This window comes from Prorops nasuta, unplaced genomic scaffold (assembly GCF_024137725.1).
Source record: "Prorops nasuta isolate Cenicafe-Biocafe unplaced genomic scaffold, Cenicafe_Pnas_1.2 PNAS00020, whole genome shotgun sequence".
Lineage (NCBI taxonomy): Eukaryota > Metazoa > Arthropoda > Insecta > Hymenoptera > Bethylidae > Prorops > Prorops nasuta.
The window spans coordinates 1,436,803-1,558,698 of NW_027116817.1; the positions used below are offsets into that span (position 1 = coordinate 1,436,803).

At 30.8% G+C, this 121,896-nt stretch overlaps 5 protein-coding genes, 1 long non-coding RNA gene and 2 pseudogenes across 10 annotated transcripts; 4 read left to right on the forward strand and 4 right to left on the reverse strand.

Moving 5' to 3' along the window:
* The first annotated feature begins 5,513 nt into the window (after nt 1-5,513).
* On the forward strand, nt 5,514-120,992 carry Chd64 (calponin 3). 2 transcript variants are annotated; one of them, XM_066739266.1, is made up of 5 exons: nt 28,063-28,093; nt 28,353-28,555; nt 53,780-53,916; nt 116,810-117,014; nt 117,098-120,992. In XM_066739266.1, exons 2-5 carry the CDS (start codon nt 28,514-28,516, stop codon nt 117,266-117,268), a joined length of 555 nt encoding a protein of 184 aa, XP_066595363.1. In that variant the 5' UTR covers nt 28,063-28,093; nt 28,353-28,513; the 3' UTR covers nt 117,269-120,992. The 2 variants fall into 2 exon arrangements, with proteins under 2 accessions (XP_066595362.1, XP_066595363.1); XM_066739265.1 differs by lacking the exons at nt 28,063-28,093; nt 28,353-28,555 and adding an exon at nt 5,514-5,696.
* On the forward strand, nt 30,852-32,704 carry LOC136780720 (uncharacterized). Its single transcript, XR_010823822.1, has 3 exons — nt 30,852-32,052; nt 32,320-32,480; nt 32,589-32,704. It is a non-coding gene; the product is annotated as an uncharacterized lncRNA (long non-coding RNA).
* On the reverse strand, nt 32,773-37,587 carry LOC136780719 (uncharacterized). 4 transcript variants are annotated; one of them, XM_066739273.1, is made up of 7 exons: nt 37,501-37,587; nt 36,962-37,143; nt 36,664-36,890; nt 36,296-36,480; nt 36,057-36,218; nt 35,839-35,987; nt 32,773-35,769 (listed from the first exon to the last, which is right to left on the reverse strand). In XM_066739273.1, the coding sequence occupies exon 7, from the start codon at nt 35,397-35,399 to the stop codon at nt 32,787-32,789; it is 2,613 nt and encodes an 870-aa protein (XP_066595370.1). In that variant the 5' UTR covers nt 35,400-35,769; nt 35,839-35,987; nt 36,057-36,218; nt 36,296-36,480; nt 36,664-36,890; nt 36,962-37,143; nt 37,501-37,587; the 3' UTR covers nt 32,773-32,786. The 4 variants fall into 4 exon arrangements, with proteins under 4 accessions (XP_066595370.1, XP_066595371.1, XP_066595372.1 ...); XM_066739275.1 differs by having other exon boundaries at nt 35,006-35,769; nt 37,501-37,581; XM_066739274.1 differs by lacking the exon at nt 37,501-37,587 and having other exon boundaries at nt 36,962-37,231.
* On the reverse strand, nt 42,100-42,784 carry LOC136780838 (uncharacterized; annotated as a pseudogene).
* LOC136780773 (uncharacterized) lies at nt 72,858-74,863 on the reverse strand. The gene is made up of 2 exons (XM_066739328.1): nt 74,030-74,863; nt 72,858-73,874 (listed from the first exon to the last, which is right to left on the reverse strand). Exons 1-2 carry the CDS (start codon nt 74,099-74,101, stop codon nt 73,377-73,379), a joined length of 570 nt encoding a protein of 189 aa, XP_066595425.1. The 5' UTR covers nt 74,102-74,863; the 3' UTR covers nt 72,858-73,376.
* Nucleotides 74,797-77,350, forward strand: LOC136780722 (uncharacterized; annotated as a pseudogene).
* LOC136780723 (uncharacterized) lies at nt 90,795-96,064 on the forward strand. The gene is given in 5 exon segments (XM_066739277.1): nt 90,795-91,084; nt 91,775-92,045; nt 92,048-93,820; nt 93,983-94,085; nt 95,566-96,064. Coding segments are annotated over 5 exon segments (2,841 nt in total). The 5' UTR covers nt 90,795-90,889.
* Nucleotides 96,404-98,504, reverse strand: LOC136780766 (uncharacterized). The gene is given in 4 exon segments (XM_066739323.1): nt 96,404-97,833; nt 97,909-98,011; nt 98,014-98,254; nt 98,357-98,504. Coding segments are annotated over 3 exon segments (1,401 nt in total). The 5' UTR covers nt 98,158-98,254; nt 98,357-98,504; the 3' UTR covers nt 96,404-96,679.
* Nucleotides 120,993-121,896: the final 904 nt, after the last annotated feature.

Consider the following 121,896-nt stretch of genomic DNA (forward strand, 5'->3'; position numbering starts at 1 on the left):
AAGTTCACAACTATAGTTTCGTCGTTGAGTATAGTTTGTTGGAAGCGATGTGAAAATGACGTCACTTTCCTTAGCGGCCAACTTCAGCCCGAGACATACAGAGTCAGCCTGGGACATACATAACTCGGGAAGAATGAAGGGAGAAGAATTTCAACTTCGGCATATATATAGCTAACAGAGTGTATGAGATCTCTGGATTGCGTGAACCGATTTTAATGTTTATGGGCTTAAATGAAAGGTTTTTCAAAACCATTTTAAATAAAGCTTTACTTAAATCATGACAATTGATCATTCATAGAAATAAATCGATTTGAAAATTGGGACGGCTAAACTTGCTGTATAAGTTACACGGTAGTGCTCGGCGGTATAGACATGTCATTATCTACTTTTATATGTACTTGCCGTCGTGACACTACTGTGTCTCTTGATTAATGCATAACCAATGCCGAGTTTTTCCAAGCTTAACGATTATCGAAAGTGTCGAAGGAAGTTTCGAATTCGACAAGAAATTACAAAAATATTCAATGAATGTGGTTTTAAGAAACTGAGTGACATTAGTGCACTATAAATTACTAAAATTTGTGTATTATGCCATACATATAGATAATATAATTTCAATCCGTTATACCTACATGTTTCTGAATGCATATTGACGATTGAAATATTAAAAAACGTTACCATTTTATTAGTATATATTTTGTTTTAATTTTTATCTTAAATAATAATTATAACCGAAGAGAAATATTTTGCACTTGGTATACCTAATAATGTGTTCCTTAAAAGAATATGTTTTAAATTATAATTATTATCGTTTATAAATCATTTTGATTGTTATCTTTATTTTCAGACTATATAAACTGCAACAGAAATTAAGTATTTAATTGTTGACTGGGTGGCTAACAAAAATTTGCCTTTTAACTTTTTTGACGATGACGAAACTCAAAAATTTTTTAACATCATAGCACCCGATCTCAAATTTCCAGGGAGAACATTTTTATGAAAATGGGCTACCGATAGATTTCAAGTTTTCCATGAAAAAGTCATCAACAAAATAATCAAAGGTGTCTTTTACTATAGATGGCTTGACCGCCATTAACAGTAAATGTTATTAAGGGATAACGGCTCATTTTATTGATAATAATTGGAAACTGCAGGCGATTACGCTTGACTTTATTTCAGCTCATGGGAAACACACGGGTTATGATATAGCCAAAATATTTTTTAAATGCTTACAGGAAAATAAATCAGTATATAAAATCCAGGGGATAACTATAGACAATGCTTCTGTTAATAATGCATTTATAAATAGTCATCAAACATTTATACCGGCCTTAAATAACGAAGATTGTCATTCCAGATGTTTCACACATATCATAAATTTAGCTGTATAGAGCTTACTGGAAAAATTGAATTTACAGTCTGACTCAATTGATGATATGGACGATAGTGACAATGAAGAGGCAAACTACGAAATTGATAACAATACGCATGCAATTTATAAAATAAGAACTATTTTCTCAAAAATTAAACAATCCGAGGAGTTACTAATTAAATTTAAACATGCCTGCGAGGCTATCGAAGATTGCAAATTCCGTTTACCGGTATTAGATTGTCCAACACGTTGGAATTCAATAAATGACATGTTGAAGTAGCATTACAAAATGAAGCAGGTCTAAATATATTTTGCAAAAATTTCGATATCCATGAATATTCGTTAAGTGAAGAAGAATGGTCGGTTTTGGAAGAAGTTTATAAATTTCTTTTTAATTTAAAAATATTGATTAAAAAGATGGAAGCTGAAAATGAAATAATACTACCAACAGTATTAGTTTCTAACAATATTTTGATAGACGAAATAGAAAAAAAGTCGTTTCAATTGGAAAAAACCAAAAAGAACATTTTGAGATGACAAATTAATCATTGCATTTTAAGCAGCAAGAGACAAAATTCTGAAATACTATTATAAAATGCACTGGATATACGCAGTAATTTTAATTTTAGATCCAAGACACAAGCAAGAGACTTTTAATTTAACAATTTGGAGAAAACAATTATATAAAGAATCAATGAACAAATTTGAAGAATTATTTAAAAATTATTTTGATACTAATAAAAATCAACAAGTAAATAAAGGTATAGAAGAATCAAGCACAACAACAAAAAATCCAGATTTTCTAATTAATTTTGACATTATTTACAATGAAAGTAGCTCGCAAAATAATTGGAGACATGAACTGGATAAAAATTACAATATGCCTAGAAGTGAAAAAGGGATAGATATTTTAAAATGGTGGAAGAACCACAGCAGTGAACTACCTATAAATGCAATGGCTAAGGGCTTTTTTAGTATCCAAGCTACTTCGGTTCCAGCGGAAAGATTGTTTTCTCGTGCTGTATTAATCATAAGAAAACATAGAAACCGGTTAAATAATGACTCCGCTAGATGCCTGATATGCCTAAATAATTGGGTAACAAACAAATTATTGCTAAAATTAAGGGGCGAGCCTCGTGTAATAAGTTTTCAAAATCGATGTTTTTTTCATATATGGATAGTACATAGCCTATAGATATTACCTTTAAAATATTGCATTAAAATTCGTATTGAGTACATAATTATAGAGTTTTTTGTTAGTTGTGCGTCATGCAATAATATTGCTTGCAAAGCGTACTGTTCCGCTAGAAACAATAACTTTCATTATTTCTGTGTACCGTCAAACCTTGTTTTCATACATTGTCTGAGACTATATTTCATATAAGTTTGGTAAAATTATGTGTTATAGTAAACAGTTATCGATCCTGTTATCCTCCATCAGCTGAGTCTCTTTCTTACAGAAAACTTTAAACGCGTATTTCTCAAAACCACTTTTTCCGAATTGGCGTGACGCATAACCCGAAAAGTTCTCAATCGATTTAAAATTTTTTTTTTCCTTTAAAGCTAATAAAATTCCTCTATAGATGAACCTCAATTTGAAAATATTTTACGAATAAGTATTTAGTAATTTGTTTTAAAGATGAACAAAATTATTGTCAAAATTAGACTTTATTTTTCACAGTTGATACTTATGTTTAAATTATCATATTTTTTTCAATGAAACGAGGTTCATCCAGAAGGGAATTTTATTAGGATTGTAGTAGAAAAACAAAAACATGAATTTTTGGCTTTTTAGGGAAGTTACACGTCACGCCGTTTGAGGATGCTCTTGCGGACGCTTTAATATTAAGCTTAAATAACTTTTTTTGCAAATCAACTAAAGTAAAAAAAATATGATAATACTTTTGAGAATTCATACAATTAACTGCAAAATAGCCATTCGATTATATATTCCCTTAACCCTGAAAAAAAATCCCAAAATCTGCTAACTTTTCGTGGTGTTACATAAGGCTCTCCCCCCTTAAGGAGCATCTGAAAATCGGAATATACATATAATTGTTCAAATATTTCATATATTTTATAAAAAAATTAATCATTCGTTTAATAAATATTGTTTAACTTTTTTATTACCTGTATTTATTCCATATTTATATTAAATTATTAGCGAGACTCAGATTGGAGACAAGAAATTAATCCTTAAATCGAGACTGAGACAAAACTTAGCGTTTTCGATTCGAGACAAGACAAGATTTTACAAATTTTTCGTCTCATTAATTTCGTAAGCATCACTAGCCTCTAACCAACATATATCAAAGGAATAATTATAAGCTATCTTAAAAAGATGCTGGAGAATTAAATGTATGAGCTTCGATACAAATCTGAGGCAAAATATAAATGGTCAAAAACTTTATAAATAATTAAATATTAGATAAGGGAAAAAATGAACGTTTATGTTATCAATAGAACCAGTATCAAAGAAATATAAAATTAAAGAAGATAAAAGGAAAAGTTTATAGCTACAAAACATTGAGAACTTCTGGTATTATACATGAAGATGAAATGAGTTCCTTAAATAATTTAAATTTTAAAGATTTGCTTGAATTACGTTCTATATATTTAATGAATTTGTTGATTTATATTTATTAAAAGGCCTTTTAAAATCTTTTAAACCGTCATACTAGTTAAATAAAATTTATTTTCAATAAGTCTACAATGTATTTAATTGATTACGGTGCCTCAATTATTTAAATAGTATTTCTAACATTTATACACAAAGTAGGTAATTTTTATTTGTTACACATTGACACAACACCATCTACAGATATTAAATTAATTCGAAAAAAAATTAATCAAGATTTCACTTTAACAACTTAAAGTCTAAAGAGATTACATATTTCCTCTACACTATACGAACCGGAAAGATGCAGTTTTATGACGTCATCTGAGTTTTGGAAAGAAAATATCCATATTCATACAACATTATAGATTGGAATAAGCTGTTGAGAAACTGAATGTCACCTCCGTCATTTGTTTTACTATTTTCTTTCTAACACTTGACACCCTACCAGTATGAGATGAAATAATGGAAAAACATGAGACATAGTAGGAATATCTATGTATGAGATATTAGATATTATACGACATATTGTAAAGACTAATGTAATATTCTGCTAACTTTTTTGAGATGCTGAATGCTATGTAGGTATTGCTAGCGCGATAGAAACATCTACCCTTTTCCTATTCAATTAGCATTGTACAAACCACATTAGTTTATTTGTTAAAATTGAAACCACCGGTTCTAACACACACACACACTGTATAGTAAAATTTCATTAATTTAATTCATATTTAGGAATCGTTTGGCATTGAAAAATATACTGAAATAAATGTCGATTTCAGTCATATTTTGAATTTTAATATTTATACAATAGCAGCTGACAATTCGAGGTTAAAGAACAAATTAAATACTTATAACAGTGTGTGCACAAAACTTTCTTTTTTTCTGCAAAAAGCGGCTTAGCGTTGACGGCTTCAAACTATTGTAACTACAACATTTTGTAGTATTTTAAAAAGGTACTAAACTATTTTAAGTTTCATTAACGAATGGAGCCACAAATTTGAGTGTTACAATTGACACGTTTTACAACTGATTCCGGATTCTCCTACCTTTCTTAAAAAAATTAAATCAAAACTTAAGTATTTTTTGTGAATAAGTTTATTAATTTGATAGGAGCATATCTAGATTTTTTTTGTAATGCCTAATTTTGTATATATTTAAGAGTTTTTAAACTTTTATTCTATATTATATAGGAAGAATTAATAAAAACTGGTATCCAGATAAATTTTAATGGCATTATAACTTTTATAATCCTTATACCTTTTGAATGTCTTAAATTTGTTTAATTATATCTATGTGGTCACTATTTAGTTTAATCAATTTATTTATCTGCTCTGTGGTTGTGCGTCAATTATAAGTAAGACAAGTGAGATAGAGAGAGACAAAGAGACAAAGAGAGAGAGAGAGAGAAGAATAATGGGGAAGTTGTGTGGGGCAGGCGAGCCATTCCCGTCTCAGCGCTGCTGATACCCTGGTCTTCTCGCGCGTTGTCGCGTTCCCCTTTCGCTGTGACTGTACGCTTAATGTTTAGTCGAAGCGCGCCTGCTGAGCACTTCACATCGTCTTTTTCCTTGGCTTACCAAATCCATTGAAATAAAGCTGTAATCGCTTGTGCTTCAATTCACTGATTTTACACTTTCAAAATAATTCAACATGGCCTGCAACAGAGCTACCAAATCCGGATTCGCAGCTGAAGCTCAGAGAAAGGTGAGTGAATTTTCAGCAGTTGGACATCATCCTTGTGTAACATTGACCTAGTCACACGAGGAGTCCCGTTTCAACCATCCCCACCTGCTGGAATATTCAACCAACCCTTTTAACACGAAAGTTTCGCGCAGGCGCGTGGTTCCAGAATATCCTAGATGAATCTTATTTTGATCCGCTTCCTAATTATTCTTCTACCCTTCTTCCTCTTCCTTCAAACTTACTTAAATCACATTATCTCGGAGTTTTATTTTCTTAGTATATACTTTCGTGTATGAACCTATAGTTTTTAACTTCACTATCGACTGTAGGACATTAAGAAGCCATTCGTATTCATTCATTCTTATAATTTACCTTTGATTTTTTGTTTTAATGTTAAACATTCCAAAAGCATATTGCTCAGGAATGGTCCCGGACTTTTCGAAATTTATAGATTTTATCACAACCAAAATATTCCAAACCTACTATTATCGATTGTACTACCTGCTTTGTAGTTTTGTATTTTTATTGAGGCGACTTTATATATATATATATATTGAAAACATTTCTCATCTAAGAAACCGACTGCATGTTTCATCATTTTCTTTTAAGCTAGATTCAGTGACATTTGTATCTAATACTAAAGCAATACCAGGCTTAACCAAGGAGAATAATGATAAAGTTTTGCAAAAATAAGAAAAAGTAATGTAGGATATGCCTTTTAGAATCTATTTTATATATTCATTGAATATTATCTAATCTTACAGTATTAATCTGATTTTGTTCGAAGAGAAACGATTTCTTTTCAAGCACCTGAGAATTGGCCTTGAATTCTCGATGTTACAAGCGTATGCTTATCATTTCATTTTCGTTGGCCAATGAACAACAGCTGCTACTCCTTTCTTTCTTTCGAAGGGGGAATTAAAGTGAGACCCAGTTGCAAAAGGAGGGAGCGTCCCTCGAGAAACTCGCTGACCATGGTAAATTTCTACATTCCACTTTACCCACTGCGTCAAAAATACCTTCCAAAGTTCATCCTTCTAGATCTACTGGACCGACGACACTACTTACATATTCGTATGCTATCATAACAATGGCTTTTTAAGGTGTATGTATTTTGATAGACAGTTTGATTATTTCCTATAATTTTACAGTACAGTATTATACCCATATCTGTCAACAACAAAGATTTATAGATGGATTAACTGTGAATATTATATTCTCAAAAATTACAATATTGGCTTATTCCACAGTTTTTTAATTAATTATTCTTGTCTTTTGTTCACCGATTTTAGTTTGTCGCTATATTAAAAAAAAATAGAAATGTTTGATTAACATTATCAAACAGCATAGTATATCAGAAAAGAGATGTGTACACACTTCTAATTTTTAAAGGTTTGGGCCACACCAGATGTAATAAAAGTAGATATGATTAACCTAATTTTGTTTAACAAAGTGATAAAATAAATCGATTACTCAATATAAAATTATTATTATATAACTAATAAAGTATAATAAAATAGTTCTTCCATTGCGAAAAATGTTAAAATTGCATAAAAATAGGATTTTTTCGTTGACGCCTTTTTTGCAATATGTAATGAACGGAACAGTTGATTATGGAATTGTACAGTTAGGATGAGGAAACCGTTTCTTTGATTAATTTTAAGAATAGCTATATAAAAGAGCATATCAATTTTATCAAATATTGATTTTTATAAAAATTATGCTTTTCCGAATGATGCTTAACATGTCATGAAAAATTGCTAGAATATTATTTACAAAAAAAGACAACGTAGAGTAACGATAAATCCTATGTAGTTCTTTAAAGAAAGCAATTATGAATTTAAAGGTAAAATGTGAAATGAATCGGTCAAAGGACCATTCAGGATAAGAATGACGAATCGCACTAAACAATTATTTTTAATTTTTTCATTACATTCATATATAGGGAGACGAATAAAAAATGTTCTGATGATTTGTTTTTCAATTATGCGGTATTGTCCGCATCGTGTTAATAAAATCTATTTTTCGAATTTAGTTACTTTCTTATTACCTATAAGACAAGAAATTCATAGCATTAAGGAACTAAAACTTTTTTAGAGTAATTTTTTCCAATTTTCACCTATCCCGTGTGGTAGCCGTTAAAAATATTATATTTTCTTTAAAGTTGAAATATTTCGAAATTTAGGGCAATATCACCTCTGAAATAATTAAATTACGTTAAGTATGACTCAAGAAGGGTCCTAAATATTTTTGAAATTTTTAATATTGTTGGAAACCACTTAAAAAAAATAAAATTCAGAAGTTTTCATTTTTTCTAAACTGCTAACAAACAGCATATAGTATAGTCATTTGATAGTTTTACCTGGAATGTTTTCCGGGAGTTTTGAAAATGAGTAATTTTATAGATTGCGATATGCTCTTTCCGAATTTCAACTTTGCCACGTCGTACCTTTACCTTTCGCATCGCTCTATTGGAAAAATGGCACTTAAAACCAGTTTCTTTACAATATTTCCTTTTCCACTCACTTTACGATGAAAACATTTATATGCAAAATTAAACTATATACAATTTCCTACAATTTATGTATTAATAAAATTTTTACTTCACAATCAATAGTTTTGGCATACGAGCGCTGCAAAATATACTTCAATATGCATTTTGGCTATAAAACTCATTTTCACTACACTTTGAAAAAGAGTAAGCGGCGTGTTCATTTTTTATCGTAGTATCCGTTGTAGGCCTATTCCACATGTATTACAAAATTTCAAATAAATCTTAGTCGCTCAAAAAATTTAAACTTATTCTCCTTTTTTTTTTATTACTTGACTTACGAAAAGTCTACAGTCCTTTATCCTTTATTTCAATTGTTTCATTTTCTGGTATTTGATTATTAAAAATAAAACAATTTACTATATTAGAGCCATGGCTTTATAAACGCGAACGACATTATAAAACGATATAGACGTACTATACTTCTAATGAGTTCTACCGTCAGATGTTTCGTAGTTTGCATTCCTCGTACGCCCAAACTATTGATTGTAAACAATAAATTGTAAATACATAAATTGTAGGAAATTTTCTCTATTTTTCGTTATGGTATATAATTATTTTTATCTGAAAATGAGTCGGAAAGGAGATATTGTCATAAAACTGCTATTAGGCGACATTTTTCCAATAAAGTGGTACGGCAGCAAAGATGAAATTCAGAACGACTGCATCGAAATCTATAAAATTACCTATTTCCAAAGCACCTGGAAAATTTTCCAGGCAACCTCTTTTTTCGACATCTAAATGACTGGACTAATATTTAATGTAAAAATATTTTATAGCTTCTACGATTCATAATAAAAATGTAGGTCAAAATATAAATAAATTCAAAAGAATTAAATATTATGAACAATACTTTTATTATAAATCGTACAAGCTATAAATATATTTTTATATCAGATTTACTGTTTATTACAAGTTTAGAAATAATGAAAAAAAAGAAAAACATTGAATTTTACTTTTTTTAAGTGGCTTCCACCAATTTTAAAAATTTTTTAAAAATGGGACTCTTCTAAAGTCTAACTTTATGTAACGTAATTATTTCAGAGGTGACATCGTCCTAAATTTTAATATATTTCAGCTTTACAGGAAAAATAATAATTTCATTGGCTACCCTGGGATAGAAGAAAATTGAAAAAACTTACCTTAAAAAAAATGTTAGTTGCTTAAGGCTGTGAATATTTTGCAAAATTTTTTGTCTCATAGATAACAAGAAATTAATTAAATTCGAAAAATAGATTTTATTACCACGCTGCGGGCAATATGGCAGATTCATAAAAACAAACTATCAAAAAATTTATTATTTGTTCCAATATATATCAAAGTAATCAAAAAATTAAAAATAATTGTTTAGCCTGATTCAACATTCTTATCTGGAAAGACCCTTTTCTTGGCGCTGTGTTTCGACGGATTAGAAAATATTTTTTGACAAGATGGCGTATATTGATATCAAATTGTGTACTGCGCTGTACCAAGACGGCTTGGCAGAATTAAAAACTTGAGTGTGTAGAGATTTTAGACGCTAAAAAATCTTGAAAGCAAAAAGAAATATTTTTGCAAAACTCTAGAGTAGCTTTACCCTTAGCATTATTAAAGTATTATGAATGTTGCCTTTTTATTATTATATGGCTAACTCTCATCTTGTATTAATAAAAAAAACGAAAGAGAGTTTTTAAACACAAGAAATGGAATTCACGCCTTTATAGGTGGTAGATAATTTTTTATCAATGAAATCAAGTTGGTAAATTAAGAGTCTAGGATATTTTTATGGTGCTTTAATATGATATGTTTGTCAGTATTAACAACAACACAATACATTAGCAATAACTCACTATAGCTTTGTGCTATAAAACAGTATATTTCTATATAGACTGGACAAAAACATTATCATATACGTGGATATGGATGATGTTTTATCGTTAAAAATGCTGCTCAAAGGTATTCACTATCCAACAAGTCAGATTACAATTTTCATAACTCAGCCAAACCACAAACTCTAAACACTTATAATCGTCTCACGCTGCTATAACTACAGTAATTTGCTAACAATGCAATCTTATTTGCTACCACTGCTGACATATAATACTAAAACGTATTATATATATATATATATATATATTCGTTATAATATTGGTTTTATTTTGAATAGACAGGCAAAACTACAATTGAGGCGAATAATTGTAGAAGTGGTTTACTCCATTTTTGCCTAACCTATTGTTATTGCATCTTATTGTATGGAACAGTAATATGTACCATAAACAAATCAAATTAGTTCAAAATATGTATAGGTACAGTCGCTTCTTTAATAAGACAGAAATCAAACTATACTGTATATACTACAAGGAATATAAGTACAGCAGAGAATATTCTAATCTTTATAAAATTCGTTGTTTCAAATAACCACTGTTACAGATATACGCCTCGAATAAAAATAAAACAGAATATCAGAAATATGATCCTGGCTATATTCAATTACATTTGTTGAAATTCCTCTTATCGTGTTCGTATTTATAAATATTTTAGGTATTGTTATCAAGCTTTATTTATCTATTTTCCAGTAAAAAATTAATTTTTTATGCTGCATAAAGCTACTACTCAATTAAAAGTATTTTTTAAAGGAATTTGTAAATTAATACATTTTTTTAAAATATCAAAAATATAATCGATAAGAAATCAATTACAGATCGCATGCGTCTTCTATATGAATACAGTGCGATGAATATACACTATTATACTAAGAATCTAAAAATAAGCATGCTCTATCCCCGAGGAGGATATCTGTACTAGAAGCCGGAAACGTTATAAACTTGTTTCCGCTTGAAGGCTGTAAATGTCTCTGTATACGGTTTTACTAACACTTAGTAAATATTACTAGTCGTTCCACTATGCAGTTGCAGAAAATGTTCTTAATTATTTAGTCAATCGTAATATGACTCATTATAAGTTTTAATAAGGGCATAGAGAATTTCAAGCATATGCACTATTGTCAAAATTTTAGAAATACCTAAATGAAAATTGAATTGAATTCAATGATTTATAACTGTAATTCAAAAATTTGTACAAAAGTCTACTTGTATTCAGTAGAAATATTATTTCAAGACCATCAGAATAGCATGTATTAAACATAATTTAATATTCTTTTTCGCCTTTAATATGTGTGTGTGAGTAAAACTTATAGTGAAAACTTTAATTGTTTATACATTTTAAAATACAGTATATATAATTGGAGGAAAATATTTTATAACTATTTAAAATGATGAACTTTGAAGATTTTTTCAATAATTTCTTTCATTTAAAAGCTAAGAGAAATATTTATTTTCATTATTAACAAATGTTATGACATTTTTAATATACATTACTTTATATACATATATAAAGGGTATAACAACAATGATATTTTTAATTTTAACCACATATTCTTGGGGGTAAACTAAGTAGAAAAGTCCTATACTATGACCACCGTAAAATCATCATTACTGAGATAAATCAATTTTAAACCGATAAATCAGAGCTTTGATTCAACGGAAAAATTATTTTACTTTCACTTTCGTTGACAGTTTCCCTTCAAAAAACAAAACAAGTTTGTACTTCCCCACCGATCCGTATTGTCGTACACGCACATACACACACGCACGCAACTACGCCGATTAATAATATTACCTCCTAATGTCTTACATTCCTGATCCTGGTGCTAATGAAATCTGTTTTCTGCCTATTTTTAAAAGGATCCTCGATAGCACCAATTTAGTTGAAAAGTCTGGAGAATAATACGTCGTTATTCGTAGATTAATTTTCAAGTCGTTTTATCTTTTCAGTGACGCGATATATGAACAGCTCTAAAGAAGTCAAGAAATAAGTATTATATTTAAAAAGTTATTATAAGAAATCGTACTTTTTTCTGTTTTTGAAAATCTTACTGTTTTATTAAATAGAACAGTTTGCTATGTGCATCATTAGGAGATCAAAATGACTCGGAAATAGATTTTCAAGTAAGGCCTAAGTCTTCTCTAAAAATTTCAAACAAAATAGAGAGCTTCTTTAAGAAAAAGTAAGCCTTTTTTCATTTTATGAAGGAACAAGCCACAAATTTAAGAATAATTTTTTCTTTATACCGTAGATTGTCCATAGTTTTTGCATAGTGTCTGTCTAAATGAACTTGCCAGTAAAACTAGCCAATTGTTAGACCAAATTCTAGTTTATAGTGACTAGAAGTTGATATACTCACCAAATTGAAATATTTTATAATTCACCAAGCAAATAGTAATAAACTGAAAAAGAGAAAACTATAAGTATTTACTAGCTTATCTGAAATCTTCTCGTACCTAAGAGCGTGCAAAGATTCTGAATAATAATCTATAGCATTAACAAAAAGTTATTCTTAATTCTGCAGCTTGTCCTTTCATCAAATGGAAAAAGAGTAAATTATTTTAAAGCGATCCTTCAGGCTCTCGGCTTAGGCCGAAATTTCCAGAAAAGACTGGCTTTACATGGAAACCAATTTTCGAGTCATTTTGCTCTTTCAATGATGCAGTAAACTCCTCTATCTAATAAAACAGGAAAAAATACAATTTCTTATAACAGCAATTTTTTAATATAATACTTATTTTTTGACCACCTTAGAGCAGTTAATATTTGTCGCGTCACTGAAAAGATAAAACGACTTGAAAATTAATCTACGAATAACGACGTATTATTCTCCAGACTTTTCAACTAAATTGGTGCTATCGAGGATCCTTTTAAAAATAGGCAGAAAACAGATTTCATTAGCACCAGGATCAGGAATGTAAGACATTAGGAGGTAATATTATTAATTGGCGTAGTTGCGTGCGTGTATCTGCGTGTACGACAATACGGATCGGTGGGGAAGTACAAACTTCTTTTGTTTTTTGAAGGGAAACTGTCAACGAAAGTGAAAGTAAAATAATTTTTCCGTTGAATCAAAGCCCTGAATTATCGGTTTAAAATTGATTTATCTCAGCAATGATGCTTTTACGGGGGTCATAGTATATGATTTTTCTACTTAGTTTAACCTCAAGAATATGTGGTTAAAATTAAAAACATTATTACTGTTACACCCTGTATATATTCATAAATTAGCCTAATAGAATATGCAGCAAAAAATAAACGGTTTATTCAGGTATTAAGAGACATTCATATGATCCTTACACACAACGCACAATGCTGTTCTAAATCATACAATTATTGTTATTATGACTATTTTATATCTTGATGAAAGCTCTATAGATTTTCTGTGACTCATATTTGTCTACTGTACATTAGGATTAAAGTTATATTTAAAATGTACAGGTAGTACGATACTTTCGGCATACCATGAGTTTATGGATCTACTGATAAAAGTAACAGAGATATTTTGTCTTTTTTTTTTGGTATTTGAACAAATATATAAATGTGCAAAAAAAAAAGGATTGTTGAAAGAGGTGAAAGTCTTTTAAATAGGTTGATAGAATTTTCAGGAGTAATATAGTGGGACAGTTAATTTTACGGATGACTTTCTCCGTAACATGTGAGTCATGCGAACATAGGTTCTTTCTTATGTCATGTTAAGACTACTCGCAGTACTCGCTGCCTGTATGTCTATGATGTGATCAATTTAAATTTCAGTCGCATTGATTAACGTTACATTACATAATCATTAATGTGTCACATGCATATATTTTTAAAGACTATTGCCTTCTTCGTCAAATTTTCGATTAAACAAATTTATATCTTGTTTTAGATTCATAAATACTATTGTTTTTCAGAATTCAATTGTTTAAATAAAAATCAATTAATACATTATTTGATAGTATTATCTTCACTACATAGTTTAACTATTCAAATTTGATAGAATTTATCAGCTTAAAAATATGAAATAGTATCGTCTTATAAATTTTCGATATTTAGGAGTTTTATATTTTATTTAGAAGACCATTACTAATATGATTAAAGCAAGAAATGATAGACAATCAGGTTGCTATAAGCAAGTAGTGACCTCCTATGATCATTTCATTTTCAGATCTTATATCTTTTCACATCAACATAAACAAACTTCAAATTTCAATCAATATTCTACCAATTACTATTACATTATTATGATTAATGCATTATTGTATAATCGAATAAATCCTTATACTCTTTAAGAAACTCCCAGTTGTTTGAATCAGGGATCGAAAATATTGGCACTTTTCAGCTGCTTGCTATAGTCAGTAATAGAAATTTTCTATTATTTACTATAGCAAGCAGCTGAAAACTATAAACATTTCCCAGTCCTTGTTTAAATAATTTGTTGATATAATGTAATATAAAAGTTGATCAGAAAAATTCATTATGTAGTGCGAAATAATGTTTTAACGTATAATATATTTTTTTTTTAAACGATGACGTTATTGAATAATTTAACTTCATGAATTCTCTAATTTATATTTTAGGTATACATCTTATACCAGTGAAGTCAGTCTAGGTCTAGTCGAACCCTCCACTCTGACCTTCCAGCTCATATAACTGTATGGGCTTGGATTTGAAAGTGGGGGGACCATTTAGACCCAGACTGGCTTCACTGCCTTATACAGGAAGAGGCAAAACCTTGGAAAACCTTAAATATCTCAAAACCATAAATGGTATTTTTTTTTACATATCTAGGGTGTCCTATTTTAAATGACGATTTAAAATATTTGCTTATAATTATATTTTAACGAAAAATATTTGAGATAATAGATTTCGAGCTTCGAGATGAACATGAGATGGTAATAATGTAATTTGAATAGTATATAATGGCGAGATATACTTTTTTTAAATGGGACCCTCTATGTCTTTATACTTTTTAACAATTGACCTCAGGAAAATTCCAAATCCCCTTGTTACTTGTCGTTTCATTCACTCGTTTATGAGATATTTCAGTTTGAAGTTGCATATAGAAGTATATTAGACTGAAGTAGTATATATGGGAGTTATGCATAAACATGTGCATAGTCATTCATCTAAGTATGCTTTCAAAATGAAATATTATCTCGTAAACAACTGGACGAAATGAAAAAATAATCAGAGTGTCTTGGAATGCTACCAAGCTCAACTACAAAAATATGTAATAATATAAAAACGACAGGAGGTTTTATATTTAACGTGTTACAACAAGATAACAATCAAACTACTATCAGTATTAAAAAAATGTTTTAGATAAAAAATTGTTGAATTCTGGAAGGGCATTAAACGGTAACATAGGTTTGACCTTGAAACTTCATTTAAAAGCTATATTAGGGTTACCTTGATTTTTTAAAATAAAACATCTTACTTTTTATTACATATTCTTGTAGTTGATGGTCCACGAGTTTTCAAGTGTCCTATTTTTATTTTTCCATTTCATCCACTCATTTACCAGAAGTTTCGATTTGAATTTGCAAACAGTTGAGCGACTATTTACGTTTTAAGTAATGATCAGGCACACTACTTTAACTAAACTCGTAACTATATACGACTTCAAATCAAAATATCTCTTAAACGACTAAATGAAATAGAAACAATATAGGAAAAAGGTTTTTGAGCTACTCGAAATCAGCTACAATAATATACAAAAAAAAAGATCTGTTTTTTCAAAAAACTTAAAGTAACCTTCACCTAATCTTTGTGAAGCCATTAATGGTCAAAATTAATAAACCTATAAATGCATTTCTTAAAGTCATTAAACATATGCAACTGAACATTTTTTTCTTGGGATGCATATAATTTTTTAAATATTGTAGTCTCTATGATTTTGCCTTACCTATTGTTGGTTTTGATTTTTAGAAAATTGTTACTGATAAGTTTAACGGGTCTTCTTTTACAAATTGACATATTAGAGATTTTGTTTCATATTTTTAAATACTAATCGGTCTAAGTAACTGTCGTTAATGAATTCTTATTGTATTTTAAGAATTTCAAAAAGTTATTACTTACAAAAAATAAAGAATAAATATGATCTTTTAATGCAATTTATATTTTCGTTATCAGTTTTCTGGATATTCTGAAAAACAATGCTACAGTTGAAATAACTCCATTCCATATATATAAAAACTATGATTAATGAGTGCCAACCGGTAAAACTTTGAAAGAGGAGGGAATTTGAAAACTAAAAGCTCGATAAAAACGTTTTCCTATCGCCCTTACTGTAAGAGTTATTAATTAATGATAATATTTAAACGGTGCGCGTGCGGGCGAGCCTTTAATTGGCCTAGATTAGAGGACACAAATCATTAGGTTCAAAAGTAGCTAATAGGATACGAATCTCTGTCTCAAATCGTATGTGTATGATCTGTATGAACAAGTAAACACTGATCGCTGAGTGTCGTACGAGAAAATCAATTTAGATGTAAATACATTTCAGCATTTAATTAAAGGGGGAAATAGGTGTAAAATGTTTTTACCGTTTTTTTTTCATTGATATGATAGCAAGATATCCATAATACGATTGTAAAACTCTCAAAATGATTTTAGATTTATTATTGTATAATTCTCGAATTATACAAGTGAGAGTCTTAAACGAGCACTTATCTGAGGCGCAATCTTAGGGTGAAATACAAGTGAAAATTTTGTTTAGCATTTCTTTTATTAATATGATAGGAAAATATATCTAAAATACGATTGCACAACTCTCGAAATAATTTTAGATTTGTTTCTATATTGTCCTTGAGTTAGAAGTGAGAGCCTATAGCGCGCATATGTTTAACGCATAATTTTTAATCACGCATTTCATTTAAAATCTTATTTTCTTTACGCCTTATGCGATAACTTAAAATCTACTGAACCGATTTTGCTAAAACTTTGAAGAATTGTTCCTTAACACGTTAAGTGCCACGTCGGTCCCTAGGGACCGACGCTAGACTTTCCGTTCAGGCCACGTCGGTCCCTACGGACCGACGGCAGACTTTTCGTTCTTCTATCGCGGCGCGTGTGTCCGTCTTTGCATACTTGTGAGACTGAACATTTAAATTATGCGATATCGGTTTTAGTTTGGTCAATGCTTCAAGGAAAAGAATATAATACTTAAAAACATTAATGTAATTTATTGAAACAAGATAAGCAGCCCGGCAGAGCCCGCCTGACGGCTAACTGTGGCCTGAACGGAAAGGCACGCAAATTCGGCGTGGCGCTTAACGTATTAATTAATACGCCTTTGCACGAATCTTTTCAATATATGTTTTTTAGCACTATTAAAAAGTTATTAATTATAATTTATGAAACAAACGTGACTTTTTTTTTAAATTATATATTTTTGACAACTTTTTCTTTTTTTTTACGTTCAGTTAAAGCGAATTTCTATAAATTAATTAACTTGTTTCAGTAAATCTGTTTCAGATGTTTTTATCGACCTCCACACTGTACGGCGAGTTTTTTTAGTATCCAGTTGAAAATACCATTACTCCATTAATAATAAATATTACAAGAAAAAAAATATCTTTGTTTAGATTTTATGATCAACAACAATCATGCAAAACTACAAATTAATTTGTCAAATAATTTCTGAAAAACAAGTGTTTTACATTTATTTCCCCCCTTAAAAAAGGTTGAACATTTGCAAATTTTTCTAAACTCTTTTAAAATAATTATTAAACATTTGTATACATTTTTACCATGAAAATGAGTCGAAACACTTCATAAACATGATTATTTTAAGTTCATATAATTTTCAATTAGCGCATTCAATTATAGGGTTAGAGATTATAGGGTGACAACCCGAAAAATCTGAAAAGAGGAGACGATTTTAAGAAAAAAATTCAAATACAATTTTTAAATATGATTAATATTTACAGAGTTACATAACAATTTGTTTGGATGAAGGGCCAGTATAAATTTTTATTCAGCACGGAAAATATTAACAATACGAAGAAATTTCATTAAAATTTTTTATAGAAGTAATAATAAGGAAGAAATAAGTCTAATAACTTTTTACTATATTATTGACATTTTTCCAGTTATAGAACAAAATGTTTGGATCTAAATTGGCTTCTCAGATAAACTACATAAATTGTTATATAACTCGTTAAAAATGAACAATTTCAAAAAATGTATAGAATAGCTTTTTAAAGATTTTGTAATTGGCAACAAAAAACTCATACGAAATTTTTTCGTATCATTTACACTTATCGAATTACTTAACAATATGTTTGGACTACATATACTGTTGTGTTACTCAATAAATATTAATAATACGAAAAAATTTCGTATGAGTTTCTTGTTGCAAATTACAATATCTTTAAAAAGGTATTCTATACATTTTTTGAAATTGTTCATTTTTAACGAGTTATATAACAATTTATGTAGTTTATCTGAGAAGCCAATTTAGATCCAAACATTTTGTTCTATAACTGGAAAAATGTCAATAATATAGTAAAAAGTTATTAGACTTATTTCTTCCTTATTATTACTTCTATAAAAAATTTTAATGAAATTTCTTCGTATTGTTAATATTTTCCGTGCTGAATAAAAATTTATACTGGCCCTTCATCCAAACAAATTGTTATGTAACTCTGTAAATATTAATCATATTTAAAAGTTGTATTTGAATTTTTTTCTTAAAATCGTCTCCTCTTTTCAGATTTTTCGGGTTGTCATCCTATAATCTCTAACCCTGTATATATATATATATATATAGATAGTAATAAATATACCGTGCTTGAATTCAATATTATCGTAAAAATGTATATATAATTGTTTAATAATAATTTTAAAACGGTTTAAAATAATTTGCACAAGTTAAAATTTGTCTTAAACGAAAACTCAGATGAGTTTACATTTAGATACTTTTTTTCGTTGGGCACTAAACGCTCAGTGTGCTTGCCTATTCACACAGATCGTACGCATACAATTTGATACGGAGATTCGTATCCTATTGACCACTTTCGTACTCAATAATTTATCTTCTCTAATCCCGGTCAATCAAAGTCTCGCTTAATTAATTAATTTAATTATTTAATTACTCCTAATCTAAAGGCGAAGAGAAACAAATTTATTGTGATTGTAGTCTTCGAATCTCCTTTTCTTCCTAAACTATCGATTTGCATCCATTAATTCCAAACCCAATACTTCCCAAGTAACTACGGCAAATGGTTTAATACATTTAAAGTTATTCGGTTTATGAAAATTGTTTAAACTCTACCATAATAGTTGGTATTCTAATTATGTTAAGATTTGCTAATTTTAATTTGATTTAAAACTAATATTTTTACGAATACTTAGCGACCGATATTTTGCAGCAGAAAAGTAAATGTGTACTTAAATGATACCGATGATTTACTATTAGTAATAGAGACCTTCCTTTTATATTTAAAGTACAAATAAGGTAGTAAATTGCCAGATTACCTTTAACGTAACTTGCACTTAAAACCATGGATAAATTGTACAAGAATTACGTAATCCTTAGCTTTGCAAAGTAGGTCAACGATTTCCTCAATGGAAATTTAAACCTTTAAGAGTGATTAAAAATTTACTTTTCGGAAAGGAATTTTCAGTATGATACAATCATTATCGTAACTATAGTCTGCTATTTAAAGCTCATACCTAAGATAAGATATCGTAACTATCTAAGAAGCAATTCACACTTCCAAGGTTACACAAAGAACTACTTTATCTAATGTAAATATTATTTTTAAACGTGACAGAGTCGACTAATCTGAAATTATTTTAACGTTAAACTTCTATAGATAGTTTTGAAATTATAGGGCAAGGCGCAAATATCGGAAATAATGGCCCAAGATACCAAATATTAAAAATTTTCGGAAAAATCTATAAGATGGATTTATAAGGATATATTTTAAAATCCATAAAAATCAGAATATTATATTTGGTTTAACCATGTGAAGCTGTGTGCTAAAGTCGTTAAAGAAAATATCATAGCTACCTTGAATAGATTAAAATAAAACCATCTAATTTTTATAGCATATTCTTGTAATATATCTTTATAGCTTTCGAAAACACTGATGAATTTATTTTCCTACCTAGTCATTTATAAAATATTTCGATTTTTTAATTGCATATACCAATTGACTTGGTTAAAAAAATTTGTGTACCCATCAGGCTTAAGCATTAGGGTGGTCATAAACCCCTTAACCTACGATTTAAATTCGAAGATATTGGGCCGAAATCGTATACAAGCTCGCGCAGCATTCAGGACATTCGTACGACTTTGTGTAACACGCTGATCGGATCAATCGTAAACATGACGGACCAGGCTGTAATTGCGTATCAAATATTCCACTTAATATTCACTTTTGGCCCGATCACAGTATGCGGGCTATGCCTGTAATATTTACGTTTGGCCCAACCATCGTAAGCGGACTATGACCGTCATTGTAGGTTAAGGGGTTAAAAAATATATCTTTAACGACACCCCGCACACACTCACACATGTAATACTACAACTTGATGAGAAACTATACAAGTTTCAATCTTTTCGCGAAAATATCATAGGACCCCGTGCCTTAACGCCCTCAAAGTGTAGTTTTTGAGGAATTTTAAACAATTTCGAAGATAATTTATTAAATATGCATTTATCTGAAAAGATGTAGTGTCTTTTCTCTAGAGAAATAGACGTTGAATAAATAAGGTTATAAACATTTTTATAATGAGACTCATATTTGTGTAAAGATATTATTTGCGAAATTTTTCGTTGTTTACGGTAAAATACTTTTATCCTAATTTACGACACATCCTTCATTTCTAGATATAGCAATATTCTACTGTAGCGTATGTATTGAGAAGTTATTGCATATACCAGAAATGTGAAGAAAATTGTGACTATATATACAGGGTGAGGCACTTAAGCCGCCCCAGAATATGGATGCAGAAAGGCGCGTATCTCTTCACCTATAAAAGATATTCAATTTTTGCATAGAACCTTTCTGAAAGCAAACAACAAGAGGCTTCGAAAATGTCCTATGGAAAAATTGAATATCTGTTATAGTTAAAGAGATACACCTCTTTCGGCATTCGTATTCTGGGGCGGCTTAAGTGCCTCACCCTGTATATATTAGGGTGGCCATAAAAAAAGAAAAATTTTTCCGGTGCTTTTATTTTATTAAGAATTATAAAAAAATAGGAATCGAATTTTTTTAGATTTTTTTGAAGTCGTTAAATGGTGCCCATATCGTTTTTAAAGCTAAAAATCCGATGTTCTTCCACTTTTTCGAGGTTAGATATAAACCAAAATTCCAATAAGCTTTTAATTTGTCAAAAATTATGAAAAAAAGAGATCCTCGAACTTTTAGAATTTGTTGAAGCCGTTAAATTGTGCTAATATCGATTTTAAAATTAGAAATTTAGATTTATTGAAAACGATTTAACGAAATTATAAATTAATATTGTTCTTTGAAAAGTCCTTTAGTTAAATGACAAGAAAATGTAATAAAAAAAACATTAATCCAGCATAATATTAATTTATAATTTTGATAAATCATTTTCAATAAATCTAAATTTTTAATTTTAAAAACGATATCGGCACCATTTAACGGCTTCAAAAAAATCTAAAAAAATTTGATTCCTATTTTTTTATCATTCTTAACAAAATAAAAGCACCGGAAAAAATTGTCTCTTTTTATGGCCACCCTAATATATATATATATATATATATATATGTATAATTCCAATTTTCAATCGTGGTACTTTTAAAGGGGTCACTCCGTGTAATATATAACAAAAATTGATTTTTATTTTATTGCTTAAATGTATTCCTAAATATGTGTAAAATATACTGGTACATTAGTTTTCTAATATTTCAAGTCGTTGGCAAGTTAGAGCCGTTATTAGGTCTGTAACGAATTTTCATAGTCTTAATGGTTTTTAAACTTTTAAACACGTTTTTTCAAAACTACATTCTTCAAACTGGTCACCATGATATCTGGAAAACGGATCGATCGATTGCTTTAAAATTTGAATAGTAGCTTCCTCACATGTATAGTTTTCGTATGAACTAGAATAAATCAAAAATTCCAAGCCGTTTTTTTTACATACAAAATTTATATAAAAAAAATTTTAATTTGAATTTTAATATCAAATGCATGGCAATTTTTCAATTTTAAATATTTTTGATTGATTCTTGTTCATACGATAGCTTTAAGTATACCGATTAAAAAAATTCCGTTTTAGTTTTTCATTTTAAAGAAGCCAATCAGCCGAAATTGTAGCCACCGTCCTGGTCCGCTTTTTTCTCATGGGCACATGCGAAATGAAGTCACGCACACTCCAGTGAATATTTTGCCTTAACAAAAATTTTATATACTATAAAAATATCAACAACTATACAGTAAAAAGCTGGGGCTTGTATCTTTTCATAATTATAAGAAAAAAAAGGTGAAAAAACCGTCCGTCACACAGAGGGACCCCCTTAACCCCTTGGCCGGGAATAACGTGTGTGGCTCGTGACGATGTACAAGTGTACAAGTGCCATCTCGGGCAATAACGAGCTACACACGTTACAGATTGCGAGAATGTTGTGTGCGCTTATGCGCGTATATAAGAATATTGTTTATATTGCGGAATTTATATTCATTTTATTGCATATTATGAAAGTTCAAATAATTTTTTTAAATGATCTATTTCCACACTGTCCAAGCTAGATTAATTTCCAGGTTAAAGAGTTAAGGGGATGCATTATAAGCGGCAAAAAATGATTTCCAAATTATCATTTACAATTTTAAAAATTTCAATATTATCATAGGGACCAAATTAGCTCGTATTTATTTGCTTAATTGACGTAAAGGCTTGTTTTTTGAATTAAAAAAAATCGGATATTAAAAATAATATTTTTTTTTTTCTATAATTTGTAAAAAGGGAGCCTTTACGACGCTTCACCAAATATCAACGAGTAATTTAAGACTAAAAGGAAATAAATATTTTTATAAATTGTGTAGAAGGTTTTTTGGAAAAACTATAATAGCACAACAAAGACAAATTTAAAATTAATTAAGTAAATCAATATGAGACAATTTGGTCCCTATGAAATGTAACGTTATTCCCGTCAGTGTGAGGGGCCACTCACACTACGGGTTTTCCCATTACCTTCGCCCGTCCTTATCTATCAGCATCAAGGCGCCAGTTGGTCAGTTGGGTGACCAACAACCCTACGTTATCATTTGAGTCTGTCGATTCCATTCTCTATGCATCTTATACGACCCTGCGGCCATGCATTTGGACGGTAGCAGTAGCCAGGGTCGCTCAGTATGCTAGGTCGTGGAGAGAGGGGAGGGTTTCTTGCGGAAGTCCGAGCCCCGCAGTCCTATCTGCTGAGGGGCATACATTTATTCCTCGCTACCCACACACAGGTGGTGGTGAGGAGTGCGGGAAGATGCGGTATCATTGCCAAGCATAGAGTTTGCCAGGAGCGGACCACCACGGAGGCAATGTTCGCGGCCCGTCCAGCCATAGCGCAAGCCTATGGGATTACGGAGGGCACCGGGACACATTCCAACGGGCTAACTACACCCCTGCATAACTCACTATGCATTGGCCGGTACCCAGTCGTGACGTACGTGCAGGCTGGCCTAGAGCACACACCTCACGTACGCGAACGGACCCATGGCTGCTGAGTGCCGCGTCACGCGCTCACCAGCACGCACGGACACATCAGCACAGTCCCACGGTCGCGTTCCGACTGCCTGCTATGGCAGTCTGCGCACGACATTTGCGCAGCCTGCTTGAAGCGCGTAACCAGCGTTCAAGCCAGATTCGATGTTCTATCTCCCCTCCTCATGGGGATTATAGACACGGTCATTTTTTTTAGGACTCCCCGAGGCCGCTTCTCCTTATCTCAGGTTGCCTGGGTTGATTGGCATAGCCCTGTCTTACTTCTCAGGGCAACCTTGACATCGTTTACTGGAACGCCGGTCTTTTCATCCGGGTCTCTGCCTGTCAACGGGGTCTATTCTTGACGTTAGCTATAATCCACTCGTGAGCCTATCTCACGATTCGGTAACGTAGGGATTAATAATATCCACTGTTCGGTAGCTTTTATACTTTTTATTCGGTATCTCGTATACGTAACGGGGAACTTCGTTACAGAAAATATACAATTTTCTAAAATTATAGAAGATTAATTAGAAGTACATTTTTGCTGTGCTCACGATGCATCTCCTTAACCCTTTGATTCACAAATTTTTATGCAGGGTATTTTTACATAAAAATATCTGCTCCAGAATTTTCGAGGTCGCTGATTATGAACCTAAAAGCAAAATGCAAACATTTACAATGGCAGATCTAATATGACCGAACTAAAATTAGTGTCAAAAAAATCATATGAGAAAAGATCAAGCTTCGCTTGTAAAAAAAGGCGGCAAATGCATACGATCCGTAGCAAAAATAGTATACTACTAGAAGACATTATTTGTTTGGAGTGGTTTCGTCGCACGCGAAGGAGCTCCTTAGTTATTTTTTGGAAATAAATACACTCACTTAGAATAAAACCCCGAAGGCATAAAAAAACTTTTTGTTTTTTAAACATTGTTTTACATAATGCAAGGTACATTTTTAAAATTCGAATAATTCTTGTATTTTATTAATTTATATGTCGCACTCTTGCATCGAGCAAGCAATCACTTCTCCTTCGCCCAATCGTTCATTTATGTTTTAACCCTTTTCGGCCCAAATGACCACTTTTTGGCACGTTTTTCGAGCTTGAAAATATTGTTGAAAAAAAATGTTTGTAAATTAATGAACACATGTTTTCGATGTATTTTTTTGCGCTCTTTCCGATGATTTTATTCAAATTTGTGTAAAAATTCATTTAAAAAAGTTATAAACTAATTTTAACCAAAAAACGCAAAATTTTCTGCGTTGTACTTTCTAAAATGAATATTTACTTAGAGAAAACTGTCTAGGGATGGATTTTCACACACATATATCGTGGCAGGAATGTCTAACCTTTCAGAATGTATTTTTTTTTACTAAAATTCAAGATGGTAGCCCCAAAATGGCGACCGAAAAGCGAAATTTAATATTAAAGTTTCAAAAATTTTTAGGTTATAATATATCAACTTTAAGAAAAATTGTTACAGAATAAAATGTGTGTATAATTAACCTAAAAATGCGTCAGAATTTCTTCAGCATTTTCGGAGAAATTTTTAATTTATTTTTTATTCAAGTTATTAACAAAATCGCCGTTTGAGTCATGAACGCCTCGAATCTTCGTGAAAATTAGTATATACTGGTTTTTCAGGGTGCTGATTATAAATCCGTGGTCAAAAAATTAAAATGGCGAATTTAACGTAGCCGATTAGATGCTACGTTAAATTCGCCATTTTAATTTTTTGACCACGGATTTATAATCAGCACCCTGAAAAACCAGTATATACTAATTTTCACGAAGATTCGAGGCGTTCATGACTCAAACGGCGATTTTGTTAATAACTTGAATAAAAAATAAATTAAAAATTTCTCCGAAAATGCTGAAGAAATTCTGACGCATTTTTAGGTTAATTATACACACATTTTATTCTGTAACAATTTTTCTTAAAGTTGATATATTATAACCTAAAAATTTTTGAAACTTTAATATTAAATTTCGCTTTTCGGTCGCCATTTTGGGGCTACCATCTTGAATTTTAGCAAAAAAAAATACATTCTGAAAGGTTAGACATTCCTGCCACGATATATGTGTATGAAAATCCATCCCTAGACAGTTTTCTCTAAGTAAATATTCATTTTAGAAAGTACAACGCAGAAAATTTTGCGTTTTTTGGTAAAAATTAGTTTATAACTTTTTTAAATGAATTTTTACACAAATTTGAATAAAATCATCGGAAAGAGCGCAAAAAAATACATCGAAAACATGTGTTCATTAATTTACAAACATTTTTTTTCAACAATATTTTCAAGCTTGAAAAATGTGCCAAAAAGTGGTCATTTGAGCCGAAAAGGGTTAAGACAAACGGGTTGTCAAGCCTCCTTCCTTAAGTTAGGGCCGGGCCCTATGTTTTAGTAAGTAACCGGGCTATCTTACAATTTACTGTTATCAAAATTTCTCCTTCTTCAGGCTCGAGCCTTATCAATGTAGCAAACAATCGGGCTGTGATGTATTGAAGAGCTAAAAACTCTTAGGGGAAACCGGGCCCGCCTTTCGTCTTCAAGTTTTAACTACCTTTCTGCATTTACTATTTCGATCATTTTTAGGTTCTCGGGCACGCCTTGACGATACAACTGTTACCAAGAGGCTAATTAATATTCGCAATTTTTTATAATCAAGCCTTTCAACTTGAAAAAAAGAAATTTATAATCGATTCGTACATGTTACTAAGCGAATAAATCGATGCGTAAAATTAGCTAACTCTTCGATCATGACTTTACAGAAATTGAACAGTATTATTGAATCATTTCTTTACTAAAATATACAATTAATATAACAGTAACTTTCTATGAAAAAAATATATAAAATACGTACTACAGTTACACAAATTTCTACTTGAAACATGTAGTAAAATCAATATTATAAGCAAGTATTTTTAAACTTAGCATAAGGTAATTCAGGACATTGCTAATATCAAAGTAAGGTATGCATTTTTTTCCGATTATTCATCTCCAAGAGATGTTCACAAAATTGAAATCATTAAGGTAAACATTTGAAAACAGTCAATTTATTTATATAAAAACATATTATCCAACTGATAATTAAAATATACATTTTATATTAGGATAACAAATTGAAAATTTAAAGTCGGTGAGAAAAATATTCCTATAGCTTTTATTGTTAATAAAGAACCGTAAATAATGTATGAAAATAATTGAAACAAAAATTATTTTAAAGCAACCATTTTATTAGTTGATGCGTTTCAATGTTTTTCAAAAAAATTATTTTCTTTCTAATATTACAAGTTTGAAGCAATGGCCATTTTGCAAAATGAAAATAAAATTTTTTAATAAAAAATCAAAATATTCGTTTTGTAGAGGACATTCTACTGATGCTTTCTCATAAATTTATTTAAAATCGGTTATAAATTGTAGGAGATACAGCAGTTCAAAGTTGTTGAAAATCCGCGAAAATCACTGTCTTTCAGCGACTATGAATTACTGTATCTCCTACAATTTATAGCCGATTTTAATTAAACTTTTCAGAAAAGATCAGTAGAATTTCCTCTACAAAACTAATATTTTGATTTTTTATTAAAAAATTTTATTTTCATTTTGAAAAATGGCCATTTCTTTAAACTGGAAATACGAAAAAAATTAATATTTTTGAAGAACATTGAAACTCATCAACTATACTAAAACGGTCAACCCAAAAACACTTTTTTTACGACTTATATCGTGCATTATTTATAAATGTTTATTAACTCTTATGTGCACACCGAACTTTGTCGACGTTGTTGCACACCCGGGGTACCCGGGTATTCAACACGTTTTCAAATTATTTTTATTTTTTATCTGCAGAAAAATTAATTTAATGAGTTATTATTTATTAATAATGTATAAAAATAAAAATGTTAAAAATTGTCAAATGCTTTAATACGCTTTTGTGTCGTTAGCAAGAGAAACGAATTAGGTCTACGTGCACTATTCATGTTGCGAGCGGTCATTTTCTACGGTTTGGTTCTTTGGAACAAACGGGAGTTAAGGTAGGTAGAGGAGGAGTAAAGATAATAGAGTTGTAAAATATTGTGGAATATTCCAGGAATATCTGAGCTTCTTAGACTTTTCCACACTTCATCTGTATGGTAGTTTGCATCTTGCTTTTGAAAGAAACAGTTGTTTGTCAATTTACTGCGTAGTTTTGTGCTCTGTTTTCCTATTATAAAAAAGTTATCATAGAAGAATTGTCTAAATCTATTTTTTTTAAATTGGCTCCTATGCAAAGAAGGGATATTTACATAACATACTTGGCCATTTGAAAAGGTTGTTCAGTATGCGGAAAGCCTAGGTTTGTAACGACCATTCTGCAAATATTATAAAATGTTTAGAATGTCCATAATTAAAATTTGATTAAAATATTTCTTTGAAACTATTTTATTTACTTATTTATTTATCCTTATTGCATAATTTTATTAATTATTGGATTAAAGTATAATCTTAAGTATACATATAGTGGGTACCTGGGGTGCGCAGGCGGTATGTCAAATTTGACATTAAATATTTTAATTTAAAAAAATGTGTCAAAAATTAATCAAAGCATTTTCCAGCTTCTAAGAAGATAAATTATGAGGATCTGAAGTCTGAATTCGATGCTTCAATTTTTATTAAAGTTATAAGCATAAATAAGATTAAAACAGTACTCGGATACCTGGGTGTGCACATAAGGATCAACAAAAGAAGCTGTACAAATACTTTTCACACCGACTGTATGTTCAAAAACTACTTTCTAAGCCAAGCAGCTATTTGTCAGGTACACGTTTCATTAAATTACAATAATTGCCTAATTTGTAATTAACAACAAATAACGGATTTATTATAGCTTGATAGTTATATACTAGTCGTGTATAAAACACAAGTCTGGCAAACAGTCTTCGTTTAGAATCTAGTTTTCGGGTATAAATTTTCAATATTTTTCTACATAAAAATTTATGTTTCCGATTATCATTTAAATAATAGGTTTTTACAAATAATTAAATTTTTGGTTTTTGAATGTGTATTTGAATGATTTCAATTTTGTGAACATCTCTTTAAGGTGAATACTCGAAGGCAAATGTACCTATATCGGATTTTGACTTTAGCCTTTGAATGATCGTATTACCACCTTCTGCTGAGGTTAAAAATACTTACAATATTGATTTCAAAACATGTTTCAGTTAGGAATTTTTGTAACTCTAGTATATTTATGGTAGAATTTTTCCTAAAAATATTACTTTAATATTACTTGTATATTTTTTTCAGTAAAGGGATAAGTCAATAATACTGTCTTCTATTAAGATATTATTTTTGCTAGTTTTTCTATGTACTTGCCACTCGTTTTTACAAGCGAAGCTTGATTTTTTAGTCTTATTTACTGAATAGGATACTAAAAAAATTGAACATTCTTTTTGCTTTAAAAATACTTAAATATTATTAAAGAGAAGCTTTTTCATAGTATGCATAAGTTATTCCCTGACAAGCCACGGATGCAGCCAGCAGCCATAGCTGACTCAACCCTACTCGAGGAATTATAGAGTATACAATTTGCCACAACTATAAACAAGGAAATTAAAGAACTTGGTATTTATGAATACAGTGTTAGCCAGATAGAACGGCTCAGACTATGGACGTTAAATGCTGTTTAACTTCATAACTATAAGAGATAGCAATTTTTGCTATAAGATCTTTTTGCACCGTCTTTTGATTTGCGTTCAAAAAAGGCTTATAACAAAATTTGCTATCTTTTATAGTTACGAAGTTAAACAGCATTTTATGTCCATGGTCTAAGCCGTTTAATCTGGCTAACATCTTGTATATAAGTTTTTGCTTTATTAATATATCATAAACTGTCATTTCTAACTTAATGCTACTTATATATTTATGTATTTATTAATGACAGTAAATTAAATACACCCTTATTCTATTAGAATTGAAGAACCGGAGATTAAAAAATATAGTAAAAGATCATATGCAAATCTGTTGCAGAAAAAGAAAGAAAAGACCGAAATAAGTAAGAAAACGAACGAAGAAAAAATGGAGCGAGTAAAATGAATTTAAGATCGTCTGAAAGATTACTTAAATAAACGTTAAACAAAACATGATAAAAAAGCGCCCTAAGTTTTTAATTATATTTTTCATTTAAATTTATGTTTAAAGGTTTTTTTATTTCTACACAAATTCTAAATGAATTTTACATGATCGTATATTGAATTTTAAATCCTCACATAAAGTTAAGGTCTTTCGATGAAAATTTGAACTTTCAAAATGACTGGAGAGATTAATATTGATGCGATATATGCACCAAAAATGCTGTTTACTATAAATCAAAGTAAATTTTTAAGGAAGTAGTGCAGTGTGTAAGACAATCAAAGCATTAAAAGTTTGTACATCAATCAACAACTGAAAAGTAAGTGTACAGGGTATTCGAAAAGTAAATATTTAGTAGAGTAATAGTTTTATTGTAAATGTACCCACGTGAAAAACTTCGGTCTTAGAAAGATCTTGATAATGATTTGAAATATATTAATAAGATCTTATATTCGTATTTCATGAAGTCTTGGTTTGGGCCATTAACAAGACAAATTGTAAGCTCTTCCTAAGATCTTTCTAATACTGAAAAATGGCGTTTTGGTAAAATTTTTAATCGGTAGCCCGAGTAGACAGTGAGTATACAATATGCGATTCAATTGCCGATACTATAGATACTTTTAAAAAATGCAAAAAGTGGGTTAAATTAATTAATTAATTAATTTATTTATTTATTTATTTATTTATTTATTTTCATATATTACATATTATAATTAACGACTAATTGTTGTTATATATTTTTACAGCATGAAAATTTTTTCCGCAGTAGGACTCGAACCTGGAAGCGATGTCAATCTCACTCACAGTTCTCCAACGTTTGGTCTACTCGGCTACACTTCGATTTCTATCGAAGGCTATTTTCGCATATATAGACACAATTGACAAATATGTCGTATATTTTAAGTTAAATAAATAAAGCTATGTATAACAACTTCTAGGTTAGTCAAATGGACTAAACGTCGGACAGCTATGCGTGAGATTGACATCGGTCCCAGGCTCGAGTCCCACCGCGGAAAAAAAATTTCATGCTCCAAAATTGATTAATAACTATTAGTCGTTAATTGTAGTAGGTAATATATAAAAATAAAAATCAAAAACGCCATTTTTCAGTATTAGAAAGATCTTAGGAAGAGCTTACATTTTATCTTGTTAATGGCCCAAAGCAAAACTTCATGAAATACAAATATAAGATCTTATTAATATATTTCAAATCGTCTTCAAAATCTCTCTAAGACCGAATTTTTTTACGCGGATAACTATACACATAACACATTTACAGTAGATGCATATTCTAACGACAAATTGTTCTGACGAATTCGTAAGAATTAATCGTCAAAATAAGGTGTTTAAAGTAAGTGGGTGTTTTATTGATTAATTCGGCTCAGTACGCATATAGCTTTCGGCGAAAATGGATCCTGCCGATGTTTCTTATTATTTAGAAAATCATGTGTTAAAAATATAATTAATAAATAAAAGAAATAAAAATGTAAGTAAAATATTTGCATTAAGTTAAATAAAGAAATAATATCATATTCTTTTTAACGATTCATAGAGTGGACCAACAAAATTTCTTGATCAATTTCACAAATGAAAATAAATCCATTCAAGTACATCCTTGCAAAAATTGAAGGAAATCTAATAAAGGGTACATACGTGACATTTTCACCTACAACTTTTTCTTCAATGAGCATCGACTTTAGTATTCATATACATATGACTGAATAGCGCTAGAGACAAAATAAAGTTGGTAATACGGAATAGAAAAGTGACATATTTATAAAAAATTTAAAATAATATATTATTTTAAATGTAGTGTTTTGACAGCAAATAGTTATATGTACGATAGATATTGGACAATTAGATGAGTATTTTATTTAGATTTAATTAATTATAAAGTGAATAAGATTAAGTACTTTTTACCGCTATTTTTCAGGTTAAAGTAAAAAAAACATTTCAACAGATGTCATTGGATGGTCTAAAATCTAAATACTTGACAGACATTTTGGAAATTAGATGAGTTTTTTTTATTGGATTTAATGAATTAAAAAGCTAATAAAAGGTTGAATACTTTGTGTTGTCTTTCTTCAGATTAAAGTAACAAATACTTCCAAAAATATGCCAATGGTTATCACCTGAGAGTATTTACATTAACTGTTAAAAGAATTATTTTTATGGATCTAAGAGGTAACTTTTTATTTCCAAATTAATATCAATTTACTGTTTAATAAATTGCTGATGTTAAATTAGTTTTTTCAAAACAAATGTAATATAACAGTTATTACCTATCGCAGCTATGTAAATGGTTAACATACTACGTTACACTGAATAATCAATATTCTCATATTAGAATATTACAGTGAGCCGCATGCTTATACTTATAGCACTGTAGCCTTTACGCTGTAGTCATTTAGTGAATATCAAGTGCATATAATGATTGTAAATATTTTGCAGATAAAATTAATTCATGGGAAGAATCCTCATTTTTCTTGAAGGTTAAACTAATAAAGTCATAAGAGAAGATATAAAATATTTCAATAATGTTAAAACTCTATTTGGGAAAGGAAACAGAAAAATGTATGTTTAACTCACATAAAAACGCACCTGATCATCATGTAAGTTATTTTAATAAATCTACTTACAATAAAATATGAACATAAGGAAAAAATAACATTTATTTTAATTATTTCAATGCTTTAATGCTATATTTTTCTTGTTTTTAGATAAAAGGCTATTTCTTTGACTGTATTTGTCTCACACAATTGTCACACCGCATAATCTCAAAGTGAATGTCTTCAACTGGCCTAAGAAACAGCTAATATTTCATTATAACAAAGAATGCAGATGTGATTAACATCATTTTAATAATTTCAAATCAGAAAGTTAAAAACTATATATATATATATATATATATACAAACATTAATGCTCACACCTGTTCAACCAAACGCAATTATGCGAATAAACGCAATTTAAATATAATAGTAAAATAAAAACAAACCAAATATTGTGATTGTTAAAACCAATTTTTAATAATATAGTCATAGCCAGTTTTAAACGTACGGAGTGTGTTTTAACGAATCCTACAATATCATTTGCATCCATGCTTACCCATTCGAAAATGCTACTATAAATTTGATACGCCTGAAAATGGTAATCAAATAAAACATCTTTAAAAAGTTTGGTAATAAACAAAAACTTCTCATTAGGAAGAGCTAAAATAGTGTTTACAATATAAAATAAAGGTCCATCTTCAGAAGGTATCATAATTATTGTATTATTACAAATTTCTGTGCCATTCAAATTAATTTTTTTTACTGTCAAAACGCTTTTACCATTTGAAATCTTGGTAGAAAGCGTATGTTGAAAAAAGGAAAAATCAGGTAATTCAGTTAAAAATAGTGTTTGGGTATGATAGTTTTCAGGTAATTCAGTTTCATTTTTAAGAAAACGATAATTTATATGACATTGATTTTTTATTGCAATTGTTCGACAAACGTTAATTCGACAAACAGCAGCATGTGATGAAATTTTCGCTTCTCGATTTTTACTTTCGAAACGCATAGAGGATAAATTCCAGAGTGGACCTGAAGCTACAAACACTCGGGGATAATGCACTAGAAAGTGATGCTTTGGCCTTAAGCTATTAGGAAAAACAGAATTTAGAGTTCTTAAATAATCAGTAATTTTTGTTTTAAGAATATATTGGATATTATAGTGATGATGAGGCGAAACTAGTAATTGCACTAATTGTTGCAATTGAATAAGAAGCTGCCATACAGGATGCTCTTTAACGATGTAAGAACCAAAAATTAATGAAAAATGTCGTACCAATACACACATTTCTGATGCAGACATAATTAATCTTTTTTTTTTAAGGTGGCTATACAGAATTTCAGGGGGCTTATTCTTGTTACAACCATAATCAAAGCTTTTTATAAGAATATTTACATCTTCTAATTTAAAATACTTGTCTGTATACGTAAAATGATATAATATGCTACCCAAATCATATTGGCAGATACCTTCCAAAACATCGTGCATAACATCAACAGACAAATTTTGAGTTACATGAAAATCTTGAATTCTATGAAAAATGCATGTTTCGTTTATTCTGCCAGTTTCCTTACTACTTTTCAACAAATCACTTTCGTAATTACTTTTAGTTCTTATTTGACAATTACTTTCTTCAAAAACAGTTTGGATATCAATTTTGTTCATGCAGCAGAAACGACAAAAGTATGTAGAATTAATACTTTCTGTGAACCCTAAAATAGAGTGTAGCCCTAAGTTATCTCCTATTACTAATGCTAACTTAAAATAAAGTACAATTGTTTCATCAAAAATAGTAATTTCTATACCACTTTTCTCCAAAAACTGTAATTCATCTATTGCTTTAGAAAAAATTACATTGTTGCGAAAGACTATTCGATCTAGAGTATTAAATAGAATAAACAAAAAAATATTTTCAGTTTTTGAAATTAATTTAGGAGGTAAACATGGAATTGACAAATATACTGCTCCACATTTAGAAATTCCTTTATGACTACCTAATGGATTATTATTTTCATAGTCATCAAAATATAAAAACAAAGGTAACACCTGTTTTCCTTCAAATTGTGTTATAATCTTTTGCCACAAATCTCCTTGAATGAAGTTTAGAATTACTGTTTTATCATTTAAAATGGTATTTATATAATTGAAAGTATTTGTAAATATACCAGGAAGCTCAAAAAAAGTTTTAAGAACATGACGTATGGGTATAAATTGTGCGGTAACTTTAACTGGTGACATTACCTGATTTTTACTTTCGCGTCTAAATCCATTACGTTCGCCTAAACAATAATGCACGGGCTCTATGTAGGTATTATATTTTTTAAATTCTTTAAAACATAACCATTCACTATTAATTTTCTGAAATCTTTGACGACTTTTGTTAAAACATTTTTTCACATTTATTAATAACTCTTGTATATCGTTTGACGAAATGATTTCAGAGACATCTTTTTCTATTGAGTTTACAAGATTTTCAAACAAATTTTCGAGATCTCTTATAATGTCATTAATTCGCCCACGAGGAATATCAAGATAACTGTGTAGCTTAGCAGCAAACATTGTTTCCAATTCAATATTCTCTTTTTTAGTAACCAATTTTTGAGGAGAAGCCGATTCATTATCCTTTTCCACATTACTAGTTAAACTCGTTTCGTGGAAATTTAGTAAGACATCTGCATTTTGTAATAGTGTATTTTCTTTTTCAAACTCATCGTGATCCATTTTTCTACGTGGTACCTTCGCAGAACTTTGCTTCTCTAAATTAGAAGGTAGGCAATTTTCAGAAATAATTTGGTCGTTCATTCGTAATGCATTATGTTTCTTACGAAAATGCTTACGAAATGATTCATATGATGCAAAAGTTCTTCCACACGATGACGTATCACAGCTGTAAATGTTACTTTTATGAAAATAGTAAATTTGGCTTAAATAAGCTTTCATATTTTCAAAATTGATTTTACATTCTTTGCACTTAAACATTATCAACTAATCCTGTTTCGACCGTATTACGTAATTTGAGTAAATAGTTAGATTCGCCTAACAAAGTATTCATAGATCGATTACAGAAATCGTTATTCAAATTAATATTGTAACCAGCAATTTGTAAAAAAGTAAAAATTGATTTCGCACGTTCTGGATATTTGCAGTCTAATGCAAAATAAAGTGTAAAGCACAAGTTCACTGCATCTATTACAGATTCTGTTTTATAACAGTGTGTATTTACATACACATATGATGCTTCGATTGCAGGCAATGGTCCAACAACAACTATCACAGGTTGCATGGAAAGATGAGCAGCTTGGAGACGCTCTTTATGCTTCTTTGTTGCTACATCAATTTCACTTGCTGCCTAAAAATAATAAATTCGTCTTTATTATATATACACAAATGTCGTTAAAATAAAAAACGAAAGGCTTACATGTACATGAATAAGTATGCAGTCTCGTTGTTCCTGCAGGCTAACCTTTTTTAAAATTGATTCTTCTGACTTGTCTGCAGATCTTTTCCGTTTCTGTGCATTTGTAATTAAATACGGTAATAAATAAATTATAATAGCATCTTTATTATCTGAAATTTATAGTTTAATTAAAAAAAATAAAATTTGTGCTAGGAATAAATATCATATTTAATACTAACGTGATAATAAAGTAGGTAAAATAATTCGGTAAGAATTATCTTGCAAATTTTTAATGCCATTATATACAGATAATTCCTTTTCAAATACTTCCCTTATTGACTCTACCGTTTAAAAAATAGTTTTTGTTTGAAGGGATATAGTTTCTCAAAATCAAACCTTATCTATTCAAATTAAAATTTGATTCTTTTACAAATATCAATATATCAATAAAATAAATAATCTAATAGCGTGTGCTTACAAGTTTTGCCCCAAGATTCCTATTTAAACATGGAAACTTTTCATAATACTCATGAATAGGTAACCCTGATTTTAATAATTGTTTTCTGACATCATAGGTTTTACACCAAGCATTACAAATTTCATTATCAGGACCATTGTGATCTCTTAGCCAATTAATACTGTTAGTTTCACATGAACTAATGTCTGAAACAAGATTTTTACCATATAATATCGCTTCAATTTTTGGTCAAAATTAAACTTAAAATTAACTCATAGATTTCTATTATATGATTTTTATGAAGTTTCCATTCGATAGGTTAAAATGTTACTGCAGGAATACAAGTACATAATTTTACATTACATATAAATATTTACTGTTAAACTCACCATGTGTTTCCACTGTAGCAATTACATTTTGGGCCCTACTAAGTTTCAGCAATTGTTTCTCTCTTAATAATTTCTTTGTATACAGGTAATGGTCTTACAAGCTTCCTTGTGGATTAACTGACCTATTCCCAAGTCGTTTGTAAGGAATATAATAAGTATTTATATTCTCTCTTGGGAACAAACTTATAATCCCTCTGGATAATTGTTCAAATCTCTCTCTTTTTATTCTAAAAATGTATTTAATGAAAATTAAATTTAAGGATATTATAACAGATAGTAAATTGCTACTAAGTCTTACATGAAACTCTCTAGTTGACCATTTAATTCTTCAAGCACATTTCTGAATGCTATATCCCTTTCCTCTTGTATAATTAGACGTGATAAAAGGCTTCTATTTTTCTTATCTAAATGTTGTTTGGCTTCATACAGCTTCAATATACCTTGACCATAAGCAGTCTTGTTTAAAATTTTATATATCTCCTGTGAAAATATTCATGAAGAAATAGTTACTTCGTAGCCATTAATAATCTATGCAGCATAAAACAATGATTTAATCTCAATATGGATGAGACTTACATTCTCTTGTTTTGCTTGAGATGAAACAACAATAGTAAGTGATATTGTTAATAACCTGTCTAATTCCTTCAATATTTTAATATTATTTTGTTTTAGTATATTTAAAATTGAATATAAAGTAATTATAGGAATAATTAGAAATATTTATAGAAAAAGCTAAACTAATAACTTAGTTTTTAATATTTTTAAATCTGGATTTAACATTTACATTATTGCTTTCAAGAAAAGAATTAATCTGCAATTAGTCCGCTATGCACTTACCAAGTCTTCAGAACTGTCCATTTTTAATTTTATCCGTGCATTATATTTTTCTGAGACCAAAGATTTACTTATATTCCTATTTGTTTCTAAAGACAAATAGGATCTTCATCTGCGTTGCACTGCACTTATTATTGGTTCTCACAAATGAAATGCGCACGTAACAAATGACTATGTGCGCACGCAGAACACGTCGTGTGGAGCGCTGACGATCGCTCTATCGTTGGTTGAAGACAAAAAAATGTAAACACATCATGCATGTTTTGACCTCATACTTAAGTGATATGGGTATACATGAATTTTTGCTGTTTATTATTATACATTACAATTTTTCTAGGTAAAAATTATATATGTACTTCGTAAAATTTAATTAGTGAAAGATAATTTTTACGATTGGTCTTGGTAAATATATTTATTCTTTACAGTAATTTTTGAACTGAATAATTTTTACCATGAATATTTAGTAAGAAATAATACTCGGTAGTACAATTTTTACTAAATATATATGTAATATTCAAGAAAATGTTCAATTGTCCTACGTTTACCGTGAATTTAACGGTAATTTTTACTCGAAAATTCTTTCCGTGTACTATCGCCGAACTTTATGTTTCATATACTCCATTTATGCTAACTACATTATCTGCCTAGTGCCTAGTTCCAATGAGAGAATGTGGGTAGCCGTACAATCACGGCGCTCATTGGTCTGAACATAGCTGTTTTTCGGGACAAAATCCTTTTGGGTCATAATCCCCTTGTGTCAAAATCCACTTGGGTAAAAATCTCTTTGTGTCATAAACTATAGTACCGCACTCGGATAAACTTTATTATTAGTTCTTTCAGCAAAGGTTGATATTACGATTTTTAAATTTTTGTATCTGATAATGTATTCGCGCTCTCACTAGGTGGCATTTCGATCGTTTTTTGTCGATGCTTAACTAGCGTATATATCTACATATATTTTTTTTCTGTATGTGTGGGTGGTTAACATAATTTTGAAAAATAATTTACACCTTTTTCTACTTCTGTGTGAATCTTCGATCAATATAACTCAACGATATAATGCAGATAATATACTGAAAACTTCCAACAAAAACAAAATTGTAGATGACATTTTTAGAAATAAAATATTAAAAAACTACGCAATGAAATCTACAAATATATTAGAATAAAATAACATTCGAAAAGAACGTCAGCTCCTGAATCACGTATTAATATCAATAAAAAAAATTAGAAACTAAACAAGAAGTATACCCTCTAACTTAACCCATTTCGGCCGAAAACGTCACTCTTGGTACACTAGTCTTTCAGAACTTAAAACTGACGTTATAGGTGTTGGAAAAAATGGAGGGATACATGATTTAAAAGCTTGAAATCTGCCTTTTCCAATGGTAAAATTGAAATTGCTATAAAATATTGCTAATTAAGAGAAATCGTCGTTTAAACAAAACAAATATGATTTTTCCTATATTTCTTTTTAAATCAAGTTTTTAAAGAATTTTCCTTCAGCAATAGTCGGGGAGAAATAGTATTTGAATTTCCACTTCGTGCCATGGAGAATTTTATTTTTTTTTATGTATAGTTTCGAACGTCCTTAAAGAGCTCCAAAAGTCTCTAATACGAAGGAGGTCGGGAAAATTTTTATTATTTCAAAAAAATGTTGAAAAATGCGTTTCTTTCTGGTTTAATCTTAATTAACTCACTTATTATCAATCGTATCAAAAAATGTGTCAAATAAAACTTGTTCGTAATTAAATTTTCAATAAGATAGGTGGGGTTATAAATATCAATTTGTTTTGTTTATTTGTAACATCTATAATGAAGTACAGGAAGTGGAGAAAAGTTTAAGTAGTGAAAAACCATATAACAAATGCTTGATTTCTCTACTAAAAGTTCACTAGAAGGTGTCTTTTAGTTAGTAGAATTTTCTATAAAAGCCATTTTTGGATATCTAAAAATGGCGGCCTATTGCAAAATTATTTATGTCAAAAATTTAAGTAGCTGCAAATTTTTTCCTGGATGTCATAAATTAATGAAACCAACTGCAAAAAATTGGTACTAACATTATTAACAATTGTTATAAAGAGCATATTTTTCATTAATAACCAAAGCAGTTTTTAATTGAAAAAACCCGTTGCTATCGTCCGTATTTCAGCAACTATTGGATTTTAACAATTGCTATAAAATGCATTGTAATGTTTATAAAAAACCATGAATTTAAAAAAAATCATGGCGATTGGAGCAGTAGAAGCTGAGATCATCAAGTTTTACTTCATGATGCACTACGTCGAAAGTATTTGACCTTTCGACCTGAAATTTGGCACAATAGTAGTGCACATATCACCCTATAACCTAAATTTTTTCTGAATCTTTCGTTCAATTTTTCTTGTTTCCAACGGAGAAGAATCTGTTAGAAATTACGCGCTCGGTGGTAGCGATCTCCACGCTACGTGGCTCGGTGGTAGGTGTAGCGCCTGAAAAGTGGAGAGAGGCGCGCTGGAGATATTAAACAACTTAATTGAAAAATTTATTTCTACATAACCAAAGGTCGTAGACGGATGATTATTTTTTAATTGTATATCATTTTTTCCGTACTTTCCAGCAATATTTATAAAAATTTTATAAGAGTACGGCAAGTGTCAGAAAACTGTGCTTTTTAACTTATTTGTAATTTTCCAGGATTTCGAAATAAAGTACAGAAATGTTTCTAAATTGCATAGTTAAATATACATATGTATATTTAACTATGTAATTTAAAAACATTTCTGTACTTTATTTCGAAATCCTGGAAAATTACAAATAAGTTAAAAAGCACAGTTTTCTGACACTTGCCGTACTCTTATAAAATTTTTATAAATATTGCTGGAAAGTACGGAAAAAATGATATACAATTAAAAAATAATCATCCGTCTACGACCTTTGGTTATGTAGAAATAAATTTTTCAATTAAGTTGTTTAATATCTCCAGCGCGCCTCTCTCCACTGTTCAGGTGCTACCCCCACCACCGCGCCACGTAGCGAGGAGATCGCTACCACCGAGCGCGTAATTTCTAACAGATTCTTCTTCGTTGCAAACAAGAAAAATTAAACGAAAGATTCAGAAAAAAATTTAGGTGATAGGGTGATATGTGCACTACTACTGTGCCAAATTTCAGGTCGAAAAGTTGGTAGGGGGTCAAGTATCAGAAAAAATATAGTGACAAAATGGCGACTGTGGCCACTAATTTCTCTATTGTTTATACCGATCTATGAATGTCACATAAATATGGACGTTTTCTGTCCGAAAGATTTATGACGTTACATGCATTTCCGGTGAGTATAGTGCGGAAGAAAAATTATAAATTTACGAATAGATATACTAATGATTAAGTATATTGTTTGCGTTTATACATAATAGGATACGAGAGATATTTTATGGTATGATTCATCGAACATAATAAACTGTTCTATTGGTTAAGTAAACCCTTTTTAAAATATTAATTCAAATTATAGTTTCTGAATAAAACTTTTTATGAACAGTTAAATAAAAGCTAATGTTATTTTTATAATATGAAAGAAAAATATTAAACTTTGCATATTATTTACCTCCAATTCTATCTTCCAGTAAATATAGATATAAGTTAAATACAATTATTTGTTTTTAATAAAGAATCTCACGAATTATAAAACTTCTAATTATATATTCTTTATTAATAAAACAAACATTGAAATTAATATGAAATTGAAAGTGATTATCTTCTGAAATACTACTGCCATTGAGTTATTGAATTGAATGACAAATTTTTATTATTAAAAGGAATATATTACAGTCTTGATTCGTTTTAAACTATAAAATTTCAGTGTTAATTAATTATGAAGCCTGTAAGTAAATTTGGAAAGTTGTTTATTTGAAAAGGTGATAAGTTATAAAAATTAGAGTTAAACCAGTTGCTGCGTCCAAATTACCTTTTGTTTTCTTATGAAACCATAAAGATTTAACTTATGGTTAAGGGGGTATCCTGCTTTGGAAGGCCTAAAAAACCGTTTTTTAAGGAATTTTTTTAAGATAGAAAAAAATAACCAACTCCAGCGAACTTTCAGGAATATTTTAGTATATAATTGAACATTATAAAAAAAATTTTTTAAAGAAAAATATCAAAATGCAGTTGATTATTAGACACATTTGTTGGGCAATCCGTAATCCGAGTCTTCTATTGGCGGGAGTGATAGAGCTCTTAATTTTGATCTGAAACAGAAACCCAAAAAAATATTTCATTTTCATACATGTATTTTCTATTTGAACCAAGAAAAATCCGAAGAAATTGTGAAATTTGAAATTTTTTCCAAATTTGAAGCAAAAAGTACTTTTTACGAGAAAAAAAAATCTCTTCAATGTGCTGAAAAAGTCTTTTAGAAATTTAGTTCCAAAAACCTTTTCGGTTCATATAGAAGAGTAGATAAAACTGAAGCTAAAAAACTTCGGATCGTTACGATAGCTTATTTATTTTTTTTGCAAACACGCCCGCCAGTTTAGAAAAAGTGGAGAAACGAAAACTCGAGAAAAAGCGCTTTGAAGTTTATGAACTGGAAAAATGTTCATTTTCGACTACTTACGGCAATAATTTGCTAATCAGCTATTCCTGCGCCATGCAATAGATCTTCAGCTTCCTCATGGAACTCATTTTGTTGAAGTTGTTCAAGTCTACGGGCCGTATACGAGCTTCCTTACTGGAAAGAGACGAACGTCGTCTTTCTCGTTCAATCCGTTGTATGTCGACATTATCCGCAAACATTTTACATTGCTGGCCAATTTTCAAATTGAGTAATTGCATGGTATGCAGAACTGCTGAATATCCTTCATTGAACATTCCTGCAGCTATATACGCAGCAATTTCTACGATTTTTTGACCAGAATTGAAATGTTTCGGAGTTATGCGCCAGACAGTGAAGTTGAACGATTCGTTCGAATTTTTCGTGTGTCCACCTAAGCATCGCGTCATGAGATCGTCATTCGAAAGTTCTTCGTAGATTGGACGAATATGTCCCTCCACTTTTTCGTCAATCAATCGAGCAGAATGTTTGAAGGATGCAAGACGATGACGAGGGGAGGAGCGCGCGCGTTTCAGTCTAACCGAGCACTGGCACTTGCTCGATGCCCCGCTGCGTTTAGTGCTGTATCTTCGGAAATACTGCGAATCCGACTCTATAACTTCGGATATATGTTCTTATACATATAAGGAATAGATTTAAGCAATAAAAAAAATCGATTTTTTGAACGTTCTAAAGCAGGATACCCCCTTAAAGGAATCATAGAAATGGCAAAGAAATAAATTTATTTTAATGAACAAATTTTGGTTGATATTTCATTGAACTATAAAATGAATAAACTTCTTATTAAACATGTAACATAGATATTTATATAACAATTTGCATTACATATGATAAAAGCAATATAAATGAAAGTTTTTAATTTGCTACAATCTTAAATAGTAAAGTGGCATTTAAAGAAAAAACAAACACTGAAAAGAATACAATAGTGTATTATAATTATACTCATAGTTAATTTGTATATTTTGTAGTAGTTTTAATTTATGAAATAGATACTTGGATAACAGGACTTACACTATTCGGGTTAATTGAAGAAATTTTTTTCTCATGTAATTTGCTTAGATTGTGTAGCCTCACTTAAATTATTATAGACCAAGATTTGCAGGACTTACAAGTATTAATGTCTTCACATCTGTAATATGTAAAATAAAATTTTAATATTCATACAAAATTAATGGCTATATATTAAAAGCAACCTAGAATTTTTTTAACCATCATGAAATTAATTCACATGTATTTTACAAAACAAAGAAATAGTATTTACCTATTTTTTGCACGACTCTTCTAACTTTATTCATTAAATCACAGTTTTGGTATACTGAAAACGACAGGAATTTTTGTATTAAACTCTTTCTACTTTCAAAGTCAATATTTTCAATTTCATTCAATATTTCCTAAGCATTCATAAGCCATGAATCATATTCAATGTTACTCCTTCTTCTATTGCACTGGGAGACTTTTAAATTATTCCTCGCTTGCTTAAGTTCTGTAATAACTACTTTAATCAAGTCTTTTAATTTCACTGCGGACAAAAATATCTTATTATAATTGTTAAGATATAAAAGTTATATATTAGTACAATTGAAAATAATACGAAAGAGAAGAGAAAGATACAATGAAATTCTCACTTATAAATATATAGAAATTAGGTCTGTTGTTCATAAGTTCATTTAAGCCTTTGTGGTATCTCTCTTGACCATTATTTGTTTTGTATTTTTCCATATAAACAGTTAAGATTTCAGAGCTGATCTTGTTAAGCCAAAAATTCTGTATGTATTTGCAGAGCTTCTTAAATTGCAAATTATCTTCGAAATTATTTTTCTTTAATTCTTCCTTTATTATAGAGAAGGCCATTGGAATAGCCGATGAAGGCAACAAAGGTAAATTATAAATTTTTCGTAATATAATCATTAGGAGTTTGTGTGTGTTTTCATAAATTTAAAAATTCTTAATTTTAGTGCATATTGCCTTACCCCCTGAAAAAGATTATTTGTAGTATATGTATACTTGAATCATTGAATGTAAATAATTATACATACGTATACATAATGGAAGTAGCATCCCTTTAATTTACATTCGGGATACACTGCTTTAATTGCATTGTGTAACCCTATCTCGAAGTCGCACATTGTGCTTTTCATATTTAAATTAGTTAATATTAGGTTTTTAATAAACATTAATGCTTCTACATACATAATTTCAGTTTTTCCAGGCATTAATACCCACAAAAGAGGATAAAACTGTAATGTAAAGTAAATGAAAGTTATTAAATGATAATTGTAGAAATAATGTAATGAATATTAAAAATAGAAAACCTTATCTTTAACTCTACCCATTAATGTCAATAATTGATAAGCATCATTTATCTTTGGTTTTGAGTAATATGTGGCATCTATGCTATATTCTTGGACACCCAAATTTTGAAAATCAATTAATAATTGCTCCTGAAATAATAGCACTTGCGTAGATGTGCCAACATTTATTTCCTTTATAGATATTTTGGGAATATAATTTTTTATTGAAAATTTTAACGCTTCTTTCCACACATTTTGTTTGCAAATGGAAATAATTTCTTTCAACGTATGAGGCCTATGTACATTTGATTTATTTTTTTCTCTTCATTGTGCTTTTTATGTTTTGAAAGGTAAGCTGTTCTGCTGCTTCCTCGTGTCTGTGATAAGACGAAGAAACAAAAATTATTTGGCCTAGTGAAAAACGTATAAATGATTAGGTTTACTTGTTTACTACATAATCGTAACAGTTTTTTAGAGTCAATGGAATATTCTTGACTGTATTAAACAGCTTCTTTCTAAACTCAGCTTCTTTAATATATTTATTATCTTTTACATGGTTATGCAATTTAACATTCAAAAATTTGTTATTTAATACTTTTGCCGTCCCACTACACTGCTTTATTTTACATTTAAGATATCTATACCAAATTCATGATATTATTCATATAATATTGAAAAATTTAATCATTACTTATACGTTCATCATTCATACATTACTTCAATTCCTAATTTATTCCTTGTTTTGGAACTTCTATAATAGCAGAATCTATCTTCATAAACGGTTCTAGAACTTTTTAAAAAATCCATAAATTTTTTATTGTACAAATATGTTTTAACAAATTAATCTTTATCTAATTTGCCAGAGAGACATGAAAGGTTTAATAACAAAAAACTGTCGTACAATTAGAGTCTTCTTTTGAATTACTTACCGTCAAATGTTGCTAGTTTCATTATAAATCTTTGAAATTTCAATAAATTTGTAATCTTTTTGAATATCTCACTTTATTTATTTGGTAAAACTCAGGAACTTCTTCAAATTCATGAATACTATATTTATAATGGTTTTAGTAATACAACAATTCTACGAAAAGAAATATATATGGGCTTGAAGAAACTATATGCTAAAAGAATGAAACACGGAACTATATAATGAATATACTTCTTCAAATTTTCTAAAAACTATTTCATTAAATTAATGCATGTATCTTAAATGTAAAAAGAAATCATATGACAGCATAATTGAATTTAAATAAGACAAGTTTGTAAATAATATATAAATACATTAAATTTGTAACAATAAGAAAAAGAACATTTTAAAATGGAAAAATAATACACTGTCTTATATCGCAACAAATAATCAATAGCTCTTGAAAACTAGATTTTCAACCATATATTAAACATTAAGAAACAGTATTTGTATATTTTTGTTGTCCATACAATTAACTCTAATTAGTAAGCAACTATAATAATAATTTACCACATGACCTTTCTAAGTATCATCTGAAATTTATAACGTCCATTGGATCCTCCTCATAAATTTGAAAATAAGCAAATGCTAAACCTATGACTAGTCTATTTGAAAATTTCATTATTGAATTTTTAAACATCATGTTACTCTCAATGAGGAAGTGAAACTTTCTATCATACTTAAAGATCTTGGAATCCTTTTATCACCTCAGTCTAAATATTCGAACGTCGAGTTTATAACTTTTCCATGTCAACTCTTGGACTTGCAGCCAAAACCTTTTTATTCTTATAAATATTGTATATTCTATTTTCTGATTCTGAGCTGAAATAATCTTGTAGTAATCAGCTACTACTGTTGTTACTGCATAACGGGTTAATTTAGAGAGTAATGGCGTATTTTCTTTCTCTAAATCTTCAAAATGAGGCCTAATATCTTCTAGTCGCAGCCATAAACATATCTGTAATATTATAATAATTATTAGAAACTTCATTATGATGTAATTGTTAACATAATATGCTTCATTTTATTCTAATTCAGGGTTCAAGCATTGTATAACTTTATTCACTGATGTATACACTGATTGCGTTTCAAATTTTAAGCGCTAAGGTAGCGCTATATCATGATTGCTCAGTTGAATTATTTTGACCAATCATGATACGTATTTTACCTAGCGCTATACCATAGCGCTAAAGCTTTGAAACGCAGTCTGTGTCCTTGCTGCATGTGCATTGAGTAGCTATTTTACCATATAGAGATAATCTTGCTGAAGCAAAATTAAATCCATATTGAACACCTGTATCATACACATGTATGGAAACTTTATCATTATATTTCGCTGATTCCTTGTAAATTTTAAGTAAATAAAACAGTCGATTTTAATGATGTTCTATGCAGTTCAAAAATTCACTGTCGCATGCAAAAGTCAGACCCAGCCAATGGCATAAATAGGAAAACATTTAATAAATATGAGATAAAAACTATTGCTTAATGTTCTTAACAAATGGCAATAAAAAAATATGTTATTTGTAATAAATTTATAGTGTAAAATCTATTTCTACTGTATTTAAACTAATTTTCTTCATGAAATGTGTACAGTCATCCTAAATTTTAGCTGAATGAACTATTATTTGTTACTGCTTGTTGCTCTTAAATGATACAATGAAAGCTAATGACAGCAGACATTTAATACAAAATATTCAAGAGTAATCATTACATAAAAAATTAAATATAGCAATAAGATCAATTAGAGAATAAATATAGTTTCAGTTGGACTAGTCAGAATAGTAGTCTTCTTATTATGAAATTAAATGTGTTGGTGATATATCATAGTCTCAGGATTTTTAAATCATAAGATTCAAAGATTAAAGAAATAATTTCTATACATAGTGTTAAATGTGCTGTCACCTAATTTTCCACTTATCCAAATTTGACTTTAATAATATAACAATTAGATATTTACTTTTTTGCACTGCGTATGTTTCTGGTGTAGTCAGTACATTGAAATTAATGACATTTTCTATCTTATAAAAGTTTGAAAAATTTGACAGCTTCAATCAAGCAGCTGGATAAGTCAGGATACCATATGTCCCATCTATGATTCCAATAATTTCTTTTAAGTTCTACAAAATAAAAACAATATTTTCATAATATCAAAAGAGATATAAAAATGTGCCAAGAATTCTCAAAGAAATTAATCGATATGCTAATATAACTCTCTATTACCTGTACTTGACAGACAGAAACTGATATTGTTATATTTACCACCTGGAAGTTATACTCTTTCTTCCTGATATTCATTCTGATTGTCATGGAATTACATTAACTAAATTAGACTTTTTAGCTTTCGTTACTTTTCATACACTCCATACATTGCCTAAAATTTATAATAAAAATGAATAATTAAATCTCTCAGAATTGAATTTACCTGTTTTAATGAGCTCTAGATAACCCCTTTCTCCATTTCAGCTTTTTAACTTCAAGCCAGTATTACACACAATTATTTACAACACTCCTAGGGTCAGTTTTTCCACTTATTGATAAACTTATTGGTGAATTAGTCAGTTTGGTAAAGTTTTAAAATGAGAAGAGTATTCACCACAATTACCTACTTTTCTGATAACAATAAATATTAACGATATAAAAGTGCAAGATATAACATGGCCCTTTAAACACATTTTTGGCGCGAAATATATCTGTCAAATAAATTTATATTTTTCTTCCGCACTATACTCATCGGAAATGCATGTAACGTCATAAATCTTTCCGACAGAAAACGTCCATATTTATGTGACAATCATAGATCGGTATAAACCATAGAGAAATTAGATGCCACAGTCGCCATTTTGTCACTATATTTTTTCTGATACTTGACCCCCTACCCGAAAAGTCAAATACTTTCGACGTAGTGCACCATGAAGTACAACTTGATGATCTCAGCTTCTACTGCTCCAAAAGCCATGATTCTTTTTTTTCGTTCATGGTTTTTTATAAATATTACAATGGATTTTATTGCAATTGTTAAAATGCAATAGTTGCTGAAATACGGACGATAGCAACGGGGTTTTCAATTAAAAAATGCTTCGTTTATTAATAAAAAATATGCTCTTTATACCAATTGTTAATAATGTTAACACATTGCGATCGGGAAACGAGATTTCTCGTTTTTAAAAAAATTACGATGTCATCGAGAAACGAGATATCTCGCTTTTAAAAAAATTACGTACGTCGTTTGTGCACTTTGCTGGTAATTTTTAAACATTTATTTTAGTTATATTTTTTACCATAATGGATAAGTTTGACCAAAAATCGCCCGATGGCAATGTGTTAATACCAATTTTTTGCAATTGGTTTCATTTATTTATGATCGCTAGGAAAAAATTGTCAGCTACTTAAAGTTTTGACATAAATAATTTTGCAATAGGCCGCCATTTTTAGATATCAAAAAATGGCTTTTATAGCAAATTCTACTAATTAAAAGACACCTTCTAGTGAACTTTTAGTAGAGCAATCAAGCATTTGTTATATGGTTTTTCACTACTTAAACTTTTCTCCACTTCCCGTACTTCATTAATGATTTTACAAATAAACAAAACAAATTGATTTTTTATACCCCACCTACCTTATTGAAAATTTAATTACGAACAAGTTTTATTTGACACACTTTTTGATACGATTAATAATAAGCGAGATATTTAAGTTAAACCAGAAAGAAACTCATTTTTCACAATTTTTTTGAAATAATAATAACTTTCCCGACCTTCTTCGTATTAGAGACTTTAGAAGCTCTTTAAGGACGCTCTAAACTATACATAAAAAAAATAAAATTCTCTATGGCATGAAGTGGAGAAAGTGCTATATTTTTGTGCCCTGACACCTCGACTACAATTGATTTGGAACATTTTCAACCGGTAGAACAAATGTTTGAACTAATAAAATACATACTTTAAAAATTGATTTTAAGCTTTAGTGTTTTAAAAATGGCGTTCAAATCGCAAAATTTTGGCCAATACATTCATGAAATTTTTACTCGAATACTATGAACTTATCAGTAAAATAGCGAGAGAGGAAAAGTTCTTCAAATCTTGCAAAAAATATACCAGATTTTTTTCAAGGTTGTTAACATAATTTTTTTTCTGCTATTAGCAAAATTTTTGTAAAATCTAAAAATTGCTCAATATGATTCCAAAAAATTCTAATCAGTACTTTAGCTAATTCAGAACATATTTTATTCTTGTCAATTTTTCTTTAAGATGAAATATATCTATCATCTGTTTGCCGTTAAGAAAGTTCACATTGCCCAATTATCACCATCGTGGAGGTCGACGAATGTAGATAGTTCCCTTAGTTTTTTTTTTAGATTTTAATTCTTTTATTCTTTTACATTTATTTGCATTTTTTATCATTTTTTGCATGAAGAAAAGACTTTTCGTATTCTTCTACCTTTTCTATTTTCGAGTATAAGATCATTTAGTTTTTGCTACTTCGTAATGTAACTTTGAAAAACAGTGTAAGCAATAGTATTTGTCTCAATTGATGCAAAATCTGTTAGTCCTTTGACGACATTCCTCATGGATACATAATGATCTTGATCTTGATTCGTGCTTACGAGATTTCACGTCATCCAACTTTGAATTGGATAAATACTTTCTACTCACTTCCTTACAAAGATGTTTTGTTTTCATGTGAGTACTTTGATTTTTCTTGCAAATATTCCAAATTCTTATAGCTTTTGTGACTGATGCTTCAATAATTCGTACAAAAATTTTGAATTGCCATTTTTTTGAACTTATACTTGGTGTAGCCATGTTACATCCAAAATCATGTAACTCAACCCCTCCCTTGTATTTATTGTATAACGTGAAAACAAAAGGAAATCCTATTTCTGTTTTATCGCAAGCATTTTTTGAATATCTTTTCATTGGCTTCATAGGAGTAATACCAGCAGCTGTAGATAAAACAGAAACATCTTTTGAGTCAATTACATCGATAAAATTTATGTAACTATTCTTGTCATGGCTTACTTTGAACGATCCTCGCAGAGCTTTCCTTTCAAATATATGCTTTCCTTTTATTCTGTCTTTACGAACAGTTCCCATCGATCGTAAACCACATTTGTTCAAGTAAACCACTAAATCTGGACTGGTAAAATAATTATCAAAATAAAGATGATAGTTAGATAATTTTCTTTTTGAAAAGCCAAATAAAAGTGGATTGATCATTTCTAAGACTACTCTGGAGCCAAATGGATGCGAGAATATATTTTTTCCAATACTCTGATCGTTTTTACCACAACAAAATAAATAAATTGAAAATATATTCATTCGGTCCACACAAACCCCAGACCTTTATGCCATATCTGTCAATTTTACAGAGCAAATATCCTTTTAGACATTTGCGCCCGAAAAATCTAACCATCATTTCGTCCATAGAAAGACCGATAGAGAAAAAAAACAAATTTTTAAATATTTTTTTTCAATTCAAAAATGTTGCGAAGTTTCCAAACTTTGTAATCATTATTTTTATCGTGAGATTTTGAATATTTTATTTTAGAGTTTATTTCAATAAACCTATCGCGACTCATCGCTGAAGAAACAGCACAGTACATGACGAGAGAGTACTTTTCCCAATACTCTCTTTGATTATTTCGTATGTTGTATGACGATAGCAACAATATCCCTACAAAAGTTTTCGATTCTTAGATAGATGAATCGAATCCGTTTTTATTCACAAACTTTAATGGTATAACTTTTTATTTCTAAAGACGAAGAAAGCTCAAATAATTCTGCAGGTGACATTAACCCATTAACGTCCAAAATGTCAAAATTTCTTGCACGTTTTCAAGTGATTTTTTCCTATGTAATTGGCGTTGAAAAACTTCTTGAACCACATATTCTGATGTAAAATTGCATGCTCTTTCAGAATCCGTTGCCAGAATCATGATAAAACTCACAGGAAAAGAGATATGCTCGATTGAAACATAAAAAACACCTAAATTTTCGAAAAAAAAAATTTTTAGGATTTTTTTTCGAAGTGTTACGGTGAAGATATCACCTTGCGACCGTGATCAAAGGTGATCATGGGAGTTGAAGTTTAACAGGGAAATTGTTTTGTTGACCTTGAACCATCGCTTCTTTACAAAATGGCGGAAAAAACGAATTTTTTTTTTCAATCTTCATCAACTTTTTTCTCGAAATCTATGGTCTTTAGAAAAAAATTCATAAAAACAAAAATGCCTTAGAATCGCTCGAGGAACATTCTCAAATTTTTTCAGAATTTTTTGAGACAATTTTTGATTTTCCGGGAAACTTGTGAAATGGAATTTTCAAAAATTGTCTCAAAAAATTCTGAAAAAATTTGAGAATGTTCCTCGAGCGATTCTAAGGCATTTTTGTTTTTATGAATTTTTTTCTAAAGACCACAGATTTTGAGAAAAAAGTTGATGAAGATTGAAAAAAAAATTCGTTTTTTCCGCCATTTTGTAAAGAAGCGATGGTTCAAGGTCAACAAAAAAATTCCCTGTTAAACTTCAACTCCCATGATCACCTTTGATCACGGTCGCAAGGTGATATCTTCACCGTAACACTTCGAAAAAAAATCCTAAACATTTTTTTTTTCGAAAATTTAGGTGTTTTTTATGTTTCAATCGAGCATATCTCTTTTCCTGTGAGTTTTATCATGATTCTGGCAACGGATTCTGAAAGAGCATGCAATTTTACATCAGAATATGCGGTTCAAGAATTTTTTCAACGCCAATTACATAGGAAAAAATCACTTTGAAAACGTGCAAGAAATTTTGACATTTTGGACGTTAATGGGTTAAGGATAATTACCTTTGTATCTCATTACTCAAAAGTAATTGCTCATCTAGATTCCCTAAGTAAACCCTTTCTCCATTACTCCATGAAAAATCATGATTTGGTTCTAACTTTTTCTAATCTCCTATATAATTAAGAAAACTAGATTTGTATGATACATTAGGAAATGAAATGTCAGATTCAGAATTTTAATCATCTCAATCAGAATTTCCATCAGAACCTGAGTTGTCTGCATTAGCTATGTATTATTACATACTCATCATCCTTATCTTAATCCTCATCTTGAGTTGATTCAGATTCGTCTTTTTTTTAGATGTTTTTACTGATTTCTTTTTGTGGGGGCATTTTTCCATTGTTTAAGAAATCAGATTTTCAGTAAATAATTTGTAACAATATCCGTAGACAATAATGAATAAAAGTAATGATATATTTTAATAGATCGTTGACTTTGAGTGTCTACTATCGAAAACAATTCCGTGCCATCGGGCCAAATTCAAATCTAAAAAATGGAAATTTCTGTGTAGCAAATACAGGTAGAAACTGAGATAAAATGAACTCTCTAATATCAAATATGCAAAAAATTTGAAATTTTGATGAATGTATAAATAAGTATAAAATTAAGAATGGTTCCGTAGAGAGTCCCACTGCAGGCACTGCAGAAAAGAATTATTAGGTAGAAAAAATTGTTCCATTGCAGATGAAAAATAATCTGGGGCTTAATTTCTAGCACTTCTAAAGTGCAAAAATAGAAAATCAAACAGTATACATTGATAATGAATGAAGCGAGAAAACGTTCAAGGTTAAATTACTTTCAAAATTAATTAAAGTATAAATAAAAATTTTTTAAAATCATTTTGAGCAATTTTTCGATTTTACAAAAATTTTGCTATTAGACGAAAAAAAAGTTTAAAAAAAATCTGGTGCATTTTTTGCAAGATTTTAAGAACTTTTTCTCTCTTGGTAATATGTTGATAAGTTCATAGTTGTTGAGTAAGAAATTCATGAATGTATTGGCAACAATTTTGCGGTTTGAACACCATTTTTAAAATACTAAAGCTTAAAATCAATTTTTGAAATGTGTATTCATTAACTTCAAACATTTGTTCTACCGGTTGAAAATGTTCCAAATCAATTGCTGAAGGAAAATTCTTTAAAAACTCGATTTAAGAAAAAAGAAAAAAAATCATACTTGTTTTATGTTTAAACGACGTTTTCTCTTAATTAGCAATATTTTATAACAATTTCAATTTTACCATCGGAAAGGGCAGGTTTCAAGCTTTTAAATTATGTATCTGTCAAATTTTTCTAAATCCTATAACATTAGTTTTAAGATTTGCAAGACCAGTATTCCGAGAGTAGCATTTTCGGCTGAAACGGGTTACAGTCGTTTTATTTGACCGGAAGAATGGAAATGTATTTAAGGTATGACTGCAATTAATTATTTGCCTTTGTATTACATAAACGGATAATTGATGTTGAATAAAAATGGCTATCACAAAGAATTATAAATAAATTTCAAATTATGCACGTGTTTCTGACAATTTTTACAACTTGATCCACGCTTCTCTAGTATATGTATTACTTACAATATTATTAGTAATAGTATACTTTTCTTATTACAGATAAACAGTAAATATAGTGAAGAATTGGCACAAGAAAGTTTGGAATGGATCAAAACAATTACTGACAAAAATATAAACACAAGTGGCAACATGGATAATTTTTATGAAACATTAAAGGATGGTACTCTACTTTGCACGTATGTATATCACAGTACATTAAAATATATTAAATATTTTATATAATTCCAACCACTCCCCTACCATAACCCTAAATGTGTGTGTAACTTTACCTAGCACGGATCTGAGTATGCCTATATTTTGGTGTAATTATGGTTGTGCATTTTAGTGTATCCACTATCAAGAGACACGGTAGTGTTTCGACGGCTAGTACATATAAAAGTGGATAAAGACATGTATTTACCGCCGTCGAGGCACTACTTCTCTTATACATCTAATTTGGCCGTCCCAATTTTCAAAGCGATTTATCTCCGTGAATAATCCGTTGTTATGATTTGAGTAAAGTTTTTCATAAAATGGTTTTGAACAAGCTTTCATTTTAGCTCACGAACATCAAAATCGGTTCATGGAATCCAGTAATTTAATTGTCTGTTAGATATATATATATATACAGGGTGTATCAGCAATAATGCTTTTAATTTTAACCACATATTCTTGAGACTAAACTAAGTCGAAAATTAATATACCATATGGTCCGGAAAAGCATCATTACTGAGATAAATCAATTTTAAACCCATAAATCAGGGCTTTAATTCAACGAAAAAATTACTTTACTTTCATTTTCGTTGACAATTCCCCTTCAAAAAACAAAAGAAGTTTATACTTCTCTGTCTATCCGTATTTTCGTACACGCATATAATACACACATGCACGCAACTACGCCGATTATTAATATTACCTCATAATGTTTTACGTTCCTGATCCTGGTGCTGATGAAATTCATTTTCTGCCTATTTTTAAAATAATCTTCGATAGCACCCATTTTGTTGAAAAGCCTGGAGAATAATACGTCGTTATTCGTAGATTAATTTTCAAGTCGTTTTATCTTTTCGGTGACGCTCCCATATAGCACAACTATATACATTAGATATATACATAGTTTATACATCTATGAATATTGAATATTTTATGTATATACTTAAATCTTTAATTTACATCCCATGGACATTCATTGAACTTGTTAAGGTGACACCAGTGGTGGCTCAAAATACGTACATATAATGTGAATGTGTATATGCAATGTATATTATATCCAACATACATAGTACTTGCATTTCATGTATGTATATGAATATACTGCATATAATATGGATATTCATATAAGATTTAAAAAATGTACATTGATTGCAACTATGCATATACACATGGACATGCAGATTGCGTACTTCTCATGTGTATTTGGACATATAATGTACATAGAATATATGCACATTGTTTCACATATGTATCTACTACGTACATTGAATAAACATACATGGGATATAAAATATGGTAAACTACGTGAAATACTGGGAAAGGGATTAAGATTGTAAGAACAAAATTGTTGAAAGCTATTATTTAAAAATTTCTAAAAATCGAAACGCTTTCGATTCAAGGTAAATTTTTACTCTTTACTACAGATTCTGTTAGTTTAAGCAAAAAGAATTTGTAGTGAAGAGCAAAAGCTTACCTGAAATCGAAAGCTTATCTATTTTTAGAAATTATTAAATAATAGTTTTCAATAATTCTGTTCTTACAAGCTAATCCCTTTCCATGTATTCTGTTGTCTACCTTTTCTACATATCCTATGCAGTTTATAATAACCTATCCTATTTATACAAATGTGGTAAATAAATTTATAAAATTATTAAACTGTAACGGATATATATTTTATTATAAAATTATAATTTATATAATTTTTAATTTTAATTTCACCAGAATATCAAGTTACAAGCAAGGTGCTTGCTAAGGGTACATTGAAAAAAGTTGTTCCATTTTACGTAATATATTTATCGAAAAAAGAAAAAAGTAATAGCGAAATTATAAAAAATAAAAATGTTGTTCTTAAAGACACAATTATTGCTATTTTAATTATGTTTAAATTTACTCTTACGCAGCATCACCGCCAGGGCTCTTATTAAAAAAAATTTTTAATCATTTTTTTACATTTCTCAATTTAAATTTAAAGAATTAACTAACTTCATTTGTTTTGTTTGCAAGTATAAGAAATAAAAATCGGAACCATTAGAAAACACTGCTTTGTGGAAACAATCCCAGATTAGTAAGCTCCGAGCAAGATGCTTTCTAGGGCACATTGAAAAAAGTGTTTAATACCACTCTTATGAGTTAAAAATGAAGCAAGCATTATATATCAAAAGTACATCGGCCCATAATATTAATGTGTTATTCAGAAGTATTTAAAGTAGCATACGAAATGAAATATCAACTAACTGACTAATCAACGGAAAATAAAGATTTGACATAATTACGCGTCGAACATTTGTTGATTAAAAATACATCACTTTATAAATCACTTGGTACGTTAACATCCTCATTTTCCTTTTCAACATTATTTCTATTCTTATAGCGATCTTTCGCACGTACTAGCCAAGCTTTAATTATCTCAATGGCCTCGAATTCTGTATTATTTTGAGTATTAACATTCTTCTTAAATGTTTCGGTAAAAAAGAATGTTATATTTTTAAATAAAAACTGATAATAATGTAAATTAATATGTTTAAGTTTTTATTTACCTAATATAACAGATGCAATTCTCAAATCTTTAAAAATTTTTTTGCCTTTTTTTCCTTCCCATGAATATTGCATTCCTAATTCATTTGTAAATATTGTGTACATAAGACGTTTTACAATGTCCTTATAGTGTTGGCCACCTAAACGCTTCAATTCTTCAATCTATAAAATATTGTTGCATTACAGAGTTTAATCATATAGTTTTCAATTTATACAATTTCAATCAATATAAAGTATTTACCAAAAGTTTTTTATTTTCACCAGTTTCTAACCACTCTTCTACTTTTACTAATTTATCGTCGTCTAATGGAAATAGATTCATAATCTCAGGCTTTTCTATAATATTTACTGTAGAAGCTGTACCCCTCTTCATATTTTCAAGAATTACATTAATTGTTTCATTCAATGTATCCATTTTAATGTGTACCAAATTAATTTCCTTTAATAACTGTTTCTGCAACACTTATTTAAAAGACATAAAAAGATGATTTTAATTTACTTTAATTTAAATAAAGGTATAATCTTATTTATTTACATATTACATGCTGCACTTGATCATTATTATCCGACGATTGCAATTTTCTATTTAACCTTCCTACCTCCTTTTCAACGTTCAACGTTGCATTTCGCTTACGCGAAGATTCAACATCTTTATCTGAATTAGAATCTACAAATAAATGAAATATAATAGTTGCATAAAGATTATTGAATAGTATTAGATATTTACCTATAACTGATAGATCACTTCCATCGAAGCTCGCGCTCTCATCTGATGAAGATTTAACTCCTCTCTTACTTAAAGTAATTTGCTCGATTTTATAAATCCATCATCCGTTGAAGACAATTTGTCCGTAGTCCTAGCTTTTTCAGCCTTTTTATCAGCAGTGGCTAGATCATCTGATCATAAATTTATTACAATGTTATAATTCCATTAAAAAAATAATAATAATAATATAACTTTACCATACAGGCCTAAGAGTTCTGCTCGATATTGTTTCCAAGACTTATAAGGTTCGACTCGGTCTTCTATATATTTATGTAATTCAGTAATTGTTGATTTATGAGGCCATGAACATTTTCGTGCATTGCAATTGTACCAACTTGAGGGTACTGCATCCACAGTATTATTATTAAATTTTAGTACGACCCAAGACATTATACTATAAAAAAAATAGTATTTTCTCTGAAAGAGAAAAAGTAAAATATAAATAGAGATTCTCTTATACTTACAACGCCATTTATAGCTAAGTATCTTAATTTGAAATAAATTAAGAGTGTAAAAGAGGAAAACCAATTAATTCATTTTTATAAGGTAAAATCATCATTTTTCTAGATATCATATTAATATCCCATTTGATCATCTGGTTCGCTTCCTTTTGAATAAGATGGATGCCAATTGATGATGAAGAGCATGGGCTCTTATAAAAATTTGAACATCTCTTATATTTATATCCAAGTATTACATAATCGTTCAAATTATCACAGAATGCAATATGTTTTACTTCTACAATTGTCTTATCATTAAGCATTACAAATCTGTCAGCTATTCTTGATATATTAATACAAAAATTTGAATGTTTCAATTGTTTGTATTGCGGACAATGACATCCGTCTATTAAGGGTCCTTTGAAATGTCTTATTTGAATTTTTATAGCATTATTGTCACTAATATCATTAACTTTTAATGTACTACGTTGTTGCTCTATAGTACGTTTTACTACTTGTTGTAAAGGTTGATCGCATTTCTTGACTATTTTTTTAATTTTCTGCATATAATTTTCAAATTCAAATGCACTTGTATTTTCTAAAGAACCGTACGTCTTAACGCAATCTATTAAATGTAAATAGCTGTGTATATTATGCGACACAAAATCAGGGCCATAAATATTAATCGATTGTGTAATAAAACGTTCCATTAGTTTATGTGCATATGAAATATGTCTTTCACTTTTTGAGTATTCAGGATGAATCATTATTATACTTGCAGCACTTAGAGTTAAAAAATTGTTGTACATTCTTTTCGATAGTACACCTTCAAAATAATTGGACCTGTATATAATAAGAATAATCTAAATTCAGTTGCTTTGTATCTCTTACATTCCACTAATGAACGCGTTTTTCGCGCAAATTCTAGAGGAATGTGTTGTTTAAGAGCTAATAATTTTCTGGTCGCAACAATGATACTTTGAGCACGTAGTTTGTACGGAGGTTTACCAAAAATCCATCCATAACGTGCATTACACAGTAATCTCTTAACTCCTCCTAACAGAAGGGTATGCATGTAATCAATAGGTACTCCATTAATAATATCAAAATTAGGTATATTTAATAAAATTGTATCTCCAGTATGATATTCTTCTTGCTCTTTATTTCTAAAGGAAGCATCAGTTCTTTTAATCAGATTTTGTGTTTCGGTAAAACAAAGTACACTGTTGTACATATCACCTTCCAAAGTACATTTTGTACATGAAAAATATCCGTTATGTCCTTTTACTTTTAAAATATAGGATTTGGCAGGTGTATCACAAATTAACATTAAAAGCTTAAATTTATATAATACAGTATTTAACAACATTCCGTATTCCGTTAAATTCCTACACTCTTCTACAAAATCATGTAACAGTTCATTACTATCCGGCTTCTGTTCTCCGTGATATATAGCTACTAAAAATACTTTTCCTTTCAAATTAGGTATATTTTTTACTGAACACAATATGGGCCAGAAAGAACTGTTGGTACTTTTTGATATAGGAAGCCCGTCTACATTTGCTGCTACAGCGATTTCATTTATTTCATCTACGTGCATCTGGTGTTTCAATAATAAAGCATTTAGAGAATTAGCGATTCCAAAATAATAATAGCTACCGCCACCCATTCGTTTTATATTTATTTTTCTAGGTGTTTTTAATAATGTTCGTGGATCCATAGGCAACTCATTTCGATTTACTGGTACATTACGTAAAAGATTTAAAAGCTTTCTTAAAGTCGAGTGGTTTACGTTATTTTCTATTGCCCACTCAGATAGCAGCTCATTGAAATGATTTGTGTTAATTGCATTACTACAGTTTTCAATTGTTAACAATTCCAAATCAAGACTTCTTTCGTTGCTATGGTCGCTATGTTCATTTGGATTATCAGTTAGTGTGATTAATGATGAAGTGGGAGAATACTGTGCAGCTATACTGAATTGTCTAATAATTGTACACTCAAATCTAAATTTGTTTTTTTTCTGAACTCATTAGCATTTGCAGCGATTAGTGACCGCTGATATCTCTTCTTGGCTTTCTTTAACAACAATTTCTTTCTCCATCTTACGGTTTCCATATTTTACAAATTATGCATTCGACCAACCAATTTAAAATGTATAATCCTTTACTTTCTTTTTTTCCTTTAAGTGATAAACGTAGACCTTACTTGCATGAAACTCTAAGTAAAAAAAAATAAAACAGAATGAAGAAAACAGATATATTCAGAAATCGAAACTGAAAGATAAGAAATAAACCTTTGTATATTAAAGAATAATCCCACAATATACAAGAGAAATTTAGTATATATATATATATATATATATATATTAAATACTATATTATACATAATAGCACTAATATTTTAGTATATATGCAACGCTTCAATTCTTCATTCTTCAAATCTAGTTGTAAATTTATACAGAATCAATCAATATAAAGTATTTGCCAAAAGTATTTTATTTTCTTACGTTTTTAACCACTCTTCTATTTATATTAATTTATAAACATCTAATAGAAATAGATTCATAATCTCAGGCTTTTCTATAATATTTATTGTAAAAGCTGTACGCCCTTTATCTTATTTTAGAACAATCTTAAAATAATGATAAAAATAAAAAAAAACAATACTTATTTGAAGCTCTAGTACCATTTTATTACTGATAATTAAAATTAGATATTACTTGGTAAAGGATTGCTATGCAGACACCAGATGCAGACATAATTCTTGCTTCGTAGTCAGTATCTGTTACAAATCTTTAAATATACTGTACGGTATAATAGTTGTAATATGATTTCAGATTAATGAATAAAATGAGATAGACAAATTATTAATTTATGCTCTTATGAACTTTTATCACTGATACTTATTCGAATGAATAATTTAGTAATCGAAATTTAGTGCATAGAAATTAATTGTAGGTATAATTTTTGTTTGAATGAAAATTTATTATATTATAAGTAAAGAAGAAGATTAATGACTGCGAAGAAAATAATAGACCTAAAATTAGCATTTACACACTAAATTTGGATAACCAAGTAAATCATTCAAATAACAATCAGTAATAGAAGTTCTAAGAGCTTAAATTTATAACTTTTTTATTTCACTTTATTGATAACTCTGTAATCATTTTAGAACTATTGCACTGTACAATATTTTAAGATTTATAACAAATAGTAGCTACGAAGCAAAAATTACATTTGAATCTGGTTTCTGCGTAGCAATCCTTTACCAACAAATATCTAAGTTTAATTATCAGTAATAAAATAGTACAAATCTACTGTGCAAATACGTAATAAAATTAAGAACATATACCAGCTGCGAAGCAAGAATTACATATGTAGCAAGGGTTAGTGTACCTAATATGAATTATAAGAAGACATTTTAATTATCTGCCATAGAATTATTGTTATGGAGAATGATCAACAAGCTTTTCTAAATGTATTCAGCCATATAAAAATATACTTTGTACATAAAGGAAAAATTGACATGTGTTGAAAGCTTACTATGGTTAATATTTGAGTTGAATGACAATATTCTTTAACAACTTTCGAATGTAATTATTACTTTTTAAGCAGAGATGGTTTTATTCTTTTCCCACTTTTCAGAAATAAGTATTTACAAGTGTTACAATAACCAGAGCAGTACTTACAGATTTTTGTTTGTCAGCATGCAGTAGAAAATATATATTCTCAAGTCACCAGCTTTATTCCAATTTATTAGAGCTTACTCAATGTCCACGAAATGCGCGATTGTCTCTTTCTTTCCTTGAGTTTCTTCTTATATCTATTCCTCAATTTGCCAATCACATCAATTTGTCTTTTTAATCTGTTGAAAATTATTTTAATAATTATGCTGTTAAAACGCTAGTAATTTTCACGAACTCTCAAGGTGTCTCTATTTCCTCTGAAGCTTATATCTGAAATTAAACTAAAAATCATAATATTGCTCATAGATTACATTTAAGTTATATATATTAATAAACTGTATACTTAATTGAATATTCCCACGTTCAGTCGTAATTGCACTTAAAAATGTTGACTGCACTTTAATAATTTACTTGTTTGTATCGCCGTTACTTATAGTGAACTGTGCACCGTGCTGTGCGTTAACTTAGAATGTAGATCCAATGCTATGAGTACACTAATGTTTTTAGGCTTCCGTTTTTTTTACCTCTTATTTTGTAAACACTAAATGTAGACACTGGCATAGCAACTCTTGAGGGAAAAATTCCCAGCATAGCAAAAAGCTTCAACGGCTAATCTCACGTGACCAATGTTCGGCACAGCAACCAATAGCGAAATTGTATATATTATCAAAGTTGGTAATACATAGCTTTATGTATATATATATATAGAAGGTTGAAAATATCTATGTATATGATATTAGGTTTACGAACCTGCCGATCAGCCTACTGCGCTATTACTAATTTGATGCTAATGCATATTTGTATTGACTACATATATTTTAAAAGTCTAAATAACTATGCTGAAATTGTTAAGAATCCATTTAAATATTATTTAACGTTATTAAATAATTTTTTTATAAAATTTTGGTACAAAAAAGAATATTTCAACAATATTTCTCTTTCTATACGTGTGGCGACATAAAAAAGTGCACAACAGAAACAGAAACTTACGTTTTTAGATAAAATGTAAAAATATATATATATATGTTTGGAAATTATTTTGAATTTTATAATATATAGATTTGCGTATATGCATACCAAGTTTTTTTTGTACATACATGCTATATTTATTTTCTGACCAAGAGTGAATATACGTTTTTGGAGATCATTTCGAACTTTATAATATATACATTTATATATATACATAGCAATTTTTTTTGTACGTACATACGATATACATTTTTTGGACAAAAGTGAATATACGTGTTTGAAGATCATTTCGAACTTTATAATATATACATTTATGTATATGCATAGCAAGTTCTTTTTGTACGTATACAGGGTGTAACGAAACGACCGCCTTTTCTCGTAACTGGAGGTTCGGGGTGACAAACTGAGTGCACGTGTAAAATTTCGTTCGAATCGTTCAAGAGGTTTAAAAGTTATTTCTATTTAAAAATCACCCTTTTTCAGTCCTTTTCGAACAACTTTAACTGCATTATGGAAAGTGGAGAAAGTGAAAAACTATTGATGAGCACCCAGCTAGAATGTAAAAATTATCGATCGCGTATGGTAATACTTTTGCTATTTATTTCTTTAATCTGGCTATTAGATTAATTTTAAAAATAGCAAAATCCTTTATATTACAATTCCAATTCAATTCAGTACAAGCATCATTGACTGATTTGATGGAAAGAGCGAGTTGACGCAATGTAAAGGAAAGTATCAAAAGCTAAGATATCGCGCGAGCGCAATGATAACTTAATAGACAATGCATGAGGGCATTCTCTTTCTACTAACGAAGCTAAAGGGAATGATTCAAAATCAATACATTGATGAAGGAGAAAACTAAACTCCCCCATTAAATGTTCTGCAAGTTCCTTTAAATCGAAGTTTTTGAAAAACCTTAAAACTGGCTCCTCGATGATTTCCAGAAAGCACACTATCACTGATTTTGCATTTAAAAACTTGTGAATTTAAACAAATTAGGTATTAACCTACGTTTCTTCAAAACACTGGTGAATTTGACACTTTTGAACTGTTTGAAGTAGGGTGATTAAGAGTGGTCGAAACGAATGATTGATTATTCTATCTCTCTGTGTCTCTCTTTCCAGCCTACTTCAAACAGTTCAAAAAGTGTCAAATTAACCGGTGTTTTGAAGAAACGTAGGTTAACACCTAATTTGCTTAAATTCGCGAGTTCTTAAATGCAAAATCAATGAAAGTGTGCATTCTGGAAATCATCGAGGAGCCAGTTTGAAGCTTTTTCAAAAACTTCGGTGTAAAGGAACTTGGAGAACAATAATGGGTAAGTTTAATTTTTTCGATCATCAATGAATTGATTTTAAATAATTCTTTTTACCTTCGTTTGTAGAAAGAAAATGCCTTGATGTGTTTCCTATTAAATTATCAGTGCGGTCGCGTGACATCTTAGCTTTTGATACTTTCCTTTTCATTCTATCTTCTCCCTCTTTCCATCAATTCAGTCAATGATACTTGTATTGAATTGATTTGGAATTGTAATGAAAAGGATTTTGCTATTTTTAAAATTAATCTAATAGCCAAATTAATGAAATAAATAGCAAATGTATTATCGCGCGCGATCGATAATTTTTACATTCTAGTGGGGTGTTCGTCAATTGTTTTTTCACTTTCTCCACTTTATTATGCACAGTTAAAGTCGTTCGAAAAGGACCGAAAAAGGGTGAGTTTTAAATGGAAATAACTTTTAAACCCCTTGAACGATTCGAACAAAATTTTACACGTGCATTTGGATGGTCACCCCGAACCTCCAGTTACGAGAAAAGGCGGTCGTTTCGTTACACCCTGTATACGATATACATTTTTTGGACAAAAGTGAATATACGTCTTTGGAGATCATTTCGAACTTTATAATATATACATTTGTATATATACATAGCAATTTTATTTGTACGTACATACGATATACATTTTTTGGACAAAAGTGAATATACGTGTTTGAAGATCATTTCGAACTTTATAATATATACATTTATGTATATGCATAGCAAGTTCTTTTTGTACGTATATACGATATACATTTTTTGGACAAAAGTGAATATACGTCTTTGGAGATCATTTCGAACTTTATAATATATACATTTATGTATATGCATAGCAAGTTTTCTTTGTACGTACATATAATATTCAATTTTTGGACAAGAGTGAATATACGTCTTTGGAGATCATTTCGAACTTTATAGTATATACATCTGAGTATATAAATTTCTATTTTTCCTTGTATATATATACTATATTCATTGCATTTCTGTATATGTTTATGAATTTTTCTATTTTATTTGCACATATATATAACATACACAAACATACATAGATATATATTTAAAAACGCATGTTTATATCATATACAGTATACCTCCTGTATATATATTTCATATTATGGAAATAAAATTAATATACATTTAACATCGTGTGCTATGTGGGATAAACTGCTCTAAAGTAGTAAAAAAATAAGTATTTTTTCATAAAAGCTATTATGAAAAATTGTATTTTTTCTGTTTTATGAGATAGAGCAGTTTGCTGCATCATTAGAAAAGCAAAATGACTCGAAAATAGATTTTCAAGTAAGGCCATAGTCCACTAGAAATTTCAATCTAAGTGGAAAATTTGAGGGATACCTTTAAGAATAAATTAGCCATTTTTTCATTTTATGAAGGGCAAACAAAAAAATTAAAAATAATTTTTCTTTATGCCGTAGATTGCCCAAAGTTTTTGTCGTTTTATGTAGTACTTTTTGCACAGTGTTTGCCTAAATGGACTTGCCAGTAAAATTCGCCAATTGCTAGGTCAGATTCTAGTTTATAGTGACTAGAAGTTGATATGGTCACCAAAAATAAATATTTTACAATTCATCTAGCAAATCGTAATAAAGTGAGGAGAAAAGCATAAGCATTTACTAATTAATCTTTGAAATCTTTTTGTACTTAAGAGCGTGCAAAGACTATGAATAATAATATATGTACAGCATTAACAAAAAATTATTCTTAATTCTGTAGCTTGTCCTTTCATCAAGTGAAAAAAGGGTCATTAATTTTAAAGCAATCCTTCAGGCGCTCGGCTTAGACCGAAATTTCTAGAAAAGACTGGCTTTACGTGGAAACCAATTTTCGAGTCATTTTGCTTTTTCAATGATTCAGCAAACTCCTCTATCTGATAAAACAGTAAGATTTCTAAAAACAGGAAAAAAATACAATTTCTTATAATAGCGATTTTTTAATATAATAATAATTTTTGGACTACCTTAGAGCAATTTATATGTAGCGTCACCGAAATGATAAAACGACTTGAAAATTAATCTACGAATAACGACGTATTATTCTCTAGACTTTTCAACAAAATGGGTGCTATCGAAGATTATTTTAAAAATAGGCAGAAAATGAATTTCATCAGCACCAGGATCAGGAACGTAAAACATTATGAGGTAATATTAATAATCGGCGTAGTTGCGTGCGTGTGTGTATACGCAATTTATGAAATTACGGACGGCGCGCGCGCGCGTCAGAGAAGTACAAACTTCTTTTGTTTTTTGAAGGGGAACTGTCAACGAAAGTGAAAGTAAAGTAATTTTTCCGTTGAATCAAAGTCCTGATTTATCGGTTTAAAATTGATTTATCTCAGCAATGATGCTTTTCCGGATCTTATAGTACTTATAGGACTTTTCGTCTTAGTTTATGCTCAAGAATATGTGGTTAATATTAAAAGCATCATTGCTGATACATCCTGTATAAACACCATCATTTTATTCAAATTCCACACTTCAATATGTGAAAGGCATACGTTAATAGATAAATCTAGGAAATACAAAGCAGTATGCCTAAAAAACAGAGGCTTCTATTGAAATAATTGGTATATTTCATACTTTATATTAAATAAAAGAAGTCAGAAATAATATACCATTTTGCTATAGAAAGATGCATAATTCAAAGTTAATGTTGAGAGTTAACGGGATCCCTCAAGCCCTCTGTAGCCAACATTACGGACCGAAAAACGAGGGAGAATTGTCCAGCGTTATTTTTCGACCGATTTTAATGACTTTGGTCTTATTGGAACCGTTGGGACTCGCACCTTGTCATAAAAAAGCCTTATTTTCCAAGAAATGAGAAAAAAATCAAATTGTCTAAAAATTCGCATTCATAATATTTAATCGCAAAACAAATAAAAAAATCGGGCTTCTTTATGATGAGGTGCCAGACCTAACGATTCCAACAAGCCCAAAAACATTGAAATCGGTTGAGAAATAGAGCCGTACCATTGTCCCGTGTTTTTGAGGTGGACGAAAACCAAAAATTTTTAGGAAAAAAGCTAGGCTTCCACCCTTCTCGCGGCTCACGCTAACGTGTTCTCCCACTCCAGCATCGAAACTTACTGCGAAGCTTTCCTCATATTTACGCTATTCCCCTATCTGTAGCTATATACATATTAATACCGCTAAAATAATGTTGAAAACATTTCATCTTGCCGATATAATGAAATTGCTAAAAATGCAATTATCATTTTGAAATAAAATTGTAGAAAGGGAGATTTCGTAATACTTGAAATATAAGGCATACGGCGAAACGCGGGACAATTGTACAGTCGTATTTTTCAACAGAATTTGATGAGACTAGTAATAATTAAAGCCATTCTTCATGTAGATTGTCCTAAAGAGATCGCATTTTCGATCAAGCTTATAGTTTTTCAGGTATGAACGATTGAAGTTGCACGGCGCACAAATACATATTTCTTCTCTGGCGTAGATGAGCTGTTGCGCACGTCCATCTTCAATCGTTCATAACTTGAAAACTATAAGCTTTATCGAAAATGCGAGCTCTTTAGGACAATCTACATGAAGAATGGCTTTAGTTATGACTAGTCTCATGAAATTCTATTGAGAAATATGCCTGTACCATTGTCCCGCGTTTTGCCGTAATTTCAGGTCTTCAAGCGTCCTGACTCGTTCATTCTGCAGTTTATTTCGGAACAAATAAAAGTACGATTGCACCTTGAAAAATTACATTAGAAGCTCTCGATAATGTACATGCTGCTATGAGTATTTCTTAATCTTATAAAGCTTGTAGAAGGTGCAATGTAATAAATTTAGAAGGGCAATTTCGCGATTGAAAATAAGACCCACATACATACATGGTAAACGCCATGTGTGTTTATTTACAGTACACTCACGAGTCACTAACACAGTCGTACACGTATGTATGTAGACCTACTATGCTAGTGTACATACGCTGGACGAGGCAACAAGCTGCAGAGGGGAGAGGGGAAGCCAATTTAATTTACTTCGAGTATGCATCTTTTTACAGTTCGCGTTGTAATGACCAAAAGAATCGTTGCAAAATTATGAAAATATAAAAGCGTCTCCCCTTTTCACGCTCTATTCAATGATGCCACCCAACTTGTTGGTGCATTTTTACTTTGCTCGAAATAAATTGCAGAATGAACGAATCAGTGACGCTTGAAGACCTGAAATTACGGCAAAACGCGGGACAATGGTGCGGCTCTATTTCTCAACCGATTTCAATGTTTTTGAGCTTGTTGCAGTCGTTATGTCTGGCACCTCGTCATAAAGCAGTCCGATTTTTCAATTTGTTTTGCGTTTAAAAATATTAGTAATGCGAATTTTTAAACAATTTTATTTATTTTTTACGTTTTTTGGAAAATACGGCTTTATTTATGACAAAGGTGCGAGCCCTAACGATTCCAATAAGCTCAAAAACATTGAAATCGGTCGAAAAATAGCGCTGGATAATTCTCCCTCGTTTTTCGTTCCGTAATGTTGGCTACAGAGGGCTTGAGGGATCCCGTTAACGGGATCCCTCACTCATGCTTTACCGACAGTACAAGTCAATAAACAATTCGTTTAATAAAAGTCAAATGTGAAGCAAATTGCAAAAACGGGTTTCTTTATGACAAGGTGCCAATTCTAACGAGTCAATCGAGCTTAAAAAACTCAAATCGGATGAAGAATAACGCTGTACCACTGTCTCGCGTTCTTGAAGTGGAAATAACCAAAAGTAACCTCTCTTCAAGAACGCGGCACAATGGTACAGCGTTATTTTTCAACTAATTTGAGGGCCATTCCACGTCAAAACAGACAGATTTCAGAGTACAACACCGATTTTTTTTTTAATATATGTTAATATATAAGAAAATAGAAGACTTTTGGCGCTAGTTTGAGTCAAAAATCTTTTTTCGTTTCGGAGATACGAGCTGTCAAACTTTGCAGTTTTACTGTTTTTGGTAAAAACACGTAATCTTTGAAAATTTATATCTCCTAAACGAATAAAGATAGAAGACTTTGGCTAGAACGAGTGTACTCAAAAAGAATCATACTTTATTAGAAAAATATAAAAAAATAGTTTGTTTTAATTGGTTAAAACTATTAACAATTAAAATAAACATTTGAATTAACAAATGTGTTGTCATGCTCTGACAATTATAAAAAAATATCAGGAATGTTCCTTGGAATGTCCTCTACAAAGAAAAAAATTAAAACGCTTATACTCTCTTGGTGTTCATAGTGAAAAAAAAAAATTTATCACGACGCGCACGGCCAGAAGCGTCGTTCAAGCGGCGTAAACCGGTGAGGCGCATGCGTAACTGAGCGCGACTAGTCGTTACATGTCGGAATCCATCAATCTATGAATAATGCGAGCTCATAACATGTTTTAATTGTTTGTTTATGTTTTGATAACTATTATAAATTAACAATATATTTATTATTATTCTGCTTTATAAGCAGTCGTTATTTATTTACAAAATAATTAGAAATAAGACATTTGAACATGGCATTGAATATACAAATTATATACTAATTTATATTTACATATTTTATTAAATTATGGCAGAAGAAAATATTATGAATATGAAATTTCTGTACTGAAAATATTTAACAAACTTTTACAATTGTATAATTATCAGATTGAGGAAAAGCTTTAATTTGTAATTGTGTCTTTGAATCTATCGTTAAATATGCATGATAATTTCTAGTTCCTTTAACTATTTTCACTTTTCAAAAAAATCTCGTTTAAATTATTTTAATGCTTATTAAAACACTTTGTACGAAATTTTTTTGAAAAGTGAAAATAGTTAAAGGAACTAGAAATTATCGTGCATTTTTAACGATAAATTCAAAGACACAATTACAAATTAAAGCTTTTCCTCAATCAGATAATTATACAATTGTAAAAGTTTGTTAAATATTTTCAGTACAGAAATTTCATATTCATAATATTTTCTTCTGCCATAATTTAATAAAATATGTAAATATAAATTAGTATATGTATAATTTGTATATTCAATGCCATGTTCAAATGTCTTATTTCTAATTATTTTGTAAATAAATAACGACTGCTTATAAAGCAGAATAATAATAAATATATTGTTAATTTATAATAGTTTTCAAAACATAAACAAACAATTAAAACATGTTATGAGCTCGCATTATTCATAGATTGATGGATTCCGACATGTAACGACTAGTCGCGCTCAGTTACGCATGCGCCTCACCGGTTTACGCCGCTCGAACGACGCTTCTGGCCGTGCGCGTCGTGATAAATTTTTTTTTTTTCACTATGAACACCAAGAGAGTATACGCGTTTTAATTTTTTTCTTTGTAGAGGACATTCCAAGGAACATTCCTGATATTTTTTTATAATTGTCAAAGCATGACAACACATTTGTTAATTCAAATGTTTATTTTAATTGTTAATAGTTTTAACCAATTAAAACAAACTATTTTTTATATTTTTCTAATAAAGTATGATTCTTTTTGAGTACACTCGTTCTAGCCAAAGTCTTCTATCTTTATTCGTTTAGGAGATATAAATTTTCAAAGATTACGTGTTTTTACCAAAAACAGTAAAACTGCAAAATTTGACAGCTCGTATCTCCGAAACGAAAAAAGATTTTTGACTCAAACTAGCGCCAAAAGTCTTCTATTTTCTTACATATTAACATATATTAAAAAAAAATCGGTGTTGTACTCTGAAATCAGTCTGTTTTGACGTGGAATGGCCCTTGAGTGTTTTTAAGTTCGTTTGACTCGTTAGGACTGGCACACTGTCTTACAAACCCCCGATTGTTCAATTTGATTCGCATTTGAATTTTATTAAACTAATTGTTTATTGACTTGTACTGTCGGTAAAGCACGCGTGAGGGATCCCATTAAACCTAAGTAATAGGTAGAGAAATGAAAAATAGTGTAAGCCAATTCTTGATAGTGAAAGGCTTGCAGGTAATTTTGGGTATAAAATCTTTGAAATATTAGTCAAATAAATAATAAATATAATTATAAAATCATCTCGAAATGTAACAATGAAAAGAATTCATGATTTTAATATTTTCCATGTGATAGAACATACAGTGAATAAATTTGGGAAACTGAAAGCAGTATATCTAAAAAAAGAGAGGCTTCTATTGCATTAATTGGTATATTTCCTAGTTTATATTATTTAAAGGAAAATATAAATGGCACTAGTTTGCCTGAAAAAGAGTCATATTTCAAGGTTGATATTGGGAGTAACAGTTTAAAAAATGGTAGAAAAAGAGATGAATTTCTCTAAGCAAATACTTGAAAGTAAAGGGATTGCAAGTAAATTTGGGCATACAATTTTAGAAATATAAATCAAATAGTTAATGAAAATTATAATAAAATCATATGGATGTGTAAAAATAAAAAAATTCTTGATTGCAATATTTTACGAATGATGGAGCATACAGTGAATAAATTTAGGTAACTGAAAGCAGTATACCTAAAAAACAGAGGCTTCCATTTCATTATTTGGTGTATTTTACATTTATATAAAAAGAACTTGTATTTATATATATATTGCATAAATTTCAGATTTGATTGATAATAAATTGATTTTACCTAAACACATTTGACAGAAAAAAAATAAGTACACTAACAGCAGTTTTAATGTCTTTGTGGTATCTTAGTAATACTGAAACATTTTGGCAATGTTCTGATAGATTTAACGTAACAAAAAGCTCTTGTCATCGTGTGATATCTAAAATTATTACATTTTTCGTAATTGAAAGTAAACAATACATCACATGGCCCACTGCACTGGTCAATATTTACATAAAGTGCAATCAGAATTTGTTAATATGCAAGGGATTAAAGGGGTAGTCAGAGCTATTGATGGATATCACGTTCATATATAAAAACCAAACTCTAAGCATCATTATGCATACTTTAATAGAAAAGATTATTATAATCTTTTAATACAAGGAGTTTGCGACCACAGGAAACGTTTCATCGGTTTTTTTTTGTGGATAACCAGGATTCATCCATGATAGTAGACTTCTTAAAAGGTCGTATTTGTATACTAAAGGTATGACAGGCTTTTTTAATGAAAACTTCTTCTTAGGTGATTCAGCATATCTATGCCTACATTGGCTTATTAGTCCATGTAAAGATAATGGTAATTTAAATGAAAACCAAAAATTATTTAATTATCGTCATTCTGCCATACGAATCGTGTGATATAAAATGCATTTGGATGGTTGAAAGAGAGGTTTAGAAGGTTAAAATATTTTGAAAATATTGATTTAATGTTTGTAACCATATGCATTGTAGCTGCAACAGTGTTACATAACATTTGTACAAACAATCGAGAGATAAAAATAAATTTGATATTGATGATGATAATGGTTTTGGAGATTGGAGTGTCGGTGCGAGCGGTCTGGGACTCTCAGGCTGTCTCGCTTCCGCTCACACTCTGTCTCTCTTGGTCCTACCTCCAACAGAGTTCGATAGGTGGCCCACGGCGCGGAGCTCTCTCTCGCTATCATGATTTGGGCCCATTGTATATATAACTGCCCAAGAGTTCCGTGATAAGCGCGGCTCGTTACTGTCAGTCTAGGCTCTAGACTCTGTCAAACTTTTGTATAATTAGCAGCTTAGCCATTCCTTCCTTCCTGCGACACCACTAGGACTCCTAGTTCGCAATTCTTCTTCTTCGTCGGTTTCTTGGTCTCCAGGAGAACGTCGTCCTTTCTGCTCTAACTTCGTTGCCTGGGAATCTCAGGTGCGAGGTATCCTACCTGGGGACCTGGGGTCTTATCCAAGGTTGGGATTACGTAGCTAGTCAGTGTATTATTGTGGGTGGGATTACGATATACTCAGTCTCCTTTGTGAGTGAATTTTATTCTCTGTATTCTGTATTTCCTGGATATTGAATAAACAGATTTTCTACCAGATTTTCTAAGCGTTATTTTGTCACCTAGAGTCCTCCTCTCCTATAATTATTAGAGGATATCATCCGATCAACTTTCCAACAATAGCAGTAATGAAAACATGACAGATACAGCAGGAGTTAGCGGTATAAATGAAAGATATACTAGAAGAAATGATATATTTGCACAAACGCTTGAATAAGTAATTTATAAATTAACTTTAAAAATATAAGACTGGTTTATTTTGATAAACTTTTACAGAAGTTCTATTTTCTAAAAGTACTCAACTTTTTTGTGTTTTAACATAAAATAAAAATTATATTATATTCTATTAATAAAAGTAATAATGATAATATAATCACGTATTTATTAATATATTGTCTAATTTTTAAGAGTACTAGAAGTATGTAACAGTCTTAAAATAAACGAAGAATAGTTTCTTCTATAAATAACATTTCGCATAACAATATAATCACGTACTTAAATTGCTATCTAATTTTTAAGAGCTTTAGTATATTTTTTCAGTTCCAATAGAAGAAACAGAATGTCTTCTTTTATTAATCATATTAACACATTGACAGCCGGTGAACTAAGAGACATTTAAAGCCTGGGCGCTGACAGCGTATCAGCCACCTCGAACGCCTGTCTTATTCGCATGTTTATAGTTTATAATCACTGAATAGCCAAAAAAACATTTTAAACATTATATATTTTCGTGAAATATTACACTTTAAAACCCGCGTTTTCACGGGGTCGGTGCTCAAGCAGCAATCTCAAAAACCCGCGATTTCGAGGGGCTGGCTGTCAATGTGTTAACACACATTAATGATAAACACAATATTTTTCTTTTAAAATACTTTGCATGTCAGCTAATACATTCATTTTGTTTTTTTCAATTTCTAATTTTTCTTTTTTGTATTGAACACTTTCTTCAATGTAAAGCTTCCTACAATTTTCTTTTTCATTAAGTTTTATTTTTGTATTGTTTAAGTATGCTTTTTTTACTTTTACTAATTCCATTGATGGGTTTCCTCTCTTAACTCTATCTTTCAAATCACTTTGTGAAGGCTCATGTATACGATCCTCTGTGTCAATGATAACCTTATCCGTTACTGATTCTATTTGACTATCCTCCGTTTCTATTTCTTCAACGTCTATTGAATGCGGACTTACACTGGAAGGTGATTTTCCCAATAATTCCTCTAGTCTTTCATAAAAACTAATCTTAACAGATCCCCATCCAGTTCGTGATTTTACATATTTCGCACTCTTATATGTTCGTATTAAGTTTTGCCGTTTCTTGCATGTTTCTTCAGAAACCTAAAAATGAATTGTAACATTTCCAAAATATATAATCTCTTTAATATGTTGAATACAATATAGGCTCTTAAAAAGAATTAAAAGAAATAACAAAAATCGCGGAACTTCAATTACGTAGTAATAATTTGTAAATTCATGTAAAAAATAAATCTTACCTTAATATTTTGACTACATAATTTATCGCATATATTTGACCAGAACGTTTTTCTTTTATGCACATAGTGCATGTCTTCATAATGTGTTTCAATTAATAGATGTTATTAACGCAAGAGTTTCATTTAATAACCATAAAGTTTTCTTTTCTTTCTGTCTTACCGTTTTTTAAATTTAAGTCAAATCTTTTGACTGGCTTCCATCCTTACTCAAATCTTTAATTTCCTTTTCACAATTTGTTATATTTACTTCATGACTTATATCAACAATTTTAATTTTTTTTCCACATAATTTACAAAAAATGGTGCTTCGTTTTCATTAAATCCTATTAAATTCTTTGATATCCACATTATATATTTTGTTTCCAAAATGTACATTAAATTAATTAGATACTACTATAATAAATTAATTAAAATCGAATACTTACCGACGTCTTCTAGGTAATATTCCTCATTTTCATTGCCCAGATAACATTTTGAGTGCAGAATGGCAACCGAATTTGCAAACTCTGTTGTCAGATTGGTAGCAGATATAAATGCATTTGACTTCGTATTTACCGTCAGAACTTGAACATACTATCCTTTCAGCAAAATGGCACCAAAATCAAAGTAGAATCTGTACACATTACCTGAGCACAGATTTACAACAGATTTACGACAGAGTCTGCAGTACAGATTCTGATGGCAGACTGTAAACAAAAACAAAGCAGGATGTGTTACTAGATGTATGATTTTAAAACGGCTTTAAATTGTTACCCAATAAACCAAAAATGTTGAATCAACGTAATTTTTTAACGCATTTTCTATAATTGAAATAGCGTGGCCAATTTCGTCACAATCAACGTTTCTATCAACGGTTAATTTAACGCGCTTCTGTCCGGTTGAAAAAATTTTTAAGATGAATAAATTAAACCGCGTGAATAATTGTACACTTCAATTTGCATTAAAATTACAAAATATTATAAGTTATAATTATACAATCAATTTTTACTAAAAGAAAAAATATTAGGAGATGGCTGGACACGAACCTGCGTTCTGCAGGTTTTCTCTCCCGCACATAAGCGCATCTTAACCACTAAGCTACATTAGGATATGTACGATAGATCACTACAATTTTGATGAATATTCAATTGATATTGGAAATCACCTTACGTTATTTTTTTTCGAATTGAATTATAAAAATCTGTGTTGTTAAATATTTTTATATCTTACAGTTTTTTAATCAATTGAATAAATATTACTAAAACAATATTTGAACTGTATCATCGACATAATTTCAGTTCACGAAGAAAACGTTGTTGAGCTAATGTCATTTATTCGTTGCATCTACAGAAAAAATCCATATTTAAAATACGTTCGAAAGATACCATCAATTCTACCGTTTTATGTTAAGGCCACGACACACGAAAATACTTAAGACTTAAAACAAAAGTTATATCATCTATAGGAAAAGCCAAAGCACACGAAAGAATTGTAAAGGTAAGACGTAAGAATTAAAAAACCAACCAATCACACGTAAGGATTACATACGCCATATTTCTTCTGGAAGACTTTAAAATTATAGAAAAATTTCCACAAGGATGAAAATTTACGTTTCAATGTTAAGACCAACCAATCAGAAATAGCCTGACTGTTCAACCAATAGGAAAGATTCAAAATTATATTCTCACTACTTCATCCAGGCTCCAGCCATTCTAGGTTGTGGCAGTGATATTATAATATAGCAAATGATGATACAGCATATGTACACACGCATTTATATATATACATATAATATATAAGATGGATGCTGATATTCCACAAAACATAATATAACGTATGTATATTATTCAAACTTTGTTGACAATAATTGTATAAATTAAATATATTTGTTTAATTGCATTCAAATATTTGTGCAGAGAAGAGAATATGCAGAAGAAGATGAATTGCTGACAAAAACAGCATTACTTATATTATTGTAAGGTGCATATATATTGAAAAGAAGAAATATTTCATTACGATGGATTAATAGGGAATACTGTTCCGACCAATAAATGTTCTACGTCGTCATCAAGGAGATTTTCATAACTTATTTCAGGAAATGAAAAATGATCCTTCTCTATTTTTCCGATATACTAGGATGACTCCATCTATATTTTATAAATTATTGGAACAAGTAAAGCCTTTATTAACAAAAAGAAACTATCGTGCTTTAATACCCGAACAACGCCTCGTATTATCCCTAAGGTATACTATACTTATATGTATGTATCAATTTAAAAATATTTTACAAAAAATTAAACCTACATTTAAGCGATGTTTTAATTTATAAGATACCTAGCTACAGGTGATCAAATACTATCAATCGCCTTAGCATATCGCATTGGTGAATCCACTGCTCGTCAAGTTATAATTGAGACTTGTACTGCTATTATAAAAGTTTTGGGACCTATATATTTGCGACCACCTTCGGAGGAAGAGTGGATAAAAATATGTAAAGGATTTTACTCTAAGTGGAACTTACCAAACTGTTGTGGTGCAATTAATGGGAAGCACATACAAATTCAAGCACCATCAAATTCTGGCAGTCTATATTTCAATTATAAAAAAACTTTCAGTATAATATTAATGGCAGCATGCGACTATAATTATACATTTATTTTGGTTGATTGTGGTGAATATGGAAGTAGCAGTGATGGTGGAGTTCTCTCGAGGTCCAAGATTGGTCAAGCATTGAAGAATCATAGCTTAAATATTCCTGCAGGCGAATTTTATTTACCAGGAAGTACGATAAAAACACCAATTTACTTTGTAGGAGATGAAGCTTTTCAGCTGACAACTAATATGATGAGGCCTTATTCTGGCAGAAACCTAAATTTTAAGAAAAGAATCTTTAACTACAGGCTGTCCCGGGCCAGAAGAATTATTAAAAATAGCTTTGGAATCTTGGTATCCAGATGGAGGATTTTACGAAAACCTATAATGTTACATCCAAAAAATGTTGACAAAATTGTAGTTTCATTGTTATGTCTCCATAATTTTTTACAATCTGTTAATGAGGACAATTCGTCAGAAGAAAATTGTTATTGCCCACCAAATTTTGTGGATTCGGAAAGAGAAAATGGTAGTATACATTATGGAGCATGGAGACAGGAATATTCAGCAAATTTAAATTCAGCAATGGAAGGCATAAGGGCAAGCACTGCTCATCGATCAACAACTGCAGCTCATAAACAAAGAGATGATATTGCAGACTATTTAATAAGTGCGGCAGGTCAGGTGTCATGGCAGGAAGAATATGTATCCAGAGGCTTGGGTGGTCCAAATCGTTTTAGATCTCATTAGATTTCATTAATTACATGATCAATTAATATTACATTAAATATATATCAGTTTGTACTTTAGTATTGGAAAGAATACGGTTTTTGTTAAACTTGTATATACTTTGTTTATTTTATACTCATTCATGGTTCATAACACATTGACATATGTAACTTTAAAAAGTGATAAAATTATTTCAATAAAATTCAATATATTGAAACCAAAAATACTTAATAATATTATTAATAATAGAAATACTTTTCACAACAATTAGCTAATATAACGTACTCAATTTGAAAACTTTGAATTCAAAACAAAAAGAAATTTTTATAGAAATATAGCATCTAAAATTTTTCGTTTTAAATTAGATTTTTCAGATTCTGGTAATCTAGCCAATTCCTTAGCTACTCATAGGACAAAGCTTTCATCGCAGGTTATATCCTGCATCAAAATTGTTGTTTCACGTGTCACATTTGGAGGATTACTTAAACGAGTATGGAGACTCTCTGTTAAAGTAGTAAGTGAATCTTCTAATTGCGATATATTCCTTTTTTAAATTTTTTTATTGCTGTTTGTATGTCTGGAATTCCAAATGATTTTTCCATTCTTGGAATTTTTTGTTCCTTCTGCTGTATGATTAAAGGTCTCAGATGAAAAAGTAAATAATCTGTTTATTTCTTCTGATTCTTTTAACTGGCTTGACTGATTAGACTAAATAAAATTAATTAAATTAAAAATAAGAAACAACATTTAAAAAAAATATATAGCTGGTAAAACATCTTTTAAAATAAAACAATACCGTACAAATGTTTTGGCTTAAATTATTAGACATGGTTGATGAACTTTCAGCTGTGTAATCACTGTGACAATTAACAACACTGCTATTTCTGTTAAGGCTATTATTGCTCATAGTATATATGGATTTTAATGGAATCCTTCTTGCACTTTGACTTGATAAATTAGAGTACGATCTAGAGAAATAAATGATTACCTTTAATATATATATATATATTATTACTTCATGTTTTGATATATAATAAGTATAATTGTATATACTCACTGTCTTCGTTTTATAAATTTATCAAGAAACTGCATATTAGAATAATATTGAAACTTAGAACGATGAGTGGCCTCACTACCACTTTTTGTTTCTATTTGTTGTATACGTTTTTCTTTCGTAAATCTTTCACGTAGCCTCAGCCACCGATTTTTGCATTCATCAACTATGTACATAATGAAAAATCATTTAAAATAAGTTTCCTATTTAATAAGTATTTATCATTTGTGTTTTACCTGATGAGTTTACAGCTTTGGAAATTTCAATCCATGAGTTTTCTTTCATAATAATATCTTTGTAATCTTTTAATTCTATGTTATACAGGTGAGGATAGCTTCTTACATAATCTATAAGTAATTCATCAAATCCCTTTTCATTGGAATCAGTATCGTTGTAAACATATTCTTCTTCCAACTCTTCATCGCATCTTTCAACCATGTAAATATTGTTCATAAACTTTTTGTTATATTTATCCATTTCAAATCATTATGCTTACAAATTTTTATCACATTTATTAAATTTTTACATGCCGTATATATTCTTTTATTTATTATAATAAGATAATTCACATGATTCAAATTAATCAAATCAAAGATGAAAATGAAGCAAACGACGTAAAAAAGGAACTAGTATTTAGCTGCAGGTGTACAAATTTATCGATAAAACTTACTAATGCTACGATTTGCTTTTAAATTTTAACTATTGGTTGAATATATGGACAGCTTAATTATTATTGGCTGACCTTAAGATCGAAAGATAAACTTTCAACCTTGTTGACTTTATTTGCCTATATTCTTTTAAGTTTCCAAAAAAATATGTCCGATGAAAATTGTAAACTGTGATTGGTTGCTTCCCTTAAATGTTAAGTCTTACGTCTTTAAGTTTTTTCGTGTGTCATGGCCTTTAGTTGTGGAGAAAAACGTTGCTTCATCAACGTAAGTTAAACGTTATTTCTCTTGGAAAAATAAAAGTTTAAAAAGCGTTAGAAAGATGCCTTCTATTCAACCGTTTTGTATTGTTTGTGAGAAAAAACGTTGATTTTTCAACGTCAATTAAACGTTATTTCTATTGGATATTTATCATTAAATGTTTAAAAATTTTCGGATGTTATAATTAATACAATTTTAAATGATGCACCATCTAGTGGCTTCAACGTTGTATTAAGAGATGACGTCATGTTTATCGTTCTGCGCATGCGTCAAACGGCGTAATATATTTAATCTTAAGTACGCAGAGTCTGCTGCGTTTCTGTGAAAATCTGCTGCAGGCTCTGACGCAGGTTCTGTTGCGTTTTCATTGCTCTAATCTGCCACAGGTTCTGCCATAGAAAGCGGTATCATTTTATTATTAATCTGTTAGCAAGAACTGACAAATTAGGTTCTGTTTCAATTATGGTGTCATTCTGCGCACAAGATTTTGTAGCAGAATTTCGTTTACTTTTGCGAAATCAGAAAAGGCTATCTGGATGGTTATGAATCCTTCATTTATACATAATAAAACCAAATACTGCATTCTTTGAAGATCCATTTCATTCATTTCAATTTTTTTTTGTATTTGTTGGTTACACCGTTATCTGATTAAAAAAACCATAAAATTACTTAATACCATAAGTTTTTATAAAGACTGAAAAATGGCGGAAAATATGAAATGAGCTACTACACTCACAAAAGTACAAGGTCTCGAGCTTGCTCAGATCCTAGGGAAAAACTCAGTTATGCGTCAGATCAGTCTCAGTTGCCAACATCAAAAGGAAAGCGCATCCAACTGAGCCATAATGTCACAAGTGAGATTTAACTGAGTTTCAGTATAAAAGGAAAGTGCTTAATATTGATGTAAGTTCAGTTTCTGTGTGATTAAAGTATAAATAAGGTTTAAAGGCGCCACAAATACACCTAAACGCGGTAATTTCAAAATAAAATCAGTGGACTCGAATTAGTTAGGGCTATAAAAAAATATTTCACGAAATTAGCGTAATTATAATTGGTTTCACATTGCTCAAGTGATTTAATGTTTTTAATATTATAAATGTATAAAATGTTATGTTTGACGTATCCATTAATAATAATCCCACAAAAAACAAGCTTCGCCTGTAAAAAAGGTGGCAAGTGCATCAATCCTCTAATGTAAATAAAAGTGTAAAATAAAACATTCTAGTTAAAAAATTAGTGAAATCCTAATGTTAGGTAAGTATATATTTTTACTATGGCAAAAGTTAAAATTTCGAAAAAAAAATAGTAACACAAAAAAGTTACTTGCCGGAGCTTGTTCTATGCAATGACATTAAATAGCCACGGTTTGAAAGTATGAGAAGCAACGCTTTTATTGTAACCAAGCGACTAACGTACGAACATTAAGGGTCTGGCAAAATTAACTTTTTTATGTTACTGTTATTTTTTTTTTTCGAAATTTTATCTTTCTTCACTATAAAAATATTTACTTGCCTAACATTTGGATTTCACTAATTTTATAATAGGATAATTTTATTTTACAATATTATTTACGCTAGACGATTTATGTAGTTGCCGCCTTTCTTACAGGCGAAGCTTGTTTCTTATGGGATTTCATAAAGTTTCTTAATTTCTATATGTAATTACAATGCACAGTATTCGCTGGATTAACTATATCGATCATACTGATTTTATTTGACAGCACTCATCGAACTGCATCCATGCAGGTTTTGTCATTGGCTGTGTTCGAGCAACCCAGCGTTTTCAAAGCCCTATCTAAATATATGATGCGACTAGTCATTTCAGGTATTTGCTGCAGCACTTAGTCAGCATTGGGTGTCCCTAAGCACAACCATTAACATTATTTAGTAAGCAACTTCAGGGCGAAGACATCTGCAAAATATTGATGAAGAATTGAAGAAGAATGAAAGAAAACTGTTCTCTTTTTGACACAACGGGAAAACAAAGAATGAGATCTCGGGAATGTGCATAGTCTGTTTCTTACGCTTATGGTCTCATTACAAAGCTTTTTTTAAAACATATTCAAATAAGATTAGAGTCAAATGATGTTAATTTATATACGTATTGTAAAATATCATTGAAATTTAGTTTTAGGTTAGGACGACAAAACTTGCTGTAAATGCTATATGGTAGCGCTCGGCGGTATGTATGCTGCGGGAAATTGATTCGGTTACATTTTTGTGTTTGTTTGACTTCACCTCGTATATTCTCTGCTAAACTCCTATACTATACTATAGCATGAAGATGATTCAATTTCCCATGTTGTACTTGCCGTCGAGGCACTACCGTGTCTCTTGATATAAATGATGACTTTATTAGCAGTGCTCAGGAGATAAAAGGACTAATTACCGACATAACATGGGAAATATGACACCTTATATATATATAACCAAGATGGCGGAAGGAGATCGGGAAAATATATTGCAGTACATAGAAAGGATAAAGGTTTTGAGTGAAAATGTATATTTCTATGCAAAATATTTTCGTTTGGGCTGGCCAATACGACACACAACGAAAATTTATTGAAGGGGAAAAAGTTTTTAAAGCTGGACACATAATTCTTTGCGGAGAAGTTGATAGGAACGAAAATGGTGAGGTTAAGTGATGGATTTTTTAGGGTTAGAAATAAAGCGTGATTGTTTAATATTATATTATTTTTTTATTTCTTAATTGTAGGTATTAAACACTCTCCTTTCTTCTTCTTGTTCACACACCTTTTAATGCCGAGATTCCTTATGGTTCCCTTCCTTTCTACTTTCACATTAATAGTAGAACTTAACTTCTTCTAAACCTCGACTATTCTATTCCATTGCGCATGCGCCTAAGTCCATTGCAATAGAACGCAGCAGTGCTACCACCAGAACTGAGATTATTACCAACACTCCCCTTTAATCTCGGTTTTGGTTTACATGTTTTAAATTAGTTACACACGCAAGTATATTTATTGTACCAATTCAGCTTTGAATTTTTCGAATTTTACAGGTCCCAGAGGTTTAGTCAGTATGTCGGCTATTTGATTTTCAGTGTTACAATAAAAGATTTTAATTTTGTTAGCCTTGATTTGATCGCTTAAAAAATGATATCGTACATCGATATGTTTAGATCTTCTATTAAAAGTGCCTGTCTTTATAATATTTATCGCACTTTGATTATCTACATTAATCTCTATATTTACAGGTTTTGCTAATAGCTCTTCTAAAAAATTCTTTAAGAACAACGCTTCCTTACAGCAATCGGCGGCTGCAATGAATTCGGCTTCAGTTGTTGATAGTGCGACGATTGGCTGTTTCCTTGATGCCCAGCTGATGGGTCCTCCGCACAGGTTTATTATATATCCAGTTGTGCTTCTTCTGGTCGTTCTGTCACCCGCAAAGTCTGCGTCGCAATAGCATATTAGCGTCTCTCCATTTTCCGTGCTGTTATAGTTGATTCCTAAATTCGATGTACCTTGGATATATCTAAAAATTCTTTTAACATGTGTAATGTTTGATTCTGTCGGATGTTCCATAGATCTACTACAGACATTAGTGGCATAACATATATCAGGTCTTGTCTTTGATGAGAGGTACATTAAACACCCTATTGCTTCTCTGTACGGAAAATTGTTTACTATTCTTTTGTCTTCTTCGTCATCGTTTATGGATCCTATCATAGGTGTATTCACCGATTTTGACTTTTTCATATTAAAGGCTTCTAAAATTTTCTTTGTATATCTTTCTTGACAAAGCTTAATTGATTCCATTCTATCTACAATCTCTAGACCAAGAAAAGAAGCAGGATTCGTGCAAGAGGAGACACTGAAGAGCTTTTCTAGTTTTTTTATAAGATTCCTTAAGTCTTCTTCATGTTTTCCGAATATAATTCCGTCGTCTACGTGAATGGCTAGTATGGCTATATTTTTGTCTCTTCGAAAGATACATTTTTCTGTTGTTAGCTGCCGAAACCCGCATCCTTTTAAAGCTTCTGTGAATTTTCTGTTCCAGCAATTTGGAGCTTGTTTTAGACCATAAAGAGCCTTATTTAATTTTGCAAATTTTTCTGTTTTTTTATATTCTTGAGGCAACTTGATATAAATCGTTTCATCCAATTCTCCATAGAGAAATGCTGTACTGACATCAAATTTTATACTTTTCCATTTATTTTTGCATGCCAGAGCAAATAATATTCTTAATGTAGCACCATTGACGACTGGACAATAGAGCCTTTCATAATCTATTTCTTCTTTTTGCTCAAAGCCTCGTACGACTAATCTTGCCTTATATGTTCCATTCTCCTTTTTTTTGAAAACCCATTTGGTGGACAAACATCTTTGTTTTAAAGCTTCTTCTTCGCTAACCGTTGTCCAGGTATTATTATGTTTTAGTGATTGTTTTTCGCTATTTATAGCATTTATCCATTCATCTTTTTCAGGACTTTCCATTACTTCCTCATAGGTTAGGAAAATATAATCAGCATACCTGTCAGGATACTTCCTTTCTCTTCCTAATCTTCTTGGGGTGCTTGATACTATTGTGATATTTTGCTCATTCATTTCACTGTCATTTGTTAAGTCTTCATGGTTGTCACCATTACAGCTCTCGAAGCTGATATTTTCTGTTACTTCGGCTGCACTCTCCTCTTCTTCTGGTTCAGCATCTTCTTCAATTATAGCTTCTTGAGGAGTATCGAGTTTAAGTTCTTTTTGAGTCTCCAGAAAGAATACATCTCTTGAGGTTACGATTTTTCTTGTCTCCGTGTTCCACAATCTGTATCCGTTTTCTGTATAGCCTACGAATACTGCATGAGTACTTCTAGCATCTAATTTCCTCTTTTGTCCAAGTTGTTTGACATAGACATTACATCCGAATACTCTTAAGTTGCTTAAATTCGGTGGTTTTCCGTTCCACATCTCATATGCAGTTTTATTGTTCGCTTTATTGGGACTTCTGTTATATAGGTAGGCGGCCACTCTAACAGCTTCTCCCCACAGAAATTTTTTGTTTTCACTGTCAAATAGTAGTGCTCTTACTTTCTCAACAAGTGTTCTATTTAACCGTTCGGCCTTGCCGTTTAGTTGTGGAGTATAGGGAGGAGTAAAATCAATTTGAATACCTTTAATTTTACACCATTTATTCAACTCTTTATTCGAGTATTCTGTTCCATTGTCACATCTTAACTTGAGTATCCTTGCGCCCCATTTATTTTCTGCCAGCTGCGTGTATTCTTTTAGTTTTTCAAAAACTTCATTTTTATGCTCTAATAAATACACTACAGTGTAATTTGTATAGTCGTCAAGAAAAGTTAGGAAATACCTTTTCTTATCCCATGTCGATGGTTCAATTGGCCCACAAACATCACTATGTACCAATTGCAGTGGTTTTCCAGCTCTTTCTCTGTTATTTCCAAAAGGCAGTCTTGGATGTTTTGCTTGAAGACATATGTTACATTTAATTTGATTCTTCAATTCTTTTGAGGTTATCTTCATGCCCTGTGACATATTAAGTAGCTTGTTCATATTGTCGACTCCAAGATGGGCTAACCTTTTGTGCCATAATTCTGTCGATTCACTACACTCAGCTTTTAGAGCTTTTTCACAAAATTGTAGGTTACACTTATATAAACCACTTTCTGTTTTCTCCCCTTTAATGATGACCCTTTTGTCTTTCATAATTATAACTTTGCTCTCTTTAAATAAGACTTCACCTCCATTTTTGGTAATTTCATTGACAGATAGGAGATTTGCCTGAAGGTTAGGTATGTACAGAACTCTTTTTAATTTGCATGCTTTTAGATTTACTTCACCAACGCATTCAGCAGTTAGTTCTCCATCTTCACTGGCGATGCAAATTTTTGTATTTGTTGGTTCTCTCTTCTCTAAATGGCTTAAGTCGTTCACCATATGTGATGTAGCTCCAGAATCAATCACCCAATTATCTAGATTATTGTCAGCTGCTACGAAGGCGACCTGACTGGACTCCTGGCTTGTTTTTCTGAAGAAACAGTTATTTTCTGTATGGTTCGTTTTTTTGCATATCTTGCATTGTGTTGCAGGATGTTTTTTACGGCAGTTCTTTTGGCTGTGACCAGTTTTTTTACACAGTCTGCAGTATTGCCTATTAGATGAGATGTTTCCTTCAGATCTGCAATTTTTAGCAATGTGTCCCTTTTTGTGGCATATATAGCACTCTCTTTCTTCTGTCTTCAGTGCTATCTCTTCTTCTTGGTCGTTTTTGTATCTTGTTTCTTCATTAATTAATCTAGCTGTTAGTTCTGATAGTGTTTGATTTTCCAGTGATGTGGACTCCCATGGACTGATAAAGTATTTGTGTTTTTCTGGAAGAGTTGTTAGAATTTTAGAGATCACCATATTGTCGTTTATCTGCTCTCCAAGAGAATTTATGTTATGAGCAATATTTTTAATTTCCGAAATGTGTGTGGCTATATCATAACCCTTTTTGAATTTGTATTCAAAAAATTCTTGCATCACTGCACATTTCTGTTGATTAGAATCTCTTTCAAATATTGCTTTTAGTTTCATCCACATATCTGATGCTGTGTTGCATGTGATGATGTGTATTAGAATATTTTTATCTAGAGTACTTACTATAAGTCGTTTTGCTTTCGCATCCTTTTTTTCCAGGCATCACTTCTGTCTGTACTATTTGTCGGTTCTAGAGCTTGGACTAGGACGGCTGCTTCCATGTGGATTTTTATCTGGAATTTCCACAGATGAAATCCGTTGACATCTTTTAATTTTTCGATCGAGTCTCCTTGGCCATGCATTGTAGCATCAGTATTCATTTTTCTTCTTTGTTTTCTTATTTCAGCTTTATATATTTTTAGTATTTTAAAGAGTTTTTATTATTTTATATTCACGCACGTTTCTAACCTCACTTTGGCACGTTACCACGAACGTCCTGGGCCCATAACCTGATGGATTTTTTAGGGTTAGAAATAAAGCGTGATTGTTTAATATTATATTATTTTTTTATTTCTTAATTGTAGGTATTAAACACTCTCCTTTCTTCTTCTTGTTCACACACCTTTTAATGCCGAGATTCCTTATGGTTCCCTTCCTTTCTACTTTCACATTAATAGTAGAACTTAACTTCTTCTAAACCTCGACTATTCTATTCCATTGCGCATGCGCCTAAGTCCATTGCAATAGAACGCAGCAGTGCTACCACCAGAACTGAGATTATTACCAACATTAAGATTTTGTCATCTTGTCTGCAAACAACTCATATGCGCGAGAAGCCTCATAAGATCAACGGGAAAATAAGTAATGCAGGTGTGATTAGTGAGTTTGAATGCTCTTGCAAAGCAGGTTCAAATGGCCAATGCAAACACATTGTGGCAACACTATTGCATATATATGCGTTAGTTTATAATTCCAAATTAAAATATTTTCTGTATGTCTTCAAATGATATGTAAAGGATTTTTTTTTAATTTGTACAGTCTAGAAAGAATAGATAAGTTATCTTGCACTGATAATACATGTCAATGGAAAGATAAGCAAAAATTACTTTTGAAACATTATGAGCCTGTACCATTATGCGAACATGAATGCTTCTTTAAGTAAAGAAAATTTGACATAAAAGAGTTACAAGGGAACCAAAAGAAAGCTCTTTGTGCTTTAGCAAGGAATAAGTTACCATACTCTAGTATAGTTAAACATGCGTAAGTACTATTATAATACTAATATAATCAACAACAAATCAAAAGATGTTAAATAACATATAAGCCAGTCAAATTAGACTTTTTCCGTGCAAAAAGTCCCAGTAGCGTTTTTATGATTGGAAATGGTTTGTTTTATCATCTAGAATGATAATATCGTGACGAAAACCACCAATTTTGTGCGCTAAATTAACAATAAACGATTAAAGTTGGTTTTTCGCATTTTTTAACACATTTTGCTCTGTATTTTGTAAAATATTAACAATAGAGGAAATTTTTGTTAATAAAAGTTGTTCGTTATTAAATTCTTAAAAAAAAAGTCAGTGGCGTCACATCTCTATATGCAATAGTTTACTTGCAAATTTAGTTCAAACACGACAATCTTCAAAAGGAATAATTGTTAATAATTTAAAAAAAAATTACTGTTTCACTTTTATATTCTATATAAAGAAAGTTCTCTTTCATCCGAATTAGCATACCAAATTTGAAGTTTGCATGAATTATAGTTTTTTCACAATTAGTATCGAAATTCGATTTTTTTCTTTTTTTCATATTACTGGCATTTTGTTAATAATCAACGTATTTCATCGCTGCTGCTAGAGAGTGAAGTGGAAAAGTTATATTTTCATGAATCCTTTAGAAAACCACGAAATTTTCATTAGGATGGTTTCTGCACGCATTTGTTTATAAAGTGCTTATTTAACATTACTCCTATTTGCAAGTTTTACGCCCGATTAAATCCAACCAAAATGTATTGGATAACTGCGATTTTTGTGTAAATTATAAAAAAAAAAAATAATTATTTATAACTATCAGGAGCCGAAATAACGTGTTTTTTTAAATTAATTATTGCTCCGTTAATTATTGAAGTATCTTAATTTTTTTTTAAGCAAATTGCAGTTAAACACTTATATTTGAAGCTCACTTGATAGTCAAAAGTGTCAAATAAAGTTTCAACTGTAATTTCAATGTCTAAACAAGTACATTTGAGCAAAAACGGCCGTTTATCTCAGAAGATGTAGCGCCAGTTTTATGTCTCAGAACTGGACAATGTACTTCAAATTGAGGTGCTTGGAATAAAACACTGTAACTCGGCCAAAATTCATCGTATCGACCTCTTTTTTTTTTAATTTAGGGTAGCGCGAGTTAAAAATAACACTCATCCTGTTAAAATTGATGTACAAATTTATTTAAACAATAAAAAGTTATAAATATTCTTTGTCGATATCTCCATGCTCTTTTTTTTTATTTCCTTACAGTTATTCCGTTATATTAATTAATACTTTTTAAGATTGCATTGATATATTATATAAAAATGCTGCTAATTAGTTCTTAAGGTCATGAGAGGTAGAGTAATATGCTACATTACAGTGAGGCAGGCATTTGGCGCCAAAAGTGCCCCTCCCCCATCAATGCCTTGTATTCAACGTACTATTCAAACATGTGGACCCCATACCCAGGTATATAACGGTTTTTCAAGGCCAACAGCAAAGTATGGGCTAATCTGCCAGTTTCAGTCTAGCCTTGAAGCAAAGAGCAGTAAATTTTTGTGCTGTGAATATTTCTTGAAGCGTCTATATTTTGATTGGAAGCTTTAAGTGCTGTATTTTAAATAACAAATACAAACTACACTTTATTGTTTCTGAACTTTTTGACAAATAACGTAAGTAATAATAATAAAATGTTCTGCTTATGAAGATGCAATAGCTTCTTAATTATTGCAAATTTAATATAGCCTATTGAATGTGCATATTATTTACTTTTATAATTATATTTACTTAAAGCAAAGTAAATTAATACTGCAAGTATAAACTTATGTGTCAATTAAGTTTTCCATATTATTTTCATAAAGTTTTATTCTTTATGTGATTTTATGTATTCATAAATGATATTGCATTAAAATTTAATTTTAACCATTTAAAAACTTCAATTTATTTAAGCTTATAGCATTTTAGTAATCGTGCTACTTTAATTGTTTTTTGCAGTAAATTCTAACCACCATGTCTACATCAAAGTGCGTGATTTGTGGCTTAGATATGTCAGAAAATCAAACGCTGAAAACTTTTAAAGCTGGAGGAATAAAAACTCTTATGCAATCTAGTTTACGAAGGAAAGATAATAAACATAAGAATATGAAAAAAATGACGTCAATCACTCTTCATAATAGTTGCTACGTCATGTACAACCGTGAAAGAAGTATCGACAGTGCACTGAAAAACATCCAATCTACACCTTCCACTTCAAGGCGGTCAAGTGAGGAACGATTTGATTTTCGTCAATTCTGCCTTTTCTGTGGTGAGGATGCTTCAGATGCACTCATAAAGTGCCAACAAAAATGTAAAATTGTATATCGTAAATATATTTCAAAAGTATCAAAGTTAGTAACTCGAACTAATATTCTGAGGCATGCGAAAGAAAGAAACGACGATTTAGGCAATATTCTTTCTGCGTTTCTTCTTGGAATAGAAGATATTATAGAAAAAGGTGCCCGTTATCATGCTGCCTGTTATACAAATTTTTTTAAATCATGCTCAAATGATAGTCCCATGGGACGTCCTGTGGATTCACGACAGTATGAAGCTGTTCAATTTGTGATTGATCATTTGCTTACACACATAGAAGAATGCCAATTTTCTCTTGCGAATGTTTTAAGCAACTATAAAAATCCAATTCCGGAGACTAGATATTTACTTAGGCATTTAGAAGATTATTTTCAAAGCGACATATGTTTTCTACAATCAAAGGAAGATACTATTATTTGTTTTCGCAATGCGGGAGGAAAAATATTGAACAATAATTGGTACAAAAATCGTTTCGAAAATGAGGAGGAAGAGCGTGAGCGAATTGTTAAGACTGCTGCACTAATAATATTAGAAGACATTCGTTCTCAATTTTTTGATACAACTCATTACCCTGCGCCGAATTATTTTTTAGAAACTGTCGATGATGACATTCCCAAATCCTTAAAAATATTTTTGGATATAATTATAAAAAAGTATAAGACTAATTCTGAAAATGTAAAGTGGAAAAATAGAGTGAAATTTTATAGCCATGGTTTAATTTCAAGCGTTAGGCCTCGATCATTTATATCACCATTTTTACTCGGACTCTCGTCCATGATGCATAAAAATTTTGCTAGCAAAAATCTAATTGAATCATTGGCATATTTAGGGTTATGTTCTTCATACCAAGAAACATTGTTGTTCGAGGCATCCATTTTAAACGATCCACAGGAATACAACTTTAACAATTAATTTGTTCAATTTGTTTATGACAATGCTGACCACAACACAAATACCATAGATGGATTAAATACTTTTCATTCAATGGGTGGTATTATGTGCGTGACTCCAAGCTCTTCGATTAGTAGCAATAAAAAGATCAAAAGATTGCAAAAAATACCATCTACAAATGTCATCGGACGATTTGGATACGTTGATATTAAAACATTTGATCGAGGCAGTTCTGTGGGTTTGAAGAATATTGTTATTAAAGATATATATTCTTTAACTTCTTTCTCAAATAAGACTGAAATAACAAATATTGATTTCTTTTGGAATTATGCAAAGAAAAAAAATTCACAGATGATTCCAAGCTGGAGTGGATTCATGGAAGATTGTACGAAAGGAAGGGATTACGCTGTATCAAAAGTTGTACCTCTACCTTTTGTAAATAATCCTCCAAGCCAATATGATACCATATTTACAGTATTGTTACAAGCTGATCGCGAATGCAAATTGAAAGGTCAAAAAACTTGTTTCGTGACTTTCGATCAACCACTTTATTTCAAAGCTCGAGAAATATTAGCTTGTACTAATTCTAATGACAGCCATTATAATTTAGAATCTGTTATTGTCAGATTAGGTGGATTTCATACTGTAATGTCGTACATTGGTGCAGTAGGGTACATTATGGAGGGAAGTGGTTTGCACGAATTATTTTCGGAAATCTATGCTGAAGCATCTGTACCTAAAATATTATCTGGACATTCATACTCAAGATCCGTCAGAGGTCATTTTCTCATTCAATCTGTTTTAATTCAACATATTTTATCAACAATGAATTTTACTATCGAGGTGTTGTAGATTTAAGTGTTTATGATTTTAACTTTGGCGCTGGTATAGAGAATGAATGTATGGCTGACCGTGATGGCGCTGGGTGCTCTTTGGTTATGTGTGGAGGGGATGATGGTTCAAGAATGAGCGAGCGAGCAGTTAAGTACGGTAGAGAACGAAAAAAGGTGTGAGACTGAATGAAACAAGTACCGACCAATGTATACATCTTTGTATAGATATGTGTGAAACTATTAGTTCTAAGTCAATATTGCTGATTTGGTTTGTTTTCCTGTGGGTGCATAATGACTCGCACAAAACTGATTGAACTAGAATAAACAATGGTTTGAATCATTCAGTTCAACTCAGTAAGAAACTCAAGCGACGGAAACCTGTAAGCAGGCGGCTTGATTTCTAAAAGAGACAATCAGTTGACTGTCCTTATGAGAAGGCGGACTGATGAATAATCAGCATATTGTTAAGTTCAGATGACGGTTACCCCATGGCGGGCGGTCTGACTTTTCTAATTAGTGTTAGTATCAAATGTATAATGATGCTTTAAACCAAAATAAATAAACTTAAGTGATTTGGTCTTGTTAGGGCTTTTTCCCCAAAGTTTTCGTGGGGTTTTTTACGCCTTGACAAGACTGACAAATTTATCCGCGAAACTGATAGTATTATTTTAAACCTGTCCCAATCCATCCTCAATTTTAGTTTGTGAAGCCTAAACACGAGGAGACAAATTGTTTGAATCATCTAGTAACTGAATATCATGAGGGCCGTGAAGATTTTATTACAAAAATAAATGACGAAGTTGAAATTATGAAAAACAAATTTTCTAATCAGCTGCAGTTTTTAAAAAATGAAGGTCCTACAGCCAAATTATGGATCCAGTATATAGAAATGATTCTTATCTTAAAACAATTTATTGAAGCTGAAAGAAGTGGAAATTGGAAGTTACACTTAATTAGTTTGCAACAAATGATGCCTATTTTCATGCTAGTGGACACTTCTTATATGCCAAAAGTGCTCATTTATATCTTCAGGACATGCTTCATCTTGAACAAAGAATGGATATGCATGAATACCAAAAGTTTACTAATTTCGGTTATTTTACTATTAGAAGATCCGAAAAGTACTGGTCTGGCATCTGGTCAGATATGACGATTGAACAAGCTCTCATGAGATCCATGAAAATTGTTGGTGGATTGACACAAGGCCGAGGAATTACACAAAGTGTATTAGCTAAATGGATTTTATCTATGCTGGTACTTGTTGAAGTTTCTGATGTTATGGAAAATTTTTGCAATACTCTTTCAGTTACTTCAGAACAACATGTCGATTTACGACCTTCACGAATTAATAGAGATAATGATGATCGAGTAAAACTATTAACGTTTGTAGAAGCACATAATCCATTCCCAAAGTCAGATTTTTTAATGTCCATTAGTACAGGATTAAAAGCTACAGAAAATATTAATTGTCACGAATCTTTTAAAATTGGTCGTTTGGGACTCGAATCTATGATAGGAAAAACCTTTGGCGATATTAAATTTCAAAGGAAAAATAGAGTTTTACCACTTCGAGCTGTAAATTCTTCAATTAAAGTCGATAGTGACGTAATATCTATAGATCCCACTTTACTTTTTCAAAGAATTTCGCTGCATATAGAAAAGAAAGACGACATGGAGAAGTTTTTAAAATTTGAACTTGCACCCTTTCCTCTCTCCATTTTTAATGAAGCAGGAATGCGCAAAACTCAAAAATCTATTTTTTATGAAAATTTTCTACCATTAGAAGTGTCTTTCAGGTCATCATTACAAAATGTAGTACACGTAATTGATGGTGGTTTTTTGTTGCATCGTGTATTATGGCGACAAGACCAAAGTGTCAATTCTATCTGCAATCAGTACGTTACGTACATCACAAAATATTATTCCAACGATAGCGTAATAGTTTTTGACGGATATCCTAATGTCTCCAAAAATTTTTACACTAAATGTGCAGAACGACAACGTAGGGTTACACGACAAATTGGTCGAGAAGTAGCTTTTGAACGCTCCATGAACATAACATTTTCACAAGAAACATTTTTATCGAATGACAAGAACAAAAATAGACTTATTGCGATGCTTTGTGAAGATTTTAATTTAGCTGGATTTCGTACGTTGCAAGCTGTAAAAGATGCTGATACATTAATTGTAGAAACTGCTATCGAAGTAGCGAATACTGGCGCAAAGGCAATGATTGTTGGTGAAGACATCGATTTGTTAGTTATTTTAACACAGCTATCTTCGGTTAATCAAACTATTTATTTTCTCAAACCTGCAAAAGGCCAAATCCATGAAAAACTTTATGATAATCATTCGTTTCAATACCCAAAATTAATGAAGATTGTTGCATTTTTGCATGCATTTACCGATTGCGATACTACCTCAGCATTTTATCGACAAGGAAAAAATAAACTGACAAAATTGATTAATAAAAATGACGATCTTCTTGATATAGCACTTACTTTTTATAATTATGATTCTGATCATATTAGTATTGCTGAGGCTGGTAATAAAATTGTTACAGCACTATATAGTAATAAGAATTGTACAATATCTGTAAATTCGTTAAGGTTTATATTATTTAAAAAGTTCTCGAAAAAATCTGCGTTTAAACTAGAAACACTGCCGCCAACTGAAGGTGCAATTGCTGAACACTCATACAGAACACACTTACAGATTCAGCAGTGGTTAGGAAATTCTAAAGAGTGTATTAAATGGGGATGAAAGGCGACCACAACAGGCTTACAATCTGTGTATACCAAAGATCCTCTCATTCCCAATAATTTTCTAGAAACTATATCATGCAAATGAACGCAGGGTTGCAATACGACGAATTGCAGTTGTAAAAAGTATGGTCTTCGATGTTCAGATATTTGTATTAATTGTGATGGTCAGTATTGTTCGAACATTGAAGAAATAGTTCTACAAGAGTGTGTAGAGGACGAATTGTTTAACAATGATTTAAATGACGAGTATGATATAAATAATGACACTGAAAACGAATTTTTGTCAAAAAAACAGCGAATATGTTAAATTATTATTTATGTTTATGTGTATTTTATCAATGTGACATCGATTATATTAAGCGTTTTTTATAATTAACATCAATTAAACAATTTTTATAAATCTAACAGATATTGTGTTAAGTTTTTATTGTTTGTTTATTTGAAGGTTATAAAATGTCAGTGATGATGTTTAGAACATATCTCCAATTAATTTTAACGGAATAACTGTAAGGAAATAAAAAAAAGAGCATGAAGATATCGACAAAGAATATTTATAACTTTTTATTGTTTAAATAAATTTGTACATCAATTTTAACAGGATGAGTGTTATTTTTAACTCGCGCTACCCTAAATTAAAAAAAAAAGAGGTCGATACGATGAATTTTGGCCGAGTTACAGTGTTTTATTCCAAGCACCTCAATTTGAAGTACATTGTCCAGTTCTGAGACATAAAACTGGCGCTACATCTTCTGAGATAAACGGCCGTTTTTGCTCAAATGTACTTGTTTAGACATTGAAATTACAGTTGAAACTTTATTTGACACTTTTGACTATCAAGTGAGCTTCAAATATAAGTGTTTAACTGCAATTTGCTTAAAAAAAAATTAAGATACTTCAATAATTAACGGAGCAATAATTAATTTAAAAAAACACGTTATTTCGGCTCCTGATAGTTATAAATAATTATTTTTTTTTTTTATAATTTACACAAAAATCGCAGTTATCCAATACATTTTGGTTGGATTTAATCGGGCGTAAAACTTGCAAATAGGAGTAATGTTAAATAAGCACTTTATAAACAAATGCGTGCAGAAACCATCCTAATGAAAATTTCGTGGTTTTCTAAAGGATTCATGAAAATATAACTTTTCCACTTCACTCTCTAGCAGCGGCGATGAAATACGTTGATTATTAACAAAATGCCAGTAATATGAAAAAAAGAAAAAAATCGAATTTCGGTACTAATTGTGAAAAAACTATAATTCATGCAAACTTCAAATTTGGTATGCTAATTCGGATGAAAGAGAACTTTCTTTCTATAGAATATAAAAGTGAAACAGTAATTTTTTTTAAAGTTATTAACAATTATTCCTTTTGAAGATTGTCGTGTTTGAACTCAATTTGCAAGTAAACTATTGCATATAGAGATGTGACGCCACTGACTTTTTTTTAAGAATTTAATAACGAACAACTTTTATTAACAAAAATTTCCTCTATTGTTAATATTTTACAAAATACAGAGCAAAATGTGTTAAAAAATGCGAAAAACCAACTTTAATCGTTTATTGTTAATTTAGCGCACAAAATTGGTGGTTTTCGTCACAATATTATCATTCTAGATGATAAAACAAACCATTTCCAATCATAAAAACGCTACTGGGACTTTTTGCAGAAAATAGGGTATCCAGAGGCTAATTTGACTGGCCTAATAATAAAATTGTTTTAGAAAAGGTAGACACTCTGCTTATAAACCAAAAGAAGCACATTTGAGTACGCCAGAAGAAAATGCAAATAAAAAAACTATATTTCTTTTGCAAGATCACAAAATTATGGAAGAGGTTAATCAGTACAACTTTGGCCCTCTTAATAGCTGCTGCGAAAGAAGTTTCTTAAGGTTGCAAGGAAACTATGTTGAAATTTGCGAGAAGACTAAAGCTTACTATGATGAATGGATGAAGCACAGAAGTATTCGTATAACTGGTAGTGTCTGCTATAAGTTATATACTTACTTAAGGAACAAAAATCCAGATTGGAATAAAAAGCTTGAAGACGTGTTTCATCCCAAAAATTTTAAAAGTGTATATACAGAGTATGGAAAAGTTAGTGAAGCACAAGCTAGAAAGGCTTACATTACTCGTACTCTAAATGAAGTGTTGTGTCCTTGGATTAATAGTGTCAGCTTGCAATCCTTGGCTCGCTTACTCACCAGATGGAATTATTTTTGAAAATGACAAACCAAGTGCATTATTAGAAATAAAATGCCCTTTTATTGGTAAAAAAGCTGATCTAGATAAAACTATGATGGACTGCATAGGAAAATACTTACAAGTAATTGACGAAGATATTTATATAAAAGAGAAACATTTATACTATGGATAAGTGCAACTAGGAATGGCTGTGATAAACGTGAAAGTAGCAGATTTTGTTATATATTCTGCTGTGGATGATAATGTTTTTATTATAAAATTTAATAGAAATGATAGTTTTATTTTAAAAATGCTCAAATCTCTGAAAAAGTTATATTTTGAAAAAATTATCCACTTCATCTGCTCAAAGAATAAAGAATAAGTTTTTTTATTATTATACGAGGAACAAAGTCAGTATTACATTGATTTATGTCGTTAATGAGAAAGTGCAAGTTAATATGTAACAATAAATGAATTATGTAAAATGTATTAGTGTAATTTTTTAACAATATGTCACTCAATATTCATAAACCTGTCATCACTTAAAATAGAGTCACTGAGATTTACTGTGGCACACAATACATTCATAATTTCACTAGCTACTGGAACTAGATTAACAGGCATTTTTGAGCCAACTATACTCCAAACTTTAATTCATTGATTTACACATTCAACATGAAATCTAGCTGCAGCAATTTTTGAGGTAGCAATAGATTCACCTTGAGAAAATTGTTTTTTATCTTGCAAAAATGGTGGTCGTACACATTTCCATCTATTTTTCTGGCATAATTCATTAATTAAAAAGCCTCTGTCCACCATTATTGCATCGTTTGGTTCTAACAAATTAATCAACTTACTTTGTGTGAAAATAGCTGTATCAGTACTTCTACCTCCATACGCAGGACTAACAAAAGAAATAGTCCCTGCTGGAGTCACTCCGATAAGAAACTTCACAGTTTGTGCACCTTTGTAGTGTGAATATGTGTTAAGCTGACAGCACAAATTCTTTGGTTGTTGAATGTAAATCTCTGTACAATCTAATACCACTTGAGTATCTTTAAATCCTTCGAAACATATTGGTAAATTTCTAGCAATCTCTTGTCTTGATGGCCAAGGAATAGCAAAAGATAAGAAGTTGTTGAGAATTTCTATGGTATTCAAAAATATTTTTTGGCACACTTGAGATGATGTACATGTAAACATAAGTGCCAATAATTTGTATGACGTGTTATGTTTCATTTTCATGTATGTTAAAATAACTCTTTCACGAGTTTTCATTTTGCATTGCTCAAATCTATTCTTATGGACTATTTTTATCATATTGACAATAGTTTCCAATAATTTTATTGTTTGAGTTCCAGTAGCAGTACACATTTTTGCATCAGTATTTAACGTATCACTAAAACTATATTTCACTGTACTTTCATCAACCTTTTTTTTATTGTTTTTCTCTATCAATGCTATTACAGGGTCATATTTATTTTTTAACACTATACTGTTAGTAGTCACATTTAATTGATTTTCAACTGCATCATGTTCAAATTCTTCATTTACATTGGATTGGTCTTCATCAACAAGAATATTATCAGCAGGATCTTGAACACGATCATATTCATCACTCTCATTTGATGGTAACTCATTTGACAATGACTTGTTAGCAGTTTTGTAGGTTTGATTTAATTTTCGCTGAATAATTCGACTCAGGCGTGTTTCATTTTTTAGTGCATTATTTTTTTCTTTTGCAGTTATAGGAATATTTATTGATGGGACTGCAGACTTTACAAGAATCTTATAGCTGCTCGGATAATCTAAAATAAAAGTTTTGTTTTTACAGAGTACATTTGTTACATTTTTAATTCGATTTTTAGATTTGTAATATTTACCAGGTAGTACATAATCAGTATGCTTAAAATGTAATGAACATACTCTCATTCTTGGATATGGAGCACTTATTTTCAAAACTTTCTTCCATTGAGTTAACCTATCTATACTTGTTCTTGTACTCCAAAGTGGTTGGTTCTTAGCACAGTTCTCTGTTTAGGTTTCGGGAATTTATGGAAAGTCACATCCCTTTTTTTACTAGATACACTGTCACATCCGTTTACGCAGCAATGTTCAACTGATTTAGACATTTTTACGAAACTTGAAAAGCTATAAAAGCACAATTAAAGTATGTGACGCAACGCCTTGAAAAATTAGAGCAGAGTGTAGCAGACGATTATGTTAAGCCTTATTTTTGATTTAGAAATAAATATCTACAAATTAAATAAACACTTAAATACTTTTAAAATTTATAAGAAATTAAGAAAAATATGTTATATCAATTTTTACCAATTTTTGAAGCCATTTATGCTTTAAATATTTTAAAATAATAGAAATACTCAGTGTTCATATATACCCTAAAGTTATTTCCCGATTTCCTACCGCCATCTTAGTTAGCTCTATATAAGGTGTCATATTTCCCAATGCGCACATGACCGACTTTACGACAGAAAATTTTAATGTGATTGGTTAAGATTTGGAATTTCATGAAAGTGCAGGATAATACTTAAAGATTATATATCACTATAGTAGCAATTAGTAATCCCCATATCAAATCTATGTACTATTTATTATTTGACATATCCACGATAAATCAATTTTCAAGACATTCAATTCCAAATTCGACCATCGCCAAATAAAGATGTCTGTAAGTATATATTGTATCTTTTTTTGAAGGAAACTTAGTACAACACTAATTTTCTCATATCATTATTTATAAATTATCATTAAATAATTTTAAATGGTTTTAAATAATTGTGCTTAATTATTTTTATAGAATTATATTATCAATTACCAACGACATCAGTAGCCGTCGCCGCCTGTCGGGAGAACCAAAGTACATAGTATCACTAATAATGTTTAAATATCTATTAGTTATTTAGAATAAATTAAACTACTCAATGTTAAAATAATAATGATATTCTGTTTTCAGATCCAGCACTGAGACCGGCTAATGCTAGGAGGGGATGCTACCCCCTTCCCCATCATCACCGCAGTCAAAGCCGCAATAACTTCCTCCCCCAGATCATCTTCCATCAGAACATGAAATGGAGGTGCCGGAGGAGAGGAGGAGGTTCCTCCACAATCCTATAGAAGTGATTTTTTTTCCTCTTCACTAATACGTGATTCTCCATTTAATTCATTTAACAGTTAGTTCAAATGTATCTTGTTTTTTTTTGTATTTTTTCAGGGACCAGGCGGAACTATAGAACCGGCCGTGCCATCCAGTTGCGTCGGAAAGCCTACAATTTCCAACGGATGTTTGTGGGGTTAGGTTTCCGCGCCCAAAAATTGCTGGACTGCTTACAGAGCAGGACGAGGGGGTAGAGGAAGAGGAGGAGACTGTCTGTAATTAGTTAGTTTATTATAATAAATTTTATAAGTTCAATATATTTATTTTTTCTTTTATATAACCTAAATTCTATCCTTCCTAATGTAAATTGTCTTCTAATTTGTCCTGCGTTATCCATTGTAGGTTATCTAAATAGCATGCATCAAATTATAGTCTAAAGCCTACGGCACACTATGCTGGATTTCGTGCTAGAATGCTTGCTAGAATTGTGAAGACCAATGATGATTCAGTTGTGAATTAAATATAATAATCTCATTGGTCCTCACAAATCTAGCAAGCATTCTAGCACGAAATCCAGCATAGTGTGCCGTAGGCTTAAGCTGGTATATGACTACGTATAAGTATAATTAAAAGTATACAGATTCATTTTTCAAACATACATACAAATCAATTTGTAACAAATTTAAATATTGAAAAAATATCAGTTAACCAGTAAAACCTTTTACCCTACTTAAATTAGTCACAAATATTTGCAGTATGTTAAATGATCCTGTGTGTGCGTATCTTTACATATATTGCTGGTCAAAAGTTTAATTCATTAAGACCCAATGGCACACTTTATTCACCACCTTTTCAAACCTTTTTAGATGAAATAGATTTAGGTGAGAACATTATTTTGGACACATGAAATTTATAGATTTTGAATCGCTCTTTTTAATGGTCATAAAGAAATTAGAAGAAGTTATTTTTTAAGACTCAAAAGTGAGCTTTACGTGTGAAAAACAAAGAAAGAACAAATTATTTTATTTATAATACAATTTTCATCCACTTTCCTTTATGCGATCAGCTAAAAATCGCAGAAAAAAGTGTCCTGGATATTTTAGCTGGAAAATAACGTATTGAGAAATTTAAATATATTTTGGATAATCCAAAATGGCATCCAAAGTGAAAAATTATACTTAAAAACTTTCGGGCGACCTAACTAAAAAATTAGGAGCTCTAGCAAAGAAAGGCGAAAAAATGAAAAGTTCTTAGAAATCATTAGAGAATACGCTGAAATTTTTTCAACATTTTTTGATAGATTTTTTAATTTTTTCCTGATACTGATTTTCTAAAAATTTCACAAAACTTTCACATAAATTCTATTGCTTTCTTTAATAAATTCTAAGCATAACTTGTGGAAAATAAATTTTCTTAAAAGTTAATATTCTCGAATTAAAAAATATAAAATATAAACATTTCCATTTTACACTTGTTGTTTTTTAAACTCGACAATATTAACGTTTACAAAGCATTTTTATTAAGGAAAATTTCTTAGAATACATAAAAGATAAATAGGATTTTTTTAGAATTTTTATAAAATTTTTAGACAATTTTTAAAAAATAAGTATCAGCAAAAAATTTAAAAATCTCTCAAAAATTGTTGAAAAAAATGCAGCGTATTCGCTAATGATTTCTAATAACTTTTTATTTTCGTGCATTTTATGCTAGAGTTGCTAATTTTTTAGTTAGGGTGCCCGAAAATTTTTAGGCAAAATTTTTCATTTCGAATGCCATTTTGGATCATTCAAAACACATTTAAATTTAAAAATACGATATTTTACAGCTAAGATACCGAGGACCCTTTTTCTGTGATTTTAAGCTGATTATATAAAAGAAAGTGGATGAAAATTGTATTATAAATGAAATAATTTGTTCTTTCTTTATGTTTCTCACACGTAAACCCAAATTTTTAGTTAGAAATAACTCTTTCTCATTTTTTATATGACCATTGGATAGAGCGATTAAAAATCTATAAATTTCATGTATCCAAAATAACGTTCAAACCTAAACCTATACTATCTAAGTTGTAACGAGGCGTTTGCTCCATCGCTATCCTCACTTACGGTACCGCGTAGTGGAGAGAGCTGTGGCGTATGTACGTGCCGATATCGCGGCCTACGCACAGCGTGCACGGAGTATAGCATTCTCTCGGCGCATACTTTCCCTAATTACCAAAGCGGCCGCTCGGAGCGCCACCACCGTCGCGTCGGCTCCGGCAGCTTGAACAGGTATAAAAGTCCGAGCCCGATCCGGAAATCGGGATAATCATTCCGTATCCAGGAGATATCCGGATACATTCCGACCCTTCCTACGTATGTAGGAGTAGAGATGGTAACTCGAGGGAAATCCTTAGCCCTCACCATGCGTACAAAACTCTCAATACACAGGGTAGGCATGGTGGGGGGTTAGGGATTTCCCTCGAGTTACTATCTCTGCGCGCAGGAGCTCCCCGCGTCATCTTATCCGCTATACCAAACCTATGCCATGCTAACGGCTTCATCCATGATCCAGGAGTTCTCCGGACCAACGGCCATTTCTCTTTCAGCACTAACAGCCATTTTCTTTCAGATAATGCAATAGCCGCCATATTGTCGTGTACCGGCCCCCCCCCCCTCCGTGAGGCTACCGACTGACACGCCGCCAGCGAGCAATTTTATAAGTGACATAGAGAGTAAGTACATATACGAACACGCCTGCAACAGCAGTGCTGGGATTCTGTAACTTCCCAGCGATGATTGTCGGTATCGCTAACTACCGATAGTTGTCGCTTGCAGTAATGAAAAGAGCGATTCTGTAACTTCCGTCTATATGGATTCAGTAACTAGTTACCGACAACTTTCGGTAATTGAATCGAGTTACCGAGAGATATCGTTAACAGCGATTCTGTAACACAAAGTTTTCGATAATTGTCGTTAAAAATGTCGCGCGGTCGCTACCGAATTCTATCGTTAACTTAACGACGACCGTGATAGGCGTCGGTAGATGTTTACCGAGAAAGTAAATATAATAAATGTCACAAATATTTCTTAAATTAATATTTAGAAATCAAAAAAAGTAATTACAATAAATTTTCATTATAAATTAAGGCTTACAGTAAAAATCGTAGGAAATAAAATTTAATATTTTTCCAATTTTTATATTTAAAAATAACTATATATATATGCAGAGGTTTTCTCTAAAATATAGAATTAATTGTATTATTTAACTATAGCACACAGGCACTAACTGTACATTGCCTGACTCAAAAAAATGTTAAAACATTAATTTTTAATACCTATTTTAATTAAAATATAATTACGTTTTAATACTTCTTTTAAATAAAATATGATAATTTTGCTATAGTAAGAATTGCTATAGTCAAAATTGATATAGTCAAGTAACACAAAAATTCCTATTTCGGTTGGTATTAAATGCACCAACATTACCAACTTCCCTAGAACCTTAACTAATTTTATCGTTATCGTACAAATATGAGTTGCACCGACTATTGTCGTAAAGCTAAAGTTACAGAATTGCTCATTCGTTAGCGCAAGCGATAACTGTTGGTAGTTAGCGATACCGACAGCTGTCGTTAAGGGGTTTGACCCACTCGAGGCTAAAAACACTCACAATATAATAGTTGATGTGGTATATATTATTTATTACGAGCATTGTGAGTTTTTGGTGGAATGCGTCCAAGGAAAAACAAAGGTTTATTAAAGTTATTCGTCGGATAAATTTTATATTAGTACTGTTGAACCTCTAGCGACATCTATCTCGGTCGTTGTTAAGTTATAACGATATTATTAGTTTTCCTTTCAATAAAAAACTCAGTGAAATATCAATTCTCAGCTAAATGATTCGGTTTAGTACAATTTATATTAACTTCAATTGTTCGTAACTCCGTCGCTTAACTAAGATTGAACTGAAAGTTTTCTTAAAAATGGGAAAGGTACGTTTATTCGGTAGGATTCGGTAGGTTACCGACAGTACCGACATTACAAGCGACAATCATCGCTGACTCTGAGTTACAGAATCGCACTTAGCGATTTCTGTCGGTAACTGGACTTAACGATACCGAAAGTTGTCGCTAAGAGTTACAGAATCCCACTACAGACCGACACAAACAACACAAACACAAATAGGTTTAAGGTTGTAAAAACATTGTATAAAAACTCTGTAAATATTTCTTACATTTATTTAGCATAATAAACTGTTTTTGTATAACAACATTGAGCTTTTCCATATTATTTTTTATCCCTCTCAATCAAAACGAACCGGACTGTTTTCAATAATTAATCCTCGCTAGCAAACACGTCGCAAAGTTTTGAAAATGTGGTGAATAAAGTTTTCCCGTGTGGGCTTTAACGGGATCCTTCACGCGTGCTTTACCGGCAGTACAAGTGAATAAACAATTAGTTTAATAAAATTCAAAAAAGAAGCAAATTAAACAAACAGGCATCTTTACGACAAGGTGTCAGTCCCAACGAGTCAAACGAGCTTTAAATCAGTCAAATCAGTTGAAAAACAACTCTATATCATTGTCCTGCGATCTTGAAAAGAAGTTACTTTTGGTTATTTCTACTTCAAGAACGCGGGGCAGTGGTACAGCGTTATTTTTCATCTGATTTGAGGGTTTTCAAGCTCGTTTGACTCGTAGAGACTAGCACCTTGTCCTAAAGACGCCCGTTTGTTCAATTTGTTTTGCATTTGAATTTTAATAAACTAATTGTTTATTTACTTGTATTGTCGGTAAAGCAAGCATGAGGGATCGTGTTAATAGGTTAAGATCACTTGAGAAGTTTGGTTTTAAAAACAGTAACTTCTTTAAACGTGCATAGCTTCATAATGATGAAAAGAACAACAAAATTCAAAGAACCTTTGGAAAGCTAAAAGATTTCTACATACAGTGGAATTAGCTCAATGCAAGAAAAACGTGTAGTTATCAAATTACAATTAAATAAAAATTCTGCTAAATTTACATTTTTTAATTTTTCGTTATGTCAATTCAACTTATTGCAACACTTCCAATAATTGTGGTAATTATGTGAAACCTTGGGAACATATGTAAACTTCAAAGTTTCGACTTTAATTTGAGTCATCAAATGTAACGATATTCATTGTATTTCCTTATTTTCATAACGATTTTCTGAGTGATGTCGAGAAAAATTTTTGACCAAAAAACAACTGCCCAAACATTTGAAACAATTTCAGATCGAAGAATCTGTCGGTATTAAACGGCCTATTATACTTGTATCATATTGCACTTTTATTCAATTAAAAGAAACGTGATAATTGTAAATATTAGAATTAATAAAATAGATTTGATTAATGATTACTCTACATTTGTTGATTTAATGTAGAAATAAATTATGTTTGGAGTCAATTGAATAAAAGTGCAATATGAAACAAATAAAATAGGTCATTCATTACGGATAGTTTCTTTGATCTGAAATTGTTTCAAATGCTTGGGCAGTTGTTTTTTGATCAATAATTTTTCTCGACATCACTCAGAAAATCGTTATGAAAGTAAGGAAATATAATGAATATCGTGACGTTTGATGGCTCAAATTAAAGCTGAAACTTTGATCTTTATGTCCCAAAAGTTTCACATAATTACTACAATAGTTGCAAGTGCTGCAACAAGTTGATTTGACGTAACGAAAAATTAAAAATTGTAAATTTTAGGGGATACACGACCGATGATAAGTTTAATTCAAGCTTATCTTCGAAAATAATAAAAATATGAACTTTTTAGTAGAGGTTGAATTTACTCGTTCAACGGTGCTTAAGATCGATAAAGGCTCAAAATTTCATTAAAAGAATTTTATTTTTTATGAAAATTGTTTTAATGAAATTCTGAATCTATAGCCCTCTTGAGCACTGTTAAACGAGTAAATTCAACCTCTACTAAAAAGTTCATATTTTTATTATTTTCGGAGATAAGCTTGAATTAAATTTTTCGTCGGTCGTGGATCCCTTTAACAGCATTTTTTTTAACTGTAATTCGATAATTACACTTTTTCGTACATTGAGCTAATTCCCTTATATGTAGAATTTCATTAGCTTTCCAACGGTTCTTTGAACTATTTTGCTCCTTTCCTCATTATAAAGCTATGCGCGCTTAAAAAAATGACTAATTTTGAACCAAATTTCTTAAATGATCTTAAACTTTTGACCGACAGTGTACATATTGGGCCAATTTAATCTAAATGCTCTCTTGCTCTACCTGCTCACTGTATTTATTTAAAATAACCTGCAATTTAAGGAAAAAGATATTTATTAATCAGGAGACACGGTAGTGTCTCGATGGCAATTAATTTAAAAAGCCAAGACATTACTCCCTTTTACGCGAAATTTAACCATACTATATCTGATTTTTAGTTCACATGAAAATATTTTGAGAGGGACTCATTTAATTAAAAATTAAATGAAAGTTTCATTATATAAATCGAGTCTAAGTTTCAAATGTAACTATAAACGTCTAAATCAGTTCATTCAATGCTGAGATATCAAGATTGAGCCATTACGGTTATTTACTTTCAGCGTTTCTTCTTCTTCCGACCGGAAATTGTTGCCTTGATCGGTACTCTCTCTTCTACATTGGAAGTCTATCCATGGCGCCTTCTATCATTTCCCCTACTTTTCCGGTACAGTTTAACGTCAACTAGCCAGCCAATAAACGCATTGTCAGTTTGTCACCGGTGGCAGGGACGTGAATATACTTGTTCGTAGCGTTCTATAAGCTTGAGTATTCTCAAATATATTATATAATAATAAATCGGGCATGCCGTATTTAGTTTTGAATGCATTTATTTTTAAAATTAGGCATTGACAGTGCCCTCTTAAGAGTAAAAATGCTATTAGAAAAACTGTTTTCTTTTATCGATATTACTAGTCGGGGAGAAATAGCATTTGAATTTCCACTTCGTGCTATAGAGAATTTTAATTTTTTTATGTATAGTTTAGAACGTCCTTAAAGAGCTCCTAAAGCCTCGAACACGAAAGAGGTCGGGAAGGATATTATTAATTCAAAAAAATGTTGAAAAATGCGTTTCTTTCTGGTTTAACTTAAATAACTCGCTTATTATTAATCGTATCAAAAAAGGTGTAAAATAAAACTTGTTCGTAATTAAATTTTCAATAAGATAGGCGGGATTTAAAAAATCATTTTGTTTTGTTTATTTGTAAAATCATTAATGAAGTACAGGAAGTGGAGAAAAGTTTAAGTAGTGAAAAACCATATAACAAATGGTTGATTGCTACTGAAAGTTCACTAGAAGGTGTCTTTTAGTTAGTAGAATTTGCTATAAAAGCCATTTTTTGATATCTAAAAATGGTGGCCTATTGCAAAATTATTTATGACAAAACTTTAAGCAGCTGCCAATTTTTTCCTGGCGGTCATAAATTAATGAAACCAATTGCTAAAAATTGGTATTAACGTTATTAACAAATGGTGTAAAGAACATATTTTTCAATAATAAACAAAGCATTTTTTAATTGAAAACACCCGTTGCTATCGTCCTTATTTCAGCAACAATTGGAGTTTAACAATTGCAATAAAATGCATTGTGATGTTTATAAAAAACCATGAATTCAAAAAAAAAATCATGGCGATTGGAGCAGTAGAAGCTGAGATCATCAAGTTTTACTTGACGGTGCACTACGTCGAAAGTATTTGACCTTTCGACCTGAAATTTGGCACAGTAATAGTGCACATATCGCCCTATCACCTAAATTTTTTTTTCTTAATCTTTCGTTCAATTTCTCTTCTTTGCAACGAAGAAGAATCCGTTCGAAATCACGGGCTCGGTGGTAGCGATCTCCTCGCTACGTAGCGCGGTGGTGGGGGTAGCGCCTGAACAGTGGAGGAGGAGCGCTGGAGATATTAAACAACTTAATTGATAAATTTATTTCTACATAACCAAAGGTCGTAGATGAATGACTTTTTTTTAATTGTATATCATTTTTTCCGTACTTTCCAACAATATTTATAAAAATTTTATAAGAGTACGGCAAATGTCAGAAAACTATGCTTTTTAACTTATTTGTCATTTTCCAGGATTTCGAAATAAAGTACAGACATGTTTTTAAATTGCATAGTTAAATATCATATGTATATTTAACTATGCAATTTAAAAACATGTCTGTACTTTATTTCGAAATCCTGGAAAATGACAAATAAGTTAAAAAGCATAGTTTTCTGACACTTGCCGTACTCTTATAAAATTTTTATAAATATTGTTGGAAAGTACGGAAAAAATGATATACAATTAAAAAAAAGTCATTCATCTACGACCTTTGGTTATATAGAAATAAATTTGTCAATTAAGTTGTTTAATATCTCCAGCGCTCCTCCCCCACTGTTCAGGCGCTACCCCCACCACCGCGCTACGTAGCGAGGAAATCGCTACCACCGAGCGCGTGATTTCGAACGGATTCTTCTTCGTTGCAAAGAAGAGAAATTGAACGAAAGTTTAAGAAAACAATTTAGGTGATAGGGTGATATGTGCACTATTACTGTGCCAAATTTCAGGTCGAAAGGTCAAATACTTTCGACGTAGTGCACCGTCAAGTAAAACTTGATGATCTCAGCTTCTACTGCTCCAATCGCCATGATTTTTTTTTTGAATTCATGGTTTTTTATAAACATCACAATGCATTTTATTGCAATTGTTAAAATCCAATTGTTGCTGAAATACGGACGATAGCAACGGGTGTTTTCAATTAAAAAATGCTTTGTTTATTATTGAAAAATATGTTCTTTACACCATTTGTTAATAACGTTAATACCAATTTTAAGCAATTTGTTTCATTAATTTATGACCGCCAGGAAAAAATTGGCAGCTGCTTAAAGTTTTGTCATAAATAATTTTGCAATAGGCCACCATTTTTAGATATCAAAAAATGGCTTTTATAGCAAATTCTACTAACTAAAAGACACCTTCTAGTGAACTTTCAGTAGCAATCAACCATTTGTTATATGGTTTTTCACTACTTAAACTTTTCTCCACTTCCTGTACTTCATTAATGATTTTACAAATAAACAAAACAAAATGATTTTTTAAATCCCGCCTATCTTATTGAAAATTTAATTACGAACAAGTTTTATTTTACACATTTTTTGATACGATTAATAATAAGCGAGTTATTTAAGTTAAACCAGAAAGAAACGCATTTTTCAACATTTTTTTGAATTAATAATATCCTTCCCGACCTCCTTCGTGTTCGAGACTTTAGGAGCTCTTTAAGGATGTTCTAAACTATACATAAAAAAATTAAAATTCTCTATGGCACGAAGTGGAAAAAGTGCTATACTTTTGTGCCATTACTCCCCGACTATACGTCTATTTGGACAAGTTTCAATACAAATACTAGTTTTCAAAAGATATCGTTATTTGTGAATCTATGTCGTGGGCGTTATGAAAGCAACAGAATAACGCCTTTGGGATAAAACAGCGAAATCTTTAAATTTTTTATGAATTAATTTTTAATCTTTTTTAATTATTTTCCGTCTAATTTCTTTTAATTTTGCAATATTTCTTTGTTTTATCCCAAAACTGCTATTCTGCTGAGTACAAAACCACCACGAATTTAAAAATCGGTTCATAGATAACCCTGTTTTTTGAAAATAAGATTTCAAGTGGAATCGCTTTGTAATGTCGATATAGACCTTATTCGCAAACACGTAGATCTACGCTAATTTACGTAGTGTTGACAGCACTGCCGTCAAGCAACCTTGGCGGTTTGGTAATGACTTTGGGTCATGATATTTCGAATGACACTACACACACAAACAACCCTGCTTAAGGCTGGGGTGTGCACTTTACTTTACATTTACATAAAGATCAAATGTTTCTCTCAAAGTCACAATATTATTTGATTAGGGTTAAGTTAATTATATCAAGTGCCTTAAAAATATTTCAATCACCTACGACTGAGTTCAACTTGAATCACTTTCGTTTGTTCACGTAAAGTAACATTTAACAGGGCAACTAGTAAAAAAAATAAAATAAATTTTGTTAAGAGGTTAGACCACTGTAGACGGCAGAAATAAAGCGTTGTTTTGCGATTTTTTTTTAATGGAAACTACAATAAGATTATAATAAAATTAGAGAATGTTATGAATCACGCTTTGAAATGTTCAAAAACAGAATTTTGTGTAAAAAGAATAAAAAATAATGATGTAGCAATCATTTTACCAGAACATATTTCACCTAACGCGCTCTGCAGCACGCAGTAGAATTTTTGAGTACATTTTAATCTACAACAAGAAAATTCTCTCCACCTACATGAGTAATGAGTATTTACAAAAAAATACGTACAGAATTTTGAAAATATTACTTTTTATGTAACTAGTGATAACTTGAAATAAAAAGACCAATTGTTGTCCAAAAAACAGGCACTAGATTGTTAATAAACAATTATAAAACCAACTTATCGAAAATCCCCCACATATTTTTCTTCGGAATGTTATTTTATAGATTTGGTAAAAACTTGGAGTGAATCGAATGAAATTTGTTCGAATTATACTGCGTACCGTTTGAAAAGTCATGTTTAAGAAAAGACTGCTTTAAAGTTTTAAATTATGCTATAAAAGGGAAATAATGAAAAATCAGTGACCAAATTAAACATTTCCTACCATTAACCCGCAATGCCTGGACCATAAAGCTGTCCTTCCCGGTTTACAAACTTCTCATTTCTCTCCTGATTGAATTTATGGTGGCGCGTGCCTCTTTTACTGCATTCGTCAACGAACGCTTGGCTTGTTGAATCCTAAAATCGATTTTAAAGCAAAAATTGTAAGATTTGACGCCAATATCCATCTCTATAATATTTATTATTCGTATAATGTTAGCCAAGCTATTATTAATATTACAAATAACAACGTGATTCGTTACTTGTAACATTTTCTTGTCACTTGAGTAGGCCTTAGGAGTTAAGTTTCAAACAATTGCGTTGAAATTTTCGTTAGAGTTTTCCGTGTGGCCTCCTAAGCAACAAATTAACAACTCATTTCGACCCAGCTCCTTAGAAATCGGTTTGATAGCTTCAAAAACTTCCTCCAATAGTGGCAGCTTATCGTGAAATATGTCCAATAAATCCGCCACTCGCGTTATTTTCCAGTCACACTAAGACTTTGAATACTTCCGGTGCTATGGCTTTCGTCGATTAACATTTTATGAAATAAGATCTTCCAAAGATCGTTCATTTTTTCCGAGGAGTTTAGTTTCCACCGTATTGCCAAGCTATAATAAATTGTTAATTCGGCAATTAATTTTATAGATTATATTCCTTTTCCTCCCGGCCCTTTCACAGTTCTTTTTTAGGGTCTATGAGTCGAGTGCTTATTCTGTTTTGCACATGATCAACGTACTCTTTCTTTTGCATCTCAAAACTTTCGTATGGATTGCTCTCTATTATGCTCTTAAAGGTTCTGCTGTTACCATCACCGAAGTAGTTTGTGTACTTTATTCCGTGCAAAGTTCACGAGCGTTGAATCAATTCAATGTCAACTACCATCTTGTCAAATAAACCTTTATGGCCTCATTGACATTAATTCACATTTTTTCAGCCATTCTGCATACTCAGCTGTTCCTGCTTTAGCCTACCAACCCTCGCAAGATATTCAGTATTTAAATCTCACTTCAACGTCGACGACTTTTCCTTTGTCTAGAAGTTCTCTATTATTTGACCTAGCTAAGCAAGAGATTCAACATTCACTTCCGAATATTCCCAATAGATGGCTTATTACCTCATTTCCCTTCTACCTGTCTCCTAATAGCGATTTATATGTAACCTGTCATGTGACGGGATAGAAGAGAGGGGGGAGGGAAGGCAGTAACAGGTCGCAGAAAGGAACGACTGAGATTTCATTTGAAGATTTTTAACTAACGCGTGTGAACTTGCAGTGGTAATTCTTTGTGTTAAGCGTAACTTATATATATTGTGAATGGTATGAACCACCGAGTTCGTAGGCAACCATTAGAATTTAAGTATTCACTGTAGACGAAAAGGATCAAATGGACGGTTGTAAAGAGTTTTCTACACAGTATGTGGGTTTTCTCCTTAGTAATAACAAATTGGTGAAAGGGGCTTTATTTACTAAATTCATAGAGCTTTTTTTCCAGAAATTCATGTTCAATAAACTGATTTCCTTGTGTGTGAATTGAAAACTGTCTTTTAATCCAATACCTAATTCCTTGATACCGGATCGGGTTTCCCGATTTTCGGTTATTCCATATCTCATAAAGTTTTTCTTTTCGCTTGATCTAAACACCTGCGTACCATCTAATTAATGATATGATTTCAAAAAGAGCGACGAAATATGCACGTTTTCTCCAGAAACCATCACCGGAAATAATTATTTCTGTACTTAGCTCATTTTCTTCACTTTTCTGTTCTTATTCTTCCACTCTGTTTTCTTTATCCCACAAAAAACAAGCTTCGCTTGTAAAAAAAGGACGGCAAGTACATAAGTCGTAACTAGCATGATTAAAATATAGTAATATAAAATATTTTAATTAAAAAAAATAGTGAAATCCAAATGTTAGGCAAGTATAAATTTTTACCATGGCGAAAATTGAAATTTGGAAAAAAGTAAATAGTAATAAAAAATTACTTGCCGGGCCTGTAATATCCATGTGTAAGTCACTATCTTTGCTATATAAGCGTTGCTTCTCGTAAGTTAAAAATGTGGCTATTCAATACGATTGCATACAACGGGCCCGGCAAGTAATTTTTGTATTACTATTTACTTTTTTCCAAATTTCAATTTTCGCCATGGTAAAAATTTATACTTGCCTAACATTTGGATTTCACTATTTTTTTTAATTAAAATATTTTATATTACTATATTTTAATCATGCTAGTTACGACTTATGTACTTGCCGTCCTTTTTTTACAAGCGAAGCTTGTTTTTTGTGGGATCTTAGAACGTTTTGAACGAATATAGGAATTAAAATTAAAAATTATTTTAACTAATTCAATCTAACAAAACATTTTCCAATGTTGTCATCGTTCCATAATGTAAAGCTCCAATTCGAGATATTTATTTATTAATATATTAAATAAAATACAATATATTACAATGATGAGCTCTTATCATAATTACACTTTTAGAGGCATTTAACCTAGGATTCAATGACTGTTTGAATTATATTTTCAACATCTTATACCCAAAATCACCTTAAAGCCTTTAGCTTTCAAGAATATGCTTCTAAATTTACCTCTAAATCCACCTTTTTCTTAGGTGTTATTCTCACTATCAACTTTCATTTTGGCTCTTTTTCTGGTAAATCAAAGACATTTATATATTCTTTTCATTAATAAAAAACTGTACAATATATACCAGTTAATGCAATGGAATCCTATATCTTTTAGGTATACTGCTTTCAGTTTCCTGAAGTTACACACTGTATGCTCTATTACATGTGAAATATTGAAATCATGAATTCCTTTCATATTTACACATTTACATGATTTTATTATAATTTTCATCAACTATGTGATTTCTACTCCCAAATTGTATGCCCAAAATCTCTTGCAAGCACTTCACTCTCAAGGATTTTCTTATAAATTAACTAATATTCATCCATCATTTTATTAGCTGTTTCCCTACACATCAACTTTGAATTATGGCATTTTCTTTAGCACACTAGTGCCATTTATATTTTCCTGTTATTAATATAAATTAGGAAATACACCAATTCATACGATGGATGCCTATCTTTATTAAATATACAGCTTTAAGTTTCCTAATTTTATTCACCGTATGCCTCGTCACATGTAAAATATTGCAATCATGAATTCTTGTCATATTTACAGATCTACATGAGTTTGTTATTATTTTCATCAACTATGTGATTTCTAATTCCACAATTGTATACCCAAAATCACCTGCCAAGCACTTCAGTCTCAAGGATTTTCTTAAAAATTAACATATTTATCAATCATTTTATTAACTGTTACTTTCAACATCAACTTTGAATTATGGCACTTTCTCCAGCATACTAGTGCCATTTATATTTTATAATCATTAATATAACCTTGAAATTACATCAATTAATGAAATGGCAGCCTCATCTCTTCTTATATCAGATGTACATCTTTCAGTTTCCTAAATTTATTCATTGTATGCCCCATCACATGTAAATGATTGAAATCATGAATTATTATCATCTTTACACATCTATATGATTTTATTATAATATTCATTAACTATTTGATTTATATTTCTAAAACTTTATGCCTGAAATCACCTACAAGCCCTTCACTTTCAAGAATTTGCTTAGAAATTGATCCCTTTTTTTACCTTTTTCTTAACTATTACTCCCAAAGTCCCAATATCAACTATGAATCAGGGTTCTTTTTCAAGCAAACTATATAGTGCCATTTGTATTTTCTTTTCATTAATATAAACTAGAAAATACATAAATTAATGCAATGGAAGCCTCTCTTTTGTGGATATACTGCTTTCAGTGTCGCAAAATTTTTCACTGTATATTCTATTGCATGGAAAATATTAAAATGATGACTTCTTGTGATGGTCTCATTTCTAGATGATGTTATCATTATATTTATTATTTAATTAACTTATATATTCCAAAGAGTTTATTATGCCAAGAATCACCTGCAAGCTATTCACTATTAAAAATTGGTTTCCAAATTTTGTAATTTCTCCACCTTTACCTTACGTTTAACTCTCAATATTAACTTTTCATTATGGCTCTTTCTATGGTAAACTAGTATCATTTCTGACATCTTCTATTAAATATTACAGCTCAACCCTGCACACAGACACAATAAACACGTTATTGTAATTCAATCTGAAATAAAATCTCACTAAGTACCAAAAAATGTATTATATATTATATTATAAAATTTAATGTTATTTTTATAAAAAATTACATTTGAATAATTATTTTGGAGATAATAGTAATTTGTTTCTATTCTGATTAGGGAAGCGTAGATAAATATTTGGTTATAATACTTTTTTATATTATAATTGAATATTAAATAACGATTAGAAAATATTCATCTACTTTTCATTATTTCGTAGTAATAAGAAAGTTTTATTATCTCCTGGAAAATTGTTTGTATATATAATAAGCAGAAACTCTTTTTGTCTCATGGAAAATTATTCTTATATGTGATATAACCTATCAGCCAGTTGAAATCCATATGAGTTTAAAGAAAAGAAAAAGTTAAACATGAATTTTGTTAATGATTTCCATACCTAGATGTTTAGCATATGTTTATCAAATATCTTAAAAATTTAATTTAATTAATATGCTCCTGATAATCACCGATACACATAAATGTTGAAAGTATACTTCTCCTTGGCTCAGTGTTGAAAATAAGTAATTATTAATCTTATTTCATCCAGTCAGCTCTACTATCCTCAGCAATGAAAATAGAAATGTTCTATCTCAATTTATCTGAAAAAGAAATTTCACAAAGTACCATAAAGTATATTAACATCTAGTATTGTAAAATGTAATGCTATACTTATCTAATATTTGTCGACACCTTATGTCATTATTATTCGAATTCATTTGTCATTTTGAAAATTTAACACATTCACTAACATAGCAATGATTAACCTCACTGTATTAAATATAAATAACCTCACATTACAATTGACAGTTAACAGTAGTCGCCGGATTAATTATATCGATTACATCGATTTTATTTGGTAGTTCACAGCACTGGTTTTGTTGTTGAGTTTAACCGGTTGGCAACGCTGAGAAAAAATGACGTCATTTTCCTCTTAACGGCCAACTTCAGCCCGAGACATACATTCTGGCTGGAGAAGAAAATGACGAAAGAGAAGAATCTAAATTTTCGATATATATATATAGCTAACTGAGTGTGATATCTCTGGATTGCGTGAATCGATTTTGATGTTCATGGGCTCAAATGAAAGCTTGTTCAAAACTATTTTAAGAAAACCTTTACTTGAATCATGACAGTGTATCATTCACGGAGAAAAATCGATTTAAAAATTGAGACGGCAAAACTTGCTGTATAAGATACAGTAGTGCCTCGACGGCGGTATAGATACGTCTATACCTACTTTTATGTACTTGCCGTCGAGACACTACCGTGTCTCTTGATACTAGCGTCCCATACGAATGCCTTAGCAATCGAAATTGTGTTCACTAATTTGTTGTAAAACGATTGAATGATAGTGCGCAGCAATTCCATAAATGCATAAAACTTGATTATATTATAAAAAGTTCCACTCCTAATAATCGCATTGTTAACACAATTAAACAGTTAATTTTATATCCATTTCGTAAGAATGTACTAGTTAGAATTTCAACTCTTGAGCAATTCGGGCAACCCAACTATATTGAAGCCTATACCTGGAGGATTTGTTTCAAGAAATTATGTCTCTGGATCGTACGTTTTACATTTTACAAATTGTTTAATTGCAAACACAACAACACAAAAATATATTATTCAATATTTAAATTCAGATTTAACATGGAAATTATCATCTGCAATTTTTAATTTCTTGGCAGAAGCATAGACTCCTGCCATATCGTTCTCAGTCTCATATCTATAGGGAGAACGTTTCGAAGATATAGTACTCTAACGCCGCGCTGGATATAACATTTCAATATCTTTTTCATTCTTGTATACTATTTTGTCGCTCATATTAAGCTCAAGAATCAACGCTATAAACAAAAATCCTGATTTTGAGAAAAATATATAACGCTCCTTTCGATATTTACTTACGCTAGACTAAAGTACTTTCATATTTCAAAATTCTTCAATACACACAAGCAACTCCTAATGACGGCTGCTAATGTATTGGAGAAGATAGAAATGAAAATAAAAAGTCATTAGGTTATGTCACCCCAGCAAGTATTATGCCTGCCGTAATTGGTCGCTTCGGAGCAGTCCGACGTGCTTAGGGAATAGCTTAAAATTCCAGAAAAAGATTCTATAGGGATGAACTTTTTTCCACTTATTCTAGAACGCTCAAAGCATATTTATGCAAATTAAAGAAATTGATGTTTTGAAAATTCTACATTGATATAATTCCTTGAGGAGGTATTATTCATAATAGATTCACAATTCAGAGTTTGATGAAAACTATTTGACAAATTTTTATTATCCCAAGATGTACTTAGTTCAAATTTCCTGAAGATTAATGGCATATATGAAAAGTTATGAGCATATTGAAACGCGTTTATTTAACACAACGCCTTATGGAAAATTATGTTCTATCAATAAAATAAAAAAATATATATTTAAGTTTTGAACGAAACTTTACAGACTTAAAATAATGGTTTATGAAACATTAGATTGCTGAAAAGGCACGATTAGTTGTCTGTGAGCGTTAATAACAAACGAATTGCTGGTTGTTACAAGCTATCGGAAATAGTGCAAAAGAATATTGGAGGATTAGTGGGTTACACATGTTATTTTCTTTTGTTGTCAATTGTTTTTGTAAATATTTAATTATTAATTATTTAAATTATATAAAAATTCTGTTTTTATTGGAATTCAAAGATTGTCTGACCAATACAGTTTGAATCTATGCGATAGAACCTCCTTAAGAAAAATACCCTCATAAAAATTCCATAGATATGGCTTAAATATAATTAATAACATAGATTAAAATATATTTTTAGGCTGGTCAATGAAATAAAAGAAGGCCTTGTGAAAAAAATAAACCAAACATCTCTAGCATTTAAATGCATGGAAAATATTAATGCATTCCTCGAAGCTGCCAGAACACTCGGTGTCCCGGCTCAAGAAACATTCCAAACGGTGGATTTGTGGGAAAGACAAAATCTTAACTCTGTAGTTATTTGTCTGCAATCTCTTGGCAGAAAGGTAACAACGATTATATTAAATATCATAATGTAATGTTTTTATTTTTGCAAATGAATTAAATCATTATTTTATGCTTTATCTAGGCAGGTAATTATGGTAAACCCAGTATTGGACCAAAAGAAGCTGATAAGAATATAAGAAACTTTACAGAAGAGCAGTTAAGGGCAGGACAAGGTGTCATAAGCTTACAATATGGTAGCAATAAAGGTGCTAATCAAAGCGGTATTAATTTTGGAAATACTCGGCATATGTAAACAATTGACTCTTCAAATATTATATAATACTATATCTTACATCCATGATTATTAAAACTGTACATTTATCCTCAAAAATAAATAAATTAAACAATGCATATAATAGTTATAGGACCCGGAATCAATTGTAACACGTATGCCAAATGTAATGTTCAAATTTATAGCTCCACCTATTGATGAAACTTAAAATCATTTAGCATTTTTGTTAATAATACGAGATTCTCTATTTTCAATAATTTAAAACTCTACCAATGTTAACCCTTCAAGCCCAAATGTACTCACTTTGTATACCATATGTAGCGTTTTATGAAAATAAGAAATCGTAGTGGAAAAAATATCTTCCATATCATTTTCTATGTATTTTGAACTGCTCTTTCCAATCAGGTATCGCAAATGCCACATGTAAGAAAAATACGAGTCTCTTTACATCGAAAAACGTGAAAAATCACTTCTTTTTTGTATTAGATCCTTTTTTCCACGCGGAAATATTTTAAGGGGGAATCCGTACACCGACATTAGAGAGAAAAATTTACGTCAAATGTAGCGTCGTCATTTCTTAAAATATTTTCACCTACAAGGAATTTTTGAAAACACCAAAAGAAAATCTAGTGACCTATGCCTACCAATTTGTAAAAAAAATGAAAGATCAAAAAAAGTGTCATTCCACAAATCCGTGAACGTATAGGTCAACAGATATTCTTGTGGAAATTCCAAAGAGTAATTTTAGGTGAAAATCTGTTAAGAAATGACGGCGCTACATTTAACGCAATTTTTGCTCTGTAAAGTCGATATACGGATTCCGCTCAAGATTGGTATTGAAAAGAAAATAAGAATCGTGACAAAGATATTCATGCTTTCAGATTAAATTTTTCACTAGTCTAAAAATTTAAGATGGTACATAAAGTATGGCCTCGTAAAAGTCAAATATTTCCACAACGATTACCTTATTAAATTTATTCCAAAACACATTATGCATATTATGAAACACGTAAATATTGCAAAAATATATGATGAATAAATTACGTCATTTATACAGGGTGTATGAGCAATGATGCTTTTAATTTTAACCCCATATTCTTCATGATAAACTAAGTCGAAGAGTCCTATACTATAACATCCGTAGACGTATCATTGTTGAGATAAATCAATTTTAAACCGATAAAGCAAGACTTCGATTCAACAAAAAAATTACTTTACTCTCACTTTGGTTGACACTTCCCTTTCGATAAACAAAAGGAGCTCCTACGTCACCGTTTTGTATTGCCACACCCACACATGTGAAACTATGCCAATTATAAACATTACCTCCTGACATCCTACATTCCTAATTCAGGCACTTCATGAAATTTATTTTTTGCCTATTTTTAAAAGGATCCTCGATGGCACCCATTTAGTTGAAAATTCTGGGTAACGATACGGTGTTATTTGTCGAATAATTTTGAAGCCGTTTCATCTTTTCGGTGATGCGCCGTATGAAATTATTCATCTAATAATTCTATCAATAATTAAGTATTATATTTCAAAAGCGATTATAAGAATTTTTATTTTTTTTTGTTTTTGAAAATCTTACTGTTTTATCAGATAGAGCAGCTTGTTGTGCATCATTGAAAGAGTAAAATGACTTGAAAATAGATTTTCAAATAAGGCCATAGTCTTCTCTGGAAATTTCAATCTAAGTGGAGAGGTTGGAGAGCTTGAGAGATCCCTTTAAGACTAAATAAGCCTTTTTTCATTTTATGAAAGGACAATCCACTAAATTAAGAATAATTTTTTCTTTATGTCGTTGATTGTCTATAATTTTTGACTCTTTGAATAGTGTCTGCCTAATTGGAGTTACCCGTAAACTAGCCAATTTCTAGAACAAATTCTAGTTTATAATGACTATAAGTTGATATGGTGACCAAAATGAAGTATTTTACAATTCACCAAGCAAATCGTAATAAACTGAAGAGAAAAGCATAAGTATTTACTAACTTATTTGAAATATTCTCGTACCTAAGAGCGTGTAAAGTCTTTTAATAATAATCTACAGCATTAACAAAAAATTATTCTTAATTCTGTATCTTGTCCTTTCATAAAATGAAAAAAGTCTTATTTATTATTGAAGGGATCCTTTACGCTCTCCACTTATTAGGCCGAAATGTGGCTTTGCTTGAAAACCAATTTTTGAGTCATTTTGTTCTTCCAATGATGTAGCTAACTGCTCTATCTGATAAAACAGTAAGATTTTCAAAAACCAAAAAAAAACACAATATCTTATAATCGTTTTTTTAATATAATACTTATTTTTGATTACCTTATTAGATAGAATATTTCATACGACGCATCACCGAAAACATGAAACGGCTTCAAAATTAATCTGCAAATAATGAAGTATCGTTACCCAGAATTTTCAATTAAGTGGGGTGCTTTCGAGGATTCTTTTAAAATAGGCTAAAAATAAATTTCATCAAGCGCCTGAATTAGGAATGTAGGATGTCAGGAGATAATGTTTAAATTGGTGTAGTTTCACATGTGTGGGTGTGGCAATATGGAACGTTGAAGTACGAGCTCCTTTTGTTCATCGAAAAAGAAGTGTCAACGAAAGTGAGAGTAAAGTAATTTTCCCGTTCAATCGAAGCCCCGATTTATAGGTTTAAAATTTATTAATTTCAGAAATTATGCTTTTACAGATGTCATAGTATAGAACTTTTCTACTTAGTTTATCCTCAAGATTATGTGGTTCAAATTAAAAACATTATTTGCTGATACACTCTATTTTTATATTGTAACGTGGCTCGCCACGTTACTAAGCATAATGCTTCTCCCGAGCCCCCCCCCCCCGCTTTGTTTTGATGCCACCTTACTTCCCCCTGTTCAGGAATAAACACCCAAAAGTTCAGAATAATATAAGTTAGTTATAACGCACAAAAAAGTAGCGTTATCTGACTCGGCGTAACAGAGGTCCCGCGAGGTTACGCACAGCGCCGACGACAATATGTACGATTTTTCTTTTAGGAATAGAATATGAGCGAATAATCTTCCGTCTGTAGGTAATGTAGTCCTCTAATAAGAACATTGTAATTGCTGCACACGGGAGAGGAGCGAATGGTTTTAGGAAATAGTATGGATGCGTGCATAATGAAAATTAACAAAGTTTCTACTCCTCCCAGTTCCGTTTTCCGTACCCCTTCCCGCGTACGAATCCCTCTCAGCACCATCTCTACTTCACCGCTGCTAACAATTCAGACGTGTGGGCACATTCAAAGCCAACGCCACTCGGCGAAGTAGGGCCAAAACCCACCTCAGCACATGGTTGCCAACTCAGTTTAGCGTTGGAATAAGAAGTGAACCGGAATAAAGATCGATTCCGTTTATTGATTGGCGTAATGACATCCTGGCGAAGGCCAATGATGAAATACGATGATTGATTGACATATTATGGAAATTAGAGGATACGGAAGTGGGAAAAAAGGACGGAAAAGGAGAAAAAGAAGAACACAGGACTATTCCCCTTGATACGCCGTACCCAGTACTGCGATGAACGGATTATCCTGCGCGCTGTGCCTTCCGCTTTGCTATGTGGAATTGTAAGGAGTGTTATACACCAGCCGAACACATTTATCTGTTCAATTTAACGCCGCCGTGATACAGGAGTTTCACCGAGTGTCGAGAGATCCGGAACTGTACCTGTTTTCAGCGCTGTTAGATCGTGCCGGATTTCTCTCCCCACCACGCGACCGTAGTCTCACTAACACACGGTCAGCCGGTAGTATCGGTGAGACATCCCTACTCATGCGCAACTCCCTAGTCACGCACACCATTGCAGCGATACGTGCGTGTCTCGGCTGCCTTCGCTGGGTCTCGGTCGGATTCGGCACTACTGCAGAGCGAGAGAGAGCAGTATAGTTTTCTCGGCCCTCTCATTCTCTCCCAATCTTGACTGTCTCTTAGCAAAGGAAGCGTGGCAAAATCCTTTTCAGCCATCACGGCAAGTGTAGTCCAGTCAAATCAATAAAAATAATTACCAAAAAATCGTAAATTTTGTTTTTTTTTAAGTGGTAAATACTAAGGAGCGAAAATTTGCAAAATTCAAACTCCTAAGGGGTTTACTAATTTGGGGGGGGGGGGGGGGTGAAATAGAGGTAACCAAAAATAATTCGACTCCTGTACTTCGTAGAATAACAATTTTTTTTTATTTAACTTAGAAAAATATTCTCTACAACTATTATTGGACAATATTTTTTGTAGCGAAATTGGTAAAAAAGTTATTCAGGAAAAAGGAATACAAATTTTGCAATTTTAACTTATTTAATTTAATATTTTGAATCCGGTTATTTTAATCGAAAATAAGTTTAAACATTTTTTGTAGGGTATTTAATTAGCTAGAATCCAAGTTAGTTAAAATATGATTTTTGTCAAATGGAACCTTAGGTAGGGTGCATCGCGCGAAGTTAATTATTTTAATGACTTATTTTGCTCAGCGAATGAAGTACGCATCTTTACTTGCTATTCGTTATGTTCAAACATTGAGCTCCTCGTGTTTTTAATATATTTACGAAAAATGCTTTAAATAATAAATTCTTTTCCACCCTACCCTGGAGGTAGAGTTGGAGGCGCATTTTTTTTAACGTGGTATCCCCAGAAGG

Coding starts and splice junctions, on each gene's coding strand:
- Chd64 (XM_066739265.1), top strand. CDS start 5,643: ATGGCCTGCAACAGAGCTACCAAATCCGGATTCGCAGCTGAAGCTCAG. Junction 5,697..53,779: donor CAGCTGAAGCTCAGAGAAAG/GTGAGTGAATTT, acceptor TTCTTATTACAG/ATAAACAGTAAATATAGTGA. Junction 117,015..117,097: donor TGCAATCTCTTGGCAGAAAG/GTAACAACGATT, acceptor TGCTTTATCTAG/GCAGGTAATTATGGTAAACC.
- LOC136780719 (XM_066739273.1), bottom strand. CDS start 35,399: ATGTTTAAGTGCAAAGAATGTAAAATCAATTTTGAAAATATGAAAGCT.
- LOC136780773 (XM_066739328.1), bottom strand. CDS start 74,101: ATGCACTATGTGCATAAAAGAAAAACGTTCTGGTCAAATATATGCGAT. Junction 73,875..74,029: donor TATGTAGTCAAAATATTAAG/GTAAGATTTATT, acceptor ATTCATTTTTAG/GTTTCTGAAGAAACATGCAA.